This window comes from Alexandromys fortis, unplaced genomic scaffold (genome assembly GCF_014885135.2).
Source record: "Alexandromys fortis isolate MF-2015 unplaced genomic scaffold, M_Fortis_MF-2015_v1.1 scaffold_58, whole genome shotgun sequence".
Classification (NCBI taxonomy): Eukaryota; Metazoa; Chordata; class Mammalia; order Rodentia; family Cricetidae; genus Alexandromys; species Alexandromys fortis.
The window spans coordinates 2,687,083-2,826,103 of NW_026067940.1; the positions used below are offsets into that span (position 1 = coordinate 2,687,083).

At 50.7% G+C, this 139,021-nt stretch overlaps 4 protein-coding genes across 15 annotated transcripts in view; all 4 read right to left on the reverse strand.

Moving 5' to 3' along the window:
* Kif21b (kinesin family member 21B) overlaps nt 1-8,649 on the reverse strand; it is a 48,134-nt gene extending 39,485 nt beyond the window's left edge. For all 7 annotated transcript variants that reach the window (XM_050147783.1, XM_050147782.1, XM_050147779.1 and 4 more), the window contains exon 1: nt 8,310-8,649. In XM_050147783.1, the coding sequence (XP_050003740.1) occupies nt 8,310-8,350 (41 nt within the window). In that variant the 5' untranslated portion in view covers nt 8,351-8,649. The remainder of the gene's footprint in view (nt 1-8,309) is intronic.
* Nucleotides 8,650-21,500: 12,851 nt separating this feature from the next.
* Cacna1s (calcium voltage-gated channel subunit alpha1 S) lies at nt 21,501-85,865 on the reverse strand. 3 transcript variants are annotated; one of them, XM_050147707.1, is made up of 44 exons: nt 85,714-85,865; nt 84,265-84,370; nt 70,544-70,683; nt 68,841-68,983; nt 68,557-68,709; nt 65,789-65,994; nt 64,491-64,594; nt 62,768-62,913; nt 62,014-62,095; nt 60,154-60,314; nt 56,419-56,644; nt 55,460-55,667; nt 54,320-54,440; nt 52,906-53,020; nt 51,546-51,639; nt 50,819-50,888; nt 48,797-48,929; nt 47,739-47,868; nt 47,180-47,239; nt 45,453-45,559; nt 44,958-45,045; nt 44,665-44,772; nt 42,595-42,647; nt 42,230-42,376; nt 41,601-41,802; nt 41,032-41,190; nt 39,055-39,165; nt 38,454-38,537; nt 35,179-35,235; nt 34,209-34,337; nt 33,930-33,995; nt 33,319-33,410; nt 32,364-32,523; nt 31,310-31,437; nt 28,691-28,787; nt 27,999-28,101; nt 27,136-27,237; nt 26,736-26,860; nt 24,914-25,042; nt 23,984-24,234; nt 22,774-22,859; nt 22,249-22,340; nt 21,852-22,004; nt 21,501-21,724 (listed from the first exon to the last, which is right to left on the reverse strand). In XM_050147707.1, exons 1-44 carry the CDS (start codon nt 85,863-85,865, stop codon nt 21,551-21,553), a joined length of 5,553 nt encoding a protein of 1,850 aa, XP_050003664.1. In that variant the 3' UTR covers nt 21,501-21,550. The 3 variants fall into 3 exon arrangements, with proteins under 3 accessions (XP_050003664.1, XP_050003663.1, XP_050003665.1); XM_050147706.1 differs by having other exon boundaries at nt 21,852-21,995; nt 22,222-22,340; XM_050147708.1 differs by lacking the exon at nt 35,179-35,235.
* A 1,518-nt stretch (nt 85,866-87,383) lies between these two features.
* Ascl5 (achaete-scute family bHLH transcription factor 5) lies at nt 87,384-87,956 on the reverse strand. Its single transcript, XM_050147594.1, has one exon. The coding sequence runs from the start codon at nt 87,954-87,956 to the stop codon at nt 87,384-87,386; it is 573 nt and encodes a 190-aa protein (XP_050003551.1).
* Nucleotides 87,957-103,582: 15,626 nt separating this feature from the next.
* Nucleotides 103,583-121,121, reverse strand: Tmem9 (transmembrane protein 9). 4 transcript variants are annotated; one of them, XM_050147796.1, is made up of 6 exons: nt 121,085-121,121; nt 120,564-120,665; nt 119,503-119,594; nt 114,070-114,178; nt 111,307-111,438; nt 103,583-104,540 (listed from the first exon to the last, which is right to left on the reverse strand). In XM_050147796.1, the coding sequence occupies exons 2-6, from the start codon at nt 120,627-120,629 to the stop codon at nt 104,388-104,390; spliced, it is 552 nt and encodes a 183-aa protein (XP_050003753.1). In that variant the 5' UTR covers nt 120,630-120,665; nt 121,085-121,121; the 3' UTR covers nt 103,583-104,387. The 4 variants fall into 4 exon arrangements, with proteins under 4 accessions (XP_050003753.1, XP_050003751.1, XP_050003752.1 ...); XM_050147794.1 differs by having other exon boundaries at nt 120,555-120,665; nt 121,085-121,116; XM_050147795.1 differs by lacking the exon at nt 121,085-121,121 and adding an exon at nt 120,921-121,018 and having other exon boundaries at nt 120,555-120,665.
* Between the last annotated feature and the right edge of the window lie 17,900 nt (nt 121,122-139,021).

The window sequence follows — 139,021 nt, forward strand, 5'->3', positions numbered from 1 at the left end:
CCAAAGTTTAGAAGAATCACCTCACGGCCTCTAATGACGTTATACAAAGTCAGCCAATGCCCCTCCTGGAAGCTCCGCCCAGTTATTGGGCTCCTAGAGGTTGGCTGGGCTTTGAAACTAGTCCCACCTACTCAGCTAGTGGTTAGGTATCCCCAGAGTTCCTAACCTACTCTCTCCCCAAGGCTTCAGCCAAGGTTTCCAAGGGTGCAGCTTTTTACACTTAAAAAGACTTTTCACTAATGAGAAATAACAGGTGACATAAAATAAACAAGAGCTATTCCGGGTTCAGAAGTTTAAATTAAAAGAAAACAACATTTATGTTTGTGTGTGTATACATGTATGCATGTGTGCAGGTGCATGGATGGCAGGGTGCACATGTGAAGGCCAGAGGACATCCATTGGAGTCTTTATTTCTTCCACTGTGTGGATGCTGGGGATTGAACTTGTGTTATTGGACTTGGCAGCAAGCACTTTTACAGGCTGAGCTATGTCTCTGGTCCTCAGAAGCTTCTTAAAGATGATGATGATGAGGGGTGGAAGAGGCACTAGCTGCTGTTCCAGAGGAGCCAGGTTAGATTCCCAGCACCCACATGGCAGCTCACAACTGTCTGTAACTCCAGTTCCAGGGGACTTGACACCTTCATATCAATGTACATAAAATAAAATTAAATAAAGATGATGATGGATCTGATCCCTGATGGCCTTTTTTTGTGGGGACATTACCTGGAACCTATTTCACCAAGTACTAAACTTCAGTTAAGGACTCCCACCTCCCTAGCTACAAGACAACGAGATGTCATCAGTCACTCCTACAAGGTGGTCACAGTACGTCATTCAACTCATGGTGGGCTATTCCGTCCTCTCTATCCTGTCCCCGAGCTCAAGGTCATTTGGCTAATAAGAAACAAGGCTGCCTTTTCCACAGAGTTTGGGCAAATTAGCTAACATATACTCTCACTTGTGTAAGATCTGCACCTGAGGAACTTCTGAACAGAGAGACACTCTCTCCCCAGACCTACCCCCAAGGCTTTCAGAACCAGAGACCTGGACTAGAGTTACCTCTCAGATGGCCAAAATAATCAACATGCTGGAGCCTTCTGAAGGAGTTCCATGGACTAAAAGCAAATCTGTCTTGTTATAATGAGGCCTTTCTAGATTCTTGAAAAGGAGCCCTTGGGGGCTGGTGGGGGGGACTCCAGAGGGACATAAAGGAGCCTATCACCCAGTCTCTGACTGTGCTTTAGTCAAGCTTGATTGACACCAAAGGCAGTTTAGGGCCACTGGCTCCCTCCTCATGCCCAGCCTGACTCCTCACGCCTAGCTCCAACCAAGGGTGGCAGGGCAGAGTGGTGGCCCAGCTGCCAGCTAGCTCTTCATGGCGTGTGTTTGGCTCACGTATGCCAGGGAAAGGAAAGGGAAGGGACTCAGAGGGGCCTCGTGGTCTCCAGTCTGCCCTTCACACAGAGTCACTAGGCTGTGCTCTGTGACCTGCCAAGGGCCAGCTCTTCCTCAGCAGTGACTGGGCAAGATCAAAGGGGAATTTAGCTACAGCCGGAGGGATTTAGATAAGCTAGCAAAAAGAACTTCCTGCCTGTAGAGATTGTTAAATCCTGGAAAAGCAAGCCTGAGGGAATCATGTCTTGGGGGCAGCAGCCTAAGATGCCTTTCTCTGCTTCTCCCACCCCTTAGCCTCCTCTCAGGACAGTCCTGAACATCTAGGAGAACCTGGGTGCCAGGTGCACTTCTGCACACGAACACAGGCAATGTGTTGGGACAACACTGCGAAGCAGGGGACACATGAAACTCCGAAGGTGACATTTCACCAGCTCCGAGTCCCATAGTCTATAATGATGCACGTGAAACTCAACGCAGCCTGGTCCGTGCCCAATCCTGCTGCAGTCACCAGGCCACCCCTAGGCAGGGCCAGAGGGGTCAGGCTGGAGGAAAATGATCCCTTTAGAATCCCTGCTGATCCCACTAGCAGCTGCCTGCCTTCCTGCCTGCCTGCCGACAAGGAAAGCATTTACCGCTTTGTAGCTAAGGAGGCTGAGCTGGGGCCATTTGTAGAAAGCAGGCCTCCTTCGTCCTCTGTAGCCCCCCCCACTCCCAACACACACACACACACACACACACACACACACCTCTCCTAGGCAGCCTGGCAACCTGCCAGCTCCGGGGAAGACTGCTAGAAACAAAATCCTTGCTCTCTCAGGGGAGTCTGGCTTTCAGACACTCAGGGGCTTTTAGCTGACTTAGCCTAGAGAAAGCATCTTCCCACCGGGGCTAGTCTTCTCTCCATCAGGGTGGCAAGACCTAATTCAGGATGCTGACTCTTTTGTGGACGGAGGGAAAACCCAGCACGACTAGGGGCAGAGTCACCAGGACCCCATGAGAAACAGTAGATTTCACTGTTTGCCTATGGGAACCTCCCCTGGCTTTTCATAGTCAACTGGAGTCCTCCTGTGGCAATCCTGGGGGGGGGGGGACAGACTGGGCTGGCTCTGCACCCCAAACAAGATGGCTTTGTATTGTGGGGTCAAAGGGCATGGGTTTATGAGACCCTGGTAGACTTGGTGAAAAGGGTCAGTCAACACTCTCTGCCTGACTTCTGCTTCTGAGATCACAGAGAGGGGGCATGACACCCCAAAGACTCCTTAGGAGGCACTGGGATGTCTAGGGCTCCGACCCTACTCCCTCCCCTCTGAAGGGCATGTCCTCAACTTTACCCTTTCAGTCCATCCTAGAGTCCTGGCCGCTGAGTTCTGAGTCACACCCAGAGGTAAATAGGGGAGGACACCTGCTCTGAGACACCTGAGGAGCCATACTGTCCATGACCTCAGCCTCAGAGGCACACCCCAGAAGAACCAAAAGCAGGCAGGCCTAGAAGCAGCAAGCCACAAGTGAGAGGTGTCAGAAGCCAGAGAGCAGGAGGCTGGGAGAAGGCTAGCCCCTGTCTGGGGGAGGTACCCCCGCCTGGGATTGGCCAGCCAAGCTGCCAGGCTGTGATCAGCACCAGGCGCTTCTGAGACAGGTCTCCTCTGTCTTTGGAGCCTGTGGAAAGGGCAAGCCCAAGTCAGGGAAGTGCCACTCAGCTGTGTTTCTCTGTCCCACTCCCATCCTTGGGCATCTGGTCGGGGTTTTCCATGACCTCCCAAGAGACAGGAGGCATTGCAGCATCAGGCTTAGCCCAGATCCCGAGCTGTGCCGGCATCTGCATCTGGTGGGGGGCAGCTCAGTAGGGGCTGGGCCCAGGGGACACTCCCCAGCTGAGGAATGCCAAGCAACAGGCAGCTGGCTGGCTGGCTGGAGGAGAGGGCTGTGAGCCCCCCTCCCCCCAATCCCGCCTCTGGCCCTGTTGCCATTCCCTATTACAAATCTGTAGGCAGCTGGCTCTCTGATAGAATGCACCTCACTGAAATAGGTCAGCTCGGCCTAAAGAAGGGACAGGCAGCCTGCCCCACGGCCATGCTACCAAGGTAAACAGGCGAGAATGCGGGGACAGGGACCATAACATGCCCTCCTTCCCTTACCACAGACAAGCTGGAGGTGAGAGAAGAGAAGAGTCCACTGGAGACCAGGACGGTGCAGCCATTAGGCCACCACCTGCCCATGGCTGCACGGTCCCTCGGAGTGCCCCCACCCCACGCAAATCTTCTCAGCTGAAGCAGCTGATTGGCAGTTAGCTCCAGCTGTTCCAAAGTAGAGGCTTTCCTCAATGCCTAGGGACTGGATGGTTACCCTACAGAGGTTCTCAACCTATGGGTCATGACCCCAAAAAGACCATCATCAGAAAACACAGGTATTTACATTATGATTCATAGAAGCAGGAAGGCTACAGTTATGAAGTAAGAATGAAAATGATTTTATGGTTGGGGGTCACCATGACTGTATTAGGTCACAGCGTTAGGAAGGTTGAGAACCCCTGCTAGAACTTCCTTGCCTGGAGAGTGACATGGTGGCTCAGGCAAGAGACAGCCTTAGGGACCCAAGAAGAGAACAGAAGCTTCTGGAACGCAAAAGAAGACAGCAGGGATTCAGGAGCTCAGGCCATGGTGGTGACAGGCAGCTATGCCCAGCAACCACTAAGGCAAATTTGGAGCGATTCACCCTTGCCGCACATCTGCTCAGCGTGGTGTGTATTTCCCACATCCCCTTTCACCGCAACAAGGCAGGGCTGTGAAGCTTCTGAAGAAACTGAAGCCAGAGAGCACAGCACTCGGCCACTTAGCGGCGGGACGGAGAAGCAAACTGGGGCAGACTAGGGACGTCTTGTAAGCATGTACTTGCAAAGGAGAGTGGCCGGAGCTCAGATCCAGCCTTCCCCACCCCTGCTCCCCTCTGCTGCTCCCAGAGCAGGACAGCACAGGCACAATGCCCAGCACCGAGCAAAAATTTAAGCAGTTATGGTGGCTAGTCACTGCCTCATGTCCACTAGAGCGTACCTTTGCTTAAAAAAAATAGATGTAAATCAATTCATTTTGACTAAACAGATTATTATCACTTAAACTAAGAACCACCTCTTAAGGACACTTAGGGATTTTGTTTAAACATTTTACTTGTCTTCAGGGCACCAGGAGTCTTCCTGTATCTCAGTCCCTGCAAGGGCATTGTGCCTCCTCCTTCACCCTAAGCACTCTTCCGCACAAGGCGCAGACCAGAGTGAGCCAAGTGTTCCTAGTCCACAGTGGCTAAAGATGAGGTCCAGAGAAGAGCGAAGGGGCTGCGTGACCCACCCAACCACCCGGTAGACAATTACATAAGCTGGACCCTTTGCCCCCCCAGAGCTATAAGAGTAAGGATGTCAGGCTTGGGTCGCCCCGGTGGATTCCCCGGCCCCAGCCCCACCCCACCTCTGCTGTTTTCAAACGCTAAGATCCAATCAAGCAGGCAGGCTGGGTAGTGGAGGGGGCCGATTTCCGGGGCCTGCGGTCGCTACACTCCACTTCCTTGTGATGACAGAAGTACTGTTTTTGAAACAGGAGGCCACTACCAAGCTCCTCAGGTCTCCACACAGCCCATAAAGGCCCCAGTTCCCCAGATCTACAAATTAGGCAGCATGGGGCATGGCACTGAATGGCACTGCTTAGCTTTGGGACCCTGAAGGCACCCACGTGTAAGGACCCCACAACTTCTTCCATCTTTACTCTCCTGGCCGCCCGACCAAGCCTTGATTAAAAATTTAGGCAGCCGTTGACCAAGATTTCAGAGACGCCTAATACTTGGGAAGTAGCAGCAGTGAGAAGTCCCAGAGAGGGGTAGGGGTGGAGTCTACCACTGCCCGCTGGGTCCCACAGTAGCCTTAAAGGCCAGTTGTGGGGCTAGCCAAGGCACCTCCCCCTCCCCAGCACACTAAAGGAAGGAAGCTGAGCAGAGAAGGCAAAGATAAGGGGAAGGGGCTAGGCAATACCAAGGACCCTCCTTAGGGTGCGGCGCAGAGCTGGGGGCTTAAATGAGTTTACCATGTGACTTGGTTTCCATCCCCCATTTAACTATGCCAACTTGCATTTCTTGGCTGCTCCCCCTTGCTTATGTCCCCCATTTGCAGGCCTCTGTTTTTGCAGCACGGTGCTTACAGCTCCGCCTCCTCCCTCTCTGACGTCACTGCTTACCCTTCTCCTCCCCCACCCCCACCCCAGGTAAAGACCTTTAGAGTACAGGGATTAATGGCTAAAAGGATCACAGGCAGATGGAGGGAGTCCCCAGCGTTAGGTTGACTGGCCTGGATTCAGGGCACACGTGTCTGACTCCACCTAGCAGGGGAGACCACAGTGTGAGGATCTGGGGGCTGCTCACACCTGGCCCTCTTTCCCCACATCTTCAAAGTTCCCTCTCTGACTCTAGGAGTCAGGGCCTCCAAGCAGCACTTTTTACTTAGGCAGCTTCAACCCAGTTACAAGCCAAGAGCTCCAGGGTCCCCTCTTAACATCCAAGGGCCTCTCTTTCCCCAACACACTCCTGGTCAACCCTGCCTTGCTTGCTCCCAAGGCTAGATCCCACATGTGATTCTCACGGGAATTTACAAAGATGAGGAAGGACTTCCGGGAAGTCAGAAAGAGCTGGCTTTGCCAGCAGCTGCTAGGAAACTTACGGTAGATGGTAGGTCTAGGCAATCCCACATCTTTGCTCCTTCTCACAAATGTGCCCAAACTGGACTGTAGCCCCAAACCCAGTCCCTTCAGGGACACCAGTGATTTCTGAAGGTGGGACGTAAAAAGAGATCCTAAACCACGGAGAATTCCCCCTAAAGCACATCACTGGCACCTTCTGCTCCCTTTCCCAGCCCAGTCCCACCCTCAGCTCTCTGATTAGAACCTGGGTCCTGTCCAGGCATTGTCTGCCTTGAAGGGCCAGCTGCCCATGGAGGTCCAGCGTGTGCCGGGCTGGCTGAACAAGAGCCAGAGGGCAGATGATGAGTGGGCGGAGTTCTCACCTTCCTGGAGCCCTCGGAAAGGCTAACTGTGGTCAGTTGCCCCACAACTTCATCTACACAGGTGACCCCATCTGGGAAAAGCACCCCAAAGATCCGGGTGCAGAGGGCAGGCACCACCAAGGTCCCAGGAACCTCCTGATGGTGGTCGTGGGAAGGGAACACTAGCTTCTCCCTGACTCTCTACACAGGTGCCCATGCCCCTGGGCTCTTGAAGTAGGAGCTCCATATTTTACCATGCCAGGCCCAGACTGGGGAGTCTGAATCGAGGGGGTAAGGCCTTTGTTTGGCCCTCTCCTGCAAAATGGAGTCTAAAGGAAAGCCCCCATGGATAGCCCACCCCACCTCCTGCCCTGTCAGTTCTGGTTCATACTGGTTGGGGGTTAGGGTTCCGTTTTCTTTTTATGGTGGGTAGCTCGCCTCTCCCCGGCTGCTGTAAATGCCATATTTACGCGTCTCACTCCCACCCCCACCATGCGCTTCCCTCGACCTCCAAGGGTCCCCGCTGCAATGTCAGCCTCAGTAGCAGCCTGGCTCCGCCCCCACCAGCCCACCAGGCACCTGCAGGGCTCCTCTTTGTCTCAGGCTGTTCGGTGCCAGGACGAGAGTGCACAAGTGATGGTCTAAGTGCTGCAGGAGATGCTGGACCGGAAGCCCTCCACCTCCCTCCCTCAGACCCGGAGCTATCGGCTGTCCCAGTGCCTTCTCTCTGGGTTGCACAGAGTTGGTCAGGCGGCTGGAGGCACCTGCTCTAAATGAAGCAGGAAGAGGGAACCTATTCCATCGCTTTCTCTGATCTTGTCTAGGAGCAGCTTCCCAGGGTCCCTGGAATCTGGGTCATCTCTAACCCCGGGGATCTGGAGATGGGTCTCAGAGACCCACCCTAGGCTTTGACTACTCCCCCGTCCCATTCTTCAAGACTGGAACAGAGACGTGTGCTCCTCTGGACATGCCTGAGTTGGTGACCAGCTCCTACATCGGCACTCTCTCAGTATGTCCTCAAAGAGAAGACCTCAGAACCAAATCAAGGGAGCTGGCGAGCAGCATCTCCACGCAGCACAAAGAACACAGATGGTTCAACTTTGTAGCATTTCCTGCCCCTGCACCTGTGTGCAAAAGGACCCACTCAGCCACAGTCCTTCCCCCATTAGTCTGCCCGATCACTTCTAGTACCTGCAGGCATTGGAAACGGGACTCCAGATAAGCCTGGGGGCCCTCCCTCTTCTCGGTGTCACCTATGTGCCTGCTGTGGATGTAGCATTCGGGTCGTGCCACCCCTTCCACCCCTTCGGGGTAGTCCCTCAGATACACCTTTCCCTCCCTCCCCTAGCTCCATCTCCTTTTGGGGCAGGACCAGCAGGGTTCTCTCCAAAAAGCCATTGGCACCCTGTGGAAGGCCGAGGCACCATTCCAACCCTTTCATGGGTCCCACAACCGATCTTTGTCTGTAGTACTCGCTCCCAGGATGGTGAGCTGGATGAAGAGCAGAGAACTAGCTAACTAGGGTAGATGGGGGAGGGGGGAATTCCCTCCTATACCCCAGAATGAGACAGCAGCCTCATGGGGAGGCGAAGAGGAAACACACAGACGCTCCGGCCTGGGCCAGGGCTGGGTGTGAAATACCGGATTTCCTTGTTTATTCGATTTTCTGATCATTAAGGGCTCCCAAGAGGGGCCAGAAATTACCACCCAAACAAAGCCACCCTCCATCAGTCCGCAGGGCCGCCGCTCCCCTGAGGCAGCCGGGCCAGCGCGCGTCGGCCCCTCCTCCTGGACTGCGGGCTCCAGATCGAGCGGTGCCCGCGCCCCCCGCCCCGAGTCCACGCGAGACAAAGCCCGAGCCCCCCTCCTCGCACGCCCCTTCACCGCCATCGGCGCTCACCTGACGGCCACTTTGACGCAGCAGTCGCCCTGGCCAGCCATGGTCCTCTGGCACTAGGGTCTGGGCGCGGATCAGGGGTGGGGGTCCGGGGGCCACTGCTCCAGGCAGCGGCTGCGGCTGCAGGAGGCGGAGGCACGGACACTGCTAGTGAAAGCGACCTCGCAGGCTGGAGGTGACATGCTCGCAGGAGGCGGCGAGGGGCTCACCCGCGGCCGGCCCCACGGGGCTGGTCCCGCGCCTCTCCTCCAGCCATCGCGCGGCAGCGTTGAGCTGGCTGACAGCGGGCGGGTGAGACCCGCAGCTCCCTACAGCGCGGCACACGCGCGCACACACCTCCCACCCTGGCCGCCACCTCCCGCCGCAGCGCGAACAAAGGGGGCGGGGGCCGAGCCGCTCCAGGACCCACCCCCAGCCCCTCAGAGCCGCACAGGGCTCCGCCCCTCCCTGGAGCCGCCAATAGAAGATCCCAACGAGCAGCAGAGGCGGGACTTGAGCCTTTAAAGGGACCTCTTGGCTCGCGTCCACCGGGTTGCTGGGAGGGGCTGGTAGGATTGGAGGGCTTGGGGGTGAAGGCGGGAGTGGCATGATGTACTCGTCCTGGAACTTGACCATTCGGGAACCTCGGCCCTTGAATTCGTGGTACCTCAGCCTCATTGGCACCTTCCTTTCCTAAATGGGGAACGGGACTCAAAGAGGAACAGCCCAAGGTCGTACAGCGAATCTGTGGCTTGGAGTGGGTAAGAACCCTGGCCTCCGGGCAGCGTGCTGCACCTCAGAGCGTCCCACAGTGATTAGCAACTCGCAATTTGAAAAAACCAGGAAAGTATCCCTTCTGCATTTATTCCCGCAAATTCGTCAACCTTTACTTAAGGGGATTCTTGTTTATATGTCTTAGTAAATTTCCCCAACTCCACCCTGCAACATCTTAAAAGCCCATCTTTTGCTTTGATTGCTGGCCAGCTCAGACTCTCCCTGCTAGACTAGGGTCCCATTGACCTTTATGACCCACAGATGACCCATTGGGCCTGGTTCACACTCTGCTTTGTGACCGTGGGGGCAGAGGGTCAATGTGGGAGGCCAGAGCTGCCTAGGAAGTGGTAGGAACAAAAGGGCTCTTTAACTCCAGATACCTGGATGAGGCTGGATGGCAAAGAAGGTGGGAAGGGAAGGTGAAGGCCAGCAGCCACAAACACAAAGTTACATGAAAGACAGGGGGCAGCCCTGGAGACTTTAACACCAGGCCTTGAGAGAGGAGAGGAGGCTGTGACGTTCCCTTTCCAGCTCCCCTCCCCTCCCTCTGAGCCCCACTCCTCCCTGCCCCCCAACTCTCAACATTAGGGCCATTCACAGGGCCCCTCACCAGCTGCCCTCCCTTCCCTGGCTTCACCAGCTCTGGAAAAGGCCCAAGAGGAGGACCCAGCTGCAGCTGAAGATGTGGATGGAGACCTCTGGGGGAGGGGAGACAGGGGAGCCTGGCTCCAGAGCTTCTTGCATCAGCCTCAGATGATGAAATAGCCTCAGAGATTTTGGCAAGGGTGTGGGTTAGGGTCTCAAAGATCCAGTTCTTGGTGCCATCACACACACACACACACACACACACACACACACACACACACACGTCCCCCCACACCGTCTGTGACTGCTCTGCCCAGGAACCCAGATCCCTGCTTGGAATAATTTTAAAGGTAAATCTCAAAGTTCTGTCACGATATTGTTTCTACTCTCTCAGCAAACAGGAGGCGAGCCATGCCCCAGAGTGGCGGGGGTGGTCTGGATAAGGGGTCCTGGTGGGATCCTGCATATTCATATCTGCATCTGAAGCCAGTGAACCACATGTCTTAGAACAAGAAGCCAGCAGGGCATTGAGGCATTGAAACCTCCCCATCCTCCAACTGAAATGGACAGAGGGAGGTGAGGGATGCTTGTACTACACAGGCAGGTACTTCTTGTGTATGTTCTTGTTCATCCTCCAACCTCGTGAGCTAGGTTTTAGTACTCCTTTTCAGTTTTGCAAGTGGGAAAATAGAGTCTTATAAGCAGCAGAGGATTTGAACTCATGCCTGTAGTTCTAGGCTTCCCACCACCTCTAAGGGAATGCTTAAGGGGAAGGGAGCAGGACCGGCCCAGCTCTCCTTGAAGGAGCCACAGGCTACAGGCTTAGCCCTCCAGAATGATAATGTGTTTTCATCAAAAACGCTCTCCCTCCCATCCATCTCTGGGCTTCTTTGGTACTTAATTCTGGTTTCCTGTTTGCCTTAGGTCTTCCCAGACTTCCACCAGTAGGTGACCCTTCTGACTCATAGTTCCACTGCTGGGAAATGCCACCAGAGCTGTCCCACCCCCCCTGCATCCTCTGACGTCCAGGGTGTCCAGTTAGGGTGAGCAAGGAGGCACATGGGCTGCAGATTTGGGCCTCCTAGATAGTTTCAGGGTTCCAGTTACCCCCACCCACCCCAGCAGCTCCCTCCTGGGCCATCAAGGAGCAGCTGGGTGGTGGAGGTTCAGACCCTGCCTCCGAGGCTCCACTGTTCAGAAGTGAGGTCATGTGGGGATCTGAGGTGAGAAAGAGGCTTTGCCGTTTGGGGAGATTTAGATCAGGCCAGAGAAAGCCTAAAACAGTCTCTGCCCTTGTTGAGCTTTATCCGGCTTCAACACTACTGCTGCTTTGCCGCCTTCCCACCTCCTACCTCTTCCCAGCTGCTCTTTTTCCCTTCTCTCCTTTCTAAACCCTGAGGTCCCTCAGGGTCAGCTGCTTTCTGCAGTCCTCAATGCTTCACACACACACACACACACACACACACACACACACACACACACACCCATGACATCTCTCAGAATCGGTTACTATATGCAGCCCCTCAATGATACACACATACACACACACATACATGATGTTTCTCAGCATCAGCTACTGTAAGCATATGCAGCCCTCAATATTTCATACACAACACACACACACACACACACCCCTGGTACACACCCATGACATCTCTCAGGATTGGCTATCGTATGCAACCCCTCAATGATACACATACACACACACACATGATGTTTCTCAGCATCAGCTACTGTATGCATGCATATGCAGCCCTCAGTACTTCACATACACACACACACACACATACACTCATACACACGGCGGGGAGAGAGAGAGAGAACAAGCTGGCTCCAAGCCCCTAACTGGACTAGAATATAAGCCATAAGCCTCGACTCCTATTCTGAGCTGAGTCCCTTCCCCCAGGCATCTTGGGTCCTCCATCATTTCTCCTGACAGGAGCTGTGGGCGTCTGGGCAGATGGGAACCTAGGGGAGGTGTGGGAAGCCCCCTCCAAGTCAGGAAGCTCCCACGCAACTGTAGTTAAAATACTCCAGCAGTGACTTAGGGCAGCCATCTGGCCCAGCGCGCTCTTAGACACATTCCACTTTTTAACAGTGATGCTGTGGGAACAAATAGAAACTCTGAAGGGGGATACCCATAGATACCAGGAATGTTCCCAAGGTGGTCGATCTCAACTTGAGTCTTTTCTCCCCGCCCCCTTTCAGGGGTGGCCCTGGGCAATAGCTTTGTAAAATCTAAATAAGCCCTGGTGTCAATGGTGGTGGTGGATACAAAACTCAGGACCTTGAGTTCTAATCCCAGGCCTTTCCCAGCAGCTGTGTGGGGGTCCATGGTATCAGAGGCCTCAGCCTGTCCTTTAACAGTATCCTCAGCAGCTGTCCAGCTGCAGCCTCAATGTCCATCCAGAGGCAGAGCCCGTTCTTCCCACCAACAGGAAGCTCAAGACCCCAGAAAAAGTCCACTGAGATGCAGACTCAGGAGATCTGAGTGCAGACATGACCCGAGCCTCACTTCCTGTGTTTAGGAGGAGACAGGCTGAGCCACAGAGGAAACCAGAGTCTGTTATAAATAGCAAGGATGGCAGAGAGCTGTGGGTTTCAAACATCTATCAGTCTTAAAACAAACTCTATTTTTGGCTTCAAATATAATTAGGATTTAATTAATGCTCTGTGTAGCCTCAAAAATGTATCTATTTCTCTTATTTTTAAGCCATGAAGCACAGGCTAGCACTGAAACTCATGATCCTCCTGCCTCAGTTTCTAGATAACCCTAGGCATACCTCATTGTACACAGTTCTCTGTCTCTTTCTCTCCAGTTTTTGAGACAGGGTTTCTCGATGTAGCCCTGACTGTTTTAAACTCACTCTGTATTCCAGACTGGTGTTGACTCAGAGATCTGTCTGCCTCTGCCTCACAGTGCTGGGATTAAAGGCGTGCACCTGCCATACATGGTTCTTTTTTTGGTTTTGGTTTTGGTTTTGGAGACGGGGTTTCTCTGCAGCTTTGGAGCTTGTCCTGGAACTCGCTCTGCAGACCAGGCTGGCCTCGAACTCACAGAGATCTGCCTGCCTCTGTGCTGCTGGGATTAAAGGCACAAGCCACCACCACTGGCTCCTGTACATGGTTCTTAATTAAACATGGTGATTTTACCTACCCTTCTCCTTCGCTGTACCTTCTAACAGTATTCATGTGGCAATTTTCAATGTCACCAAGTCCTAAACTCAAAAAGAACTCCCAGGACACATTTACCGCTAGTTTATTTTCAAGGGAAGGAACTGAGGCCCAAAGGAGGTAAAGAGACTTGCTGAAAGTCGCATAGTACAGTAAGTTGGGGCTGAGCTGCAAGGCTGGAAGTCTGGTTGCTGTGCTGTCCCAGGGCAGGCTCCATGGCAGCAAGATACGGACCCCAAGGCTAAACATCTGAAATTAGGCTGTCGTAAGTTTATAGTCCTGACAAAACTTTGGTCTGAGCGAAATAACGAAAGACAGCCCAGAGGCTGAGTTGTGATCTTCTGAGTCACAGAGATCTGGGCTCCCATCCCAGTTCTTCCCCTTATGAGCTATGTAGCCCTGGGCCAGTGATGCAACCATACCCAGCATCAGCTCCCACATCGAGGACAATCACGTTCTCATCTCGGGACCATTATGAAGTTACAGTGGGGGACCCTGCACCAAACATCCCACCCAGTGCTTGCCTCAGAATGGGTGTCAAGCCTTCTTCACATTGTCCTCGGGTTCTCCATCTTTTCTCCAGCAGACTCCACCTCTGTCTGGACAGAGGACTGGGTTTATTAAAAAGAGTACCAGCCGGAGAGGCACTCTCAGGAGTGTGAGCAAGGCTGACAGGACACAGGTTATGAGAAGGAGGTGTCATCGTGGGGGCTGAGATGGAGTTCAGCGGTGGGAGGCTGGCCCTGCATGCCTGGAGTCCTAGGTTCATCTGAGCAGCCAGTGTGAGATCTGCTGGGTGGAGAGGGGAAGCTGCAGGAACTTACCCACAGTCTGCTGACTACATACAGCACAGTGGGAGCACAGTGGGAGCCGGGTGCTTTCCAGGAAGAAACTTTAACCTTATAGACCCTTTCGGACACAGGTAATCCTGGACCACCTCCCTGGAGGCCGGCCCTCTGAAAGGGGAGAGTTTGTACTCTCACCCTGTAATCACGCTGGATGGACTGTGTCACATACATGTTCTCCTTTACCCTCACGATCATCTAGGAGGTATGCACTTATCATGCCTGTTTTGCAAAAGAGGAAATGGGCTCAAAGGTCCCTTGGCTAGGGTAGTAGTCATTAGGGCTGTTCACATATTTCCTGTACTCTGCCTTCCAGCATAGGGCAGGACTACACGTCTTTAATCCTTGGATGGTAAGTGGCCCTGTGGCTTTAACCAATAAAAAGGGAAGCTATAGGAGCCACAGTCACTGTCACACCTGTGTTGTTCACAGACCATGCACGAGAAACAAACCTTTGTTGTGTTCAACTGCTGAACTTGTGAGTTGTGTGTGGTCCTGGCAGAGCCTAACCTGCTCTGATACAGTTAGTGAAAGCAGACCCGAGACTGGAGATCTCCCATCTGTAAAGACACCAAAGGGCCCAAGTGATTTCCAGGGTCTTTTGAGTTCTGATCTCCTCGGCTGCTTAGAGGCAGATGGAAGAAGTCTGAACATCTATCTCCATTCATCCTGACGTGACTAAGTTTTAACTTGGTTTCCTGGTCACTAGGTTGTGGTTACTGAAGAAATGTGTGGTGAAATATGAACCCTTTGGGGTCCCATAGTTCCCCAGGAGTTCAGGAACCACTCTGTGAAGTCACTGGAAAACACCAAGGGCCTTCCTCTGCCTCTGCCTGCCTTGTCACTAGGAATGGTCCCCAGGTAGGATCCCAGGACTATCTGTATTCATCTCTAGCTCAAAGATTGGCCCTGTTCAGCTCCCTTATTCCTCTGGGACTTAGTTATTCCTCAGTGAGATGGAGGCGCCACTAAGGGCCACAGTTGCTGCTCAGAGATGTAGGACAAACCTATTCTAGAGCATAAAAATCTCAGAGGCACAAGCAAGGTCATAACAGCTCCCATTTCTGAATGTTGGGCCGAGCATGTGGTAAACGTTTCCACTTCATGCAGTAATGTAATGTTCACAACCGTGGGAGGAATAATTATCCCCACAAAACAACCAGTAAGGTCATGGTGCAACTCACAGAACAGGGTTCAAATTCAAGCAAGAGGATGGTGATTTCATCTTGTGTTGAACTACCATGAAGGAAAGGGCTGGACCCGCTCTTGACTGCTAATGAGCTAAGAAAGTGAGCAATATATCCTGTGAACTCACCTGCCAAAGTGTGTACGGGCCTGAACACAACAGGTTTTGCTATGGGCCCAAATGCTCACCAGCAGGGAATGGGTGCACAAACAGGCATAGTCATGATGGAATCCTATTCGGCAATGAAAAGGGATACGCTACTGGCACATAACTGATGGAGAACAGATGAGTCTCAGTGGTACTCAGGGAGAGAAGCAGACCAAACAGCACGCATGTTCCTAATAATGATAGGAACAGCCTAGAAAACAGAGTGAACCTGACGTATCAGAAAATAGATTCTGGCAGAAGGAGGGCTATGGGGCAGTAGGGGCATGAAAAGGTCAAGAGGGGCTGCAAAGGGCCACAAAGAAAGTCTTTTGGGTAGTCGGTGTTTGCATTCAGGCATCTGTAGTGGCCTGCCCTTGGGGTCCTGACAGGATACGTTCTCAGTTGCTGCCGCTAAGAGCACCTTCCGCGCACAGTCAGCACGTTCCCTTTTAAAAGGTGAGCCTTGCCCACCTCCCATCTCTCTCTCTCTCTCTCTCTCTCTCTCTCTCTCTCTCTCTCTCTCTCTCTCTCTCTCTCCCTCTCTCTCTCTCTCTCTCTCTCTCCTTCTCTGCCTGCCTGTCTGTCTCTTTCGCTGCTCTTGTCCCCAGAGGCCTAGCTCCCCTCTCCCCTCCCCACTTTTCCTATTCCCCTCCCCCCAATAAAAGACCCCGCCACCTGAGCTTGGTCGCATGAGCATGACTTCTTTCTCTCCCCTGCCGTGTTTTTAAATAAGAGTTGGTGTGTATGTAAGGTAAAGATGATCTGACAGTTATATGCATTTCTCAGGGCAAAGCAAACCTTTGTGTGTGCTGGGTATGTGTAACTTACTTGGTTAATTTTACCTCAACAAGGCTGCTTTGTATGTGGAAGTCAAAGGTCATCATCTGGTATCTTCCTTAATTGCTCGCCCCCGTTTCCATTTGGCTAAGCTAGTTCACCCGGCAAGCCACGGGGATCCCCCCCCCACTCCCCGCCTATCCCGCCCCTTGAGCTGGGGCTCCCTACAAGGGCCACATTTTCACACTTTTCACACAGGGGACTGGGAATCTAAACTCAAGTCTTCATGCTTATACAAGCACTTTACCAACGGAGTCTCTCCTGCCCACTCTAGCTGTTTTTAAAAGATAACTTCAATTTCCTCTTTGCTCAGAGGGTGCTGAGTGGCATTATGACTTTTCTGGGGTCATCGAGGAAGACGGCTGCAGTCCTGAGCCCCTGAGGACCTCTCTGCCCTGAACCACGTGGTATAGAGGCTCAAAGAGAGTTCCTCTCCTGCCTGGTAGCAGGGCAGGGACAGGGAAGTAGGAGTGGGGGAACGAGGCATCAAACAGGAGCAGGGTAGAGAGACGAGCTTCAGGAGGTCAGCCAGGACAAGCCAGGTAAGGGAAGTGGGGAGGGGGGAACCAGATGAACCCGCTAGACCTGAAGACCAGCAGCAAGCTTCTCAGACTGATCTCCAGAGGCTCCAGGCTCTCCTGTTGACAGCACTTTTCCCTCGGATGACGCCACAAAAGCCACTCCTGTCCTTGAGTTATTGATTTTCGGTCTCGCCGACGCACCATTTGCACCATTTCCTTGGCTCTCGTAGACATGTGTCTGGGCCAGGCGCTACCCAGCAAATCACCAGCCCAGAAGTGCTTAACACTTTACATTCCAGGTTAACCTTGAAGGTGCCAGTTCTCCAGAAATGCAGCCAGCCTGAAGATGGTACAGGACAGTGGTGGGTACCAGTCCCTAGGCAGTATATGCTGGGTCTCACGGCCTGTTTTAGGAACAGTTCAAAGGCCCTTTTACTGACAGTCAGTTGGCCGAGGTGATGTCACTCTTCAAAAGTTTGCCTGTGTCCTTCCTTAGCTCGGCGATTTTTGAAACTTGCACCAGTGGACAGAAGAGATGCGTTGCCCTGAGCAGAGTGTCAGCAAGGTCAAGGGAGGGTGCAGCAGAATGTGAAAGGACCTTTTTTTTCTTTTTCTTTTTTTTCCCCTTCTCTGTAATCTCCAAAGTAAGTTGAAGGACCCAAAGGGAAGGCTCAGACTGGGTAGAGCAAAGACTTTTAAATCAAAACCAAAATTAGAGAAAGCCCAGAGGGCCAGGTGGTGCATGCTTCTCATCCCAGCCCCCAGGAGGCAAATGCAGGCAGACCTCTGAGTTCAAGGTCAGCCTGGTCTACTGAGTGAGTTCCTGGACAGCCAGGGCTACACAGAGAAACCCTGTCTCTAAAAAACAAAACAAGAAGTTCAGAGGAAGAGGCCCAGCCCCTGTGTCCCAGCTCCCCACTCCTGGGCTGATGTGGGTCCTTTTTGCTAACCTAGAGGAGAAGTGGATGCTGGGGGCAGGCCTTAACTAATGTCAGATCTCCCATGGTCAGTCCAAGTGAGTCTTCCCCCACTTAGAGGAGACTGAGAGCCAGGAACAAGCCTGTAATCCCAGCTCTCAGGAGTTTGAAACCGGGAAGTGCTGCATGACCGGACCTTGTCTCAAAAATCAAATCAAAGCAAAACAGCCAGCATGCTTTGCCCAGGACGCCCATCTTGGTGAGCTCTCGCCCAAGCCATTTTTGGTGGTCAGAGCATGTGCAAACAGCTCCAAGACAGAGGCCAGCAGCAAGGGCACAGTGTGGAGAGGCTGTCACCCAGCACTATTGAGTTGTCCGCCCCGAGACAAGAGTAAAATGTGGCTGGAATCAGAGATGCCAAGAGAGCAGGGACCAGTCTCTGAAACACCACATGGAGAATCCAGGCCTCCTTCGTGGGTCTGAAGCAGGAGTCAGCTCAATACACACCAAGCTGGTCATGGGACCTGTAAAGGAACTAGCCTGGTGCTGAAGAGGGCTGTCACTGCCCAGCTTCCCCTAAAAGCTCAGGGTTGTCCTCTTCAAGTCAATTTTGTCCCATCTTAGAGATCTGGATCACACACACAGTATCCAATAGACCCAAAACAACTACTTATTACCAAGAACCAGGGTGGGGCAAGCCAGTAAGCAGCACCCTCCATGGCCTCTGCATCAGCTCCTGCCTCCAGGTTCCTGCCCGTTGCCTGAGTTCCTGTCTTGACTGTCCTTAATGATGATTTGGAAGCATAAGCCAAATGAACCCTTTCCTCCCCAAGTTGCTCTGGCTATGGTGTTTCATCACAGCAACAGAAACCCTATCTAGGACGCGGGCCCTTACAAAGTTACAGCTGTACCTTAAGGTTGAGCAGGAATAGACTTAAGGGCAAAGTGAAATCCCCGGCCCTCACGTGACACAGCAGTCAGGGGACTATGACTCAGGTCCCAAGAATCTGGATCCCAAGGTTGCTCTAATAACCGCAGTGTGGCCATTTCTTTCCTTTACAGACACCAGGTAATGGGCTGACAGTAGCTCAGAGTTAGAACACTTTCTTAGCTCGTACAAGGCCTTGGGTTCAGCCCCTACTACAACGATAAATAAACCCTGAAGGGGCAGCCCTGTCCAGAGCTGGCCCAGGAAGCCCCAGGACTGGAGCCAGCGTTCTCCTGGCTTTGATGGGATCGGACTTGGGCCCACTTCTGGTCTTTCCAGAGAAACCCCATCTGAGCTTTGCACCTTCCAGATGGAGGAGGCTCCCCTCCTCTCCACCGTCTTTGTGTTCATCTTGAGCCCACCCCTTTCACCAGTGACACTCCCGCCCCTTCTGGCACAGTCCCATCCAGCAGCTGGGGTCCAAATCTGCATAGAATTGTCAGGAGCCGAGAGGGACCTGGCAGACACTGGTGCCTCCCAGTGACAGAAGGGGGGTCCGCCTGCCCCCATAGTACTGTTAGGTGCTCCTTCTGAGGGGACATCTGTCTCTTCTGCAATATGCCCACTGCTCAGCTCCCTTCTGCCATCATCCTCTCCTCGTGGGCTTTATTTGAGCAGTCTGGCTGCCCTGTGGGAAACCAGTCTTTAGGTAAACTGAAGCTGGGGAGAGGATGGGACTAGCTCACAATAAATCAGAGCATTGTGTGTATTGTGTAGGAAATTGCTTGAACGTTTCCAAGACATGAAGAAGTTTCTCAGAGCCCACGTGTGCATTTGTACCTGCCAGTCAGGCTGGGAGGACAGCATAGATTTGACAAATAGTATTTTCAGTTAATGAAATGGAATACGATACCAAAGTGCCTAGGTTTAGCTCCCTTTGTGGCCCTCTTATTAGGGGCACAGACTTAGGTATCTCTTGGCTTCAGAGTTGCAAAATGAAGGTAATGATATTTTTTTTAGTTGCTAAGAAGACTAAATACATTAATACATACAAGCGAGACTATTGAGGCACGACCTGTTTTATAGTTAGTATTTTGTATATCGTAAGTATTATAAAGATACCCAACTCCTTCATCTGAGTACAGCAGCTTTTGGTAGCGTTTTATAGGAGAAGAAACACTTTTATGTAGGTTGCATCTTACCTCACTAGACATGAGTCGGGTGAATGGGAGACAGTGTAAGTGCCCGTGGGTGGGTTTGGAACTTCCTTCATCCCGGAGGCACAGTGTGGAATCCAGCCTGGCCCATTTGGAGGCCAAGGATTTTTTTTTTTTTTTTTTTTTGAGACAGAATCTCACTATGTAGCCCTGACTGTTCTGAAACTCACTGGAGACTGGGCTTGAACTCACGGAGAGACACCTGCTTCTGCCTCCCGAGTGCTGGGATTAAAGGCAGAGCCACCATACCTGATAAGACAGTTTTTTTTTTTTCATCTCACCTGTCCCCAGTTTAGATGGATAGCCAAGGTGGCTGAGCTGGTGACGCTGAGCAGGTAGGGTCTACCCTTCTTGGCTCTCTGTATCACCCGCTTAACAAGCAGCTTCTGGGCCACCGGTGAATGATAAAGAGCGCTGTGAACAAGACGGCACAGTCCCAGCTTTCAGGGAGCTTAGCCTCTGGCTGGGGTAAAATGAAGTTACAGCAGGGGCGCACTTCCCTCTGGGATGGGAAGATGGTTGTCTACACTTAGGAGCCAGGCTCTAAAGAGCTTGGCATGTCCAGGGAAATGGTTGGAGGTCAGTGAGCTAGAGGGCTCAGGAAGGTTCTAGAGAGATGGGCACACTGAAGCTCAGAGGTAAGCATGGCCGCTTGTGGGCGAGCAGCAGCCTCACCCACCAGAGGGTGGTGTCTGGTAGATCCGAGCCACACTTGGAAGACGACCACAAACAGGACCTAGTGCAGAGACAGGGAGAGGTGGAATGGCTGGAGAGGAAAAGGGGTTTGCTTGGAGCAAAGACCCAGCTTTTGCTAGGTCAAGAAGAAGGGGGGTAGGTAGACAGTATGGTTAGAGGGACTGAGGGGACAGGGCCTTCTGGTGGCTTCTGTTTGTGGGTGAGGTGGACAAGGCAAACTATCGGAGCTGAGGTTCAAGGAAAGGTGTGTGTGTGTGTGTGGAGGGGGGTGGAACTGCTTCACTGACAGGGCTCCAGGAAGCTGTGGGGCCTAGCTGGGGCCCGGATGCACAGGTCACCAAGTGTCACCATCCCTCCCAGGGCAGGCCCCAGGAACTCAGAAGTCCACTGGGCTGCACAGCAGGTCAGCCTTGTTACCATAGCAACAGCCACAGGGGCGGAGCAGGCCCTTGGCCCACAGTTAATGAAGGCATGGGCAGAAGAGTGCCCTGTGGAGGGGGAAAGGCACGCAAGGCAGTCCCAGCTTTAGCTACAGGTATGCCTTGTTATCTTTGCTGCATCTCCGTTCCCTCCCCTTGTACGTGACTCTGGTGAGAGGTGAGTGACTTTTGTGGGAAAGTGCCCTGTAAATCCGTGGGAAGCCCTCGACAGGAGACGGTAGTTGGAAAGGGAGCACGCGAGGCATTTGGTTGGTAGACAGCAGCTGTTCGTTATTGCTGGGTGGTGTGGAAGAGCAGCCATGGAAACACAAACCTGTGATAACCACAGCCATAAACCACTGCCGCTGAGACTGGCCTTGGTGCTGGCAGTGGACTCTGGCCAAAGTCACAGGGTCACAGCTTCGACAAAGGTTGGCCGTGGTGTAACCAGGGTGTGGCATGGCTTCTGATGCCATCAGAGGGAAAGTGAAGATGGCCTGGGACCCTTCTGCAAGGCCCAGGATCTCTGAGAAAATAGGTAGATTATAGAACATTTCAAAATGTTCTAAAACACAAACAAACAAACAAACAACAACAACAAAAAGACAAGCAGAAGCCAGGTGCCAGTGTCAGGCCTGGAGACTTTAATGTCCAGCTGGTTGGAGTGACTTTGTGACAGACGGACCCTGGCACGGATCAGGCCTTTGTGAATGACATCAGAAACTCTGCCAAATAAATCCTGCTTCTCGCTGGTGAGGAGAAGGGCCCGACCCGCCCACCCACAGCCTCCAGCCTGCTTGAGGTGGTTCCTGACCACGGCTGCTCAGTCTGCACAGCTGGTTACTGAGGGAAGGCAGGCTGCTGGGCTGGGCTAGCTCTTCTCCATTCCAGCACCTTCTGGCCCTTGGTCATGGCGGCTCTAAGCTCATATCATTCTGTGTGGGCCTCACACCTGGGAGGAATAACTGTCTTCTGAAAGTCCCCATGTTGGATCTGGCCGCCCAGGGAGGACCTGAGGTTCAAGCCTCCCAGGGCATGGCTCTGCCCTCTGGGGATTCTCGGTTCAGTAGCTCTGTTGCTGCCACCTCTACTTCCTCTAGCTCCATCTGGCAGGCGTCCGCCAGGGCCTGGCCTGTTGCCATGACGAAGTTAGCATCTGCTGCTAAGGAGTCTAGCCGGCCTCGAACCAGAGCCTGTAGGGAGGAGAGGAGATTGGGTGGATCTTCCAGCAGACTGGCCTTCTGGGGCCCTCTCCCCATGACAGACTGTCACAGGCCACCCTTTGGTGTGGTCTGCAGCTCCGTCCCAGCTCCACCTCACCTCCTGGATCAGGAAAGCAGTAGCTGGAGCCTTGCACCTGTGAGCTGAGTTGCTGGGAACGCTCCCCTCAAAGTTCCCACTGTGGGGTGTTCCCAGAGACCTTGGCAAGGAGCCATTATTCTCTTCCTGCACAGGAGGCTCTGCCTGGGGGAGCTGTTTTAAACACACACAAAAAAATCAAAGATCCCCCCACCCCCAAACAGATACACTAGAGCCAACTGCTACACTGGAGCTCACAGCTCATCCAAGGGAGTCTCAGTCAAGACCCACAGGGGAGGATGCATCCTTCTGCGATGGATGGACTGCTTCCTACAAGGCCCCTGCCAGAGCTCCAGTCCTAGCACCAGGCCAGGCCAGGCCTAGATGGCACTTCCTCCCAGGGCTTTGCCTTTGTTACCTGGCCTGGGAAAGGAGGCACCTGGCCTCCAGGCATCTCTCTCTGGGTCATCAGTCCTTTCGGTTTGTGCACATGGGATTTGCCATGAGGTCCTGTGGGCAAGACAAAGCAAGGTCAATGGGGCCGCTGACTCCAAGTCTCAGAGTCTTTCTCAGCCAGCTTGAGAAGGTGGTTTAGAAGGTTGACTAACTCCAGGTCAGCCAGAACTGGCCTAGCTTGCCTTGCTTTGTTCTCATGGTCTGGGAGAGGCTGAGGGCTCTCCAGCAAGCTTGTCTTCAGCATGGCTACGTGCATGCATGTTAAAGCGTGTTGGAGAGCAAGGAAGTACCCTTGCTGCTACTGTACTCCAGCATTCTGGAGCCTTCCTCAGACTGGTAATGACGCTCCCCTCCCAGAGCTCAGCTAGCACCCATCTTGTCATAAAAGTTCTAAGCGGCTCTTCCAGGCTCTAAGGAAAGAGGGGGCACCCTTAACTCCCTCCCCCCCAGGAGAAGGCCCTTCTCCTGAGTCATGAAAGGGACTGACCAGAGCCCCCGCAGGGCTGACTGAAGGGTCCTTCTCTGGTAGCAGGTATGTCTGTCTCTTCCAGGAACTCCCTTTCATAGCAGACGCTGAAACGGAAGCAGAACAGTCTGGAACCCATTTTCCGACGCACCAGCTAACATCCTGGCCGACTGCAAGTGGCCTTCACGCCGGGGCTGATTCTGCCAGTGCTTGACTCTATCCGATTTTGGCTCTCGGGGAGCAAGTCAGACTCATGGCTGCCTCCACTCTTGTTCAACGCTCCCCCACCTTTCTCACATCCTGTGTTGTCTTGGCACCCTTAGGATGCTAGATCTCAACCCTGACTACACGTGCGCTCGCCTGGCAAGCCTGGAAGACCATTGTCTGTGACCCTCCATGGTTCTGGCAGTTCTGAAAGCTCCCAGATATCCCTCATGGGCAATTAAAACTGAGACTTGTTCTGGGCCAGCCCACGGTCATCATACTGGGAATACATAACCCTTTTGTATCCCCAGTACATCTAGTTGATCCTAATTGGTCCTGATCATACCACGCAACACACACCCATCAGCAGAGGTCAGGTCTGACGCTCCTGTGTTTCCAGGCTAGCTAGCACCATGGAGACCCAAAGACATGGGTACCTTTCAAGCATTCTGGCTACATATAGGCCTCTTTGGACTGGAGTGAACTGTGGGTCCTGACCAGGGAAGGGAGCTGCTCAGTTGGCATCTGCCCTTCCTGCCCAAAGAGACTGTCGCTCAGCTGACCAGTGCAGAGCAGAAGCCCTACTGGGAACCCAGTCCCTGTATTACGATGGCTAAGTGGCTTGCTCCCATCCGGTCGTATTTTATGGCACTTAAAATCACACCCTGGGATTAGTGGATGGAAACTACCCAAATCCAGCAACTGACCTTATCATCCAGAGTTTCCTACAGTGCATGTTGCTGCTGGAGGCGCTTTCTTAAGCTTTATTGTGTGACCAACACATTTCAGGGCCTCCCCACTGGGAACCACAGAAAGGCCGGCTCAGGTTTGAGGCCAACACTGTCAAGAGGCTGCCCCCTGCTGGCCAAAGCCACCCCTTCAGGTTTGCCTCTTGTGTTAGGGGTGCAGAGTGGTCCCCAAGGGCACACAGCAAACAAAGGGCATTCTACAAATGTCATGGTGCCTCCTTCCCTCTCAAGTCTAACTCAGAACTCGCACACCCACAGCAGGAAGTTACCACTGTTACCTGGAAAACACCGGGCTGTTTCTATGGTGGCTGTTGCCATAGGCAACATTGGCATTGGCATTGTTGGTATTGGCACGAGCAAGAGGATGGGTGCCTGAGTTATGAGGGAAGTCCTCCAAGAAGACGGGTGACTCCAGCTCTTCCATCTCCATCTCAGAAAATTGGAGGGGCCTTTGGTTGGCCATGACAGGGGGCAGGGAGTTGGTCCTTTCCAGGAAGTTGTCCACTTGACCAAACAAGCCTCCAGTCCTCTAGAGGCAAGGGGGAGAGTGGAAATACTGAAAGCAGTGGCTGGCTATGAGGATACGGGGAGCATGGAGGGTCGGGTGGGCTGTCACCTTGGGGTGATGGAACTAGGAGAAAGCAATGGGATTGGAAGATGACTCAATAAGGCCGGAAGAGAATGGACAGAAAGGTGACGCTGGAACATAGTCCTGCCCTCGGCAAGGTCTACAATTGATGGACAGACAGGACATACCTAAGGAACCACCAGGTAACACACACATGGAAACATGGCACACTGAACTGGGAGTGTGCAGAGCTGTGTTCCAGCTCCCCTCTAATCAAGTGATGGGGGACATCACATGTCGTCTCTTTGGGATACCGTTTTGGGAAAACCCAATAGAGTTTAATGGGGTATCCGGGAAGAGTCTTCAAGATCCAATGGGTTACAACTCTTCACAGAACTCAGAATCAGGCACTAGCCTGAGTGGAAACGGATCCTTGGGAGGTGGAATTAGATGAGGATTTGTGGAAACTGTTGAAAAGGGTGTATCATAGTTAATACTTTTGGGTCATAGATTCTGGGTCCCAAAAGGTGTGGGTGGTATCTTCAGTGTCCGTGTTCAGTGCAGCCTGGCTTCTGGCCCTTCTCTCTACTGCTGCTTTCTATGTCTGGTGCCGCAGAAGTGGGCCATGGCCTTCACTCACCCGGAATATCCCCTCCTCCATGGCAGCCTCCACCATGGCTCTCTCCAGTTCCTCCTCTGCTGTCAGATCTCCTGAGATGGCGCGGTGGATCTCGGGAGCTGCCTCTTCCTCTATGGTCCGTAATCCAGCCTAGGGATGGTGGAGTGACAGGATGACCTTGTGTCCAGGAGTGGAGATCAGAGATGCCTTCCCTGGCCCCACTTCTTTTGAATCCCTGCACCTACGCCTTTCCTGGAACCTGTTCTCCATCTTGGATCAATATCACAGGACTATGTGGCCCCAATGGTCCTGCTCTGACCTGGGGGAGACAGTCTGCATTCTGAAACATCTGTAAGGGGTTTTCTGCAATCTTGTGGGTAGAGACTTTGTACTCCTCCCACCCAAGCCTCTCTTTAACGGTATGTGTTTTTTAGCCAATGAAATTTCATATCACAACTAATATAACACATAAAAGTGAGTGCCACCTGATAATTCCGAAGAGGACACAACATCATATTTTAACATTCTTACCTAAAATATACATTTTCTTGTTTTTTTTTTGGTTTTGTTTGTTTGTTTTATTTTTTGTTTGTTTTTCAAGATAGGGTTTCTCAGTAGCTTTGGAGCCTGTTCTGGAACTCACTCTATAGACCAGGCTGGCCTCAAACTCAGAGATCTGCCTGCCTCTGCCTCTTGAGTGCTGGGGTTAAAGCTGTGTGCCACCACTGCCCAGCACAAAATGTATATTTTCTATCTAGTGTGAGGAAACATCAGCCAACCCAACCAGAGGGATAGCACAGCCACGTCCTCAAAGGGTCAAGGCCACGCTAGGTAAAGACTGCCAAGTAATTTCAAAAAGCAAGAGGCCAGGGCAAGGTGCTGTGCATGCAAGGTGCGTGACTCTGTGTTGGATACTTTCTCTGAAAAGGATGTCATTGGGTCAGCAAGTAAAACCTGAACGAGGTGAGGGGCAGATGGCAGCTGTGTATCAACACCACCTTCCTAGTTTCGGTGGTTGTGCTGTAGGAGAATTATGTAGGGCAATACCACGTTTTCTGGAAATTCACGCTAAAGCCTTCTGCGTGACGGAGTGTTAAGTGAGATGTGAGCTATTTTCAGATGGCTCACAAAGAAAGTGGCAATTGTGTAAAAGCATAAAGTTATTTCAGAACCACGAGGGTGATTCAAATATGTTATTGGACATATAGCCCAAATGTGTGTGCGTTTTGTTTTTAAAGATCTATTTGTTTTAACTTTATGTGTACGGCTGTTTTGCCTGTGTGTTGTCTGTGCACATGTGTGTGCAGTGCCCAAAGAGGACAGAAGAGGGCACCAGATCTTCTGGGACTGGAGTCACATGTGGTTGCTAATGACCATATAGGTGCAGGGAACTGAACTCGGGTCCTCTGCTGGAGCAGCAAGTGCTGCTACCTGCTGAGCCAGCTCTCCAGCCCTACATGCCTACTTTTGAATTTTTAAATCAATGAACACAGAAAAAAGGCAATCAAAATCCCTATGATATAAAACATACAGTTCTAAACGTTTCTTCTCATACTTAGTGGAGCAAACTCCAGAGTGGCGCAGGGCCTGCTGTCTTTAGAGACCACTGCTCTTACTAGAGGTCTCTCCTTTGAAGAGATCAAATTTTCTTTGGTCCAGTCACTCAGGGACCAGGAGCTCCTGGATCTTCTGAGGCCTAAGCACCCTCCTTCATGGATCAACTTGAACTATCTTCTCACTTTCTTCCTCCAGCTTCCCTTCTATCTCTGACTATTGATGAGGGACCCAGAAGGGGACTTGGTTCAACATAGCATCCTTTGGAACCCACCTAGGTTAGGCTTACCTGTATCTGAACCGTGTCCTTTTTGGGTCGATACCCATAATACTCCTCCTGGCGCTTCATGAACTTCCGGAAGTGTTCCTGGATGAGGAATGTGGCGTAGAACTTCCCCACTGTCACCTCGTCATCTGTAGACAGTCAAGGGGGGGCGGGGTGAAGGCCAGTGCGGGTCTCACACTGGACTCCGAAGGGGAGGCGGGGTGCAGCAGGCTCGGACACTCAGTCCATACTGAGGTGGTGAATGGGCACCTTTCACCCTTAGTTGGTGCCCTGACAGGTGCTCATGGCATCTGCCTGTGGTATTAACCGTGTCTAGGCGTCAGATTGCTAAGGGACTTCTTACAGAAGCTTCTCGTCCTTTCCTTGTGTGCCCTGGACTCTGGTCTCCACAGGCAGCACCCACCTCCTATGGGAGGGATGACTTGGTCCAGGAGCTTCATGCTGGTTCTCTTCCATATCTTTTTGATGATGGCTCTCAGCTCCTCATTGGCTTGTTCGAAGTTGCCTGGGGCATGGGAAAGGTGGGAGTGGCCCTAAAGTGACAGAACTTGACAAAACCTTGAGCAAGCTACCATTTGTTTAGCACACAGTGGCTCAGTGCTCTTTTATGGTAGCTGCTGTACTCTACCCTGGCAATGGGATGAGGGCAGGGGCAGCCCAACCCTTGGGTCCTGTGCTTATGCCCCGTAGGTTGTGGCTAACAATGATCAGACTGGTTAATATTGTAGGTCATCATCTCCCTTTCTCTCTGTCGAAACTTCAAATCTTTACATACCCCTGTCTGTCCCACGGTCCCCAAGTAATCCTCCTGCTGCTCCAACTTGCTCCTTCTTGAGTCCTGGCTTCCCTCTTGTCTGCCCATGGCTCAGACTTCATTGACCCAGATAGGGGAATGGCCCCAAAGACACCGGAACCCTCAGCCCCTTCCTGGGTTAGGGACTGACAGGATTAGTGGAGTCAAGGGTGGGCCCTCACAGCTGCCCAATACTGACGCTATCTATGCCCCACCTAGAACCATGGGGGGGGGGACAGCCCTGAGTGAGCACAATCATGCCTCTGACCCTGATACAGCTGAGGAATACAGGACAGAACCTAAGTAATCTTGTCCTCTCGAGCATTCGAGCATTCGCAGACTCCCTGCAAGACCTGCAGGGTGTGAGGAATTGGTGATTGCGGCCTTGCCTTTCTCTGCTTCTGCCCACATTCCTGGGATTCTGTGTCAGAATTCACCTCGAGGAGAAAGGGCATTCACGAGAAGTCCCTCACCTTCCGTCTTGATCTTGAGGGCTGTGCGTACCAGGGCGAAGAGCGTGGCGTTGAAGGTGACTGTGCCATCGCTGTTGAGGGGCATGTTCATGCCCACCAGCCTCTGTGAGGGAGAGGTCGGATTTGCAGATGCGCTGCTATCAGGCCCAGCTCATCAGGTCCTCCTCACCCAGTGTGGGGTGGGAAGGGGAGGTTGTAAGGACTGCAGTGCGGGCATCCTGAGGTCAGCAGGGACGGACCTGGAAAGTACTGTAGGGCCCCAAATGTCTGCCATGGCCCCTGTGTAAAGGTTTGCACACTAGGGTGGTGCTGCTTGGTATACACTGTGAGGGGTGGGCCGGGGGGCAGGCTTCCTTTTCTCTTTGGGTCTTGGCCATGAGATGAGTGGGTTTGCTCCACCATGGCTCCTACCATGATGCATTGCACCACCCCGTCCCACCAGAGGACTAAGTGCAATGAATTTGCCTCATCTATGGACTGGACTCCCCAAACCGGGGCTAAAATAACCTTTTTCTCTCTCTAAGTTATTTGTCTCGGATATTTGTTGCAGTGGTGGCCCATCCATGACTGACATAGCAACCCAGGAAGTCACTGCTGTACAATGTCTCCTTCTATCGGGCTCTCTCTAGCCACCCAGCCCCACCTGTTACTCTTCCTTCCCCGAGCCACGACTGCTCAGACTTGCAGGTTACCTTACATGCTACCCTGTGTGGGCAGAACTTCCCGAAGCCCAGAGGGGGCTGGATCCTCCTCAGCAGGGTCACCACATCCAGGTGCTTGATTCTGCCCCTGTGGGAAGATACATAGACTAGCATATCCAGGAATGTCACCAGAGCTTTCTGCTCTGGAGTGGAAAGAGAGGAAAGGAAGCTGGGGGGGGGGCGCAGGAAACACTTCCTAGTTTTAACCCTTCTTTATAAGCTCTACTAGCCTAGTATATTATTCTAAATATATTTTAGTAGTTCTTCATAAATTGCATACAATTTGACCATATTCACTCCTGCCCCAGTCCCGCCCCCCCCCCCCCGCTCTTCTCAGATCCTCGCCCGTAGCCTTTTAAAAGAAGAGAGGAGGTTTGGGTTCATGGGTGCCCAGCGTGGAATGGGGCTGGCTCTCCATTTGGGAGACACCTGCTTTCTTTCAGGGAGTTTCCCTCTAGCACAGGAGACCGGGATTTCTCTCCCTTCATGCTTCCTTAGTTTTGGTCAAGCTGGAAGAGGGGCTCTGGGGCTGCATTAATAAATCAATGGAGTGGCAGGACTTCAGGGAGCCCTCCAGAGCTGGGAACACAATGGCAGTGCCACCATGACCTCTGGAAGAGGCCCAAACAGAGCGACCGGGAAGGTCAGGCGAATACAGTACCAAGGCGCTGGCAATGGAAGAGCGCTACCTTGAGAGCATGCATTTGGGATGTTTTATGAACTGCCCCAGCCTCAGAGCCAGCTGCGAAAGAAATGAGACATTTCTGTCTTGTAGGGAGCACGGAGGTCCTTGTGCTCACAGAGAAGCACTAGGAAAGCCAGGGATGTTAAACACACAGGGATGTCTTTTCAAGGAAAATATGTATAACCTGTTTTCTGCCCAGAAGGCTGGGAACGGAGATGACTAACAGCCTAGGAAACCCCTGTGCTATCTGTAGGGCTGGCCATACCTGGCTCCCCCAAACTCTCTCTACCAGGACTGAAGAGGGCTAATAATCTAATGGCCTTTGCACTATCTGTCTGGCCAGGGGGCTCCCCTAAATTCCCACAAACAGGACTAGAGGTAGGCAATAACCCAACTGACTTCTGCACTATCTGTATGACTTGCCCAGATCCTTCCCTAGGCCCTTAAGAACCTGTCTTCGTGGAAGAAGTGACAAGTACTCTGAGAAGGGTTTTGATGTAATTATGCCTCCTGCTGCACACGGGATTATGTCACACTAGGAAACTTTTTTTCAAGTTGTTCTGTATTTAAATATGGCTAAAATAAACTGCCTGGTGTCAGACTCTAAAGTTAGAACCGATACCAGCTACTTAGTCGTGCTGAGCTGGATTTCCTTCTTGTTTTACCGGCATCATTACTCTGCTGGCCGTGGTGTTTGCAGAGGCCTCTACATTATCTGTATCCTAGGTGCTAAGTACATACACACAAACACACACACACATGCACACACACATACAAACATGCGTGCACACAAACACACACATATACATGCACATACATACACACATACAAACACACATACACATGCACATACATAAACACACACATACAAACACACATACACATGCACACGCACACCAATATTGGTATTTAGTACTTGGGATTGAGCTCAGGGTCTCTCACATGACAGGCAAGTATCTATCACTGAGCCACATCCCAGCTCCAAGGCCCAAGTCAATACTGTGTGGTAGTGATAGACGTAAGTAGATTAAGAAAATTAGTTGTGAGCCAGGCAGTGTGGTGCACACCTTTAACCACAGCACTCGGGAGGCAGAGGCAGGGATAGCTCTGTGAGTTCAAGGCCAGTCTGGTCTACAGTCTAAAGCTGCAAAGAAACCCTGTCTCGAAAAACCAAAAAAGAAAAGAAAAAAGAAAAAAAACAAAGGAAGAAAGAAAGAAATTTGTTGTGTGTGTGTCTATCTGAGTTGAGTTAGAGTTACAGGTAGTTTTGGTCATTTGACATGGGCACTGGGAGTCGAACTTGGGTCCTCTCGAAGAGCAGCCAGTGCTCTTAACCGCTGAGATGGCTGAGCCATCTCTCCAGCCATCTCCCCCAGTAGTTTTTAATGTTCCCGTTGAAAACACTTTAGAGTGCAGCTGCCACGGACTCTGAACACACTTGCCTTGAATTTTGGTGCCTTCACTTTTAATTTCTCTGCACCTCCGTTTGCTCATTTGTGAGACTACAATCACCAGAGGGCCGAGAAGTGTCCCCAGCTTTAAAGTGCAGGCAGATGGCCCAAGGACCAGGCTAAGGGTAATGAGGACTCTAACTCACACAGTCGGAGTGGGTCTTGGGACTCTACACAGTAATCACCTCTGATACAGCCAGAGGAGCAGAGCCCACAGTGAGCAGCCAGGCCTGAGTGCCTGGTGGGGGCCTGAGAGCTCACTCCTCACTCCTGAGTACTAAGTGTCAGACTAGAAACCAGTGAGCGTTTCCCCAGAGTCAGGGTTTTTCTCCTTTGATGGATCCTGTTCACATCGGAGACATGATGAATCACCCTGGAACCTTAGGTGGATTAAGAGAGACCAGAGAGACTCCTGAGAACCCTGGGAAGGGTGGGCAGTTTGATAAGCACCCAGCACTACCCACGAAGACTCACTTAGCCTCCGGATCATACTCGGCCCAGATGGCCTTGAACTCATCCAGGTGGTGAGGGCCCAGAATGGACCAGTCCCTTGTGAGGTAGTCAAAATTGTCCATGATGACAGCCACAAAGAGGTTGATGATCTGCAAAAAGATAAGGATTCCTACAGCCCAGGCAGGCAGTGACTGATGTCAGGGTGGGGAACTGGGGCAGAATAGGCATGGAGTTCCTCCCTCATTCCTTCCCCATTCCACATGCAATTGGGACTGAACTGTTCTTGTCCAGCATGTGCGTTGCCCAGGTACTGGTGACCATCGGCTAAAACCAAGGCAGGGTACCTTCCTGGGGGCTACTCTGATCTCCAGAGCTATTCAGCCTCTTCTGGGCCTGGCCCATGCCCCTCTCACCACACCAGCCTTTTTCCATCTACATCCGGGGTCCTTTGAATTATCAGACTTGCTCACCCACAGACTCACTCCATGAGGGCCAGGGCTAGGTCTTGTTTATGTTTCTACCCCCTCACCTGGCCCTGCACCTGGCAAACATTAGACATTCGAAGGTTTGGGGTGAATATAAAGAAGAAAAGGAGCATCAGTATAAGGGAGCCAAGAGGATGCTTTTCCTAAGTGATAGCCCTGCCGCCCCCAAGTGACACCATGCCATTTCTGACCCTAACCAGAACCTCTTGGCTCATTTCCATATTGTCGGTTGTCCCTCTAACATAGCATCTTTCTGTGCTGAGGAATAGTTAGGGTTAAATATCTCTACTGGAAGCCTCTTCCTACTGAGAACTGGCCTCAGCTCAGTCCTCTGGATTGAAACTGTATATATAACGTGTATACTATATATAGTAAGCACGCTGAACACAGAGTGAAAATGCCTTACAGTCCACTTGGAGCAGGAAAAAAGATCTCACAAGACACCCCCTCCCCCCAAAGGATCAGAATAAGGGGCAGTCTAACCAGAGTTTCCAGTGTTCCTAAGAGATCCCGTCTAGGAGGTGATAGGGTCCACCCCGCCTCACCCCTCCATCCCTGCCCTGGCCAGAGCCTGCAGACTTCAGTCTCACCAGGAAGGCACAGAGCATGTAGAAGCTGATGAAGTAGTAGTAGGCAAAGTTGGTGCCACACGTATACTCCTCCCCCGGGGCATAGTCTGACTCTGGGTCACACAGCTTCCCGTAGCTGCAGGCCAGCAGGATCTCTTGCCAGGCTTCCCCTGTGGCACACCTGAACAGAGGAGGGGCACTGTTGACCTATGCATGTCTGCTTGGTCCTTGGGAACGTCAGCCCAGTGTGATGAACAGAACTGGGCTGCTCCCACAGGTAGGATTCCTATAAGTTTGGGTGTCACAGTGTCCCCTCTTCTCTGCAGTCCCTCTATTCCACCTTTATGCAGGGCTAAAGTAGAGTTGAGCTACAGAAGAGACCTTTTTTAGGAGTAGGGGTGGCTTTTATGCATGACTACAAACAACCATAGCAAAAGTGAGTGTCATAGACCAATGTCAAGGGTCACTAAGGCCTCGTCACTTTTTGAGAGGGACATTTGACCTCTGAACTCTGCTTCAGCAGGGTGAAATAGGTAACATTCTACTTGGTTGGAATTCAGTGTCAAACATCAATGCAAGATTTTCACAAAGGTGACAATAGGGCACCAAGCCAGGCAGAGGACCCTCTACTGCAGGGCCAGCGCTGCCCGGAGCGCAGGGGACCCTCTACTGCAGGGCCAGCGCTGCCCGGAGCGCAGGGGGACAGCGACTAGAGCACAGCAGGGGACCCTCTACTGCAGGGCCAGCGCTGCCCGGAGCGCAGGGGACCCTCTACTGCAGGGCCAGCGCTGCCCGGAGCGCAGGGGACCCTCTACTGCACTGCCAGCGCTGCCTGGAGCGAAGAGGGGAACCCAGCAAAGCCAGGCAGGGGACCATCTAGTGCAGGGCCAGGGCTGCCCGGAGCGCAGGGGACCCTCTACTGCAGGGCCAGAGCTGCCCGGAGTGCAGGGGACCCAGCAAAGCCAAGCACTCGTGCCTGAAGAGCAGCAACACAGCTTGAGGAAAAGTCTGGAAGTTGTTGTTCCGATTTATTTGCGTCCCGTCCACCATGGCTATCTTCCCGAACATCTGCAAAGCACAGAGAACCAGGATACAACTCCCACCACTTCTCTGCTTCACCTGCTTCCTACCTTCCCCCTAATTTCTCCCCAATGCCTTTCACTTCGGGCCACGTCAGATCCGAAGCCAAACACATTGGATTCTTTCCTGGACCACATAACATTCTTGCTATCAAACCAAACCAAAGAGGGAGATAAGACAATTTCTCTTCAGCAAGCACTAAGTTAGTCAAACTATGGGGAGGGGTTCTGGGGCAAAGCCTCCAGCTAAGGCTTTAGAGACCAGATCTGGTCCCTGAAGTGCACCTCGTGCTAGGGTCTCTCCTGGGCTACACCCTGGCTCATAACCCCGGAGCATCTGGGGCTCAGTTCTACCTCCTCTCTCAGCTTAGAGTTGACCCCTTGGCTGCTGTGGAAGGCAAGGCAAGGTAGTATTCAGCTGCATGTTTGGTGATGTTTCTGGGTCCACAGGGACACCTGCTAGCTTGGCTAACACTCACCCTTCGCCGTGGGCCCGCCTGCCTCTCACCTGCATCCCGATGACGGCGTAGATGAAGAAGAGCATGACGATGAGCAAAGCCACGTACGGCAGGGCCTGTGCGGAGGAGGACGGAGCATCCGCTAAGTGTTTCACCCGTCTGCTCTGTCGTCCACAGAACCACAGCCCTGGACCCTGCGGCCCGTCCTCCCTTGGCTCACCAGGGATCTGCCTGGCTCTGAAAGCCCGGGACCCCACCTTGGGCTAGTGGCATCCCTGGGTCAGTCTCCCGGGTCCCTGGGTTTGGCCTGTTGGGCTGGGCACTCGCACCTGGAAGGACTTGATGAATGTCCACAGCAGGGTGCGCACACCCTCTGCCCGGCTCAGCAGCTTGATCAGTCGCATGACCCGGAACAGGCGGAAGAAGGCGCTGGAGATGCGGGCGCTCTCATCTGGGTCCTGTGGGGCAGCAGCCCCAAAGGTCAGTCTGGGGGTGGCACTCAGGGGTAAGGGGGCAGGGCAGGCAGGAGATGCAGTGCACGCGTGCGCGTTGTGTTGTGCATATGTGTGTGTGTGTTGTGGTGTGTGTGTGTGAGAGAGAGTTATTCGTAGTGGGAGGCTTCCAGCCCCACTTCACAGTCCCTATTGCCTCCTAGCCTTGGACCATTCTGAGATGCAGGGCTCTGGTGTCCTGTGTCTCAAGAGGGTTGGATGTAGGGTCCAAGTTATGCAGTAAGCCCGTGCTTAGGAGCAGAGCAGGGGTTCTTTCTGGGGTGAGGCTGCAGCGAGGCCCACGGCTGGCTCCCTGCTCATCTCTCCTCTATAAACCAGCGCTAAGCTAAGTATCTGGTGGCCCGTAAAGTCTTCCAGAAGCGTCCAATAGCTTTACCAAGCTGTTTGCCATATGCTCAGGGTGCTCACTCCCATTTGCCTAGCCCTACTCTTGAATATTGTAAGTTGGGCAAGCTCCTGCCCTTGTGCCAACCTTAATCCTACTCCCTGTGTGCCAGTTTGGACCCTGTTCCCTGTGCCCGCTAAACTGTCATGGAGGTCCTGTGCCCTCATCTATAGAGAGGATATGGGAAAATCCTCCCATCCATTGCTCAGGGCTCTAAGATAGCCACTACATCCATGCATATTCTACCACCGAGCCCCCACCTCTACCCAAACTCCAACCCTCACTGGGCCTGATCTAGGGAAAGGAACCCTGATTTCTGAGGGCACCCCATGCGATCCATGCAGCCAGCTCAGCATGCAAGCTGCAGGGCAGGGCAAACAGGCTCATGCGGCCTGAAATTACAACGTTCCCGCAGCCTCCACCCAGGCAATACAGTCCCCCGCTGGAGGCCAGGAAAGTCTGTGGAGAAAAGAGACGAGGGGAGGGGAGGAAAGGGGAGAGAAACACATGGGAGGGAGGTGAAGAGAGTTGTCAGAAAGGACAGACACCAGGAGAGTTAAAGAGAGAAAAAGACATGCAAGGGACGAGACCTCATGTGGCTGCAGTCGGGGCAGAGAGTGGGTGGGAGCGAGGACCAAGCTCTATGGGAACCATGAGGCAAGAGGAATAAGAGGGGAGGGGAAAGTGGACAGACAGGTCCCATCTTATCTTTGAGGTACATCGATGGAGGGCAAGGGCTTGGGTTCTTCCTGGGTCTGGGTTATGTGGTACAGGGAACATCTTTACTAAGGACACACTGAGAAATACCTGTTCATCATTGTAAGTAGATCCCCCTATCCGCTGTGACCAGGGTGGATGCCCTCACAGGGGTCCAGCTTCCAGGGGCAAAGTGGGAGGAGTTGGAGGAGACTGGAGACTCTTCCTCCCACCAGGGGTCCCTCGATTTAGGGCTGGGACCAGGATCAAGGCTCATATCTCAGTGGCCTGACTCCTCAATGGTTGGGTATATGGGAGTGGCTATCTTTTCCCTGGCTACATTTGAGGAGGGGCCGTCTTGGGAGCCCTGGGTTAATCAAAGAGGCTGTCTCTGAGCTTCCATGCGCCTGCAGGCAGACTGGCCCTAGAACTCAGGCTCCCTGTACCACCGGCCTCAATCCTGGCTGAATGGCAGATTCATCTAGAGAATTATACCGGACATATGCCCCTGCTGGAGCCCAGCAGGCCAGCAAAACCCGTGACTATGGAACGGGCCTGGTTTCAGAGGTTTCAGGGCACACCAGAGAATCTCATGGGACTCTGTTCTTTACTTGGATAGTCTGCCCAGTAGCCATTCACCATGAGTGGCCATTTAAATCACAATGAAAATCAAATAAAGCTAGGAACTAGCTGCTCAATGCCGTCAGCTACATTTTAAACAACCAGGAGGTGCATGTGAGCAGGGCAGGGTGGGGCTGGTATTGCGGTTCTAACTCACAGGCACGGCCTTTCCCAAGGTTGTATGTAAGGAATGTAAATCAGTCTTAACACGACCCAAACACATATTCCTGGCAAGGGAAATTTTCCACTTCTGAAAACCAACGAAGGGCCATGACCCCCTCCACAGAACCGTCTCTGGCACATGGGCCTCAGACTTTGAGAAGTAACTACTTGAATTGGGGCTCTTTATTCTGGCTGTTTTGAGTTCCCTCTTCAGGCTGCCCGTGACAAGGGTGGCTCTCAGACCCCAGGACATGTTTCCCCCGCAAACAGCATGCATGAAAACACACAGCACATATACACTACACGTTCTCTCTCCGTCTCTCTCCCTACCCCCACCCCCGCTTTTGCCCAGAGCCCACCCCTATCAGGCCTGAGCAGATGGAGCTGTCTGTCACCATTTGTGATGAGGTGAACAGGGTTCCCAGGATCCTCCCTTAGTGTAACAGACAGTTGGTGTGGTAGCCAATTTCCCAGAAGGTACCACGTCCCGTCCCCCAAAGCCCCTTCCTCACAGACTCAGGCTTTTCTCAGCTGAGCTCCCTTCCAGGCATCTCCAGGGTTGATATCTGCCTTTCCCATCGACTTGATGCTTTGGACCAGCAGGCAGGACGTTCAGGGGAGGCCCCGCCTATGATGAATCTCCTGCCTCAAAAAAGCTACCCCTTGGGTACAATCTCCCTGTTCCCCAGCTAGAGTAGCCCAGGCAGATGAATAGCCTTCTCGTCTTCCTCTGCCCTTGCCTTGTTCCAGGGTGTGGCTCAATGTAAACCCAAGAGGACGCTGTCTTTTGCTTTCTGTCCCTGATCTTTGGATCTCCTCTTCTGGACTCCTGTCTCTCTTTGCTCAGCATCCAAAATACACCCCAAGTTGAACCACCTCTTACCATTCTTAAAGCCAAAACCCTACTCTGTCCTCTGCCATGTGGACTGCTGCAAGCCTCTCTTGGTTGCTGTCCTTGGGTCAGCCCTGGTCCCTTTTTGCACAGGCTCAATACGGCAGCCACCGTGGTCTGAGCATATTTCACCTCCCAAAGTTCTCTTCACTATCTCAGAATAGAATCCAAGGTGTAACGACGGCCTTGGAGATCCGACCCCAGCTTTTGACCTCTGTTTGTCCCCATTCCAGCTTCAAGGGCCTTCTGCTATTCTCTGCATTCAGCAGACAGGCTCCTCCTACAGCCCCTTGACATAGTCTCCTTTTGCTCTACAAAAGCACCCCCCAGGCTGGAGAGATGGCTCAGTGGTTAAGAGCATTGCCTGCTCTTCCAAAGGTCCTGAGTTCAATTCCCAGCAACCGCATGGTGGCTCACAACCATCTGTAATGAGGTCTGGCGCCCTCCTCTGGCGTGCGGGCATACACACAGATAGGCTATTGCATACATAACAAATAAATAAATAAATATTAAAAAAAAAGCGCCCCCCATAGCTGCTTGGCTTACTCCCTTGTTCTATTCAGATCTCGGTTCCAATATGCTCACGATACCACCCTCTCGTTTCCTTCCATGCGCCATCCTTACCTACTTTTATTTATTGTCATGCATCCTATCATGTGATAGATTTGATTATTGTCTCCTGCCCCCTACAATTTTGTTCCCGGCTGTGTGTGCCTCCAGCACCCAGAGCCATGCAAGGCACATATATTCAGTGAGTGTTTAATATCTGGCATAAAAGACCAAATCCTTAGAGAAGAGCCGCCTTTTCAGTCCTTTAGATTAACACCTCAAAAACAGAGATGATTCGTTCAAAACCTTCAGTGACTTCTTATAAAGTGAGTGGTCTCATGAAGTTCCCAGGCTCCCCAGCCTTGTCCAGCCCCCTTAGCTCCTCTACATGTCCTCACGGATCTATGAGACATCCCAGCATGTCTGACCTCTTCACGTCCTCTCCCACATTTCTCCAGAACTTTCCCTGCCTGGGGCTTGCTACCCTCTTCAACTCCACTACTACCCCCTACACTTTCCCCAGCCCAGCCACAGATGACCCCTGCTTGCCGCTATAGTTCTTGATGTCTGCTGTGTGGGCCTACTCGAATCCTTGTGGTACCCCAGGCATCATTCTGCTCTAGAGGCAGAAGGCTTGTCCTTCTGCCGTTCTAACCCCCTGGGGTGCCATGTTGCGCTTGGCATGGGTACTCCGTAAATGTCTGCAGACTGAACAGGAGCCCCACCCCAGTGAGGGCTCTGCCCACCCCATACTCACATCGATCTCACTCAGGATGACGTCGATGATGCTGCCAATGACGATCAGGAAGTCAAACACATTCCAAGGATCTCCAAAATAGCCCTGGGAAGGAAGGTCATGGACGAGTAAGGACTGGGCTCTGACTGTTTCCAGGGACGGGAGAGAAGTGTGGCGGTAGCAGTGAGGGGGCACCCACCAAGGTGCTGGGCAGGCCAGGGTTCTAGCATCCCAGCTCTCCTCTCTTTCTGACTTCTAATTTTTAATTCTCTTCCCCTAGAGCATCAGTGGCAGGGGGGTTGTTGGGAGCTTAGTCTAGATGGGAATTTCCTTCACCTCCAGAGGCCCCCTTAAAACTCCTGCCAGAGCTTGACGGCACAGAACCGGATAGGACTTGGATGAGACTGTGGGAATGGAGTCAAGAGCCAAAGAAACAAAGCAAGATCCTAGTCCAAAGCCCATGATTCAGAGGCAGAAAGGGAGGCAGGGGATGTGGGCAGATCCACAGATGCAGTGCCCAGCGTCTGAGAGCAAGAGTCTAGGCGGAAGGGCTGTCAGTAGAAGGCGGTCGAGGTCTCTCCTCCCAGGCCACATCTCTGTCCTCACGGCCACAGTCACTCACCCTGGGCTTGAACGCTATGAGCTTGAGGACCATCTCCAGGGTGAAGATGATGGTGAAGGCTACGTTGAGAATGTCCGAGATGTGGTTCATCTGTTCCGACTGGTTGTAATGCTGGAGAAGCAACATGGGAGAGCTGGGCCGGGGGGTGGCCAGACTTACCAGCTGCAGCTTACGATCCCAGATGCCTCCCCTCCGCGGGCGGCTCCTACTGTCTGTCCTTAGGCCCACTTCTCAGCAAACCGGGAGGTTAGCAATCCCCTGATTCTACCAGATTATAAGTGCATCTTTCAGGCCTATTTCACCCCATAACAGGCAATGGCAGAGGACAGAGGAGGTTCAACAAGCCCAGGTCCCACAAAGTATGCCTGCGGGCCTCAAAGCCAGATGTCATTTACACATCGGTCCTGGGTGACCAGAATTGGCAGTCTTCTAGGCAGCGCTTTGCATAGTCCTTATGGTAGAGGACTAAAGAGAAGACCCCGTGGGTTCTGAGGTTGACATCACCACTGTCTAAGGGGACACAAAGTTAGCTAAGTTTCCTGAATCTTATATGTCTGCTGCCCCAGTGATGGGGATGGGAGACCCTTCAGTCAACAGTCTTGGCTTCTGTGGACCATCTCTATGGACCATGTGAGACTCTTCCTTTTTTTTTTTTTTTTTTTTGAGACAAGATTTCTCTACAGCTTTGGAGCCTGTCCTGGAACTCGCTCTATTTTTAAAAGTTGATGAATTTCTAACTTCTTCTACAGAACCTTCCCAGGTGGGCGAGAATTGTTTGTTGTTTGCTCCACCCCTCAGTGGTGCTGCCTACGGTTGCTGCCTGACTCAGTCCTAAAGAAACTATTGCTTATATTCTTCTACATGACCAGAGCCTGTAGCTCAGTGAGTCTCCTCCCAGGACTCCAGGAGCCTACAGTGTGTGGTCCTATCATTGTGAAACATCCCCCACAGGCTTGTGTATTTGAACATTTGGTCCCCATACTGTGGTGCTTTGGGAGGAAGCAGGTCACTGGGGTGGGCCTGGAGTTTATAGCTAAGCCTTGCTTCCCACTCTGTCTCTGTTTCCTGTTCTGTTGAGAGAGAAGCAGCCGCCACATGTTCCCACCATCATGTAACCACCTGCCACTGTGCCTTTCCTCAGCATTACAGTCTGTATTGTGCCCCCTCCGATCACAAGCCCAAATAACCCTCTCTTCCCTTAAGTGCTTATGTGAGATGTTTGGTCTCTCTTAGGAGAAAAGCAACTAACGTATATTTAGTATGCCTTGGGCTCCTAGGAGCAGGAAGCCTAGCTGTGAAGGTGTATTATATAGGGCTCAAAGGACCAGATTATTATTATTATTTTATTATTATTATTATTATTATTATTATTATTTTGGCTTTTCAAGACAGGGTTTCTCTGTGGCTTTGGAGCCTGTCCTGGACTAGCTCTTATACACCAGGCTGGCCTTGAACTCACAGAGATCTGCTTGCCTCTGCCTCCCAAGTGCTGGGATTAAAGGCGTGCGCCACCACCGCCCAGCTAGGGACCAGATATTTAATTTAATAGCAATGCTACTGACGATGATATGATCAATGAGAGGTGGCGTCTCTCCCCAGAGGGTTGCCTGCTTTGTGAGTCCTAAATCTATTTTTTTGGGGGGGTCAGAGCCAAGTTTCCAAACAACCTGGCCATCCAGATTTGCAACGGTGAAGGGAAAACAGAGAACATGTGTGTTCTGCTCCCTGCGTGCCCTCCTTGCCTGCAGCATCTGTCTCCTGTTTGCAGAATTGCTGTCCCATCTAGTTGGAGGCTTGAATTAGCTCCTTAACAAATAAACCATAAGGGACAAGGCTGGGATCAGTTCGGTCCTGTATCCTGCAGCTGGCATACAGCAGGTGTCTGGAGATACCTACTGGGATGATATGGAAATGTCTCTGTGTCCCTGGCCTGCCCAGGCCCGAGGTCTTAGTCTGGTCAGTCTCTCAGCTCCTTACCTGCATGCCTAGGCAGATAGTGTTGAGCATGATGAGGGCAAACATCAGGTATTCAAAGTAGGAGGAGGTGACGACGTACCACACCTGATACTGGTATGGGTTTTTGGGGATGTAACACCTCAGTGGGCGGGCCTTCAGGGCATACTGTACACATTGGCGCTAGGATGGAACAAGACAGGACAGGTCAGCACCAAGAGGTTCCTCCCTCCATCCCTGTACCTATGACCATGGAGTTGTAGGAAGCTTGGTGTGTGGTGCAGAAATAGCTGTGGCCAGGCGCTACGGGCTGAGGAACTCTGAATGACATACAAATTGAATTTCACTGGACATCTTGGGTTCCCCTTGAGTGATCCAGGCCCATTCTGATCATAGCTGCAACTGAGGGCAGAGGTTCTGAAAGGCTTCCTCTGGGGACAACAGGTGAGTTCCATAAAGCCCTCCCTCCACCAGTGTGAACTGCATCGTGTTGGAGGCAAGTGGGGTGCACAGGCTAGCACTGGGTCTCAGTGGGGGCTCTCCCCACAGCCCTGTGGGACTCTGCTTCCCATCTCCAGCGGGTGGCTTGGTACCTGGTTCTTGTCCAGCTCACAGTTCTTATACTCGGTCTCCCCCTGCTCCTGGAAGGTGACGATGACAAAGCCCACAAAGATGTTCATCATGAAGAAGGCAATGAGGATGATGTAGATGATGAAGAAGATCGCCATCTCCACTCGGTTGTTGTAGATGGGGCCCGTGTCCTCCTCATTGGAGTCTATGGCCTTGTACAGTAGCCTTGGGGTGGGCAGAGAGGAGAGGACAATGGCACAATGAGGACTGGGATGAGGAGACTGAGATCCAGGCCAGGAAGGTGGGTGTTATCTCATGGGCCACAGGCGCAAAAGAGACTTTCTCAATGGCCAAGGCAGAACTGGTTTAGGGAAGGCTAGAACCCATCCTGCCACGGTCCTGCGACTCCATGGGGCATCTTAACTATCCTCAGCCAACCATTCAGACTTCCCTGTGTGGAGAGAGGCATGCATTTGTCGGGGGATCGGGCATATTGTGTCGGAGTCCTCTGGCCAGGCACACTAAGGAGTGACATGAGTCAGTGGGTTTGCCGAGCACAGCCACAGGCTGCTATGATCTGATGGGGGCTGCTGATTTCTTGGCCCCACCCTAACTGCACCCATCAAGGACCCAGACCCCAGGCCTTACTCACTGAGGCCAGCCCTCGAAGGTGGAGACTGTGAAGAGAGACATCATGGCTGAGAGCACATTGTCGAAGTGGAAGTCATTGTGTATCCACTGGCGGGGACGCAGCTCTATCTGTGTGGGGTCTCCATCCTTGTAGATGTAGTAATAGCCCCTGGCACAGGGAGGCCAGTCATTCCACAGTGTGGCTAGGATACCTAAGCCCCACCCACCTCCCCTGGGGTAAGTGTGTCAGAAACGCCAGAGAAGTAGGACAGAAAGGAAAGACACGGCTGCGCATTCCCTCCCCACAGCTACCCAGTTCCCATCCTGAAGGACACCACGTTCCTCATCTGAGCATCTCACACCCTCAGCTGGCAAAGCCTGGTATACCTGCACTCCTCTTCGGTCATCTTGGATAAGTCATTGCAGCTGTAGAACTTCCCCTGCGTCCAGGAGGGACAAGGAGGGATGGAGACATGGTCAGGAATATAGGGTAGAGAGTGGGCTCTGGGGGTGCTTGGTTGGAGGGAGAAGGGAAGAAGGAGGCATTTCCTCTCTTACTCTGAGGGCAAGGCCATCATCATCAATTTTCACACTCCCCAACTGCCTCCCACCTAGCCTGGCTGCCACCTTAGGTGGGCATTTGTGGAATGGCCAAGGGTGGACTTGAGGATGTAAGCACACCCAGCCCAGCTCCTTTGACAGTGATAGCCACTGAGGCTCCCAACTATCACCCTCTGAAGAAATCTTTCTCACAGTTCACACTCTACAAGGGAAGAGCTGGCTCCACCCTTGCCTTTCTCCTGCCTGTGGGCAGTCCAAGGCTGCTATGAGCCAACAGATGGATCCTTACAGTAGGGCTCTGACAGATTTAAATGTGTCCTCAGCATTAGATGGGGTCCCATCTCCCCAAAACCAACTGCAGCGAGAGTACATTTTCCGTTAGTCTTTATCACATACTGAACACCTGAAAAAGGTTTGGTTTGAACAGGGTTGGATGCAAGTCATCCTGAGACTAAGTTAGGTTTGGAATCCGTGAATTCTAATCTAGCTCCTCGGAAGGCCTTGAGAGAGGCAGGCCTCCGTCAAGGGGCCCAACTGCTCTGCCACCCTTCAGGACTCTGTCATTTCTTCAGGTCACTCCTTTAAGGTTGCTAGAGCAGAGGGTGGAGGTGGAGTAAGAGACCTCACTGGTACTGAGCAGGGTTCTGGGTACTAGAAACCGGAACTCACGTAATTTTACCCAGAAAGCAACGCCAAGCTCTTGGGCATCCTGTGCAGTATATGTGACCAATGTTCCGAGAGTAAAATGTGATGTAAATGGCCGGTTGTACCAGAAAGGCTTCTAGCTGCTGGATGCACAGACCCCGAGGGCTTTGGCTGAGACTGGAGGGCAGATGTGGCATGTCGAAGGGTCGTTGCTCTTGCATGAAGAGCACGTAAGAGTCAAACAAAAGGTGGACCCTCATTGGTTGCTTCATGGCTTGTGATGGTGGGCTCCTGCCTGCCAGGCCTGGACTAGATGCCTGGGTAAGAGCTAAGCAATACACAAGACCCTTTCCTGGGGGATTCTAACAGAGGAGGAGACTTGGGGAAAGAAGGTGTCTCTCTGCCATGTCCAGCTGGCTGATAGGATGTCCTGGTATTATAAGCATTCTGGCTCCTTCAGAGCAGTGGTCAACAGGACCCCTCCTCTCGGGGTACCTTGAGAGGCCAGATACTGACCACTTTCCTCCAAGCCTGTACCATGGCCTCAAGAAGGATCATGGATTTGCCTTTGAGCCAAGGCCCTGGCCCATCTACAGAGGAAGAAATTCTTCCATATTGGTTGAACAAACCATAGTGAAGCAACCCTATGACACGCCTAAGGCTGCCTGAGGTCATGGAATCACGAATAGAGTTGTGCTAGGAAGTAGCACAAATTGCACACTCTACTATCAACTTCAGTGCCCTCCAGGAGACATAAGAGCCAGACGCATCTAGAAATCGAAAATCCGTGGAAGGACATCCCTTGAGAGAAACTGAAGAGCTGTGTTCTCCCAGGGAAGAGTCAGTGAACTGTGGATGAGAGTTGAAGATGGCCTCTGTAGAGGCTCCTGGGTGGTGTGGATGATGCCAGACATCACAGCCAGGACCACGGATTGCACAGCCTGTTTGCAGCAAGGAAGGCGGCTGAGCTGGGGTGCTGTAGGCAGCCCCGACAGTAGGTGGAGGCTGGAAAGCTGGTGAGAGGAACGGTAACTACAGGGCCGGTGGGTAACAGCAGATACAACGGCAAGGGTGTTCAGAGAATCGTCGCCTGACAAACAGGCTCAGGATGTTTTCCTAATTTTGATACCATAGAGTTAGGGTCATTTGCTTTCACAATTTGGGGGTTCCTTTGTTTGAGAAGAAGTGGCTGACTTTCATCACATCCTTCAAGTTGGCCAGGGAAGGGCCGCTAGCCAGTCAGGGCCTCACCTTGAAAAGCTGGACTCCGATGCAGGCAAATATGAACTGAAGGAGGGTGGTGACCAGCACAATGTTCCCGATGGTGCGGATGGCGACAAACACGCACTGTACCACGTGCTAGAAAGGCAGGGGCGGTAGATGGGCACCGGAGCTGTCCCACTGCACCCCACCATCCTGGCAGGGAACCCTAGGAATGCAAGACTCTGCCTCATAGCACAACTAGGCCGGTGGGGAAAGCTGGCTGGCCTGCCCCCATGGATGGCCAAGATGCAGACCCCTCCCCGATCTGGGGCCACTCTCACCTTCAACCCTTTGGCTCTGTTGATGGCTCGGAGTGGTCGCAGCACCCTCAGAACTCTCAATATCTTCACCACAGAGATGGCGCTGGACCTGCAGGAAGCAGGTTGCTGTGTGGCCTAGAGGTGTGTGTGGCAGCCAGAGGCTTTGTCACCTCCTCCCTGGAGCTTTCCACATGAGGCCTCCCTGATCCCAGGGTAAAGCTATTCCCTGAGCGTGGGGGATGGTCTCATTGACTCACTTCTCTGTGAACATAGATTTTTGTCTCTTCTATTAGGCTAGAAATGACCCAAGGCTGGGCCTGTGTTTCCCATTCTGGGGGCCTGGCTGCCTTCTCTTTGCTCACCCCACCTCACCCTTGGTCTCAAAGACAAAGTTCTGAACATTTAGCATTGCCACGTTAGCCCAGCTGGGGACGACCCAAGGATGTTCCTAACTAAAGCTCCAGGCACAGGGCACACAGCAACCACGTGCTGGGACTGGGCCCTGCCACCGCTTACTCGAGCCCCATGGAAATGAGGGACACGGCCACCACCAGCAGGTCCAGGATGTTGAAGTAGTTGCGGCAGAAGGAACCTTTGTGCAGGAAGGCGCCATAGGTGGTCATCTAGCGAGAGAGAGAGACGACATCTGGAGGAGCAGACTTGCCCCTCCCAGAGAAGGACTTCCTATCATCATCTGTTCTGAAGAGTGCCCACTGTCTCAGGGGTGTCACGCCACTCAACTCCCTGCTGAAGCCCGAGTTATCTGCTCCCTGTTATCTGCTTCAGATAAACCCTGGGCACTTCCAGAGCCGGTCCCTGTCCTCAGATGTGTTCATGCCTTGGCTTCTCCTTCACAGGAGTGGGAAGCCTGGCTGTCCCTCCTCCAGGGACTCCCTGGTTGGCACAGGTCTAATTGTAACACCTCACCCTGAAGTCCTCCTTGAGTCTTGGGCAGCCGCCTTCTCCCTCTGCTCCACAGTCAGTGGTGGAAGTGCTGGAAAAGGGACCACTTCTCCCTCTGCTCTGCTCTGGTCCTTACATCCAGTCACCCTCTCCTCTTATACCGGAAGATAAAGGCCTGTGGTTCTGGGTTCCAGCCAGAGATGGAGCCTCCTCCTGATCATCAGAGCCCACTATTGTGATAATCTAAACCCCGTGTGCCCACCTCGGGAACAGGCACACAGGGCTGTGCCGTAGAAACTCAAACCAGGGCAATGGTCCTTTCTTTAGATGAGAGAACTGCCTTCTGTCTTGGTTGTTAACTCAGGATCCTTTTTTCGATATGTAACCCTAGGTGACCTTAAGCTTCGGCTCTTCCTGCCTTCCCCTCTTGATTGAGCAGATTGCAGGCACACACCACCAGCCCCGCTGTTCTGCAGTGCTGGGAATGTGAGCCAGCTCTTTATGAATATTAGACAAGTTTGCTCGATGGAGCCACATCTCTAGCCCATGTGAGGGTAAACTTTGAACAAATTTTCTTTTTTCGAGACAGGGTTTCTCTGTGGCTTTGGAGCCTGTCCTGGAACTAGCTCTGTAGACCAGGCTGGTCTCGAACTCACAGAGATCCGCCTGCCTCTGCCTCCCAAGTGCTGGGATTAAAGGTGTGCGCCACCATCGTCCGGCTTTGAACAAATTTTCAAAAGCTTGGAATTCCTGATTTGTAAAAACCTTTGCCCTTATGCAGCAGAGCATAGTGCGGCATTGGGAGCCCCCTCCCAAAGTTAGAAGGCATTTCCAGACCAGTAGCTTGCTTCTCTAAACAGCTAGGCTCCATAGCATGTGACCAAGATACAGTAAAGCCAGTCTGCAGTCTACAAGTCTCTCGCTAGGACACTCCCAACGGTCACTTCTTTGAGAACTCTAGGAGGACAAGAACTTGCCTGGTGGTTGGAGGGAGGGTCTGTGAGCAGATTGCACCTTCCAGGTGGCTTTTAGGTTAATTGTGTCTTCCATGCTGAAGACCTGTGCTTTTCTGACTGGTGGTGGCCACAGCTGGGTATATTTCTCATCTCCGACCTTCCACTCAGTCACCTGCCCCCTTGCCTCGCTCCCCTTTGCTTAGGAGCTGGAGCCCTGTGTGGCCCTCCTGGACCTGACTAGTCTTTCCTATCACCACTCATCTCAATCTTACTTCTCTCCCCTCCTTAGCAGTGTCCCCAAGCGAGCCATTGTGTGTAAGCTGGAGTCACACACCTCAGAGACACTTCGTCCCCAGAGATGTCTGTCCTGCCGTCTTCACTCACCTTCAGGACAATCTCCACGGTGAATACAGCAGTGAACACATAATCAAAATACTCAAGGATCTGGGGGTGGGGCAAAGGGAGGCAGCCAGTGAGAGAACTGGCAAAACAATGGTCCCACCTCAGCCATCCTCACCAGCATTCCTGTCACTGTCACTGTCACCACCACCACCATCTCCATTGCAGCTAACATTACTACATCATCACATCAATATCATCACCACTACCAACACCAACTCCCACCACCATCATCGCTATGATCACCACTATTATTACCATTACTATCACTGCCACCGCCAGCATCACTACAATCACCACCATTATCATCGACACTATCGATCCCACCACCGTAATTACCATCTTGACTGCCATCATAACCGCCAGCACCAGCAGTATTCAGGGCAGGCAGGCAGAGCCTAACTTGCTTCTGCTACGGCAGCACTGTTCAGAATAGCAGTGGCCAGCCCCAGCCCTCCAGAAACTTTAAGAGACTCTGATGCCTCTGGCCACATAGGGGGTTTAACTGAACTTGGACCCCAGAGTGGGCTGGGGGTGCCGTCACCTGGTTCCTCATGGAGTCAGCTCGGATGGGGTCCTCAGCGGCCAGCGCAGCACTGCTGAGCAGGATGAAAAGCAGGATAAAGTTGGTGAACCAGGTGGCGTTGACAATGCGGTGACAAAGGACACGGATCCTGGTGGGGTGGGAGGATGCGAGCTGTGAGATGCTGGAAGTCCAGGCCTCGCTAGCTTCTGTCCCACACAGGGCTGCTGACTCCACTTGCTGTCCCCGCCCAGCCAGGGAGCAAGTATAACCTTGCACCCACACGAGCCCCTGGCTGAACACGCAGGGCTTGGCTCCCACTTTGCTCCTTCAGTCTTAGTCACGTCTCCCAACTGAGCTCCTACGTCATTTGACCCCTCTACCAGTGCCCACCACCATGAGGTCCCCAGCCAAGAATGGGGCAGGCTGATCTCCTTCCCTGGATCAGAAGAAACTCCATGAAGTCTGCTTATTCCAAAACTGAAGGTTATAATACTAATAAATACTCCCACTCTCTCCGTACCTTGTCTCCTTGCCCTGTCTAAAATTGCCCTTAGAAAAGAACTAGCAATGACAGTCCCTCTTAGGTGTAAATAACTGGTGAAAAACTTAAAAGCAGGGGCTGGAGAGATGGCTCAGAGGTTAAGAGCACTGGCTGCCCTTCCAGAGGTCCTGAGTGCAATTCCCAGCACCCACATGGTGGTTCACCACCATTCACAATGATATATGGTGCCCTCTTCTGGCCTGTAGGTGTACATGCATGCATACAGAACACTGTATACATAATAAATAAAAATTAAAAAAAAAAACTTAAAAGCACTACTTCTCCCAGAAATACTAACGTTTTGTTCATTTGAAAGGTATTTTATTTTTGTGATGTGCTGGGCATTGAAACCAGCGCCTCATGCATGTTAGGCAAACTCTGTTATGAAGCTACACCTTAGCTCATTGCTAAAGGAGTGAGTTGTGCATAAGGTACCCGAAGGTGGGGAGAACCCAGAGTAGATCTCTCTGGGGAGGGGAGCCACTGTCTCAGAGCCTCCTCAGCTCCCCCACTTGGCTGTCACAGTGCTACCTACTTATTGGTGGGGCTGAAGATGAAGAAGGAGCTGGCCTCTGGAATAGGCACTGCTTTCTCTTTCAGCTGCAGCTCTGCCAGAGGGCGTGGCCGGGGGCTTACTGGGATCTCAGGCTCATCTTCCTCATCGTCGCCTGTGGGGAGAGGGAATGAGATAAGGGTATTTCCAAACCTTGCCAGGTCCTTGGCTTCTGTGCTCAGAGTCCTCCCAGGAGCCTCTGAAGCTGCTAAGCATAGGTCGGTTTGGGGTATTGGCAAGGTATGCCTAGGCCTTCCCCTTTTGGTATATAGAGTACAATATAGCTCAGAAGTCCCCCAAACCTTCTGCAAGTAGGGCCACAAACAAGACTGAAGAATCTGGCTGTGCATGGTAGTGCATGACTTTAATCCTGGGTTAGGATTCTAAAAACAGTGAAGAATTTCTAGCGTGGGCAGAATAGACCAGGATCTCTTGAGCTTTGGCCAGGTCGTGGTTAGCGAGGCAAAGCAGAAGGCAGAGAAGAGGAAAAGGTACTCTGAGCACATTCTGAGCATAGGCCTAAAGGCCTAAAGCTGTGCTCTGCCTGGGTCCCTCCACCCACAGCGCCTCCTCCCCACCTTAGCAACCTGGCCAAGACCCTAGGTGTGCCAACAGCACCTGATTCCGCTCTCTCCGTGGCAGAGACATGTGGGTTCCTCAACCCACCCAAATCACATCCCCACTCCTCTCCATCCTAAGAGCCCCCACCCCTTCCCCAGCATGGTGCTCACATCTGCTTGGCCTGCCGTGGTTGCTACTGCAGAGAGGGTTCATCCTTAGTGTTTGCATCTTTGCAGCTCTCTTCAACTCTTTATTCCTCAGTCTGTGTCTGTTTTTTTTTTAATTTTATTGCGCGTATTCCCCCCCACACTGGGAATTGAACCCAAGGTCTCACCACTCTACCATTGACCTATATCCCCCTGCCTCGGCCTCTAGAGGAGCTGGAACCATAGGGCTGTGCATTAGGGCCCAGACTGCACAGAACTTTTGTCAAAAGCCATTTCAACTTATTTTTGGAAAGAGGTTAGACAGAAATGTATTCAGGGTCTTGGTTAGACCTCTCTCCAACCCACGTATTCTCTGTCCCTTCCCGTTCACCTAACATAAGATTTCCCACAGTGGTCACCCAGCCACGCGTGACCAACAGAGGCTAACCATTAGGTGACACAGCTCCACGGGGCGCGGTCTCAATATTTACTCCCGCTAGACATTTGAAGAAATTTGGCCAGCTTTGCTTCCCAAACTTTGCTTTGGAAAATAATTTCCTGTGATCATTTGTTTGATTTGTGGAAGGCCAACTGGGTGCCAAATGCCGCCATTCCCAGCGCAGAAAGGCCAGTTGGAGCTGAGAGACACTCAAGCTAACCAGCTGGTTCCACGGTAAGAAGGACCCCGGCGTGAGCTCACAGAGCCTGACAGCACGTGTGCCCCAGGTTTCCCTGAGAGGCTGTGTGGTGCTAATCCAGCGTGGCTCTGCCTCTCTCATGCATCACGCCCTTGGTCCAGACGAGCAGGGTTCACACAGCAGCCGGTGGCTCTGGGCACTCAGGGGCTGCTCTGCTTTATCCTTTCCATTCTGCTCTCGTGGATTTTCAGATGGTGCAGTCTGGCAGTCATGGTTTTACTCGAGATCCAGGGTAGGGAGTGATCTACACCATCAACATACGAATGAAATGCCCCTTCTTTGGATAGAACCCGGTGGGCAGGGAGGACTTGCATGTCTGCCAGTCCTGTGCTCTTTGCAAACAGAACTGAGCAGATAGCTGGAACTCAATAAAAGCATGGGTGGAATATTATTTTTGCTGTGTGTACTGCGGGGAGAGGCAGGCTTGCAGGTTGCTTCTTGGCAAGACTAGGTGGAGAAGGGATATCTCCAGGGTTCTGGCCTCCACATGGAGTGGTCCAAGCAGGAGATGCACAGGACACATCCAAATAGAGAATTCAGCATTGGCATGTTGCCCCTTCAACAGCATCCCACTTCAGCCCAGGCTCTGGGATCCTTACCTGGGAAATCAGCCGAAGGGTAGGGGTCTTTCACCTCATTGACGTTAGATTCGAACTCGTCAATTTTCAGCTGCAGAATGCAAGAGTGAAGGTGGTGAGATGTTTGAACTTACTGGGTTTGCGCTAGAGGGCGTTGTTCAGATTCCTGAGTATTTCCTATAACCTGAGAAGTGGATGGGAGCTGGGTCATTATGGCTCACAGATAAGAAGCCAGGTCCAACAAGGTATACGACTTAACCAAGCCCGTGTTGGGCACACCAAGGCTCTAGCCGGTCTGAAACCGCCTTCACTGTGTTTTCTTGGCTCTACAGGAGAACAGCTTTCCAGGCCAAACTGTCCAACCTCTCTGCGCCTGGGACCCTGGCTCACGACTCTCTTTTCCCACTCTCCACGACGGTGAGCAGGGCCAGGCTGGAACATTCAAGGTCGGGCTAGCAGGAGTGGAAAGCCAGGCTTTTACAACTATGGGTAGGCAGGCGAGCTGCCTTCTCGTTCTGCACAGAACTCCAGGGAAGTCTGTCTCCCAGGCTGAAGGGCCTGTGCCCGTCCACACAGGAGTCCCCGGAAGAGATGTAGATGTTGGCTCTCCACCCAGAGCAAGGGGATGCTACCCCCCACTACCCTGTGTCTCCTTCCTATCCCCAAAGTGGCCCAAGTAACCTGGGGAGCCAGGGGACTCTCAGAGGCTCTCCAGCCAGCCTATACAATTCTCTGTATCAGCGCTCACCTTGGCCGTAGTGGGGATGCCTTCACCCTTGAATTTCTGCTCCAGCTTCTTAGCCATTGTGGCCTTCTCTTCTTCAGACTTGTCTGGGAGCCCCCTGAAGTGAAAAAGCAAGGACATCCAAGGCGGAAGCTGTAAGGATGGTTTTGGGGCTGACAACCCCCTTAGGAAGATTTCACACCAGCGGCTCAGGGGAATCTATGAGGGAAGGAGCAGCAATGACCACCAAATGGGAAGGGCAGTAGGCCTGGGCAAGCCTTCTCTCTGCGGTAGAAGGCGTGAACTTCTACTCAAGCGAGACTCTCAGTGTTCGTCCTAGAGAATGAGTGGGGAGTGGCTTTGTACCTGTCTTATGTAGGATTCAGAATGGAATTATGGCCTGTCTAGCTAAGTTCCAAGCCTAAAAAGGCCTGGGGTCTTCGTTGGTCTCTCTTCCCCAGCATTTCCATCTAGTCTCTAAGAAACGAGCATCCCATTCCTGCAGGCACGTGCGTTAAAGGAAGCAGGCTCCAGGATGAAGTTCAGTTACCCAAACTGTGATCCTTCAAAACCCAGTTGCATTAGTATTGTCTGGGAACTGGCTGGAAATTCAACCCTTCATCCATCCCACCTGGTTCCGACCAATTGACGTGGGCTCTAAATTGCATGAAACCTCCAGATGGTTCATTTGCAGTTTGAATTTGAGAAACATTATCGAAAAACAAACAAACAAAAAAAAACCAAAACAAAACAAAAAAAAAAAAACTATGCCATGGGGGCTGGAGAGATGGCTCAGTGGTTAAGAGGTCCACAGGTCCTGCGTTCAATTCCCAGCAACCACATGGTGGCTCACAACCATCTGTAATGAGATCTGGTGTCCTCTTCTGATGTGCAGGCATACATGGAGGCAGAATGTTGTATACATAATAAATGAATAAATATTTAAGAAAAAAACTTATTCTATAGTAGCCAGAAGCACTAGGCACAGAGAGACATGACCAATCACAGAGGGACAGATCAGCAGAGAACTGGGAAGCCAACCCCTACTTCACAAAAGCCCAAGACTCCAAATATAAATGACCCCCTCCCAGGGGTCCAGTCACTGAACAGCAGGACTGTGAGGGGGAAAAGTCTCAGAACCACTAGGCTTGATCATTGCATTCCTTGAGGCCTGTCTAGAAGGCCAATTTGCCTCTAGTTTTGCCCAAAAAAAAATTCTTGGCGTAAATTCTGAAGGCCTGAATGTCCTGCTTGGAGAAGCCTGCCCCCAAGAGGAGGTGCCATGTGGCCCCTGCTCATCCAGCTCATGGGTGGGGGACCCGGCCTAGAGCCTAAAGGCCCAAGCCAGTCCGTCCAGCTCCCTCCTAGAGGGTGCGGCACTCACTTAGACATCTTCCTGCGCTTCCTCTCCTCGGCTTTGGCCTTCTGGGCGGAAGTCAGGCTTTCTGCCTCTGCCAGGTTGTCCACAGCGATAGCCAGGAAGACATTGAGCAGGATGTCTGAAGGCCAGCTAAGGAGCCTTGAGTTGTGATGGAGGCAGTTTCTGGCACAAGAGTTTTGTTTCCCCGTGTGTTTAAAGGCCTTACTTAATCCATGAGGTGGCAGTTTCTCGCCAGAGCTGCACCCGTGGGAGGGTTCAGGCCCAGGAGCATAGTCAAGTCCTCAGGGAAGCTTGACTGCTGATGGGGCCTGAATCCATCAGAGCTTTGGAGTTTTATTCTATGTCTGCCAGAACAGATCCCAGCTGCCGGACAGGGATCCCGGGGAGTGAGGCAAAGCAAGGGGCATTGACTTCATCCCTGCCCACTCACCATGGTGTCAGATTCCACAGCACAGCAGTAGGACCCTTCGGGTGCCATTAGCATCTCTCTGCTTAGCTCACCTTTTGACCTATCCTAGCTTAATGGTCCTGGTCCCAGAGCTCAGACTGGTCCCAGGCCATAGCTTTGTGTTGGCTTCCGCTGTCAACCTGACACACCAGACAAGAGGGAAATTCAGTTTAGGAACTTTCTCCATTTAAACTGCTAACTGTAGAAGGGCCCGCCCCACCTGAACAGGTGGTCTAGATTATAACAAGAAGGTAGCTGAACAAGCCAGAGGGAGAGAGCCAGTGAGGAGCATCCCTCCCAGAGATTCTCACCCTCTGGGTTGTGACCCCTTTGGGAGACTGAACGACCTTTACACAGGGGTCGCCTAAGACCATCAGAAAACACAGATGTTTACCTTACAACTCATACCAGTAGCAAGGTTACAGTTATGAAGTAACGATGAAAATAATTTTATGGTTGTGGTGACCACAGTTTGAAGAACTGTGTTTTAAAGGGTTGCGGCATTAGGAAGGTTGAGAGCCGCTGCCCCATGGTCCCTGCTTCAGTTCCTGATTCCAGGTTCTTCCTTGAGTTCCTGCCCTGACTTCCCTTCATGACAGACCATAATATGAAAGTATAAACCAAATAAAAAGTTTCTTCTTCAGGTTGGAGGATACCTTGGCTCCTCCCTGTCTGCCTCCGAGCTGCTGGACCGGGCTGCCCCACTATCTCCACTGCGTCTCTGCTAAGCCCTGGGCTTCTTCCCACTTGTTCAGGCTCTCACCTGCCTCACTGCTAATCGTCCCTGCTGCTCTCCGGCATTCCTGGTGGAAAGGATTATATTGTTGCTGCGTTTACCTTTACTATGTCCCATTCCCCACTCCACGAACCTGGGAACCAGAGGGACCTCATTCCTGACACATGGGGACCCCAGTCCTCCCTGCTAAGCCAACTCCCCCATGACTTTGCACCATGGCTCCGAGGGGATACAGTTGCCACAGACGAAAAGGATGATGAAATAAATGCAGACGAGCACGCCGGGGTAGGATGGGCCTCCGTAGGCCATGATCCCATTGTACATCACAGAGTTCCAGTCTTCGCCTGTCAGGACCTACGCGGAGGGAGGTGAGAGGACAAGTCACCCCAAAAGGCCTTTGTCACCTGTCAGCTCTCCCGGTCCCCACCCTCCAGGTGACCACTCCCTACTGCCCACATTGTTCCTCCTTCAGCTCTCTACAATGCTATCAGGGTGTGAGTGGGCTTGGAGGAGAAGCGAGTGGGCTCAGGGAAGAGCGAGTGGGCTCGGGAGAGGAGCCCAAGACTGAAGGACTGGCTGCCCGGGGTAGTTGGAAAAAGTCTTATCAAGCCTCTCAAGGGCCAAGTTTGATCATAGGGCCTCTACTCTGTTCTTAATCCCCAGGCTGAAGTGGACTGCACTCAGCCAGGCCTTTATTACCCCGGCCTCCAAAAATAGCACCAAGGTCAAGTCCCTTGAAAGCACCATCCCTGTCAGCCGGTGAGGTAGTGATTGGAAGAAAGGCAGGATGAAGCCGTGAAGCCATCTACGGGACTGACCGATGGTAGCCTACCTCTCCTGCCGGTATGGCGTGGTGACTAGTGAGATACTGGTGACATGAAAAGGAACATGTCTATGCTCAACACTAAGAAAGCTCCTCTGGGAGGCTGTGGCTCTGACGGTCACTCACTGAACCCCAGCCATGATCCCTTGAGTGGCTTCTTGGAAACAGGCAGCCTCTGTGCCTCTCGTGTGAGAGAGGGGTCTCAGATGCCTGGGCTTTCTCGGCTTGCTGAGGACGCCTTCAGCTCGTCTGACTTTGCCCTAGAGATGTGAGCAGTGCACCTTCGACATCCGGTCTACCCCCAAGTATTCATTTGCCTCAGCTGCTATTGTACTCTGCCGGGCACCAGGGACCAAGAGAAACAGACAAACCAGGCGTCCTTAGCCAGAGCTCCAGAAAAAGAGACAAACAGAACAGGATCGCAATGGCCCAAGATCCAGGTGATAGGAAATGAGAAGGGTATTGAACTCGACCAGGTGATGTTTTCCCAGATACTGAAGCAGGATTCAGGCACCTCCCAGAGCGAGGTCTTCGCAGACAGAGCACCTACCTGGAAGACACTGATGAGGGCCTGGGGGAAGTTGTCGAAGTTGCTGCGTCGTACTTCTGTGTCTTCGAAGTCATATCGGCCCCCGAAGAGCTGCATGCCCAGCAGGGCAAAGATGATGATGAAGAGGAAGAGCAGCAGCAGCAGAGAGGCGATGGAACGGATGGAGTTGAGCAGCGATGCCACCAGGTTGCTCAGGGATGTCCAGTACCTGAGGAAGAGGGACAGCATGGTGGGGGCGGGACGGGGACTTCTCCCTGGTTCTCCCATGCTTGGGAGGGCTGTGGCAATGGCACAAGACTGGGAACATAACAGCAAAGGGCTTCCTGTGGCTGAATCCCTGGCCTCGCGGTGCATGCTCCTTGCACACTCCTCGGCAGGGCTAAGAAAGAACTTCCGTCCTCACTATTTACACCGGAAGAGTAAAGACCTGTGCTCATGTTGGCATTGGGTAAATGCTTAAGAACACCCTAGACCCCCTTGTCTGTGATTTCAGCTGTCTGGAGCCTGTGGAGGACAACACTAAATCATGTAAATGCAGTGCCCTGATTACATTTTCAGAGAAAGATCATAGTCACATTAATTGTTACAAGATATTATAATTGTAATTTTGTGCTGTTGTTAATTGTTCAGGGAAAGGCATGGTGTATTTAAGGCACAGCACTCTCTACGGTTTCAAGCACCTATGGGGGGGGCTGACAAATCCCCACAGAGGGAAGAAGCACAAATGAGAAGCCCTTTCCCCTCTCTGCATGCCCCCCCATGTCCCTTCTTTCTTTTCCCTACCCCTCCCACGTTTCTCTGTCTCTTCCTCCCATCTTCCAGGGCTTCCCCTTCTCTCCTTTCTTCCTCTTTCCAACTCTTCCCTTTCCCTATCCTGACATAGGCAATAGTGAGACAATTCCTGACTTTGTCAGCCCCTGCATCCTCCACCTCTCAGGGTCCTGGCTGCCTGCACTCACTTGGTGATCTTGAAGAGCCTCAGGAGCCGGATGCAGCGGAGCACGGAGATGCCCAGCGGTGTCATGGCTCCCGACTCCACCAACAGGATCTCGAGGATGCCGCTGCACACCACGAAGCAGTCGAAGCGGTTGAAGATGGACATGAAGTACTGGCGCAGGCCCAGCCCGTACATCTTCAGCAGCATCTCGATGGTGAAGAGAGCCAGCAGCACGCGGTTGGCGACATCTGCGGAGGGCAGCAGGGCCCGAACGTTGCTTCCTTCCCTCCTCCTCCTCCGCCCCAGGTGAGCCTCTACCAGCACACATGCCCTATCTTTCCACGGCTCTTGAGCCTTATTAATTTTCAGGTCCTAGGATGGGGCCAGCAAGAGGGCTGGTATAGGGCTTGCCCACTAAGCTCGATGACCTGAGTTTGATCCCCAGAAGCTATATGGAGGAAGGAGAGGACAGAATTGTTTTCTGCCCCCCTCCACAAAACCAACCAACAAATCAATCAATTCATTAATCAATTAGAAATGTAAAATAATAGTAACAACAACCCCCCCCCCAGGAAAACCTGGTGGATTTTGCCCATCAAAAGAACCTAAATCTGTATTTCCAGGAGGCTAATCCCTACCCTAGTTAGCAGGGGAAAAGCTGTATAAATCCATGAAGGTCTCTTCCTCCTTAAACACAGTCTGTATTCCTGGTAGAGAGAGGGTGGGCCTCATGAAAGGCAATCTGCTCTCCGGTGCTTGGCCCGGCCCCAACTGGGACGCCCACTATCAGTATCTGTTTGTCTTTCTTAGCTACTTCCCTTCTTCCTTTCAAATGGTCTCTTCGTGTTCAGTCATCCAGCTCCAGGGTCAATTCCATGTTGCCAAACCCAGCAGACACAGACATTCGCATACTTGCTCCCCCACAATCCTGTTCACCATCTGCTCGCTCTTTCAGATACTCTCTCCTCCAGCACCCTGGCTTCCATGACACCACATTCTATGGGGTTTCCTCGAACCTACTCCCCTGTCTTCTCCAGTCCTCTCTGCCACATATTCTTCACCAAGTCGCTGGCTGTTGGTCTTGAGCCCTGTACTATCCCCTGACCATCTGGTGATGACCTATGACGGCAGTGCCAGCGCTGCTCTACCAATGAGCCCCACCTTCCATTCTCCCAAGACCCAGCCTCTCGATCGTGACCCAGCCCCCGTTTTCCCATCAGCGTCTTTGACACTACCATTAGGTTGTCTCAAAGGCACCTCAAACTCAGTATGCCCAGCACCATAAGGGTGGATGTTGTCCATCATCCCACACTTGCCAAAACTACCTGGCTACTGACTATCTTTGCCGTCTTGGAAAGTAGGACCACTACCATCTATTTGTCTGCTTGGCCTAGGAATCACAAATTCACCTCTTCTGGGTAGGGTTCCATCTTCACGTGGGTTTACCAATGCTGCCTGACAATGTGTAGCACAGTTAAGCGGCTCTCGAGAAGACCGCAATGAATGAACAAATGGGTGCATACACGCATCTGAATGGCAGGTTTGCTTTCTACTCTTTGAAACCGTAGCCTCCACTTCATTCATTTGAACTTCGTCTCTTCTGTCGTGTTTCGTTAGGCCACGTTCCTGCTCAGCTCACTTGCACGCATCAGGCTGGTGACTCTTCCCCAGAGCAACTCTGTTCTTTATTTGAGTTGTGATTTTTCTCCCATGGGAGCTCATCACTGGAGATGTTCTTTCCCCCAGGGATTCGTACGCCTTGACTTGAGGACATTCCAAAAAGGACACTTGTGCCTACTTCTGAAGGGCTCCCCCAGGGCTTCTGTTTGAATTTGATTGGTTTGTACGGGTCTGTCTTGGTTTACTATCCCTGCTCTGTGAAAGGTGCTGCAAGCTGGACCTCGAACCCCGACGAGTTGTAGGACAAGACAGATGTTAATTGTGTCCAGTCCATCCATGGAAGGCAACGAAAGATGGTAAGAGAAAGATTACCAGGAGATGCTGAGGCTGCACGAATCTAAAGGACACAGGTTGGACATAGGCTGCAGTTGACTTTTCCCTTGTGACATTCTTCTTCCCTCCCGGGACCCCCAGCAGAGGGAACCTCCGGACTCCTCGCCTATCTCAATGGGCAAAAAGGCTTTAGATCCCCTTACACAGAAGCAGCCTCTCCGGGCCCTGGCTCTAAGCAAGTGTGCTGGCTTTTGCTCCCCACCTTACCCAGGCCCAGGGTCCTGTCTATGATCCCTGCATAGACATGAAGAGTCAGCTACCACCCCTGAGGGGTTAGGTCTAAGATATCTCCATGAGGAAGTTCATGAGCTCCCTGCCTCCCCACCCAGAGACCTCTTTGTTATTTATTACAGTTTGAATGTGCAATGTTCCTCCACAGATTCAAATGTTTGAACTATTGGTCTTATCTGGGGGCACTGTTTTATGTCAAATCTTTAAGAGGTGGAGCGTCGCTGGAGGAACTCGGTCATTGGGAGCAACCATGAAGTTTACGGCTCTACTTCCTATGTCTCTTGCTTTCTGACTGTAGGTACGCATGATGCTACCATCCACCCCAGGCTTCTACTTCCATGCTCTCCTGGTCATAATGAACTGGATCCCTTCTTAGGGGGCAAGCCAGAAGGAACTCTTCCTTGCTTGCGTTGCTTTTTAGGCAGTTGTCATAGCAATGAGAAAAAGGTTGTCACCCCTTGAGGCATTATTATAACCCATGCCACATTGGTGTTTGTATCGGGAAGAGTACCTAGCTGTGGGACTGGTTCCTCTTTTTCTTAACTGGTTCTTGGTCACTGCCCAGAGCTCTGCACACAGTGGGGCATCCACCGAAAGGATGAGGCTGACCATCCATCTTCTGCCAAGGCTGGTCATTCAGAGACTCAAACCTGATCATAATATGTTTAGGCTTATAACTTTTCATTGACTTCCCTGTACTCAAGGGCTAAACTCCTAATGCAGCATGACAGTGTACGAGGACCCCTGTGAACACCTGTTGTCCTGTTGTCCGTCACATATGAAGTTCTGTGGCTCCCTTAATTCACCAGACTATTCCACATGTTTGCACTTGTGGCATCTTCTGCGGGAATCCCTGCAGAGCTTGGACCAGTTGGGCTTTATCTCTGTATTCTTTCGATGTGTGCAGCAACAGCATCTTCTCTGGCATCCTTTCTCTTATCATCTCATCTTTGCTCCTTCACTGTCTTCCCTGGATTGACTGGAAACAATTACCATCTGACTTGTCCTATGACTAAGCATGCTCCTTGAAGTCATGAGCAATGAATTAACTGTTTACCGTTTATACACACACACACACACACACACACACACACACACACGTAACTCACTCACTGCATAGTTGGTTACTATATTTAACAGTATTTGAACTTGGATGCTTAGAACTCTCAATTATTGACAGTCTTACACGAAGTGGTATATAACTGAACAATTATAATTTGCCTAGATATCTGAGAAAGCATCTGAAAGTTGTCCCTAAGTGTCATTGGCACTGTCCCAGATCAGAATGATGTGGCAGGTGGGATGGTGGGGATGCCACCTTGCCTTTTGGTGTCTCTGCCCTCCCACCGTGAGAGGGAGTTGGGCCAGTGGTCCCACACGAGTAGTACCGTAATTTCTAGAAGGTGTTGTCAATCCCATTTACTTCAGCACACCCTACAGCACCCTTGACGGCTTTAAGCTTCTCAGTCTCAGGATTGAGTGCTCAATCCTGGCTCCATTCCAGCTGACTCACCTTGCAAATGGGTCAGCCAGAGGGGCTGGTTGTGGTGCTCCGAGGCAATAGATAGGGTGTTGAGGGCAACAATCAGGATCACCAGCCAATAGAAGACCTTGGATTTCACCAGGTCGTGACACTTCCAGCGGAAGACGCGGTTCCACTGCCTCCAGTGTCGACTGCAGGAGACAGGAGGATTGGGATCCATTACTTTCAGCCACACATATTCTCCTCTCATGCAAGAGAAATGAAGGGTATGGGCCGTAGTGCTAGGTCAATTTAGACTGGGCTTCTAATTAACAAAGTTTTGCCTTTCAAGTGGGAATGATAAAGCAAGGATCTCCCAGGCAATTAAATGAGACAATGCCAGCAAAATGCTTAGTTAGCACAGCACCTGATACAGATAGGAGCAAGGAGCACCGTGCATTTTAATTTCCACCAAAGGAGACTGCGCTGCCAATTCTACCCATTTTTTAGAGGAAGTTTTACTAACTCAGGGGGGATTTCCAGATGGTTGCGTGGGAAAGGTGTGACCTCACATCATTTGCTAAAGCTTGGGTTTATCCACCGTTGGCTCAGCAATTCTACTTCTAGAATTCTGCCCAGAACAGCCCATACTTTACCAGGAGAATTTTGTTAAATATAAAATGGTGCATCTATACCATGGAACATTTAATAGGCAAGGTCGTGCTGACAAAGATGTGTGTGAGCTTGTGAGTGTGTGAGTGCAAACATGTGAGTGTGAGCGTGTGGGTGTGAGCATGTGAGTGAGTTTGTGTGTTTGGGGGGTGGGTATGGTGCTGGACAAACAGCTCAGCAGTTAAGAGATCTGGCTGTTCTTCTAGAGAATCCAGTTTAATTGCTACTACATACATGGTGTCTTACAACCACCTGTAACTCCAGTTCCAGGGGATCTGATCTCCTCTTCTGGCCTTTGTGGACATGAGGTATGCACAAGGTGCACAGACATGCATGCAGTCGAAACCCCCATATACATAAAACAAATGAATAAAAAATAAATTTAAAAGTGTGTGTCTTTATATATGTACATGTGCACACAAGTGCGAAAACTGACCTCAGCGGAAAAGTTTAAAGAAAAAATGCATAAGAAAATAGTGTGCATTCATTTTCTTAATGAATGAGTAAATGACTAATTTACTAATCAAACTACTCAATGAAGTAAATATTCTTCAAAATCCCCTATATACTGGTTACTGTTTTAGTCTTTATGACGATAGCAATTAACACGAATAACCCTATTATATAAAAAGAAAAACAAGAGCAAAATATCCTGGTGTGTGTGTGTGTGTGTGTGTGTGTGTGTGTGCGCGCGCGTGTGTGTGTGAAAGATGAAAGCACAGAAAGATCTTAGTAGAATACGCATCTGTTACCATGGTTACTTCTTGGAAGGGCAGCAGGGACTTTCATTTTTTTTTTTCCTTTGGGCTTTTTTCTATTGCTGGGTCTTCCAAAAGTCATAACTATGTATGAATTTGAAAAAGGACATAGCCTTTTTCTCAAAACAAAGATAAGAGCTCAGAGTATCCTTTCCCTGCTGACTCTTAGATAGGCCCACTTCCTTCCTAAATGCCATCCGCACACCTTCCCTCCTTCCTCTTACAAGTTCCCAGCACCCAGCGGCATCCCCTCAGAGGGGTTAGCTGAAGGTCCTGACTGTCTTCTGTTTTACCTTGAGTGGTGTAGAAATAGGTCACCCTCTCAGGATCCTCCCTGATTGCTCATTCCTTGGGTGTCTAGCTACGGCTGAGTCCTCAGAGCAAGAACTGGCCCTGTTTTCTTAGCTAGGCCATTCTAAGGGCTCAGGCGCCAACAGGAGAGGTTGCCGGATTCTGGCCCTGTCTCAGGTCAGGTACTCACATGAACTGGATGATTTTGTTCAAGCCCTCGATTTCATACAAGCTCTCTGTGTCTGAGCCCCCTTCATCCAAAGAGAGCTTGCCTGGGGACAGAACAGATATAGTTAGCAGCCTTCAGGGTCTCTTGGGAACAGACACACTTGGTTAGGCATAGAACATTTATGACAGTGGGTTCTTGGTGGGTCTGGCTCCTGCTGGGATTTCCTATGAACTGAAGAATCCCATCTGCAGGGCACGTGGCCACTGTGGGCAGGCCCCAGGATGATCTGAGGAGAGCCCAGGATGCACTGGGGTTCTATCATCTTGAGGCTTGACACAAGGCAGTGGTGATCCTCTGAAAGCAGGCATTATACATTCCCAGTGGGTCTCTGACTGTGCTGGCTAATTTTATGTCAACTTGACACAGGGTAGAGCCATCTGAGAGGAGGGAACCGCAGTCGGTATACTGCCTCCGTAAGACTGGGCGGTGGGCAAGCCTGCAGAGCATTTTCTTAATTAGTGGTTGATGTGGGTGGGCCCAGTCCATTGTAGGTGAGCTCATCCCTGGGCTGGTGGTGACCCCTCCATGGCCTCTGCATCATGGAACTGTGAGTGACATAAACCCTTTCCTCCCCAGGTTGCTTTTGGTCATCTGTTTCATCACAGCAATAGTAACCCGAAGACACTGGGTTTGGGGGGGATACTCTCCAGAGAGTGACTGCGGGGCGCTGATCATCACAGGCAGGGGGATGCTGGCCATGGCTCTGGGCCCCAACCTTCTCTCAGGTCCTCCACGTCCATGACCTCGCCCTGTGTGATCCAGCTCATGTAGCCACGAAGGTCTTCCTCCAGCTGCTGCTTCTCCCGGAGTTTTTGGAAGGTTCCCCTGGACTTGGCCTTCTCTCGCTCCTTGGTGAATTCCCTAACACAAAACCAGGGAGGTAGGGGAGAAGGGGAGAGAGGAAAAGGACGGTGAGAGGTAAAGGCGGCAGGGCCCCCTGAGCTTCCGTAACACAGGACACATCTGAGCTGGACGCGTCTTCTTCTGGTCTGGGGTACTGCCTCTGGGCCAGGGACCCTCAAAGTGCCCCTCCTTCGCCCAGCCCCGCCTCCAGGCACACTTCTAAGCATAGGCCTCTGACTCCTTCCCGGATGATCTCATTTTCTCCTTCCGTTTATTCTTAGATGTCAAAGGTTGACAGAACATTCCATTATTCCAACAGAACCATCCAGGAAGCCTCAAATTTGCCATACTCCTTGGTCTTTTAAGCTATCCTAAAACGATTTCTGATTACAGACTTAAGACCTGAGAAAATCATCCTGGACACAAGGGGAAACAGGCTGTCACCATGAAGAACCTGAGGGGACGCAAGGCATCTTATGACCAGTAGAGGGCAGCACTAGGACACTGAGCGGAACTCGGCGTGCTTTAGGAGTGACGCCCGCTCAGTTAGCTGGGATCTAAACCCAGGCGGCTGAAGAGGGTCTGTCTACCTGTAGGACAGTGCTGGGTGCTCTTGACCATTGTATACATTGTAACCCACCCAATGAAGCCCACCTACAGATCTCTCCTCAGAATAAAGTCACAAAGTGCACAAAATAAGAACACAGGATTACAGAGGAACTGATCAGAGTGAAATACAACCACAGAAACCTAACAAATGCCAATGGCGGAAGGCAGGCGCTACATTGCTACAGGGATCCTGTTGCAGGTCTGACTACCGCCGTTTGACAAGCGCTAATGAGTGTAGACAGGGGCGCAACAACGGACACGTGACACGATTTCCATTAGAGACCCCACAGGCGCTGCTAATGCCCCTGTGGTTAGTTGCCTGCATTCATTATTAAAGGAAGCACACATTTCAGTTAATGCAATAGAAAGTCAAGATGGGTTTTCTCTAACCAACCTCACAGACTCCTGAGTTCTGTTTATAGGCTGTTGGGGGCGGTAGGGCTTCTGGAGTGAGGTGATGTCAACTCATAAGGGAGCTGAGACTGCAGCTAAGCCCAGCACTGTGTCTGGGGTGGACTCCATTAATGGTGGGGTTCGTGTGTGCTGGACTCTGTCCTAAGCACTTTAAACACATTTCATGGCAACCCTAGGTCCGAACATGATTACTTGACAGATATGAACACTGAGATTCTGAGGGGGTAGGGGATTAGGCAGGGTCCCAGAGCCTTTAGGTAGTAAGTAGTACAGGGATGAGAGCGGCAAGCTCCCGCTAGTGGGTGCTTGACTAGAAACGGTGTGTTGACGCACACCCACAGCTGGAGTCTGAGGCTCACAGGCTTACACAGGAGTGTGGGTGCTGGAGGGAAGAGGAACAAAAACTGGGGGAAGGTGCTAGCTTGAAGAATGCATCATCTGCCTTCCTAGCTAAGAAGGAAGAAGCACACCTGGCCCAGTGGGGCTCAGAGATGAGCTGAGGGTCATTGAGTGTCTGGGTCGCTCCTTCCTGCTCCACCTCTCCCCCCTACCAACCGCCATTACTTTCTTACCCGCTTAGGACACCCAGTACCAGGTTGAGGATGAAGAAGGAACCCAACAGAATGAGGGTGACAAAATAGATCCAGGGCCACTCATTCCCGATGGCATCGTTGACCTGATCCAGACAAAATGTGAGATCAGCACTCTGACTTGAAGGCTAATTCCCGTCTCCCATTCTGTCCACCCAGACTCCGTAAGGCAAGTAGCCCAAGATCCGGGCCAAACGGTCTTCCCAAGCGACCCTTGCTGACTGTGTACCTGGCAAGAGAGCCTCTAACCTGCCCCTCGGACCCTAAATACAGCCCATTTCTGTACAGCCAAAGCTTTTCAAAGTGACAGTCCTCTGAGGCCTTAAGCCAAGTGTCCTGACATCTCTGAACAGTTTCTCGTCTGTCTCGTGAGGACATGGTACGTGCTCTCCTCCTGGACGTGTAGCAGAGGAGAAATAGCATGCGTGACATTCCTTTGACAAGTTTAATCATCCGCTTCCCTAATGTGAGCCTGTGAGAAATGTTCATACTAATCCTTTATATTTGCAAAGCATTTGACAGTTTTACAATTCTAACCCCACAGGCAACGCCACATTGTGCTTGAGAGTTCTGGAATAGAGCCAGAGGGGTAAGGGTTTGAGTCTTGGCTCATTTGCTCATAGATTCATGGGTACAGTTACACAACCTCTCCGAGCCTCAGTTCCCTTGCCTGTAAAATGGGAGTGATGCTGTCTGCCCAACACATTAAATAAGAAATGCACAGGGCTAAAAATGACCTAACAAAGAGTCTTCTCTAATAGGAAAGCTTCTGCAATGGTGGTTACATGCCGGGTAATGTTAACAATTCTGTTGGTTTTCTCTCCGGCTCTAACATGTGAGTGGTATATTATCTTTATAGAGAAGACTGATACATAGTTATATTTATGTAGGAAAGTCATCTCACCCAATGACAAAGAGAAAGACCTGAAGGGCCCCTCCTCCCTCAAGTGTCCAAGACACAGGGCACCAGGAAGGAGTCACTGACATTCTAGAGAAAATTCAGGCATTGAAACTAGAACTCATGGAGCTCCTAGTATCCATCCCTCACCCCCCTTGCTGGTTCTTGCAGACCTTAAACCATGAGGTCTGCCTCAGGAAATACTAGACAATCTTTAATCATTAGAAAGAGATCATACACCTGCATGGATGCCCAGGGAGAGCAAGATAGGACCAATGGCACTGAGCCGTGACTGGCCTTTGGGGTGGTCTTATAAGCCTTACCTTCCTGCTCCCCTAAAAAGCCTTTAGAAGGCAGGGTTGGTTTGGAAGCTCAGACCCACCCAGTATAGGACATCGGTCCACCCCTCCATGGAGATGCATTGGTACACGGTAAGCATAGAGAAGCCAAAGTTGTCGAAGTGGGTGATGCCATGGTTGGGTCCCGGCCAGCCTCCTCGGCATTCACTGCCATTGATGGTGCAGGGGCGCCCAGAGCCAGTTCTAGCACAGGGTGATGGCTTCTCATTCTCTACTGTGGCCACAATGTCTGGAGGCAGAAGGCAGTAGCGTTAGGCAAGTGGACAATGAAGGAGGCAAGCTGCTCAAGGGTCATTTGAAAGAACAGAGTGCCAGGCGGTGGTGGTGCACACCTTTAATCCCAGCACTTGGGAGGCAGAGGCAGGTGGATCTCAGTGAGCTTGAGGCCAGCCTGGCCTACAAAGTGAGTTACAGGATAGCCAGGGCTGTCTTGAAAAAAAGAAAGGAAGGAAGGAAGGAAGGAAGGAAGGAAGGAAGGAAGGAAGGAAGGAAGGAAGGAAGGAAGGGGAGGGCACTGTCCAGCTGGGGTGGGCTGGGGACAGGGGCTTCCATGCTCTGACCTGAGATTCAGTCTGGGGAGTCAAAGTGGAGCTGTTCCGACCTAGGCTGAGCTGTGCCTGTCACAGCGCACACAGGGCCGGGTCCATCTAGGGAGGATGCTATCAGACCAGATCACCCTCCATGTCCTCTAAGGAGTCATTTCCTCTAAAACTTGGTGCACACACACACACTCTCTCTCCCACTCTGTGTGTCCGTCTGTCTGTCCGTCCGTTCGTCTGGGCATGCATGTGAAGACCAAAGGTCCACATCAGGTTTCTTCTCAGCTGATAACCACTTTATTTCTCGGGACAGGGTCTCTGGCTGAAACACTGCTGTGTCTACGGTGGCTGGCCAACAAACCTCCAGGCCCTGTCTGTCTCTACCCTAAGTGCTACAGCACCTGGCTTTTTACATGTGTTCTAGGGACCCAAACTCAAGTTCTCAAGCTTGCATAGTAAGCATTTTACCCACTGGACTATTTCCTCGGCCACTGAAATCTAGAACACTTTTATCTCAGGAGGTTTTGCAGCATCCTGCTGTGTTCTGAGATGGAGCTATCCTTGGAACACAGTGCCCTTGCCTGACCACGCTTACAGTGTCAGCTCAGAGCTCTGAAGGCAGGCAGGCAGGACAGTGATGGTTAGCTTGGGGTCCCTGGCCCTCTGAAGCTGGCGGCTCTGATCTGAGAGGAGCATTTGAATGTTGCTGCTCAGCATTCATCCATCAAAGGCTTGGCACCTCTACGTTTTCCCCAGAGCTCATGGGAGACAGTCCCTGCTATCTGCCTAACGGTGCTGACAACAGGATGTGGAAGGCCCTGCTGATGGAAGATGCCAACACTGGCTGCAGGGTGTGGACCCTTCCGACGGTGGGAGAAGGGCTGTGGGAGAGGACCGGAAGCTGCCTGCTGAAGCCTTGCCAGAGCTCACTCTTAGAAGCTAGGGTTGACCCTGCATGGCTGGACCCTGACTGCCCACGGAACTGAGGAAGCAAATAGCTTCTCCCCAAGAAACACTGAGTACGGGGGCTGCTCTGGTGAGCCGAATGTCCGAGATCTGGCAGAGGGCCATCCTCCTTCTGTGTCTTCCTCTCTACCCTAAGACCCTGCTAGAAGCCATTTCCAGAAGAGTCCGAGCTCAGGACGAGGCTGAGTTCCTGGAGCTTGCTCAGGGCGAGAGCCAGAGAGCCTTCTGAGGCACCTGCCACCTCACAACCGTCTGCATAGTGATGTCAAGATGTCGCTTGACCTCCCATTCTCTCAGTGGAGAGTGGAGTTGTCCAGCAGTCATGTGACCGTGTTGGGATAGCACCACATGCAGAGTGGATGTGAGCTCCAGCCCAACTGCATAAGCCAGGCACTGAGGAGCCTTAAAACAGATGCAAACCCATCCCTCTTCTCACTGAATGACTTTGTTTGGGAGAATACAATCATGCTTACAAAACTATGTTCCTGTGCTCCTGCCGTCAGCTTGTTGCTGCTCTTAGAAAGGAATCGATGTCCCGATATTTGTTCCAATTTCCACATGATTATCAGTGGGCCAGACTTATATAAATCACACTTTTGGTGTCTTAATTACCTTGTGAGGATGCAAAGGGATCCTAAAGCCAAAAAGTGAGATCTGCTGTTTTCGGGAGGGAAGACTTCCTAGACTCTGGGACCTGGAGTCGGCATGGGTTTCTGACAACCCACAAAAATGTCCCCTTTGAGACAGAGAGCCCTGATTGCTCTTTGGGCTGACGAGGGAGGGGGACTTGATTGGGGGAGGGGGAGGGAAAGGGGAGGCGGAGGTGGGGAAGAGACAGAAATATTTAATAAATAAATAAATAAATTTAAAAAAAATGTCCCCTTTGAGTTTCATCAGTCCATACCCTGAAGGCCTAATCTGAGAGACAGTTCAGACCAAAACACACCATGGCCACAAGGAAAGTATGCAGATAAATCCAGGTTCCACCCAGACCTATGCTTCAATCCCCAACTGGCTCAGGAAGCCTGGGAGATACTGAATTGGATAGGGTGGAGCAGAGCAAACTATAGCCAAGGCCGGCCTCTGCTCTCTGACCCCCGTGGAGCTGTCCTTATCCCACTCTCATGAATCCAGGCAGGAGATGCCTCTTCCTACGGTGGACAGTGGGGAGGGGAGCTGACCTGGGTCCAGAGCTTCTTTCCTACCTGTGATGGCTCCACACAGCTGTGGGGGTTCAACTGGAGCTGAACTGGGGCCTCCACCCCACACAGTCCTCCATGGCTCACCTGTCCCGATGAAGTAGCAAGTCTTGTGCATTTTGCCTTTGAAGAGTTCCAGCCCAATGATGGCGTAGATGATGACCATGAAGAGGACCAGCAGAGCAATGTGGAACAGAGGGAGCATGGCCTTGAAGATGGAATTGAGGACTACCTGAAGGCCTGCCACAGACAGCAAGGAGGGGGGAAAAGAGTCACCCCCCACAGTCTTATGCCCTCCCCTTTATAAACAGTGGGATACCCAGGTCAGAAGGGGCAAAGGAGGGTTTGGCAGAAGAGATACTGTCACCCACTGGGCACCCCTGACACCAGCCGAAGGGGTCTGAGCACACGGAAAGCTCGCAGGGCCTTCACATCCAAACCGGCTCCTTTGCTGCTCAGGGGGGCCGTGTTGGTTTGAATAATGTTAACTTGTTCCAGAATCACAGTGAAGACACTGGAGGGGGAAAGATGGAGAGAAGGTGGTCAGTAATCAGAGGAGCCCGAGTCCCAGTGCTCTGGGACCCTGATTCCTATGTGAAGGACCTGGGGTGGGGTGGGGGAATTGGGCAAATGTAGATCCAGCGCTGAAGAGTTTTATTTCCAAGGAATCCGAGGCCAAGTTCACCTTTGAGCTATCGGTGATGAACAGAACTGGATACAGAAAGGGAAGTGTCAGGCTGAGATGCAAGATTGCCATGGGAACAGTCCTTGGTCCTGAGGCTGAGAGCATCACAGTGAGCTGCAGACTGGCCCCTCACTCACTGGTAACCCTGGGCGGGGAGTGGAGTTCTCTCCTGATCTCCCTGGCACTGGCCTTCAAGTCAATGCTGGGTGTAAGCCTTCTGCTCCCCTCCTCCCTCTTCAGAGCTTCGAAGTCCATTCAACCCTCCTCTTAGGAACATTATCCGACAATGACCCCAGAGTTCATCGTGAAACAATGGCGCTCTGTGGAACAATGGCACTGTGCTCTGATTCTCTATTCCTCCGACATGGCTTCCAACCAGAGCACCTCACAAGGGCCCAGGCTGAGTCTGAGGATGCTGCAGTTTTCCTTGTGGTAAAATGAGCACCGATAGACCAGCAGACCACCAACACAATAGGGCTGGGCTTCAGGATAGCACAGTGCTGACTGCCCAGCACTTGGAGCCAAGGATGCTCTGCTTTGCATCCTGCTCACGGTGTGACCTTAGACAAGTCGCTCAGTTCTCTATATCTCAGTCTCTTCCTCCATGAGATGGAGGGAACGGAAAAGGTGTTGAAGAACGTTGTATGTTAAAGCGCATGGTAAGTCCTCAGTAATCGCAACTGTCCTAATTAGGCAACGGTTGATAGAAGTGATGTCACAGGCAAACACACGCTCATTTGCTGAAATTCCAACACCCGGGAACTCAGAACGGAACTCTGGAATAGGGCTCTTAAAATGAGGTCATCACCGTGGACCACAATCCAAATTGATGGCTATACTGATAAGGGGAAAATCTAATGTACAAAAGACATCCCGGGTGCGTGCTCATAGACAGACCACATAAAGACACAGTGAGGGAGAGAGTGGCCACTTACAGCCAAGGAAGAGACTTTGCCCACGCTGGACTTTGGACTTCTGTCTCCAGAACCAACTCTAACCAATCTCCATTGCATAAACCCCCAGCTGCAGAATCGGTTGGCTACCCCAGTATACTAATGTAGGCTACTAGATGTGCATGTTTGTGTATTTGAATAACACCATAGTCTGTGGAAACAGTGTACACATGGCAAAGGTGGCTACTGCAGCCATTTACATGGCCTCTTGCGTGTGCTGGGGGAAGATGAGGGAACGTACAGCTGGTGAAGTGGTTTGTGACCTGCAGGTAGGCGTTGGGGTCACTGGTTCATTTCCCACCAACATTCGCTACACCCCTGGGGTGGTCAGCACAATGCTGAGGTTCCATCTTGCCTTCAGGCTGCTGGGAGTGTCTACGGGCCGAGTCTTCAGGGAAGATCGGACTCCAGGCCCCAGTCCCCAGCCAGCTCTTACCCCAGAAAGACGATGATGAAGTCCAGCACGTTCCAGCCACTACGCAGGTAAGCATCCTGATGGAATAGGAAGCCGTAGGCTATAATCTTCATGGCAGCCTCAACGGAGAAGACGATGAGGAAGAAGTATTCTAGTTTCTCCTGGAGGGGAGGAGGTGGTGGCAGACACGGTCACGCCTTTGTGCTGTGCACTCCCAGTGCCCCCTCGCTCAAGCCCCCTCTGTCCTCCAGTCACCAGCTTCTGCCTGCCCTAGATGCTCCCTCTCATCCCAACATCCCCTTACTCCCTCAACTCTCCAGCACAGATCTTCCTGGGCCTCTAAGTGTAATGTAAGCCACTTCTAACCCTTCAGCTCTTCTTCCAAGCTTCACATTGTCTCCTTCCCCTGGCTAAGGTACTGCATATACATCTGTATTACGTTCTTTAGCTCTTTCCTCACCAGAATATAAACTCCACCACGTGGGAGATTCTCTGCCCATTTCCCACCTTTCTTCCGGGACCCAGAGCTGGACAAATAAATCAATAATCCAATGCTAGCTACTTTTTTGTCAACTTGACAAAAACTAGAATCGTTTGGGAAAAAGGACTCTCAGTTGGAAAAAGGTTCTCATAAGATTGGCCTGTAGGCAAGTCTGTCAGACATTTTCTTGATTGATGATTGGTGTGGGAGGCCCTGGCCCACTGTGGGTGATGCCAGCTGTGAGCAGGTGGGCCTGAGTTGTATAAGACAGTAAGCTGAGCGAGTCAAGAGGAGCAAGCCAGTAAGCAGTGTTCCTCCATGACTTCTGCTTCAGTTTCCACCCTAAGTGCCTTCATTTGACTTCCCGCAGTGGTAGAGCATGTAAGATGAAGGAAATGCTTTCTTCTCCAGGTGACTTTTGGTGTTTCATCACAGCACTCGAGACCCTAACTAGGACAGACCCCCTGGTGACTTTTCTTCTTCCATCACTCGGTGACTAAAGGTAGGGTGGCCTCAGCACCCCAAGCGAGCGACCCTCTCTCCTGCAGATCAGGGCCCTTTGCTGGTGTTCACTCTCCTGCATTTTCCTTTGCACATCACTACAGCTGTCTGCAGGCAGCTGCACCAGGCAGGGTGGTGAGGGAAAGGAGAGCCCTGTGTAGGAGGATGCTCTGTGGGTAAGGGGCTGAGGTTTCAGCTCAGCCTCACCCTGAAGATGGCCTTGCTGACTTCTCTATACCCTGTCCAATAGCCTGATCCTCTGGGTCATCCTGAGCCCATCCAGGTCACCCTTTCTCTACTCAGGGCCCAGGCAAGAGCTATTTCTAACAGAGAACTGTCCTCTCCTGGCTGGACTCCAGCCTGAGACTGCCTTTCCTGCAGCTATCTGAGCCCTGGCTTGGTGGCTTCCAATAGCTCTGGTCCTCCAGGCTCTCCAAATAAGAGAGCTGCCAGGGGCAATCTGGATACCATCCCTGCTGAGAGGCATGGGGCGAAGCCACTGTGGAGAGTCTCCTGGGCTCAACAGGGTGGTCTTCCTTCTGTGTGGTAAGTGTCCAGGAGTCAAGTCTGTCTCTTGGGGAAAGGTATACATAAGGAGAGGGAGGTTAAATCAGCATGTAGATTTCCACATTGATTCAACCTCCATGGGACAGACAGGAGAACTTCTGTTGAGGGAAAGGAAAACAGGACCCAAAATAGTTCCCATGCTCACAGGCCGGGCAGCCGGCTGCATATACCAGAGAGCTGCCTGCACCTGCTGTCTGTCTATCTGTCTCTTGGCCACAAAGCAAGCTTGTAGGGGCTGTGGGCCTCAGGTGGGGGGGGGGGGTCACTTGAGGTTCATAGCCCATGAGCTCCAAGATCCAACTCTCCCCGTTTACCACTCAGTAGCCTAATGCTGGAGTGGACACAGCATGCCCCTTGCTGCTTAGACATGGACCAGGGTTCTGTCCATTTTTGCACCATAGGGACAGTATTATCAGTGCTTCACTGTGTTGGCCCCATGCCTCTCCAGCCCATGTGCTGTCCACAGTGGAACAGGGCTATACACTCCCCAGGTATTCATTAAGTTTTAGACTAAACCCCTAGTCACAGCCAGCCTGGCTGGTGTCCTGTAATCAAAGCCATAGCCTTCCTAAAGAATTGCCATCTGTGTCTGTGGGGAGTCTGCTGCCAAGGGTGGGAGGTGGGAGACACAGGGTGCACATTCTCGCTGGCTGTTTCTTTGCTCAGGTCTGTCTAGGAGTCTCGGCTTCCTTGTTAAGAGCTAACTCAGTGGTTAAGAGCACTGGCTGCTCTTCCAGAGGACCCCAGTTCAACCCCAGCACCCACATTTTGACTCATAATCGTCTGTAGTCCCAGAGGATCTAACGCCTTCTTTTGGCCTCCATGGCCACTGTGCACACACAATGCACATAAATACGTGCAGGCTGCATACATGTAAAATAAAACAAACTGACCCCCCACTCTCCAAAGAGCTGTCCTGAGAATTAAATGGCATACTGTAAGAGGTGGTGACCCACTGTTTAGTGGGTCACAGGTCTTCTATACACCTGGCCCTTTGCGGAGGGTTCTGCTACTTGCATCATGGCATCTGTGGTGCTCTCTTGGTCTTTACGGAGATGCTGACTGAGGACACATCAGTGAGTGGTTCACCAAGGTATGTCTCTATCCAACGAGGAACTCAACATGTTTGAGCCTGGAACCTGCTCTTTCTCACAAGGTCCAGCACTGACCAATAGTGACCATTGACTCAGGACAGGGGTCTCTCTGGGCTTGGATCTGTCTCTAATGCCTGACATCCATCTCATTTCCTTTGGCACTGCCCCTGCCCCTGGCCTGCCTCACACTCTCTAATCTGCCATCCCTCACTGCCTTTGATGCTCCCTTTCCTCCTAGTTCCTCTCTGCTCTGGGTACTCCATCCCTCCTGGTCTCCTAGGGCCATGTGGTTTGTCAAGTAAACCCATAGAGAAGAGGGTCCCCTGTGAAATGACCCCTGCTGACCTTGACTGCTGGCCTCACCATTGTCCCACCAATGGGATGACTTTCAGATTCTCCAGGGGATCTAGCCACTGAGCCTTTGCTCATCTAGGCTCGTAGGACACCCCTGACTGTCCCCAGGAGAATCTGCCTGGGGTGTCTTCTGTATTGCCCGGGGCTCTGTTCTCTCCTGGAGCCCATGTCATCTTCCCGTGTAAACTGACTGAGCCAGTGGCTTTGGCCCCATGGGAACAGGATTTGGGGAAAATGCTAGGGTCCCTCTTAAGAGGGCATCTCAGGGTGAGGTACTAGGAGCAGGGAACAGCAGGTTTTGAAGACTACATACTCCTGGGGCCAACTTTCTTCTTATATCTTGTAGAAAGAGTTGCTTTTGCCTGGAATACCCTTCCCTGGGGCTCACTCTCTTCCTTCTCTCTGGCTTCAGCCTGATTGGTCCCTTCTGTGTTACCCTCCCTACTTCCCAGCTCTTTACTGAAGACACATCGCTTTGTTTGCTTGTTTGTTTTAGCAGACTTCAAGACTTAACCGGCCAGCTGCCTGTTTATCCACGTAACTGTCTCCTGACGTGAATATAGGGCTGTTTTCTCTATTTCCTGCTATGTCACCTGTATCTGCAAAGGTGCCTACCGTGTGCGTGTGCATTTGCAGACAGTGCCAGGCCCTTCTGCCTAAGACACAAACCATGGGCTTGGGTGGGCCTGCAGATGGCTGCTACCACCAAGACAAGATGAGATCAACGGCTCATCAAGGAAGCTCTGTGAAAACCCCACGGCAATGCTCAGCTTAGCTTAGCTTAGCTTTAGCGATTCTCAGTTTCTGAGCACAACCAGATGACAAACATGGGCTTGTCAGTCACATAGCAAGTCCCATGTGGCACAAGCGAAGTGACCCCACACAATAGAGCAGATGGGACCCCTGACACCAGACGAGGGGAGATAGTCTTTGACCCTGGAGTAGACTCTGCCTGCCTGCTCTCCTGGACTCGTGGGAAGACTAGGAAGCTGCCTGGGAGGTTAAAGCTCTGATGACCCCATCTACAAAGACCTTCATCACCAGGTACCCAGCACAAGGGGTCCTCCCACAAACAGGCCTCTAAGTGAGCTTTCAGGGCTGCACAGCTTTAAGAGCTTTAAGTATGAGCACAGGCCTTGCGTCTGTACGTTGTTACACTGGAACACAGCATCCCCAAAGTCCTGGGCTGAAGAGACCAGGGTTCATGAAGCACATCACTGGCTCTGCCTCTCTCCTCCTCATCTCCCAGGGACACCCACCCAGGCATGCCTAGGACTTTGAGAGAATATGTTGACAGCTGGCCAGATTCCTCTGCAAAGGGACTTTTGCAGTACAGCCTCCCTGTCTGGGCCACAGGGCCAGCTGTCCCCATCCCTCCTTCCTCTGTTGTGCCTCAAGCATTGGGACCTGGTCTGCATTCCTGCCGCGGGCCTCCCATGTTCCCCATGGAGGGCTCTAGGGTCTGCAGAATTCTCTGAAAGAACTTACTGGGAGAAGCTGAGATGTAGAGGAGGTGGAGGAAGGTTCCTCCCTTAGGGCCCAGGCCTGCGGTCTGCACGAACACGAAGCATACAGGAGCCAGAGGTGCTAGACTCATGGGGTTCACTTGCTGGGAGGAGTCAAGAGAATTGATGGTGGCTGCTAGAACTTGGGCTGAGGGTGCAGCGGGAGTCAGCTGGGTGTCTCCACATATCCCTTGCCACCTGAGTCCTCCCCACAGGTGCTTGGTGGCAGGCCTGACAAGCACAACACCTCTCCAGTTGCAATGGCTGCCCGTCTCCTGGCTTCACCATCTTTCTTGTTTCTGGGAGCAGACAGTAGGAATGGCCTACTTATTATTGGATAAGCCTGTGGCCTAGTCCCCTGCTTTTGGTTCTTAAGGCTGGAGATTTACCTGAGGTGAGAAGTCCATAGGGTGGGGTTCACAGTGTCCCCCAAGATAAGACAGTGCCTGAAGGTCCTAGGACTCCTGAAAGTGGGGTCCATTCAGCTTTACTCAGGTTCCCATCCCAACAATAGTACAGACCGCCTGCGGCCCCTATGACCTATGACTGGAAAAGCACAACTCAGGACAGATAGGAGATAAGATAACCATGATCACCAAGAACAATAGCAGTCAGAGCTTCCTGTACACCAGGTTCAGGGGAAGCAGAGAGAGGACTCAGAACTCAAGGGGAGGTTCTCAAATAAGAGACAAACAAAACGATGTGGACTGGGCCTGAGTTTTGATGCAGGCACCACGTTTCCTCTTTCCTCTATGAGAGAAGCAAGAGTAGAAGGAGAAGAGAGCTTCTGGGGGAGCGCCGGCCTCTTGCCCCACCCCCAGTCTGCCCACATTCCTCTGGTGAGCCAGCCTGCTGGGCTGCTGCTCAGCCCCTGTCCGCTCTCTGGGCCTGGAATCTCCCTGACACTTCATTCTGGAGGGTCTGGAGAATGCCCAGTTGAGGAGTGAGCAAAGCTGCTATATTTAGTGTGCTGAACCCCTGATCAAATGAACGTGGTCTGGTGGATGGCTCACGTCACCCTACGTCTCTGGGTGGTTGGGGAAGGCGTCTTCGCCTCGCTGCTCCTCTATACTAGCTTCTTCAGGCCAAGGGTGCAGACACGTTGGGAGACAGGCTGAATGGCAGGAGAGGAGGTGGGGAAAGCGGAAGGCCTCATCTAGGAGGACTGGGGACGGATCTGTCTTGGGGGATAATGAGAATAACAACTAAGCCTTATTAAGCATCCACTTACCTGCCAGGACCTGTTCTAGCCACACACATGAATGGAACCCCTGCCCACTAAGCACTCCCGCGCCCACTTTACGGATAAGTAAATCAAGGCACAGAGGGGAGTGAACAACTTTCTAGAAGCACACAGCCCAGCAGCAGAACTGAAGTACGTGTGTAGAACGTCTAAGTCAAAACTCCACAGTCTCAACCAGCAGTCCACACTGGAGAGGGAGAAGCATCCACAGGCATTTGCTGGACCCTGATCACAACCCCACCCTGCCCCTGCAGTCCTGGACACAGTATGACTTTGGCTGTGGGCCATCGGTACTGGAAGAGCAGGAAACAAAAGAAATGAACTTTTGTTGCGTCATAGCTACGCACCGGGTTGTACGTGAGGTCGCTTCACAGAGGGCTAGCAGTTCTAAAAGGGGAAGTGCTGGCCCCTGCTCACAGGTAGGACAACGGAGACTGAGTTCAGGGAGGAATGCTCCTGGCCTTACCCTTACTGTCCCCTGAAAGGCTGCAGGGTGTGGCACATACCAAGGACTCTGCAGGCTTCTGTTGTGCAGTCCCGTTTGATTCAGGGGTCAGGGGACTGATTCTGTAAGAAACAGAATGTCTGGAAAAGGAGCTGAACTCAGGGCAAGCTCTAGGGTGGGGCAAAAGCCAGGAATCTGTTTTATTTTCCCAGATCCTTATTGGGAGCACTCTTGTACATCAACATTAGGAGCTTCACATTAGGAGGGTCCCTCTGTTCCTCAGAGTGGGTGACCCAGTCGGGCAGCCCATAGATCTCTGATCTGCTATGCTCTGAAAGCAAGGCCAGAGTGGGGCCCTCCCGAAGGCCCAGCTTCCCCAGATGGTGAGGCAGAGTGGGCCACTGTCCGCAGGCGTCAGCAGGACGTTCTGGACCCTATAAAAAGACAAATGCCCTGGCTGCCAGAGGCTTAGCCTCCAGCCTTGTGGAGGACACTGGGAGGCAACCTGAACCCCAGGAATGTGGCAGAGGCCTGGAGTGTCCTATGATGGCTTAGGGCTGGCTGCTCTGGAGCCAAGGAGGGGCTGGATGGGCGGCAGTCTGGGGAGCAGCTCACAGCGGCCCACGCAGCAGGCCATGCCTCCTATGGCTGTTAGGAAAAGTCATTTAGAGCTTGGGAGCAGGCTGCCAGAACTCTTGCAATGTCAGGATGTAATTTTATTATGATTTTGTTGATATTTGTTTGCTGGAGGAGGGCGAGTGTGCCATTGTTTGGGTGTGGAGGTCAGAGAACAACCAGTAGGAACTGGTTCTCTCCTTTCACCATGTGGGTCCTGGCAACTCTTACTCGGGTCATCAGGCTTGGCAGCAGACATCCTTACCCACTGAGCCACCTTGCCAACCTCACAACAGAATATTTTAAAAGTTATTTAACTGTCTAAGGCAGGGTCTGTCAACCTGAGTCCTAACCGACACTGGGGCTGGGCAATTCCAATTGTCCTGCACCAGTACCTGCATCCCTGTTCCCACTCCGTGAGTCTAGATATTGCAAATGTCCCTTGATGGGTAGACGTCCTCCTCGTGTCCCTCCTTTGGAGACCACTGCCTTGAGGGGCGCTCCCGGGCTTCATTCTCACTATTGGGTCCCGCAGAGATGGGCTCTTCCCAGAGGAGACACAGCCTCTGGGCTAAGTTTTCTTCCTGGTAGGCAGCGCACACCCCACTGGTCCTGCTGTAGCCTTTTTCCACGGTCACTAAACTCTTCCTCCAGTGCTCTGTGAACCTGCCTCACTCCCTGCTTGCTGTCTTGTGGGCTGCGTTAACTGCTGTCATGTGTTCCTCCTGTATGGAAATCAGTATGACTCACTTTGTGAAAGTCACGTTTCTGAGGGCAAAAGAGGAGATTATAGCCAAAGAAATCTGTTTCTAATCCTCAATTAGGGACGCTGATCAGCCCTGAGATTCTCATGGGTCCCCTAAGGTCAGCCAAGACTAGAGTGGTTGCCCTCCCAAAAGTCCCTTTGAGTTCAACTGAAGTCAGTCCAGGAGCTGACCCCTTTCAAAGCTTGGGTTTTTGGCAGGACAAGAGAGTCTGGGGCTGGCCTGGGAGGCAGGCCCTGGGCTCCAATCTTGCTCCCCAGCTGCAGGTGGATGTGTTTGCCCATCTTCTTACTTCTCTGACAGTGGGATCGCTTTGGGGTCTCTCTCTCTCAGCCTCCATTGTCCTGGGAGACAGCAGAGCAGGGAGAGCATCAGCCATGGTCTGCCACCTCCACCTGTGCGAAGCCACAGCCAGGCTTCTCTCCTGGGCAAGTCAGTCCCGAGGGTAGAGTGGACGCTCCGAGCATCTTTTCTAGCCTGAGCAGCAGCTCCGAGAGTCAGGAGAAGTAGGATTACAGTAAGCAGCTCTGATTGTTTCCTCCCCTGTCTCTCTCCCCCACGCTGAATGGTTTGCAAAGGGCACAGACCTGTCCATGAGCCAGTTGGGCCAGGCAGTGGTTTAGCCTCTTTGTGTCTGAATCGTATTGGGCAGAGTGTGAGCCCTCGGCAAACACGCAGTGTTGCTTTTGCCCATGGTGATGATAGGGAACTAGGAAGGTTGGTCAGACACACTGGGGGCTCAAAGAGAGATGAGAGGCCAAAGAGAGCAAGGACAGAGGGCAGCTTGGGTAAAGAGGGATTTTTCCTCCATTACTGGGGCTCGAACTTAGGAATGACCCATGCTGATCAAACATTATCCCTGGACTACTGTTCTCCAACAGAAGGAAGGATTTTCTTTTATCTGACATAATCAGCTAGCACAGCTATTGAGGACTATATCCTTGGATTCTAGAACAACCTTGGGATCTAGTGGCCGGGGGCTGCCTGGCTGGGTCACCCACTCTGAAGAACAGGGGGACACTCAACATGAAGCTCCTAAGGTCAAAGTACAAGGCGCAATAGCCTAGCAGACCCTCACTCACACAGAAACCTCTCAGAAGTATACCAGGTTGTCTCACCACAAACAAGGATGCTGAGGGAACATGGAGACTACTCAGGTCCAAGAGCACATCTCCATGAAGGGGCTAGGACTCAAGAGCACCAATTTTGGTCCAGATTCATTGCCTTAACCACCGTGTTACAGCACTGCTCCAGTGTGGCTGATTTTAGAGCCCACACCCCCATCCACCGCTGGGTGATAAGGCGGTACTAAGAGTCTGGTCCTCATCTTGCTACCCTTTGCATTGCGACTACTGTGTATTGTCATAACTCCTTGCCCTATCTGGGCCTCAGTTTCTTCTTCTGTTCGGAGAGGACCCATGGCTTCCCTGCTGACGTAGAACAGGCAGAACCAGAAGGGTACCCCAGACCCAAATACGGATCTGATGCTTCCATGGAATGCTAGAGGGATTTGGAGGGGGCAGCCCATGCCCTCAGACAAGTGCCAGGGCACCCAGTCATTATCATGGGTCCAGTTCTCATACGTGGCTTGTACAAAGCATGGGCAGGAAGCCACCTTTGCCTGCCGCACATCCTAGCTGGTCTAGCACACGCCACAGCAAGAGAGCTCTGTCACCAAATACTCAAGCCTGCAGAACCAGCTGTCCAGGGTGTGCACATGGCTGAGTCTGAACTTATCTTACTCCCCAAGCTGTCTTGCTGAGTGACACTGAAATCTCAGTGACATTCTTGTTTTCTCTAAGCTCTGTCTCTAAACCCTCTTTCAGTTAGTCACCAAGTCCCAGCCAGCCCACTTTGTTAACCTTTCTCAAGGTCACTCTATTATTCGTCTCCAGTGGGACAACTCTGTGTACCTTGGCTAGCTCCCACTTCACCCCAGTCCATGTTTCATGTGGTGGCCTGAAAAGCTTTGTAAAATGCTACTTGATGGACTGGAGAGATGGCTCAGTGGTTAAGAGCACTGGCTGCTCTTCCAGAGGACCTGGGTTCAATTCCCAGCACTCACAAGACAACTTACAACTGTCTGGAACTGTATGTGTTCCAGGGGATCCCACACATAAATGCAGACAAAATACTAATGTGCATGAAATAAAGATAAATGAATTTTAAAAAATGCTACCCTTTGCTCATGTAGCTCCAACTCAAACCCCTTTTCTGCTGGGCCCTTCCCATAGCACTATGAAGACATAACCTCAACCCACCCTTCACCAAGCACTGGCTGCATCACTCAGGGATGGGAAGGACTCCATTCATATGAAAATGGAAGGTATCTTGTTCAAAAAGTAGAAATCTCTGCTCATAAAGGTGCTAAAACAAACAAACAAACAAAATTGCTTTTTCCACATCATCTTTCTCAAACTGCCATAGCATTAACTGCCAATTGTCTATTGTATGGGTAAGGATAGACCTTTGCAAACGCCTGCTAATCTCTCTTCCACATCCTCTCCTCCCAACATTTACCATCCTGTGGTCAAGCCAAATATGAAGAAGGGGAGCCAGGCACTTCCCCATCACACAAACCTGCTACTGCGAACCATTGTGAACTGACAAAACATGAGGGCCTTTAGACCTCCACTCCAGGAGACACGGTGTCCCTAAATGGGGTGGGCTTTAGACTTCAGCCCTGCAGAGCAGCTCATAGCATGGGCTACGGCACGGCCAGCCCAAGGTAGGGACATCCACAATCATGCCCACCTCTGAGACATATAAGGATTTGTGTTCTAATCAGGCCTTCCCCACTCCCAGGGGGCCCAGGACCCCAGGGAGGGAAGAATCTAAGCCTGTGTTTTGAGTCAGAAGGTAGCAGAATTTGAGAGAGTGTGGGAGTTGAATCTCCAGCTCCCAGAGTATGGGTCACTCTCCCAGAGGACTCTACTTTCAAAACGTAAATTCAAAGGTGAAGTTAAAACTTCAGTGCCATGGCCAAAAGCATTCATTCCAAGCGGGGATGGATCTCTGAACAGACACATAGCCACAAAGCTGGTCCCGCCCACATCCTCCAGGCATCGGGTTAAATATTCTATCTTTTGGGGAGCCTCTTTGACTCCAAGACTAGTTTAGATTCTCTTTTTCAGACCTCCCATGACCCTAATTTCATATTAAAGCACATATTTAACTGGTTACATTGTAATTATTTGTTTAATTGACTAAATTAATTGAGCTCTGTGGAGATGGGAACTGTCCTCTTGGTTCACAATGACATCTCTGGAGTTTTCCAGGCCTATCATAGGTACTAAATATAAATTCATGAAATGAACAAGAAAGCTAATTCAGATTTCATCCTAGACTCTCCCTTTTTAAAAGCTAAGTATTGTTGTAGACAACTGGAATCTTATCAATTTTCTGTAGGCTTCCAAGTAGTCAAAATAATAAGGGAGAGAGATAAATGCCTAATCTGCTCTGTCCCCTCTCCTTGTCCTCTTCTGGGTGTTGGGGACAAGTGGTGGTAAGGGGGCCTCAGGCAAAAGCTGCCTTTGACTCTGGGTGTGGCCTAATCTCTTTGGACTTCATAATAGAGGGTTCAGAGTAGAGTTATTCCCAGGTGGTCAGTGTCCCAGGGTGTGTTGACTTGCCAGGTGGTGCTGGCCAGCTTGCTCCCGTCCAGCACACTTACTATGGTGTATCTCTGAGCTCTAGACTTGCCTGAAGAGCTGCAGTTCCAGCACACAGACCAAACGGAAACAGGACAGGACTAGGGCTATCTGGGAAGATGGAAGATCGCCCAATCCCTAAGATGTGGCTTAATGTCTTAAAAGAAGGCAGTCATTTGTAAAAAAAAAAAAAAAAAAAAAAAAAAAGTTAGCTTCTTGTGTGAGTGTGTCCATGTGGGTATGTACATGTGTGTGTATGCTCATGTGTGTGCAGGTGCATATGTACATGTGTGTACATGCATTTAGTGACCAGAGGACAACCTAGGGTATCATTCCCCAGGAGCTGGCCACCTTGTTGTTTTGTGACAGAGCCTCTTACTAGGAACTAGAGCTCACTAATTCAGCTAGGATAGCTGACCAATGAGCCACGGGGATCCTGGCATCTCCACCTTCCCAGGATCACAAGCACACAGCACCAAAAGCATTCATCATTGTAGAGTGCACCTGGAACCAAATCACGAAGTCACAAGGTGTGGGGTGGACCAAGAACTCTCCCTAAATCCATGGACGTGGATAATTGAGCTTCTCTTGTAGAAGGCCCTGGCTGCACACCTGGTAGCAGAGGCCACACTGGCCCTGCCCTCATTTGCAACCACTCTTGCTTCGTTCTAGGAACTCAGTTATTTCCATTCCCAGCAAGCATACATTTAGCACCCAACTTCTCCCCAGTTCAGAATAGATTACCATGGAAACCAGCCTGAGGAGAGGCAGAGATACACCCTTTTCTTTCTGGCTCTGGATGCATGCATATGGGCCTCCTGTCTCCAAGCCCCGTGGTTCCAGGACAGGGGGAAGCCCTGGAGAATGGAACTCCATTGTCCTGTCCTGTTGGTTAGTTTTTGTGGTACCAGAGTGGAACCCTAGGTCTTCTGGATGCTAAGCAAGTATTCCATCATTGAGTATCATCCCCAGGTTGTTCTTTGTTTCTCTAGAAGTGGACTTCTCTAGAAGTCTTCTTTCTGTTTACGACCTTGGGGAGACAGTCAATAGAAGGAGCTGGAGAGATGGCTCCGTGATTTAAAGTAAGTACTGCTCTTGCAGGGGACCTGAGTTCAGTTCCCAGCACCCAGCTCATAACTAACTCTGGTTCCAGGGGATCCAATTTCATCTTCTGGCCTCTGAGGACATTGTAAATGCCCACATATCACACATGCATACACATAATTTGAAAATAATTTTTTTAAATTTGAAAATAAAAATATTTTAAAAAATAAAGATAAGAACAAGTTCCAAAGTCAGAAAGACTACGGTATGAGGCCCTCAAAGTCAGAAAGACCACGGTATGAGGCCCTATTAGAAGCTTATATGGGGGGCTGGAGAGATGGCTCAGAGGTTAAGAGCACTAGCTGCTCTTCCAGAGGTCCTGAGTTCAATTCCCAGCAACCACATGGTGGCTCACAACCATCTATAATGAGATCTGGTGCCCTCTTCTGGTGTATATATGTTAACAGAACATTGTATGCATAATAAATAAATCTTTTTTTTTTAAAAGGAAGCTTATATGGGGGCAATCCTACATGATGTACCTAAATTCCAATTTTTTGGGTTATCAGGAATAGGTTTTGTTGTATTTATTCAGTAATTAATTTTCAGAGAATCTAATATTATACCATGGAGATTGCTGTGGAGATTCAATAATTCAACAATGAAAACTACTCAGTGCAGAACTTGCTGTGTTGCTGGTGACAGGGTAGGAGAGAGTGATACCTCAGGTCCGCAGAGCCCTTTCTGCAGATTTCTGTATCACATACCCCCCAGTAGGTGAGCTCAGGGGGAGCAGCACTCAGGATTCTATCCACGGGAGGAGGGAAGTGTTCAGCATCCCTGGCTCACACTGCTGTGGCCCAGCTTCTACATCTGTCAACGGGGACTACTTTGGGAAGTTCTTGGGAAAGCTCCGTGAGTTTGGCCCGTTGGGTGCTTGGCACAGTGATCACTGACTGATGGATATCGTGGAACTGAGCTGAATAGTTTCAGTCTGGTAAAGCTGCAGGGCCACTGAACAGCTTGGCAGTGTGAGGACTTTGGTCTGTGTTGTCAGGGAGCCAAGGCACCAGCATCCTCCTCCAGAGCAAAGCCTAAGGTGACTCCCAGCCCCTAGAGTGACTCCCCGCCCCTAGGGTGACTCCCAGCCCCTAGGGTGCCTCTCAACCCCTAAGGTGACTCCTAGGCCCTAGGGTGACTCCCAGCCCCTAGGGTGACTCCCAGGCTCTAGGGTGACTCTCAGCCCCTAGGGTGACTCCCAGGCCCTAGGGTGACTCCCAGCCCCTAGGGTGACTCCCAGGCCCTAGGGTGACTCCCAGGCTCTAGGGTGACTCTCAGCCCCTAGGGTGACTCCCAGGCCCTAGGGTGACTCCCAGCCCCTAGGGTGACTCCCAGCCCCTAGGGTGACTCCCAGCCCCTAGGGTGACTCCCAGCCTGGGGCTGAGGAATGCAAGAGGAAGGAAGGGAAAGCTTCCTTACCAAGCCAAGGTTCAGAGTGTTGTTGTCATCTTCAGGCATGGGTAGGTACACTGCCAGGGCCACACAGTTGGCAAAGATGGTGAGCAAGATGATGGTCTCGAAGGGTCTGGCGCCAGGGTTAAGGAGAGCTCCCCGAGTCGTCAGTGGGATACGTAAGGTTGAGGAGAAGAGCCTGCTGAAGGCCAGTCTACAAATGTATTACTGTAATGCTAAGAGATAGCCAGGGCATGCAATGATTCATGGGGGCTTATCTCCCAAAATGGCCAGGGAGACTTGGGGTTGATGTATGTTCAATAGAACTGGAAAAGATGGAACATGGGGAGGAAAGCCAGGTTTTCAGAGCACTGTACGCACACTCGTGTGCATGGGCTTGCACTCCCACATCCCCTTCCCAGATACATCCCTGCCCCCAGCAGCCGTTTTCAAAGGAATGCTCCGGAATCCAGTCTTTCTAGCTGTGAGGGAGGGAAATCGAGACAGCATCCTTGGTGTATCGTTTGGGGCGGAGAACAGAGGCGTGAGCCGTGGATCGCTTTGGGTGAAAATCCCATTCGCTTCCCAGCAATTTCAGTGTAGAGACAGGGGATGGGGATGGCACAGAATGGATCTATGGGTGGAGGTGACATTGTCAGACACAGTGCGGTTATGGGAGTGAGGTCTGACCCCAGTCCCACCATCTATCTGTGTCTCTGTGTCTCCCTCACCCTCCCAGTTCTTCCTCATTCTCCATTTCCCCCAGGAACAGCTGATGGCATCCCACTCTTGCAGAGTATGTCAAAAATATTTCAGATATTCCTGACTCTCAGAACCCGCTCAGCCCAGGCCTCCTCTCGGCAGCCCCTCCTTTCCCCAAATAACCCGGATATTCTCATCATTCTTCTTCCAGAACTTGTGCAAACCCAGGGAGACATCCAGGCCCTGTCTCAGGGCGCTGCTTCTGGGCGAAAACACCCAAGTGTGCTTGCCAGAACCCAGGAACCACTAAGTAGGCCTTCCTTCAACTGTTTGACCAGCTCCATTTGTGACTGAGACCTGAGTCAGTGGAAATCGTCCCTGGACTGTCACTCTCTCCAACCCCCCCCCCCATGGAGGATGTCCTCAGGAGCTTCTACCTCTTTCGTCTTCTTATTCAAAACCTTGAGTGCTACCCCCTTGATGATAGAGACTTGGACACACTTAGAAATAGCTCCCATGAGCACAGGCCCCTCCCACGATGATCAGTTGCTCTCTCGGGCTGTCACCTATGACCCAAGAAGCTCCTCTTTCCATTGTGGTGGAGACCTTCCTTCCTGCCTTATTCCTTGTGCCAGTCTGAGGTAGCGGGTTAACCCCCTTTCAAAAGCCCAGCCACCCGGGCGCTAAGCATCTGAAGTCTGTGACAACCCCATACCCTTCCCCTGCCTCCCACTCCCTCCCCACCCCCACTTCCGTGGGTCCTAAAAAGGATACTTCCACTCCACGATGCTGATGCAGGCCTTCCTTAGGGGGTTCTGGAGAGTCAAGCAGAACAAGGCCCTGGGAGGCCTCGGCAGGATCTCAGGAAGAGGTTTCTTGGGCTGTTTCTTCTTCATGCCCTCATCTTGTTGTGAGGAAGGCTCCATGGCTTCCCCGGCACTCCTCCTTTCCCTTGCTCCCCCAGTCCACGGCCCTCTCCTGCCTGTGTCCCCAATGCCCCCACCTTGGGGACTGGGCCTGACTGAGCCTGTCCTGCTGAGGCAATCAGGGCGGGAGTGGGGGTGGGAGGATTACTCTCTCTGCTCCCAGCGAGTAAAATTAGCCCGTGCTGCCCAGCCCAAACTCCTGAGGCCAGGCCAGGCAGCTGTCATTCCTTCTAGTCCAGCCAGTGACATCTCAAACTTCCCCCAAGGAGGGCAAGGACTGGGTTTAAAGAGGTGACTTACACTCAGGCCCGAGATGGGGCAGGGGCAGTGGGAGATATGAAATCTTTGGAGCTGGGCAAAAGGGTTCAGGAAGAGGAGCCGGTGGGTGGAGTCACAAATCAGACAGGTCCCTCATGCAGAGATTAAATTCCTCCCCACCCCAGCTCCACGGGTCGATCCGGAGAAGGTGCTGGGTGGTGGCCTAGCTCAGCATATCTCCATCCGTTACAGTTTCAGTATCCGTCAGGATGAGTCCAGGACCACCAGGCCTTCTGTCAGAAATGGAGCCCACTGAAGCGAAAGCCTCCCAGGCAACGCTGAACGTGCATGGCTCTCACGTGGCCCCCGCCCCGCATGTCCCTCATTATACGAGGTCTATGTGCTTTCTCTCTGGAGCCCTGACCCCCCTAGCACGAAGTCTCAGCATTCATAAGCTGTCTGGAAATATTAGTTGACCGCATGAGCTAGCAACTACCCCACACACCTTTGCAGCAAGTATTCTGGGCGGGGGAATCAAATGGAGAAGAGCAACAAGGTGGAGGGTGGGCAGAGACAATAATTCAGGAATCACAAAACTCAACAGTCCCTTTATTTTAGTCCTTGATGTAAACACAGTGTCAACGGACCCTAGAAGCTTACAAGTCTTGGGGGCTGGGGAGGGATGAAAGTCCTTAACCTGGGAATAGACCAGAAGACTATGCGGAAAGGTGGGGGAGGGGAGGGGATCCCTTGTCAAGAAAGTCAACTAGCACCAGCGACAGAAGTGCGCGACACACACACACACACACACACACACACACACACACCCTTCTCTCAAGTCTGTCAGTTCCAGGGTGCTGAATTCAAACAGCTGCCCGGCCTCCCTCCCTCTGGAATTCCTTCTGTCTAGGGACCATCAAGCTCCCCGCTAGTATCTGAAGCCATCTTGTGGAAGACTCAGGCGTGACACATACTAGTCAAAGGCTGGCTTTCAGGCGACTTGCTGCTGTAGGGGGACAACAGAGTCATGCTGAGGCCAAGCAGCAATCAGGTCCGGGAGCTGTCCTGGACTCCGCTCCTCACCGCACTCACCACCTCTTGGGATCCGCATCTCGAGGTTTCTACTCGGGGCCGGCACATCTGACCCAAGTGGGTGGAGATGGGAGCACAGACCTTGAACATCACTATCCTGCCCGGCACAGATGACCCAGAAACCCCCATACTGATTCCTAGAGGGACAAGTCGAGGCCTCTGGCCTGATCAAAGGCTGGGTTCCTCCGACTCCAAGAAAGGCGACGGGGAGAAGGGGGAGGACCCACTGGACTCCGTCACCCGGAAGGGGGGCTGCGGCGAGTTGCCCTGGCCGGTGCGGACGGGTGGCGGAGAGGTGGCGGCGGGTGGATCGCCGCCGTCGGGGGCGGCTCTCAGCAGCTCCTGCAAGTATTTGATATAGCGGATGGCGGCGCGCAGGGTCTCCACCTTGCTGAGCCGCTTCTCCGCAAGGGCGCCGGGGAGGTGGCCGCGGAGGCGCGCGTAGCCCTCATTCACGCACTTTACGCGCTGCCGCTCACGTTCATTGCGCTTCTGGATGAAGGCGGGCTCGAACGGGTAGTCGTAAACCCCAAAGGCGCCGGGGAAGGGCACGTAGGGGAACACCCCAGCGTAGGCGTCGTAGTAAGGCGGCTCGGCGTGGCCCGGGTACAGTAAGAAGGGCACGTTGCCCAGGGGCTCGGTGGCTGCCAGCGGCGTCTGTCCTGCAGGAGCCACGACACCCAACTGCATGCCGCTGGGAGCCCCGCAGTCCACAAGGGCCCGGCAGAAGTTACTGTTCATTGCGTCCAGTGGAGCTGGACCCAGAGTGAAGCCCTCACCGAATGACTTCTGTTTGGGCTCTGTGTGGTCCAAGTCACATCGCTAGCAGCTCTGGGGTGTCGGCGAGTTGCTAAGGCTTCATTTTGCTCTTTTGGGTTGGCATGGACTTCTTAAAGTGAGTCATAGCCCTGGACAAGCGCGGCGCCTTGAGGAGGCTCAGCAGGTACCTGCTGCCATCTTGCTTGCCGTGCCATATATTGAGTAATCTGAGGACTCCTGTCCGCTTCCCTGGCCCTCGTGATCTGCAAATCTTGCCTCTTCCTGCAGCCCAGCACCTGCCCCTGGCGCTAGCTGCGAGGCTCTATGACCAGGTCCCCCAGTGCCCAGTTCTAGTTCTTCACTGGTTCTTGTTGCAGGATCACCACACTGCAAGGAAGGGGTGAGGGCAGCGAGTGCATCAGCTCTGAAGAAGAGGTCCCAGAATTTCACTAAAAGCAAAGAAGAGTGAACATATCAATAAGGAAAGGCCCTTGTGGCACTCCTGACTCCAAAAATGATCAGGAGGAAAGAGAGTGCGGCTTTGGGGAGGTGATCAGAGATCAAATCTTGCGTTCACCCCTGAATGGTCAGGTGGCATCCCAGCCCGATTTCCGTATTTGGAGAGACAGAAAACACCCTTGACAGTTCCTAAGAGAAGAGAACCAAAAGAGAAAACACATATCCCGGAGCATCCCGTGCCTGGCCTGGCTGATATGGGTGGCCATGTCCTTTGAGAATGCAGACCATCTCATTACCGATACTTTCCAGGGCCTTACATCTAAAAGTGGCGGAAGAAAAGCCTACTGGGGGGCTAGAGAGATGGCTCTGTGTTCAAGAGCAGGCCTTGCTCCTGCAGAGGACAGGGTTTCCAGCAGCCATAGCAGGGCCTCACAACTGTCTGTAGTTCCAGCCACAGAGGATCCACTACCCTTTGCCTCCATGGGCACCTGTGCTCACGTGCGCACACCCACACATGGAGGCAGGATAAAAAAAATCATAAAATACCTTAAAGAAGCCTATTGATCTAGTAGAAGGAGTGGCAACAGCTACCTCAAGTTATCAGAGAAGTCTCTCTGGTGAATGAAAGACAAAGGCTGCTTACAAAGGCTCAAGTGTTGTTAGCACTTTCAAAGTTGCAACTGCCACCTGCTCCTTCCCTGTCCCAAGTCACATTAGGTCGAGGCTATACCGTCTCCCACCCTCTTGGTTTTCCCCTCTGTGGCACTGAACAGGGTGTCTTCTTTTTCTTGTAGCCAAGCCCTGTCCTTGGCATGTAATAGATGTTCTATAAATCCTGGCTGAATAACCAAGAAAGAGGATTAGGCCAAAAACTGGGTTTGCCAGGGCGGGGTGTAATTACAGGTAGCCCTTCCCAGGTTTGAGAAAGCTGTTATTTTGGAAATAATTGGTCTGTGATGGGTTTAAGAGCCACCAGGTTCCATCAGCTGTGCTTATCAAATTCAAGTTATATGTTCTTCCTTTTTTTTTTTTTTCCCCTAGGCAGCCTCTCTGATCCTGTTCCCTGCTCTCATTTGTGTCCACAGTGTCCTAAAGTCCTTTTACCACTTGTCGCTCTGTGGTTCATTCTCCCTTTGAGGAAGATGTTTAGTGTTTACTGAATGGCTGAGTGAGCAGGCTGCATTGAGGGTGATGGGGATCCTGAGGCCTTGGCAGTGGTCACACCTTCTCCGTGTGACAGAAAAGAGCCAGTCCCCTCCCTGGTAAGAACTGGTGGCAATCTCAGGTTACTGAGTGTCTTCTGTGCCCTCCCACTTTTACCCTTTTTGCAGGCCTCGAGTCTATCCGCAGTTTGCGTTTTCCTCCATGCTGGCTGAGAACGATGAACCAGCCAGGACCCAAAGCCTCACAGAGACTCACGCTTGCTCTGGAGTGGAAACTGATGTAGAAGACATCGGAACCAATACTTCTATCTCCCCACTGTTGTGAACAGCATCCCCAGAGTTCCCCCACTGGTCGTAGAGGAACACTCTAGAAAACATTTCTTCTCTGTTTTAGAATTGCAAGTATTGTTCTGTTTCTTTGAAAATTTGGGATCTAGACTTGATTGTTTATATTTGATCTGCTAGAGGGAGGAAGTTTAATTATGTTAATGACAGTTTTAAGAACACAACTTCTCATGTTGATGTAACATTCAGACCTTATTTGTAAAATAAACAGTCCGTGCATCAACATTTTTTTTTTCCATAAAGCTTCTCACATGAGAAACCTCATGTGGGCCCATGCAGTTCAGGGTCACTTCTGTCTCTACTGTTGGGAAAAGATAGAGAAGCTGCCAGGGAGCACGGTGAGGAGGCAGCTGTAGTGGACAGCGTCTTCCCATAGCAATTCTTACCCCACATTAGAAACTGAGACCCAGCATCGCCTGTGACCGTTAGATGGCCTGATAGCCAATGAAGCTTCCTAAGAGCCTTCTGCAAGTAAGGCCCACTCCAGTCAGCAGACTTGCTGTACAATAATGCTGGCTGCAGCTATTACCGCTTACGATGTGGAAGGCGCTGTCCTAAGTGCTCCTCTGAAATGTTTTTGAGTGCTCACACCATTCTTGGGAGGTGGCTAATATTACTTATTTTTGGAGGTGAGAAAATTGAGGTGCATGAAGGTTAAGTCACTTCAAGGCACTGCGGTTAGGAATCATGAACTAATAAATGCTTCCGCCATACTCAGCTTCCTGTTCTTACGTGGTAGTTCTCTTGGTGACTCGGCGTCCCGCAGGGGATCAAAAAGGTTCACACTGACATAACAAAGGATCTTATTAAGTTAGATTTCCTGTCGGAGGGATGCCCCACTGTAGATTAAAGTTATAGACCTAGTATTTAGCTTCTGCTAAGAGGGGTCACTTTGGTCACTCTTGGGAAGATGTTTTGCTAGTGGTGGGGCGTGGAGTTCTTGGAGCTGAACATCATGAATTCACCCCTGAGAACATGATGAGAAACCCCTTTGCCCGAGTTTGGGGGGGGGCGGGAAGGAAATCAACAACCCACACAAACAAGCCTCTAAGATCTATGAGGATCAGACCCGGTAGAAGTGACTGTCAACAGCGCCACAGCGTGGTGATGAGAAGAAATGCAAGTGGCGGATGAGCAAAATTCAGGTCCTGCCCTTGTGAAGAAGTTCTAACTTCCTCTCACAGCTCCTAGACTGAGGGTTCTAGCACCAGCAAGGGAGAGCTGCGTGGATTTCTGTTTACTATATTTTCCTTGAGTTTGTTTGGCAAAAACATCACAAAACTTTCATTGCCTATATAGGTGCTTTGTTATCTGATTTGAATAAAAATAAATTGAGCATGGTGTTAGTATTAGGCACCATACTAGATAAAGGGGTCCGGAGTAGCCTTCTCTGCACGTATTGTCCCTACTTGTCTTGCTTTTCTCGCTGACTTCACTGGGGTTGGAGTTTGGGTCTGAGGTCAGATTATAGCCGAGCAACCCTCTTCACAGACAAGCCACGGCTCTGGAAGAGGGTTAGTGGGTGCAAGCTCTTCAAAACTCCACTGCTTTTCCTGTGGCTCTGAGAGATCCCTGGCCAGTGTTCAGTGTACGGTGCTTCCTGGCCGTAATGAGAACACTTCCCAAGCCTCCTCTCCACTCAACTGTCCTAAACCAGAAGGACTCAATGGGCGAAGTCACTGGCTTTCAGCATCGTCTCCCCCATCCCCGGGCAAGGTAGTCACAAAGGCTTTTCCCAAAGCACTCCACAGTCGCAGATTCCGCATTCCCCTCCTTGGTGACCCATGGGGCTCTAGGTAGCCCTGCAGTAAAGAAACCTGCTTTGTTGAATTTGGAAATTCAAAATGAACTACATAACATTTTATGAAATTCTTAAGTCTGGGGAAGTCTGCCTTAAATATCCAGAACACATACTTTAACACAGAAAAGGGAAGAAGGAGGAGGAGGAGGGAGAACAGGAGGAAGAAAAAAATATCATAGCTCCCTTGAGTGGTATGTCTAATACGCCTATACATATTTTAGAAGGATAACCTGGCCACCCTCACAAGTACATATTAAATGCATCCAAATATGCATCAACACGAGCAGCCATTATGGAATGTTTTGTGCTACATGGGATATGGTAACCACTCTAAGGGACCAAGCCCAGGAGACCAGCAGTTACATCCCAAGCCAACTGTGAACTCACTTGTACCTCATCTGGGCTGGAAAGTGATGCTGGGTCCTCTGGGTTGACATGACTCAGCAGCCCGAATCAGCCCCACTTGGTCTGCCCAGAATGAAGAGAGTACCCTACAAAGCCGCCATGTTTCTTCCATGCTGTCCCTCCTGCTTCAGGGTTGGGGATCCCTGACGGCTCCCCAGTCCCATCACTCTGGTGCTTGCTGCTTTGCCTAGCAGTCTGCTTCCTTAGCTCTCGTAATCCTCGCACCTGAAAGGACCTAGGGCATCACTTGCTCACCGAAGAGGAACTGACTGAGAATGAGAGAGCTGCTCGTGGTCCTGAAGCTTGGTTGCAATTTACTGGGGTCTAGTGTTGATGTATGAGGGTCTTCTTGACTGGACAGGGGCCCCTAAGCTTCATTAAGAGTAGTTTTATTAAGGAAACTATTAGCAGCTGGAGTTGGGTGAGGGACCTAGTCGCTCCTAAACCTACAGCGTTTGTACTGCTGAGAAGTCACAGGAAGATGATCGGAGAGCATTTCTCATTCTACAGAAAGGGCATTGGGCTTCTGCCTTCTCAGCCCCAGGACTGGGGAGGAGAGTCATGGGAAAAGGCAGCCTGAGGCAGGGAACCCTAGTGTTGAGTATCCAGCTGGAAGCTCTTGTCTCTGGTTAAGCAGTCTTAGTCCTGATTTCTACAAATCTCGATGTTCTCATCTGCGAAATGAGACCAATACCATTCACCTCTGTGGTTACTGTAGATGAGGGTAATATACATGGACCATGTGGCAGCTGCTAAGAACTGAGCTCTGATCAATAAGGCAGGTGACCCAGTGTAGAGCTCCCGAGATCTCTAGAACCCCTTGTGTGGCGATGAAAAAAGCCCCAGGTGGTAGCCCCACTACCTACATTGCAGCTGGCAGGCACCCTGATGCCGTATCTAACAGCTCTCAGAATCACATCTGTCCGAATAACCCATAAAAGGAAATCCTGCATGTTAAGTCCCAGTTGCCCCCTCAAATGTCTGAATGAGAAGGGTCACGGAAGTCACCTGATTTCAACCAGACAACAAATGTCCTCTGAACTCCTTTCTGGAGCCCTTTGTGGGCTGGGTGCAGTGGAGAATGACCTAGATCAGCATCAGGGTAGGGCAAGACCCCATGGGAGTGTACCAGGCACTGTTCTTAGCAGAACAGAGAGCGACTCCAAGTCTTTCTTGTCAGGACTGATAACACCCCTAGTCGCAGATGAGGACACTGGAGCACGGAGTAGTTAAGTCCCTTGCACGAGGTCACATGGTTGGTATAGGCAGGGTTGGGGTTCTTATTGGGGCAGGTGGGTCCCTGAGTACACCCCGCTCACTACAGGACAGAGACAAACCAATCCCACCCAAGAGAGGTCCCACACGGTGGAAAGGGGAACGTCCTGTGTGTACATCCCAGCCCTGCTCCTAGCTTCTGGGACATGAGGACAGTATTGTGTGTCTGATGTACCCAGGAACTGATGACCCAGCGAGTAAGCTGGCTAAGCCATTTTATGAACTGAAGTTCTGGCCTGATATCAAAGAGAGACCATTGTTAACTTTTGCGATTGCCATCCACCACAGCAGCCCTCAACCGGGCATCATCCTCTTGTTAGTCTGGAACCAGATTTCAAATGTCCTTTCAAGCCTGCAAGGAGCTTTAGAAACATCTGCTCTAAAATGGATCATCAGGGGACCTGATAGACTGACCCAAGAAGCAATGATCTGCTGGCTCAGGAGCCAGCAACAACTTAGAATTTGGAGCATGCCCAGTTCGGACAATCATAGCTAAGCCTGGGAGCCCAGGATGTTTCATGCCAGTCCCTACACAATACATACTCACATGTGTGTAAACACCACTCATTCTCACTACAGGACAGGTACTGTCTCATCAGGTAGGAAAGCAGATTTAGAGTTGGGAAGTGGCTCTCCTAAGGTCACTCTAGTGATTAAATCTTGGCTGGGGGTCAAGGGAACATGGCGTGGGGGTCAAGGGACAAGCCAGCCATTAGCTTGTCCAGGAATGGATCTTGACAGTCCAAGAGAGCGAGCGAGTCTGAGATCTGGAAAACTGAACGAGCATTCCATACACATCACTCACCCTGCCCACCCTGCCTACTGCTTCACCCAAAAATGGAGGAAGAGGCTATGACTTAGGAGCCAGGACATCTGGACTCTTGTTACAAAGTTAACTCTTATTCTAAGATAAAACTGTCCCCTTCTTTCCTCTCAGAAATAGAAATTCCCTCTGAGGACTCCAGCAAGTCCAATGGGGTGGGTATCAGAGTACTGGGTGGGGTGGTGCTGGTATAGTGTGACCAGGAGTCAGAGACCTGACTTCCAGGGACACCTTCTGCTGCCCCAGCGCTATGGCCCTGCCCCCGGTGTTCATGAAGGCTTTGGGCTCCACACCAATCTCAAAAGAAGGCCTCACGGAGGGAAGTCCTTTCTGTGGGCAGTAAAGTACGGTCAGGGCAAAGCAGGCCGTCCTGCTGAGGAAATGCCCTGTGGCTCCAGAAGTTCTAGGAACGGCCCCTGGAGTGGAACAGCCAGCCTGGTATGCAAGCTGGAGCCATGGGCTGAGGCCTGGGGCAATGAGAGCAGACATTCCCTGGGGGAGCTGTCCACCACCAGCATGGTTGTCTGCTTCCGTGAGAGTCCTGCTGGGCTCACATAGAAAGCAGAAGTGGGGGGGGGGGTTCACCTCATTGCCAGCCCAGGGGACAGAGAAAAAAGGAATCCCCATGTCCATTTCCACAAAGGCTCACCCTGCAGGATTTCACCAGAGAAAACACATAGGGACCACAGAGAAAATGTTTGCGGGGTCTCAGGAAAGTTAACAGACTCAGAACATACAGGTAGAAGTCACTCCATGCCCCAGAGCTGAATGAGTTGTAGGCCTGAAAGGAGGGACCACACAAACATGATTGAGCACTTGGGACACTCCCTGCTGTTCAACCTTGTGTCAGGATGGAACTATGATGTCTCCAGGCCCTCCATGGGAGGAAGATGGGTTGGTGGAACCAGGACCTAAAATCACGGTAGACTGCCTCTTGTTTCTCAGCTGCCATCACTCTGTCCCCTTCACGGTGACGGAGGTCCTCACCCAAGCTGCCGCTGAATTCACTCATCTGCCTCCTTTACCTCCTCATCTCTTCTTACCTTCCTTGGGACCGAGAATTCTGGAACTGGCTGGATGTGCCTTAGAACCCCAATGTTGGCATTGCCCAGCTTTAGGAGCGGGAGCCGGTCTCTTCTGTGCCTCTTCTGGATAGGACTAGCCCCAGAACTTGCTACGGGGGGAGTTTAGGAGGACCAGGCCTCTGAGAGCAGCCTGGCTGAGTGCTCAGTAAACAGCAGCTGCTCTTGATGGGGGCAGTAACTGGTCTCCAGGCTCTGGATGCCCGTATTCATCTGTCTGAAACACTGCTTTGGTCACGGTGCCCCCAGAGGGAGACAATTGATACTTCCTGGGATCCTGAGTCCCTTGCTTGGCATAGGATTCCCAGTGGGTGCTATCACCCCCTTCCCTCATGTTGCCCTCACCACAGCCCCCATCAGCGCTTAGCTATACCGCATGCTGCTCTGTTCTTTTCATTCTGTTGGCCTTGGATCCTCTCTTCCAAGCCTGTGTTCATAGGATGTTCCCTTCTGGGGACACCAGCCACTCCCCTCTTTGCCCGCCCCTCCTCCTCCTGCTGGGACCTGTTCGAGCATCTCTTTGTCCATGGAACCTTCTCTTCCCTCTCCTGTTTCTATTCTTTTCCTGTCCCCAAAGTCTTTGTCTGTTGGTTTCTCCTTAATTCCAGTCTGTTTGGGACACTGGTGGGGACATCTTGCATGCCCATTGACTTTGCTGCACACTTTTGCATTTTGCTCTCTCTCTAGAGAAGGTTCAATGCTGCCCCAAGCACTACTCCATCCTGTACTACCCACCCCTGCTCCTGACAGGTTGGAGACACCCAGAAAGTAGCCAGAGATGAAGGGGAATGTGTTCTTCCTGCGTACATGCTGAATGTGAATATAGCAAGCAGGCACTCTTGAGAGCCGCATCTTTGCCTGGTGCCTGCGGTGGAGCAGAGATGCAGCGGTTCAGGGCCCTGAACAGATAACACTCACCATGCAATATCTGTCTTTGGACAAAGGCACCCTGTATGTTAAACAACACCACACTGGCTCCTATCACCGAGAAGGGTGGCTGGACATCTACTTTGTGCTAGCAATTTATTTAATCCCTTCCCAGTTCCCTTTCGAGTGGCCTTTTACCCCCACTCTACCGCTCTAGTAAGCCTCAGTGTTAGAAGCTGCAAAATATTCCCCTCACATTCCCCCTGCAGCTAAATGCTAAACACCCATTTCCTTTTCACAGCCACGCTGGGCGACAGCAACGACTGACCCTGTTGACAGGTGCTAGGAGAGATGCTGAGAAGCAAAGGACCCCAGGCTGCACAGCTGCTGAGTGGTGAAGTTGGGATTGTAGTTTTCGCAAGTCTGTTCAAAAAGCCCCGCCCCCACCTGCTGCCCCGCACCTTCTGGGGCCAGTTTTCAAGTTCAAACCCAAGCCAAGTTTCTCTCCTCTCTTTCATCCTTCAAATTTTAGTTCTGTCCAAGAAAGCCTCTCCCAGGCGATCTCTACACAGAAGACCCATGACGATCTCCAGGGAATGCCAGGCAGGCATTAAACCAAATCCAGCAGGCTCTCTGGGGGGTAGGTCCATGGACAGACACCGGCTGGTGGCACTGTCCTTGGCAGCACAGCTCACCCCACCTTCCCTCCTGCCCCAAGAGGTGGGTGCTGCAACTCCACCAGCAGGTGTCCTGGCTCTAAGGCTCTATTTCTTCTCCTTTGGGTAGGCGAGCATTAAGGGAGCGACTAAGCTCTAAGTAAACACCAGCCTCCCTCCTCCAACTCTATTTCAGGACGAAACACACCCCGTTATCAGCTACTTGCCTGGGGTTTGATCCTCGCACACTGCTGTCCCTGGCCAGGGGTTCCCGGGACTCCAGGTGGCTGAAGGAACTCCAAGCTGCCTGTGTGCCTCTCTGCATCTCCCTTGGCCTCTGGCCCAGCTGCACTGCCACCGCGCTAGGAACAAGGTACACTTCACCTGATGAAGCTTCAGTGTGTGCGACACACCCATAAAGGGAGGGGGAGAAGAGGGGGCTCCTAAGTAGGGGGATGGGCCACTCCTGGCCTGCTGTGATTGGCTGTCCTGAGCCTGGGGGAGAGACTGGGCCAGAGACTAGGAAGAGCTCTGTGTAGTCCTCCCAGCAACTGCCTGTCTGAGGGACAAGGGGACACCACAAGTGTGGCTCAGAGGTCAGGTTTAGGAAGAACACTGCAAGCATGCAGAGGGAACACACACAGGGTCTTGGGGCGGGAGGGGGGATGTACCTTTGCCTAATGGAGATGATTCTCTAGTGGTTTCCAAGGCGTCTGCTAAGATTGGGCTCTTTGATGAGTGTCAGACCCTTCTGGGCTGATTTGAGGCTTATAGACTGCCTTGGCTCTCCAGGATGGTCCCAAGGCTAGCGGGATTGGGGGTGACTTTGGCTTTGCATGGCTAGAAAGGTCTGCAGAGTGCAGAGAGGGTGGTCATCTGTAGAACAATCCAAAGCCGGTGCAGCAGAGCCCATGAAGTTTACCTGGACTCTGTCCTCGGGACTCCTTCAGGGAAGTGTCCCAAAGAAAAGAAGTTTGTCTGTGGACACACATGTGGCCCAGATCTGGCTCAGGAAGGCAGCAGAGCCAGAGAGGAGGTTTAGGCTAGAATCTGGGGGACCCCTGTTTCTGCAGTAGCCACCTCACCCTCGCGCCATGCTTTTTTCTCTAAGATGGGAGCCTAGGCAGGGGCTGCAGAGCCAGCAAGGACCCTTCCCAGCAGGAAGTTCATGGGAACCCTTCTTCCCACTGCACAGACATATGTTGAGAACAGATGACAAGCACACCCACTACGTCCTGGGGCTGTTGCATGTGTATGTTCATGTACACATGTGTGTAGGTGTATACAATACTCGTTTTCCTCCTATAGTACCCAGTGAAATGACACTACCAGTTTTTAGTTGAAGAGGGGAAGGCTGCTTGACCTGCCTGATGGAGGAAGGACATTGGTTAATTATAATAAAGAAACTGCCTTGGCCCATTTTATTGGTTAGAACATAGGTGGGTGGAGTAAACAGAAGAGAATGCTGGGAGAAAGAAGCTTAGTCAAGGAGTCGCCATGGTTCTCCCACGCCGGACAGACGCAGGTTAAGATCTTCTCTGGTAAGCCACCTCGTGGGCTACACAGAATATTAGAAATGGGTTAGAACAATATGTAAAAGCTGGCCAATAAGAGGCTACAGATAACGGGCCAGGCAGTGTTTAAAAAATACAGTTTCCGTGTAATTATTTCGGGGCATATCCTAGACATGCGGGCGGCCGGGTGCCGGGGACGCAGCCCTGCCGCTCCTAATTCTACACCTGCCCAAGACTGCTAGGAAGAGTCCAGCTGGGCTTTGGAGCCTGGCTCTGCATCCTTGCCTGCAGCCATCATTCCACAGTGCCCAGTGATGCTGGGGAAGGTCTAGGGTCTAGTGTAAGTCCACCCAGGCCTAGTCTGAGCATCCCTTGGACCACACTAGAAGTCCAACATTGGGAAACCCATCTGCTGGTCCTTTTCATCCCACATTTCCTGAATTAGGAGACAGAAACCTAAAGAACGCCCATCACTGACGAGCGCCAGCTCTAAAGGGACCAGATGTCAACAGTTTCAAACTTGAGTTGTTAACAAAGGCTGCTTCCACCCTGTCTGATGTTCATTCCCAGCATCCTTTGTGTCACGAGCCTAATACCAACTATGACATACGCTCACTCCCATGCTCCTACCAACCTGCTCTCAATAGCAATATCTATAGAGCTATCAAGTGTGCACACTAATTATGTCTTTGGAATACTCAATAAAATGTGTAAACAGTTGAGGAAGATGCATGGCTTGTCTCAAATCACCTCCCTCCTGTAAACTGACCTTTCGGGGAAACCACAGGCGAATTTAGTAGGCTCTGGAGTCATCTAGAAAAATGGGGGTCAGTGAGGAGGTTAGGTTGTCCTTGCCTGAGGCCACACAGTGAGTAACAGCAGCAGAGCAGGACCAGAGTCAACCTGTGCCCCCGCAGGCAGTTAGCTATCAGAGGATCTTAGCACCCTTGGGCCTGCCTGACCCCAGATTTTATGTCTGTGAGAGGGTATGAGCCCTGGGGAACGGTGAATCGAGCCTCATCGGGGGTGGTCTAAGCTAGCTGAAGGTTAGTAGAGATGGCCTGATGACCAGGAGCTTCTGAGAACACTGTCAGGAGGTCATGTTGAGCAGGCATTGCAGTGATGTGAGCCATAGCCATCCACACTCACTGGGTGCCTATCCAGAAGGCTTGGTCTCAGGGTCTTTGCACCAACAACCGAGTTCTTACTACCAGAGTGAGTGTAGTTGAGATTCTCACCTCAGTGAAGAAAGTAAGGCAGGAAGAGTTTTGTGATTTTTTTTTTTTTCGTTTTTAAAGATTTGCTCCAGGACAGAAAGTCCTAAAATGGTATGTTCTATAAAATAACAATAAAATATATTAAATTTCTACTATTCATTATCCATAATATCAACTATTTGTGGGTATCCATGGGACCCAACGTGATGCTTTTTATAATAATTTCATGCATATACACATAGATTAGTATGTGTAGAGTTTTTAAAGTTTCATTTATGTATGTATATATGTATATATGTATATTTGGCAGAGGGGGCACTAGATAGGCCCTACAGAGACACTTACCTGTGGGTGTATGTACATGTGTAGGCATATGTGTGCCATGGAACACGTATGGAGGACAAAGGGCAACTTGTGGAAGTAAGTTCTCTCCCTTCACTATGTGGGACTTGGGGGTTGAACTCGGGTCATCAGGCTTGGCAACAAGGAAGGAGCCACCTCACTGGTCCAACACGTAGACTTTTAAACTCAGTTCCACGCTGCTTGTTTAGTGAACAGCCATTGGCCTGTGTTTATGCTCTAATCTCATCCAGTGCTTTACAAAGGAAGGGATGATCTCCTAGGGAGACTTCTGCCCGGCTCATCTGACAGCGCCAACCTTTGATAGGCCCTGATCATAGGTTGGCCCCTGTGGCACTAGCCACAGACATGGGGACTGGCTTCAAGGGATGGAGGACTGCCCATGGGTTCCACTGGGGCTCACTGCCCACTCTGCCTACTGACTCCCAGAGCTTTGGCAGCAAGCTCCGGTTTGGGGGGGTTCTTCTATCCCATCGGTCACCCCTTCCAGCTCAGCTCCCCCAGCCCTGTAAAATAGGACTAGTGAGTTGGGAGCTGATGGGAAGCTCGTGTCAGCTCTTGTCCAGGCCTCCTAGTAGAATAAGAGGGCAGCTCAGGATGGGTGCCCTGCTGGGACCCAAGTTCTGACACCCATAGGAAAATGTCTTTCTGTAGGGCCTACCTTAGTGCCCCCTCTGCCAAGGACTCGCACGGGACCCAACCCAGTAGCTCATGTCAACTGTTCTGGATCAGAGGCCAGAGGGACAGGCAGACAGTGGCCTCTATAAGGAACTCAGGTACCTAACCTGTCACCCTGGGAGTTTTGAAGCAGGAAAGTAATGTGATTGGATTACGAACAAACTCTCTGGTGATTTCTAACAGGGATGATCAGGGAATGAGATGAGCTTGACCCAGGGCAGGGATAGGGGTGGGGCAGACGCTAGAAGCATTTGGAGGTTTGGGTTGTTTGGATACCAGGGCTTCATTAAGAACTGTCAACCCCTAGGTTTCTGGCTTGGTGGATAGTGGCACCACCGGTTAAGATAAAGAAAGGGAAGAAGTCTATTTGGGACAAAGGTAAGTTTGGTCACAAGCATGCTGGTTTTGAACAGGCACTGCGGGGCCTGGAGGGCTGTTCTATCTGATAGCCAGAAAGACAAGCCAGGAGCCTGGGGCCAGGCAGATGTCAGGGTCAGATTCTGTGACAAACACAGGTGACTCTAAGTAAAGAAACTTCTGAGCAGAGGACTTCTGACCTAAACTGTAGATGGAGCCAAGATGGCTGAGGACAGAGGTCTGGGATATAGCAATACTGAGGAAGACATGAAGGAACAGAGAGAGGAGGCATAAGGGCACCGTCACTGAAGCCAGGCAGAGAACTCTGTGAAGGAGAGAGATCAGGGTGTCAGAGGGAGTAGATGGGAACAGGCAGGCTTTGAGCAGGACATCTGCAGCTGGCGACTGCACAGCCACCTGAGTCCACTGGGAACTGTTTCAGGGGGAGGCTGAGGTCAGCCTCCAGCAGGCACAGAGTGGGCGGCCGGAGAGGGACGATAGCAGGCAGTTACAGGGCGGGGACTCCACTATGGCCATAGCTGGGCCTGGATCCTATGAAAGGGGCGGGAGAGAGGGTAGGATAAAGAGACAGTGAGGGTCCAGGAACCACTATGGGAAGGGTGGGCTGGCTTTGAGCTGACCATGGCTAAGTGGCCTTAAGCCAGGATGAATGGCTCTGCAGGAGATGCGATGAACCTGAAATCGTCCCGTTCAGTCTCCTACAACAAAGCACTAAGTAACTCAGGAAGGGATCAGAGCAGTTAGGCTGGACTAGGTTGGTTTTGCTGGCAGGAGTGTGAGTGAGGGATGATGCCAGGAAACAGGAGAGCAAGCAACGTCAATGTGCTGGTCATGGGAGGAAGGCAGTGCTAGGCCACAGGAAGCCACTAGCCTCTCTCCGCCTCCCTTCCCTTTGTCAGCGGATAGCCGGTTAAGGCTCCAGTCTCCAAGGTGGAACCGGTCCAGCTGGTCTTCCAGGTGGGACCAAGGCACTGCACAGCGGCATGCTGGTGGGTTTGATGAGACCATTTCTGAATAGGACATTAAAGCTGCGCTCACTTCCCATCATACGAGATACAGTGGAGAATGCTATTTCAGGTCCTTTCCCATCTTGGTTACACAATCTCTCCTCTGGAGGCAGGGGGTTGCCGCCAATGAGAGGCACTCTGGAATCCATGTCTGCAAATCAGCTTTGTGTTTAAATGTGAAATTCTGATACAGTTAGATGTTTGGTTACATTGAAACCTTATTCAGTGGACACGTTTCTAATCTTATAAATTTTCCTATATTGGACTTAAGCTGAGGCTGATTTCTGGCTAGCATCAGGAGTTTGCTTCACACCAAACCCCTAAAACCACCGGAGTCTGGGCAGATGTCTGCAAGCTTTACCGAGGACTCACAGACAGCGCTCACGGCCTCTCCCCGGCAGAGGGGCTGCAAAGGGGAGGTCTAGCAATTCCAGACTCCAGATGAGTTACTGGCAAATAAATGCAGCCATCGGCTTCTTTTATGAAATAAGCATATCACGTTCTGAAGATTCCTAATCAGCGATGAGCCCTAGGAGGGGCTAATGAGCAGAGGGATGTAATCCGCATTGGGCCTGAGCCAGTCCTGTGTTCACGATCATGTCCCTCCTGTCAGCCCCGTGTAGGACTCCATGCCAGTTAAGGGTGCCTGCTCGGGATCCCATAATCAGCTCACTGATTCCATATCCACTCTCTGTACCTTCTAGATGCCCCATCCGCATGCCCCATCCCTTCCCAGCCCTGAGGACTCAGCACGAAACTTCAGTGGTCTTTGCAAACTGAAGCTCTCAACTTACGCTGAGCTCGTCTTCAGCCCTCTGTCAGAACCAAAGGATTCATAGACATCTCCATGTGTAGGGACAACCCTGAAGGTCAGCAGCTCCAATCCAAAAGACTGCTCCTTACAGGTTCTGCTTTGGGCTTGTGTCTTTGACTCCTCCCACCATGCCCATTCGGGGCTGGGCTGACCCAGCAATGGGCTCTACTGAGTGACCACTCTGGAAGCCGCTGACTCTTTCAGCAAGGGCACACTTTTCTTAAATTTTTTTGTTGGTTTTTTTTTTTTTTTTTTTTTTTTTTTTTTTTTTTTTTGAGACAGAGTTTCTCTGTGTAGCTTTGGAGCCTGTCCTGGAACTAGCTCTTACAGACCAGGCTGGCCGCGAACTCAGAGATCCGCCTGCCTCTGCCTCCTGAGTGCTGGGATTAAAGGCGTGCACCACCAATGCCCAGCAGGCACATTTTTCTTGACCACCCTCTTAGTCCTTCCCCTATCTGGGTTTCGCTTGAGGACATTTTGCAAGGAACACCATTCAGTGTACCGGTAGGGTAAGAGTGTCGTCAGGCAGGTACTGTGATGTTTCAAAGGTGGAACAAACACAACTTCCAGGGGCCATGTCTCCTTGTGGGGCTCCTTGTGGTGTGCACACGTACAGCTAGAACCCTAGAAGGTGACAGAGTCTACCCTGCCTCTGCCTGAACCCGCCTACACAATGCTCTGTCCCCTATATGGGACAGCACACCTAGCCGGATCACTTGCAACATACATTCTACGACTCCTCATCTCCTTTGAAATCTAGAGTATTTGAGAAATAAAACAATTTAATGGCTTCCTTGATTTACAGACAACAGAAAGACAAACATTTCTCTCCATGCATGGTACAATGAAATCCAGAGACAAGAGGCCATCCCAGGACAGGAGCCATGGTATTCCAGTCCCCTTCTGCTCAGCTCCCTGTCATGTGGTTCAACTTGATGGCTCAGCAGCCGCAGTCACTGGGAAGAGATGGGAGGCTGCATGGCCTCCTGAGACGTGAGGAAGGTGACAGTTGCTGAGTATGCTGCCATGCCTGGGCACTGCCATGCATTGGTGGACCAGGAGCCAAGGAGAGGGAAGGAGGCTTCCAGGTGGGTTCTCAGTGGCACCAGAACAGTTCCTGAGGCTGGGTCCAGGCCAAGTAGGAGCTAAAGTACTGGCACCAGAGGAAGTGGGAATGAGGACCACAGCACCCTGGGTATCCAGAGTTCTTAATGACACAGTTCTATCTCCCAAAGGGCAGAAAGATTCCCCGAGATGAGGAGCTGGGAGGATCGGAGAAGATAGGACAAGGAGGGATGAATTCTCCCCAGTCTCGTGGCGATGTCATACGTCTCTGTTCCGTCTGCCTTGCCTTCCCACCCCTCCACCCCAGAGACCAGAGACCCAGCCACACTCCCTAGTCATAACAGTCGAGTGTACTGCTGGAGAGGGAGAAGGACAGGTGCCAGGGGCTTTTGAAGGGAAGACCCAGGGAGAGTGGAATGAAGGAAGGGAACTGGTCACTTGCTCTGTCCAGCCCCAGAAGCTGGCAGCCATGACCTGGCTCCCTGATACAAACATGCCGGTCATCTAACTGAGCATCTTGTGCCGGTCGAAGACTGTCTTCCTCTGCTCCTGCACCTGCAGCTTCCATCGCTGCTGAGCGCCTTCCACTCGCTCCAGGACAGTGTTTGCTCGGGGTCCTGCAATGGATGCAGCTGCTGCTGCCATGGAGCGTGCATCCTGCAGCGGGAAGAGAAAGGAAGAGTGATCTGGCATGAGGAGGGATGGGTCCGAGCCCTGGATCTTTAAAGGCTGGGATAGAACCAAGTGCCCCATGAGCACCTCTAAAGTCTGAATTCCACAAGTGCTGTGGGCTTCACGAGGGCCATCCCTTGTCATTTGTAGACCTTAACAGTGCGTGTGTGACCAGAAAAGCTTTAGTGTCTTCAAGAATCAGAAGGAACATTTTCTGGGGCTCTAGCTGTCCCAGTAGGGCTGGCTCAAGTCTAGGTCCCATCTTAACCCAGTAGGCTCACTCCAAAGTCTCAGAAGTACTTGGTATTGGTTACAAGACCTCACTTATACAGGCCAAGGCTTCAGTGCTATGTGCCCAAATGCACGGGGCTGGTAGACTAGGCTATGTAACTCCCCTACCTGTCCTACTGTCTAGGGAACACGGGAAGGCCAGGGACCAGGGCCTGGCTATCCTAAGACGGCTCCCTCTTTTCCAGGAAGGGGGGGGCTCGTTAAGGAGACAGCACAGATCGCAGCTGCAGGATCTCTTGGAGAGAATAGTTGGATGGATGGATGGATGGATGGATGGATGGACGGACACAAAAACACACACATACACACATGCACATACACACACACATACACCTAGCTCCTCCTGGGAAAGAGAAGATGGGCCAACATTCAAAGCCTGGTAGGGGTGGGAATTTGGGGCTGAAGACCAGTGTTCCAATGCTAGGGCTGTTGTGATCATGGCCTGCTTGGCAGCCCCGCTCCTCCTTAGCCTGTCTCCCTGTTCCCCTTCCCCTTTGCTCCCAGACCCACTTCACTGCTGTCGTCAACCTTCCCATAATTACTACTCCTCTGCCTCTGAAGCTCCAGAGCCCATGCATTTCCTGCAGGACCCGAAGCTGATCTTTGGGGGAGAATTAGAGCCGAGGGCCAGGCCCACAGCCCGTGGGGATTTCCTCTTTAGCTCTCCCCGCCTCTCATCTCCTGCCACATATCTCTTAAAGGATTAGTGCACCCCTCTAAGCCCAGAGCCGCCCAGTAAATGCAACTTTGCTTCTAATGCCCCAAGCTGGCATAGCTTCTGTCGCCATACGGCTGCCAGGCTGGAGAGCAGGGCGGAGCAGGAAGGCAGTGCAGAGGGAGAGGTGGCTGGCAAGGGGGCTGGAACCGTCTTATCCTTGAAGCACGCTGCTGGGCGATTTGTCTTGAGCTCACTTGTTTCTAAGTGACTTAGAGATAGTCCCCTGGGAGCCCCTGACCAAGACCCTGTGCGGGGTATCATTGGCAGGCCAGGTAAGGCCCAGACCTGTAATCCCAGTTACCTAGGAAGCAGAAGCAGGAGGCTAGCAAGTTTACGGCCAGTAGGGACAACTTAGTGAGATGCTGTCTCAGGATAACCCGTGTTTAAAGAACTAGGGATGGGTCTGGGTAGTAAATAAAGCACTTGCTGAGCATCTGTGAGGTTGCAGGTACAATTTCTAGCAACACACCAAACCAAAAAGCAAATCCAAACAAAACCCCTAGTCATGTTTCACAGACCCCTAATGTGCTTGAGTACCATACGTGACTAGTGGAGGTGCATGTCACAGGAGACCCATATGTCCAGTGAACTGGCAGGCACAGAAGGGGGCTCAAGGGGCCTTCTCTCTGGGAGTTCAGCACAGGGGTGTTGACTTAAACAAACTTGGCTTGGACCCCTACCAGACACATAACCTTAGGTGAGTCACCTCTCAGAGCCAATCTATATACAAGATGGCTGTCGCAGTCACACAATGAATGCAGAAACTTGGTCAGCATCTGGAGAGAGTAAACATTCCAGGTCAGTGCGAGAGTCTCAAACGCTGGTTCAGGGATCCACCAGCATTCGAGGGGACCTGACAGCAAAGGGGGCAGGGAAAGGGGTTAAAGCAGGCAGACGACTGTCAGCCGGGCTGCTTCTGAAGAGTCACCATGGCTAACTTCAGACTCTGCTCCTCTCCAGGTTGCCTGCACTGCCTGAGTGGCCGTAGGAACACAGCTTGGCTCGGAATAGTCTTAGCACGGATGTGGGGTTGGGGTGGGCACTGAGGGACGAGCAGTCTAGGAAACAGCTGGCCTACCAGGACCCCAAGCCAGCACTAGGGGCCTGAGGGGCTGTTTCCCTCCCAGTCCTACTCTTGTTCATTCTAGGACCAGCATTGCTCTGGAGGCCTCTGGCAATTGAGTCCCGGGATGTGAAGCTGGGAGGGCAGGACTATGGGCATCTGGGGCAGAGCGGAGTGGGTGGGAGGCAGTAGCGCCGCTCTTGGTTTGTCTGAGGAAATGGGAGCCAGGGGAGAGCCAGAGCAGGGTATGGAGGGAGCGTGTTACACGCCTCACCGTGGCTTTACCACAGCTCCACTTGTGAGTGTGCATACGAAGTCTTAGCCAACAATTCCCAAGTGGCAGAAAACTGCTATTGAGAGGCTCCATGTCCCCATGGCGAATAATCTGATCAAAAGATATTAGAGCATCCACATCTGTTCCCAAGAAGACCCACGGAGGGCCTCACCCCTGCCTGTTCAGCAGTAGAGTTGGCAGGTGGGTGGGAGTAGGTGGGTGGGGGGCAAGGCAAGGAAGACATCCCCTCTAATCTTTCTCCCTGCAGGGCTGGGTCTGAGGACTGCAGGGAGGCAGGGGACAGTTACAGGCAGGTGGATGGAGCCCCTTCCACAGTGGTACATGGATAGGAATGATTCCCTAAAGGTCCCCAGGTAACCAGACCAACAAGACCCTGACAAGCATAGGCCACCATATACCAGGATCTTTCCCAGGCACTTCACAGGGCTCACTCCTAGGCTCACCTGCCGGCAAACAGTTAATGCCACCTCCATCTTACACACAAAGCAACTGAGACTCTGAAGAACCTTGCCACCCGAGGTCGCATGATTGCATGGGACCCTGTTTCAACTTGCACACATATCTGTATTATCCCCGTATTTACTGTCTTAGGACTCAGTAGCGTCTGTCCTAGGCTGGCTTTCCCCAAGCAGAAATCATATGGACAACCAAAGGACCAGGCACAACTCAGCCCGAGTCAGCTCAGAGACTCATGGCTGCAAGTGACGGGGTGAGAGTGTTCCAGGGCCTGATCCCAGCACTGACACCGAGGTAAGAGCTACTGTGTCTACCTAGGTTTAGGAAACTACTCCCTGAGATCTGTAGCAAGGACAGGGAGTGGCAGAGCCGGGACCCCACTAGGACTACCCAACCACAAGACGTTCTAGAAGAGTCCACTGAATGGCACACCTTCCTAGTCTGTTATCAGAGGGAGGAACCATCTGAGCAGCCTGCACCAGTGTCTTCTAGACCCCGGGAGGGCCCAGGGTTCTCAGCTCCCACTGCACAACCATCCACGAACAGGAAGACGGGCCATTCTTCGGAAGCCCTGGCTTCCCTTTGTCTAGACCTCCACACCCTTAGTTCCCACCATCCTTGTTTTTCTGGCTTCCACGTACACCCCCTCCCACAGATCTTAGAACTGACTCAATCCACGGCCCCCACTGGGGTGAGAACTTTGAAGACCCTGTCAGAGCTCAGGGGAGAATGGGGAGACAGCTAGCGCCTCAGAGAAACCCTTCCTTCTCTCTCTTCAAAGGGGCCTTCTGTACATCTAAAACAGCTCTGTTGCCGTTTCTGTCCCCACAAACATACTGGCTTCCTCCTTTCAAAGGGCGTCTGAGCCCAGGGATTAGGCCTAATGCCGCTGGAATCCAGGGAGGCAGCACCCAGCAGCCAGGCCCACTGAGGCTCCGCCAGCGCTTTCAAAGGGAGCACAGCAGGCTTTTATCTCCTGCGGACCGAGGTGCCCCGTGGGGGGGACGCCTCCCTTTCTTTGCCAGGCTTCCAGCTCCTACCTACAATCAGTGGGGGTGATGGAGCCAAGGAGCCCCCAATCTTGACAAACACTCTGGCTATCAAATCTCACCTCTGCCTGGGCCCCAGGCTCCTGGGAGAGGGGAAGGGAAGTCCCCGAGGCCAGGACACTGTTCTCTCCAAAGCCACTGGCTGTATAAGCTCGTGTGACCTTTCAAGGAACCCCCAGGGCTCACTTCAATTTTCTCTTTTTTCTACTTTTTCTTTCTCTGGATCAGGAAAGGCCTTCTCCTTAAGGAAACACTGTCTGGGCCAGGAATCAGCCCAGAGTCATGGCTGTAGTCGCTCAGAAGGACCTGGCTCTGTAGTCCCTCAGAAGGTGACCATGGGGACCTTCCTCATGTGCACTGACTGCGGAGACAATAGACTGTCCCTCACCATCCCCGCCCAGGCACCCATGGCCATTTCCAGCTCAGGGCCCACCACCCTCCCTGACAAGGCGTAGTACTCCCCCTCTCCCATCAGTCTTCTGAGTTGTAGGAAAAGCCCCACTCTGCTGGAAGCCTTCCCTCCTAACAGGGACCTCTTTTTACTAAAGATGGCCTCTTTTGCTAAACCTTAAAGAGGATTTTTCCCAAAGTACCTAGTTTCACCAAAGACTGCCATCCCACAAGATCATCTTAACTGCCTGCCTTTGTGGCCCTGGCCCAGCCAACTGGTTTTGGCTATCTTGGGGCTGAAGCCGGTGGACAGGCTAAAAGTCTTAGTACATGTCAGCACAGTACCACCTGCAGGATTTCAGAACACAGCAGGAGAGGATGGGAGCTGCTGAGCCATAGGCACCTGGGCCTGGACACTATGCGGATGACAGGAAGGCAGGGGATGACATGTAATAAGAACACTGTATTTCCTGGCCCACTTTGAGGGTGCTCATCCTGAAACTGATCCTGCACACCCATCCCACCCCAACCCCCATGAGTTGGACCAACGAGAGCAAGTTGACTTCAGGTCAGAGTGGCCAAGAAATGAAATACAATGTTCTATGACCCTTAGAAGCCTTGGGTGGGAGACGAGGGGTGTCCTCCTGCCTGTGCTCTACAGGTGGGAAATGAGTTCGTAAACTCTGCCTTCAGTCTGCAGCGACAGTTCTCTGCAGCCCCTTATGGCTAGGTAGCAATCCTCCTTAGAGATTTCTTCCCACCAGGTACTGTGATTCAGGTCCTGTTCCTGGGACCTGACCACATCCTCAGGGCTCTCCACAGACAGGCTCCAAGGGAGGAGCACCTAGGTCTCTTGGACGAGGGGAAGCCTAGGCTCAGACGCAGAGACGGCAAACTACCCTTCCCTGGCTCCATATCTAGGATGGCAGGAGACACAGCAAGGCCATGCCCAAGAGCCACACATTCCTAGGGAATCATGGCGCAAGCTGTGTAATCATCGGCTGCATCTCTCAATTATTCCCCGGCCAGGACTGCAATTACCACATTACCCCTAATCGCCCCATGTTTATTAGTGATGCTCTCTCCTATCAGAGCTGCTATTACTCTACATTAATAACTGGGTAGGCAAGCAAGCTTTCCTCCCAAGCACAGACCACCCAACTGTCAGGGCCACCACCTCCCAAGCCCCACCACCTCCCTAGCCCCACCTCCAGGGAGGTGAGACTTCTCACCTCTGCTCCACCTTTGGTCAAATCCATGCCAGTAGGAGGCTGGTGGGAGTGGCAAGCTCCCAGTGCCTACTTACTGTCCTCATCCTCATCCTCGTGGTCTGGTCTGGTCCAAACCCTACCACCTGGGAAGCTGCACACAGACCCATAGTCTCAGGGTCCGCACTCTGGATTTGAACTTGCCTTTTCTTGTCTCCAATCCAGAACTTTAAAATCTCTAAAACTGCAGTTGCCTAGTGCAGCTTGGCCTAGGCCTGGTCACCTCTCCTGATCCACAACGCATTAAAGGGAGTGCTTCTCTCTCTCACTCAACTGTGTAAGGGCCGGCATGGTCCTGTTAAATCGCCCACTCTGATCTGCAGGCTCTGCCATTCCCTGGGCGAGCTCTTCTCTGCAAGCATCTGAAGGCAGCAGGCACATTCTGCCTTTTCTTTCTTCTTCAAGCTAGCCAGTCACCTTCCAGTTTCTGTGAGGAACTCTCCCAGGTGTCAGCTGACATGGCTGAGGCACGTTCCCACTGTGTGCTCATTGGGACGCGTCTAGGTTCCTGTACCAAATCCCCACTCTCAGACAGGGTGTAGTATCTTCCAGCAAGGAGGCCTCAGGGGCAGAGCGCAAGGAAACTTTCCCTCGGGTATATAGGCAACCTGGTGCAGTGGTCCCCGTTTCCTTACCATGGAAAGGCAAAACCCTTTACTACCCTCTATTCTGGCATTTACGGCCTTCGTTAATCTGGCTGGACTTCCTGGCCAGTTCTGCTTGCCATCACTCCAGAAATCCAAATTCTGCATTTGTACCCGGAGGTGCTGGAGTATCACCCACATGGCCCCTCTAGCTTCTGAGATGCTGCCTCTGCCTTCAGCCCTCAGGGCCAAGCTTTGAAGTGAGCAAGCACTTGACAGATGTTTGTAGAATCCCTGAACAAAAGAATAAACCTACCGCCTCCAAGTCCCCATATACTTGTCACCGATTGGAGTAGGCAGCATAGCACATGTACCTACATGCCACAGGCCCCGGGTGGACCACCCTCTTCGCCCCAGCCTAGTGACACCATGCACTGACCAGGTGCCGGGGAAGTTGAGGGCACCACCTATGTCCCTACGGGAAGGGCAAAGGGCGATTTGCTGTTGTATCTGGGTGAAGCATGGGAAAATAGACGGGGAAAAGCAACCGAAGATGACAGGGGCGGGGAGGAGGGGTACCCCTACTTTAAGGCTTAGCCTAGCAACCTACATGGTGGGAGCCCAGGGCCATGGTTACCTCATTTTCCTCTTCATTGTGCAGCTGCTCAGTGTAAGCATCTGGCTTTCGAATCAAGGGGTCCACCAGCATCAGGAAGGCCATGTAGAGTAAGAGCGCCCCCACCACAGACAGGTAGATGACAATGATGACCTAAAAGAGAGACCAGCCTTACTCTGTGATCCAGCATCCGATCAGGACCCCGTATCTAGTCTTTTATCCACGTTGGCTGTGGGTGGCACTGGTACTACGAAGTGATATGGGGTTGGAAGGAAGGAGAAACGGCCCACGCCACAGGCTCCATGCTAGCCCAAGACTGTTCTATGACAAGGAACATTCCAGCAGGTACCACGATGACAGGACTGCTGCTGGACACCAAGAAGCTCCAAGTGAGAAGCAAGGGTCAGTTGGCTCTACGAGAGTCTATATAAAGGGGTAGACTCACGAGAAGCTAGAGCAAGGATCTCAGGCTGGGCAAGACAGGAATGGGGCAGCCTGTGTCCTGAGAGGGTGCTGGTCCATGCATAGAGCATCATGATGCAGGGATGGGAGGACAGCAAGAGGCTGCATCCTGAGGGCCAAGGGTGGGAAAGGCATCTTAAGGTGACGACTTCACCCACCTCCCACATATGGAGCCTCCTAAGCTAGAGTAACTCTGTCTTATGGAAAGGACAGATCCAGGCCAGCAAGATGGCTTAGCAGATAAAGGTGCCTGCCACCAAGCTGGGTGACTGAGTTTGATCTCTGGGACCTACGTGGTGAAAAGAACTGACTCTCATAAGTTGTTCTATGACCTCCAAATATGTTCTGTGATGTGTGTACCCAAAAACTTAATTTTGTTTGTTTTTGTTTTCTGAGAGAGTGTTTGTGTCTGTGTAGCTCTGGCTGTCCTGGAACTTACCCTGTAGACTAGGCTGGCCTAAAACTCACAGAGATCTACCTTCCTCTGCCTCCAGAGTGTTGGCATTGAAGGTGTGCGTCACTACCATCAGTCTTAAAGACTTAAAAATTGAATTAAAAAAATTAAAGGACAGATTCAATCGGACTAAGAATTCAGTGTGAAGTATGGGTATTTGATGCATTTTAGTGGGGCCCCTACATGACATCCAGCACTCATGCTCTCTAGTGAGTCACTAATCCCTCAGTTATCAGGACCACAGAAGCACCTTCACTCGGCCTGAATTGGCCCTGCGTGGCTGTGATCACCATATGGGAACAAGGCCAAAGAACTCACCCAGGACCACAAGTCAATGGTAGAGATGAAACTCGGACCTGGCTTTGCTGACTCCACCTCAAATGCCTTTTCTCCCTGCTAAAATGCCTAGTCATTGCTGGTTTCTGATCCCAGTGATGTCTCTCACTGAAAAAAAGGGGTTTGAAAACCAAGCAATCCACTATGGGGGCTGGGAAGATGGCTCAGTCAGTCAAGTGCTTGCTGCGTATGCTTGAGGATACGAGTTTAATTCCCAGAACTGGCATTTAAACAAACAAAACACCAGGTGTGATGGTGTGTGGTGCTGGGGAAGAGAGACAGGGCTTGCTGGCCAGTTCATCAGCTGAACCGGTAAGATCTGGGTTCTGTCTCAAAAGACAAGGCAGAAAGTCATTGAGGAAGACACCCAAAGTTTACCCCTGACCTCCACACGCATATGGATACACATAGAAAATAGCAAATCTTAGACTCTTTAGCTTCATTCTCAGCTTCATCAAAAGTCAAGGTCAACTGGATTCACTTTCTCCTGAACTGGGGCAGCAGTTGCTGTGTTCAGGCCTTTAACTGTTGCCTACACGCAAGATGGGGCAAGGAGAAGGCAGACGACGTATATGCTTGGGGCTCCTAGGTAGAGAGAAACGAGAGGGGTTGGGAGTTTGTGCTCATATGGTTCCACGCAGAAAGGAGGTGACACTGGGCTCTGAACTGGGCATCTAGATGGTCTCTAGAGGGTGGCACCTATAAAGGAAGTTCAGAACCAGGGAGCTGGCTCAGGTGAGGCTGTCCTAGACAGGAGGGTGAACCTGCACAGGCTAACAGGGCCAGGGGAAGGCAGACAGCCATTTGCTATGTAAATGGGGGTGGAGGGTTAGTATCGGGAGTTCCAGTCTAGAAAAGACAGGTAGGAGGGCAGTGTGAAGACTACCTTCCTTTTAAACGCTCACAAAAGCAAGAGCCCAAGGGAGGATTTGGTTTCTTTGAACTAATGAGTTATTTCTGATGCTATTTCTTGACTTGTCAGAGGACAAGCCTAAGAGGGCTGGCTTTGTGATCTCTAGACAAGGTCTGATGAGTCCTGCCTAGCGGCAGAAGGATGGACAAGGGCTTTGTACACCCTTCTTCAGTCCCTGACCGTGTCTATCACTTCTGTCTTCAATTTACCCAGATGTTTAACAAGGACGAGGTTCAGTAAAAATCAGAAGACTAGAGTGTGACGCCCAGTGCATCACCTGGTCACGGGGGCTATCTCTAGGAGGATGACGTCATCTTCAATCACCTGCAAGCTCCCTAGGAGTCCACTTCAACTCCCAGCACGGTGCATCAAACCCAGATAGCCAGGCACCCAGAGATGGACCAGCGTCCTCTCTCTAGAGGAAATATGGAGTCTCAAGCAGCTATGAGTTCTCATTTCTCACCACACAGGAGCCATTGCAGAGACGTCGGGAAGCCCATTCTCTCAGGCCCACCCAAAGGTGTAGGACTCGGACCCCACATCTGCATATTGGCTTTGGAATGTTAACAAAAGACATGGGACAGGGCACATGTATGCAGTCCCCAAACCCCGGCAGTACCTTGATGGTGGTGGTGCTCCGTTCCTCATACCTGCACTCGCAGAGCAGGCAGTAGGCTTCCACATCATGGCCAGGCACTGGCATGGGCTCCACCACATGCAGGCAGTTGCTGAAACACAAACAGACAGGGCTGCTGAAGGGTCTCACGCCTTGGGGTCCAGCAAGCAGGTGACAGGGTGCTGAAGAGGTAGAAAAGCCTGTAGGTAGGTTCTCCCAAGAAGGGTAGAACCTCTTTCCCAGCCAACTGCCTCCTTCCTGGCCACTGTCCAGCAAACCTCTGTGCTAGCACCATATACCTTGGTGTTCCTAAAGCCCCACACTCAGCTGCCTTCTCCTCTTGTGCTGGCTTCCCTGGAGGCTGCATCTGTTCCAGCAGGTTGCACTCAACTCATGGGTCTCCAATCTGAATCTCTGACCAGGGCTTCTATGCTATCATAACTGTACTCCTTAGGTCCACTGATAGCTGTGATCACCACCTGACTGCCCTAGAGGAACCATAAATGCACATCTGTGCACTCTGCCCCTGGTCCTCAGTCTTGCACACTGGCTATGGGACACACACTTCCGAGACAGGGATAGCAGACAAGAAACTTGCAGCACCTCTTCTGCCAGCCAAGTCAAACCTGGGAGTCCTTTGCGACAATACTTATTTTTCACCTTCAAAGCCACCACATACCCTTGATTTTCTTCCTAAAATGTCTAAAATCCATCTTCTCTGTTCCCTCCCACTGGCACACCTCAGCTGAAGCGCTCATGATCTTCCCCTGGCAAAGTCCAGCTCTTTGGCCCTGCCTAGAACTACCTTCCCATGGTGGCCAAGTAGTGTGAGAGGTCCTTCTGTCTATGTGTTGCTCTTATTGGTTAATGAATAAAGAACTGCTTTGAGCCTATGGCAGGGAAAAACAGAACTAGGCAGGGAAAACTAAACTGAATGCTGGGAGAAAGGAGGCAGAGTCAGAGAGAAGTGATGGAGCTGCAGAAGACAGGCACTGGGAACTTTAGCCAGTAAGCCACTGTCACGTGGCCATACACAGAATAATAGAAATGTGTTAAATTAATATGTAAGAGATTAGTCAATAAGAAGCTAGAGTTAATGGGTCAGGCAGTGATTTAATTAATACAGTTTCTGTGTGATTATCTCGGGTCTAAGCTAGCTGGGTGGCTGGGAACCAACAAGTAAGCTTCCTTCTCCAACAGCCAAGTGACAGTACTAAGTGACCATACCAAAATGGGTCTCCCGTCACATCATCCTCAGCTTAAAACCAACCAGTGCCTCCCTAGCTCATCCAAGGCCTAGGCAAACAAACTGTTCTATCAGGGATTTACAACCTCTCTCAGGCCCTACCCACAGCCCAATCTGCCACTCTCCCCACCCCACCTTAGAGCCAGGCTGACCTGTGACTGTTCTCAGAAGAGTCACACGAAGCATGGACTGTGAGGTCCATGCATATCCTTCTCCACACAGGGCTCAATAAGTGAGTGCCAAACCCATCACATGCTGAGGGTGAGCCCCTAGCACCCACTGTCACCAGCAGTGCTCCTGAGCAATGTAGGCAGGTTTTGCATTGAAATGAGGGAAACAATCCCAGGACAGCAAAGGTGGCAGCTCCACCATGCTTGTGAGGCTTTGGCCACCATCTGTGGTTGACTCAGTCTCAGCCGGCCTTGAGCCAGTCTGTGCAGTTGGGTCTCATTCCTAGACTTCCTGGGATCCACAGATTTCTAACCAAAAGACCCCAAAGGAAAACTACTATCACTGGGAAGAAAATAAGCTCCTCTGAGGTTCAAAGAGGTGAACCAGGTATCGTAGTATAGTTTGGCAGTTAATCCGCCTGCCACTGTGTGTCCCCTGTCCTTTCGTGTGAGACATTGGGGTTAAAACATGGAGACCCAAGTCACTTTAGAAAGATTCCTCTAGCACTAAGTTCTGCAGAAGTCATGCATGGCTTCCTGAATACAATCAGGCCTGATAGTCCAAGTTGTCAGTCAGGCCGGGTTTCTGGGAGGCACCAAGGGTATGCAAGACCGTTCACTGACACAAGAATGGAAAGTCTTTCAGAGTCTCTGCTTCTCCTCCAGTCCAGTATGCGGCCCCCATCAGTTCTCTAGACCTCCGAGGATCCTGGTTCCACCTCTGGGAAACAGCTCTAACACTCTGTCCCCTACAGCAGGAATAGGTGCCTCTTCGCTGTACTTCAGGGTACTACTTCTAGGCCCTGCATGTTGCTTTCTCTGGGCATCACCCGCAGACAGACAAGACCATTGGTCACTATGAGCCAGACTTGGTGGTGCACACCTGTAATCCCAGTGCTCAGAAATGAAGGCCAGGGCATCTTGAGTTTAAGGCTGTCCTGAGCTATGTGAGACTGTCTATAAAAACTAAAGCAAACAAACAAACACTAAACATTAATCTCTCATCATTCCTGCCCAGAGTGAATGTTGCCTTCCCTTCTCCAGCAAATTAAGCTTTTTGGGCCTTCCTTCCTGAGTTACACGGGACTCTGGGTCAGAAGGGCTACTACTCTATGGCTACCATGGGCTCTGTGAAAGCTCCTAGGAGTCCAAGGTCTTTTGCTCTTCAATTTGTGATCTTGGTACCCAGGAAAATAGGCTTCAGGAGGGTACGGGGAACAGTATAAGAAGGTGAAATATTTCTGTCCTTTCTGGTTCCCTAGAGAGTCACTGAAATCCTACATACTTTTTGTTTCCCTAAGAAAGACTTTCATTTACCTTCTGGTAAATGGGGCTGGGTAGGGAACACTGGGGGAAGAAAGGGAAAGAGGAAGACAAGCTGGGTGTAATTCTCCACTCTTCTACTTAGACTGTAATATCTTAACCTCTCTGGCCTCAGTTTCTTCATCGATCAGAGAAGCTAAGCTTGATTGGTGTCTTTCCAGCTGTGCCCTATTGGGTAGCACTAGAAATCCCACGTAGGAGGCAGGTGGAAGATAAGGAAGGGTTTGCAGAGCCTCTCTGTCAGTGCGGTTCTGATTTCACACCTCACAAAGCTTGTGTTTCCTGAACAGATCGTGTGTGTAGAAGGATCCTACTTTAACAAGCCAACCTTGGGACTTGTCGCTGCAACATTTAACAAAGCCAAGAGGGCCTTTTTACATGCCTCTGATTATAGACTTTCAACACTACATGGCATAATGCCAGCAACACAGGAATACACAGTTGTGACACTGGGTGCTGGCCTCAATCTAAACACCAGCAGGTAACCCATGAGACATAGGACCTGAAGACTCAAAGAGATCTCTAGTTCTAGCCCTACCACTAAGATGCCAGGAACAATGTCAATCCCCACTCCACCAAGGGACGCTGAGTTAATATGTGATTGCTCTCAGGCCCTAAAACCCTGGGGTCTCAGAGCCAAGCTTCAGCTTCTACCTAACATCCTAATATCTGTATGGAACTGCTCTTACCTAAGATCCCTTCACGGGAGACTGCTCAGCAGACAGCTCCGGAGTCTGCCCCTAAAGGGGAGGATAAACTATAGCTGGAAAGGTTTAGGCTGGACCCCATTCTCTGGGCAAGCAAGCTTGGGTTTCCAGGACACCTTAAAACCCCAAGACAGTGTTGTTAAAATTTGCAGTAGCAGAATTTGCATGCATGAGGGAAGTGGGGTCAGTGTAGTGTCTTTGCTGATGACAGGAAACCGTTGGGGCCCCTCCCAGACCGCCATTATTTTAGTAGTACCAGGTCAACAAAGCACAAAAAATTAGACTAGTGCTTCAAAAGGGGGCCACATTTTCCAGGGCTACAGCATACTTTTGACTAACTCTAGGAAGGGATGATATTATTATTATTATTATCATTATTTTATTATTATTAACATCAGCTAACATTTATATAGCACTTAGTATGTTCAGGTATCACTCTTAAGGGCTATATAAATTCACATAAACACACACTCTTCACACTCAAAGTATTACCACACTTTACTCAAGGAAATCAATATTTGGCTGGAGAGAGGGTTCAGTGGTTAAGAGCACTGCCTGCTCTTTTCTTCTAGAGAACCTGGGTTTGATTCCAGCACCACTAATCAAAACTTCCTATAAGGCTCCTTCCAAGGGATTGGATGCCCTCTTTTGGCCTTCACAGGAACTGCATGCACACAGTGACCAGACATACAAGTAGGCAAACACATCCACTCATATATAAACACATAATTAAATGAGAATTTAAAAAGTACATCAAAGCACAGTGGGGATTAAGCAACCTGAAACATGGTTAACAAGTGGCAAAGCTAGGCTGGGTCCAGAAAGGCAGAAGCACAGTCCGTCCATCCACATAGATGATGTCTCAGAGAATCCAGCTGCTTCTGTCTGGAAACTCTCAGGTGTGCTCTGGACAATGGCATCATGGGCACCTCAAGGACTCCAAGCAAAGTTACTCTTCTGACGGACACTACCATATTTGCTGAATCAAAATCCTGGCAGGATAGTGCCAGGACTGCGTATTTTTCTCAGGGCTCACCTAGCAATCCTTGATGTCCACGTAACGGCAGCCCCGACCCATTCAATGCCTACGCCTGGACCTTATCCCATGTGTGTCTGACGTCTTCAAGGATGACGCTTCCCACCCTAAAACTACCAGTACTGGGAATGCTTCCTTCACTCACACTGAGGTCTATTTCCCTGAAGCTTCCACCCACTGGCCTTCCCTCTACACTATGAGACCACCCCATCCTTCCGGTTCTAATCCTTCCCTCTACACTATGTATGCGACCATCCTAAGCCTTTCTGGTTCCAATCCTTACTTCTGCACTATGCGACCACCCCAAGCCTTCCCAGTTCCAACCCCAAACACCCCTTTCTTCCCGGCATGGCAGCTGTTTCCCTCTCTTGAACATCACTGAATGCCTAGGTCTCTCCCTTTTCAGGGAGATAACAGCTCCTCAAGCTATTCCTTCTAGAACACTGTATCTATACCTCCTTTCACTGGTTTTCTCTACCTGAATAAAGTTTTGGTTATTTGTGCTTTTTTTTTTTTAAGTAAAGGGCTAAGAAATGAATTCAAGACCACAGACACAAGGAACATAATGTAAGATCTTTGTTTGGACCTAAGTCTATGCCATGGCAAAATGAGAACAATAATCTACCCCACTCACCTTACAAGGTTGCTATCCAACTAGCACAGAATACGGGTAACAGCTTTGCGAAAGCCCCGAATGGTACATACTGCATGCCTCTGCCTCTCCCTCTACTGCCCTTCGTCATGCCCCAATTTAAAGGCTTAAAGCAAAACAACGAAATTCAATTCCCTTAACTGGAATTCAAGATACCCGGTTTTTGTTATCAAATAGTTAAGGACAAAATATGACTTGGTAGGCTCTCCACAGAAACGGGCAATTTATCTCTAGACTAGGAAGCCTAGAAAGCCCTGGCAATTCCAACCAGGCGATGGAGCCAGTCATTTGCAATGTCTTACCAGTCCTTCTGAGACACATTCTGGTTGTAAATGTGCCCACTGATGTTTCTATACGGTGGACAGATACATTTGCACCGGATATCTTCAGAGCTCTGGAATTTAAAAAAAGAAAGTAAAATAGCAGGAACGATGCCTGCCTGGGTTCAGATTCTAGCCATGCGAGCACATTTTCGTGTTGTGTCCTGTTCTGTGAGGTATGTATGCTTTTGAATTTTCCCATCCCCAGCTCACTGAGGACTGGATCTACAGGAAGGCTGTCCCATCACAGGGTCCTCAGGATAGGAACCTCTCTGGTAGCAAAAGAAACAGAAGCTGCCTGAGGCTGCCATTCAGAGAGTGGTGTGCTTGTGTGCAGGGCACACAGCAAGCCAAGGGCAGACTTCAACCCTGGGACCCACACTTGTGGATTTTCTGTCCGGTGGGGTGGGTGGCCAGATTTTCTCCCACTTCTGTCTTAACTCCCTGGGTTAGACTGGGGAACGGGTGAATAAAAAAGACGGGGTGTTACCGTGAGAAGGCCCCCTCCAGGAATTCCTTAAAGGAAAGAAGCAAGGCCTGCTGCCACTCACGCTCACTTCAGGGTCTTAGTGAGCCTCAGAATCTAAGCCACAGGGCCGCCATAGAGCATCTAACCCCTGCTGCTGGTCCCCTACCCCTAAGGAACGGGAGCAGTCTCAAGAGACCAGCACGAAGCTGGGTCAGGCTTAAAGCAAAAGCCTTTACACTCAGAGCATTTTACAACATTACGTGATTTGATTATCCCCAAACTGAGCGGCAGATTCGGCCACAGCTGTTTTTACTTAGAGCAAAGGAAGACATGGAGAACTTGGGAAACTTCTCTAAACAAACTTTCTTGCCGGTGGGGCATTCCGCGGAGGGCCAGTTTTGGTCTGAAACCTATGCAGTATGCCCCGAACCCTGTGCTCCCTACACCCTTAGGAAGGCCTGCAGCTCGCCCCAGGTAGGAGCTTTCAAGTACGGTCCTCGGGTGGGTGTGGGGCAAGGGTGGCGCTGCGGCCCGGGGCTAAAGCAACGAGATGCTGCTGGCTCACCTCCCTCACCTTGTTGGCTTGAGCTGGGGGTACCAACAAGCACCCCACCGCAGCCACCAGACACAGCAGCTTCATGCTTATCAGGCTTGTTGAGCCAGCAAGACTAGATGCCTGGGGGATTAAAAAGAAACATGGAGTCGGAAGAAGGGAAGGTGGTCACAAGACAGCCAGTACCCTCGGCCCCATTACAGTTCTGCTGGAATAGGAAAGGAGGCCGAATTCCAGGATTCCTGGGCCAGCTCTAAAGTCCAGCTCTCAGAAGCTTCCCGTGCGCTAGCAGAAGGAGTCTTCTGGGGTTACAGCTGCGCGGAGCCCCCATATCCAGTCACCAGGCCCCGCTCCGACCCTCGCCTCTCCTCCTCCCACCTCTCTGCCTCCACTGCCCCCGTAGCGACGATAGGGCCCAACGAGAAGCCCCGATTCAGACCGCCAAGGGCACCGCACACCCTGCCTAAGGATTTGGGGCGGCTGGGAACCCCCAGTGTCCCTGCGAACCCCCGCACCCCTCCCCCAATGCCCGGTCCACCAACCTGCACGCTCCGCCGCAGCCGCCACAGACCAGCAGGCCCCACCCCTCCAGTTTCTATTGGCTGTCAGAGCTGCCGCTCAGCGCAACCTCACTAGTCGCCAAGACAACAAGGCCCACCTTCGCCTGGTCCGGGAGGCTCCCACTCTAGGGAGAGGACGGCATTTCTCTACCAAGACCTAACAAGAAAAGGGACTGTCTACCTTTCCTACAGAGAACTGAGGATCTCTCCCGGCGGGTCCTGCCAACTCCTCTCAAAGCCTTTGTTCTTCCTAGTGCTATACTCTCTTCCTGTTTTAGCGAAAGCAACTTAGAAATGACAATAACGATTTAAAAACAAGATCAAGTACGATTGTGCTAATTCACAGTCTGAAAATATTTAAAGAGCGATATATATATATATATATATATATATATATATATATATATATATATATATATTTAAACAGGGAATTCAAGGGACAGTCCCTATTCCTGCACGCAAAGACAACCGGAGGAGAATAAAACAGGATTAGTAATAGGTATGGGGCTGGAGGGGGCTGCGCCTCATCATTCTACACTGCTTCTAAAGGCTTGGCAAACTGAGACAAAGTGCACGAGACCGGGGCTGGGAGGAGGGGTAGGTTACAGGCTGCAGAAGGACGGATATGAGCTTCTTACAAACTGTGAAGGGAAGTGGAATCGTCTGAGCCCAGGGCCACTACGGAGAGGACATCTGAGCTTTGGTCTGAGACGTTCATGGAACTCAGTACTTGTGTTACACCTACTCTTTCTGGTTACCAGTTTCTTTAGCTAAGAATCCCTTCAGCTTTGATGGACTGGGGTTCCCAGGGGGAGGAATAGTCATATGGACAAAGTGTAATTTAGTGTTAAAAACCACAGAAGAGTTTCCCTGGAGTGTTATTGGAGCACTATTGTGTCAGGTACTAGACACTGTGGCTGTTTAGGGGAGAGAGAAGGCACACCTTGACGCTGCTCTTGTAGAACTTGATATGTCTTACAAAGAAAACGGTCAACCAGCCGTTACAATTTAGGATAGTAAGAGCTTTGTTGAGAAAAGAATACAAAAGCTACTGGAAACTTAGACCAAGAGCCAGGGGAGCCCAGGCTGTTGGTGAAGCTTTGAAGGTGGCAAGGGGCTCTCTGAGCTGGCAGGGTGTGATAAGAATACCAGCACCGCTATCAAAGGTCCGTGGTGCTACTGCCAGGACCTGTGGCCGTGTTATCTTATCTAGCAAAAGGACTCTGCAGATGTGATACAAATTGAGGCCATTAGGATCCAGAGAGTATATTGAGAGAATATATTGGACTGTTCAGGCCAGTCCAATCTAATCAGGCCTTAAGAGAGGAGGTTTTTTTTTTTTTTTCTGACTGTGGTCAAGAAAAATGTGGCCATGTGTCTGATGGTCTGTTGCTGCCTTTGAAGGCAGAGAAAAGAGTTTCGAGAAAAGGGATGCGGGTGCCTTAGAAAAAGCAAAGAAATGGTCTTCTGTAGATGTCTAGAGGCTCCATAGATATATACACCTTGATTTTAGCTCACTGTCATACATGCCGGACTTAAGACCTACAGAGATGAACAACAGTTATGTTGGCATTTTGTTACCACAGCAACAGTAAAGGCAGAGGAGGGAAGGTGTAGGGTGGTGCACACAGGTGGAAATGCTTGCAGTAAGAAAGTAAGTGGCTCAGCACAGGTCTTCTCGCACCTGCTTATCCTAGCCACCTTGCATAAGTTTGCCAGTATGAGCTAGATTTGGAATCCATGCTAGAATAGCGGGTCTGTGTTTTTCCCACCCCTGCCCCTACTGTTGTGCTCCTAGGTAGGGACCTGATGGCTGTCATCGCCTCTGAACTGTGGGTCTCTCACCAGCATCAGCTATACGCCCTTACTTTCCCTCCTATACCCAGCCAAGCTTATCTGTCCAGTGCCCCATGGTCTCAGGCTCCAAGGAGATGATGACCTCCCGAAGATGACGTTGACAACCACACCTGAGCCACACCACAGGATCATCCAACAAAAATAGAGGATAAAGCCCAACAGACAGATGTCAGCTATGTGTGTGATGTCCAAAAGGTTAATAACTGGGGACACAGTAGTCTCTGATCCACCTGCTATATGAAGATGCTATTCTGCCCACTGATGGCAGGTCGGGTGCATGGGGGCCATGATCCTCGATATGGATGGTGCCCCAAGCTCAGATATCCTAAGTAGATGGATTGTCTCTAACCAAAGCAGGATTTATCAAGCATCTGAGAAACTGGAATGCTGAGATGTAAGGGCAGAGATGTTGTTAAGGAGTTTGTGACCCTTGGGAAAAGACCATAGACTCAATCCAATTATAGTTAAAAGATTTATTGATTAACTGCTAGCAAGACAAACAATCTCTGAGCCAAATTTGAGGTTGCCATGCAGGAGGGATATGGGGAAGGACTTTTAAAGGGAAAAAACACAAGAAGACCCTCCGTATCTACGTAAGCAAGTAAAAACTGTCCTGTTCTGCCAAGGTAAGTGGTTAGGGCAACTCGAAACAACCTTTGGGTATCTGAGTAGCAAGTTACAGAAACAAAAACAGGAGTTAGTCATATCATAACCAGCAAGCAGATAGTCATGCCGAGGCTATACAGTTTCGGGTGGGGGCCGCTGAGTCAGGGTTACTGAGAACTTATCTTCCAGGGACATATGGATGGCGGGCACTAAGATGGATGCCTAGCATAAATGAAAGTTCTTTAGCCATAGCAGTGTCCTGCTTGTTGTGTGATATTTTGATCACATTCTGACAATAAAGTTTGCTTTGAATCAGAGGGTGGAGTTTCTAGCTCACCAAAATTAACCATAGAGGTTTTGGAGGACTGAGGACAGATAGAGAGACAGGAAGTAGTAGGGTGGGGCTTAGGCTCTCAGTCCTTTTGAATGGAAGAACAGAAATAGGAGGTCTCTGGTTGCTTTTCTGCCACTTCTCTGATCATTCAGGTTCTTATCCCAATATCTGACTCTCGATTTTTTATTTATAAAGAATAATTAGGTAAATGCAGCATCTGTCCCCCAACATGGGCCATTGTTATAGGTGTCCTTATCGTTAGGTAATATTATACCCTCTGGGGTCTTTGATGGAGTTTAACACTAAGTAAGTAGACTTAAAGTTTTCCTTAGTTATGATAAAAGATAAACTAAGTATAAAATTTTGGACTCATAAAGATATAATAGATAATAGAGTATTTTCTCTAATTTTGCCAAATACAAATGGACTGGATAGTGTAACTGTAATTTGTACTTGATAACTGTTTTTGTTATACTAGTTTTACTATGTTAAAGTTAAAATCTTACTTTTTTGTTTTGTTTTTCAAGACAGAGTCTCTCCGTGTTGCTTCAGAGCCTGTCCTGGAACCTGCTCTTATAGACCAGGTTGGGCTTGAACTCACAGAGATCCCCCTGCCTCTGCCTCTGCCTCCTGAGAGCTGGAATTAAAGACGTGTGCCAAAACCACCCAGCCACTAAAGTGATTTTTACAAAAGAAATAATCATCTTAATTATAAAAATCTTGAGATAAATTCTGCTCAAAGTTAAATAAACGCGACGGACCTTCCAGTCTATTGTGTATGCATACAGAGAGTCGTACATAACACACACAGGTGCATGTCAGCCGTGTACTCTCCTAGCAATCATGCACCAGGCCTCATGATGCTCATGGCCTTAGGTCAATGTTTCCTTGTCCACTGCATTTTCTTGGCTCAGCTCCCACCTCTGCACATGTGCACATGGGTGTAGAGTATAGAAGAAGTGTGAGACAACTGCTTACTTTGGGGCTCCAATTTTTTTACCCAAGCCAAATATTTTGATTTTTGGTTTGCGTATTAGCTCATGGCTGTAGACGAGAGTGCTGCTATACTAAGTCCATGGAATGAGATTCACAAAGTCTGTTTCTACTCTAAGGGACTCCTGCTGGAGCACTACCCACAGGGCCTCAGTTTCCCTCTGTGAGACTGTTTGGAACAGTAGTTTTTAAACATTGTAGTCTCACATCCTCTTACACTCTTTAAAATTATTTAGGACTCCAGAGACTGTGAAGGTTCTAGCTGTATTTTCACTCTCAAAACTAAAAGAGACAAATCACAAATATTTCTTTCAAATTGCACACTCACAATAATCTGAGGAACAAGAGTAGCGTTGGTTTACAGTTTTGTTATTGTTGTTGCCCCATAACATCTGGTTGCATGGAGAGCTGGCTTCCCACATTTGCTTCTGCGTTTAGGCCCTTGTGATGCATCCAACCTAAGAAAAACTCCATTGTGTGCTTGGAGGGAATGAGACAGAAAAGGACTAATCCCTTCTTAGTGCTTCTAGGGAAGTAACGTTTTCAGGCTGTGATTTCCCTGAGAGTCTCTAGAGACTCACAAAAGTCCCCAGGCTGCAGACTGAGAAGCTTACATGTCCTATGAAAGATGATGATCTATGGCTTTTCTGAGACTACTACATGGTAGCAGTTTTCAAAGTGCCTTAGAAAACACGCTCCAAGGAATATTGTCAAGGAGTGTTATTGTAGGTTGGATGCAGCCCATGTGGGGATGCATAAATTAGTGTGGGAAACCCTTAAAGTAAATTCAACACACATATTTTGCTTTAAAACTTTTTAGATACTTCAGTGTGGTGAACACATAAATTTCTTAAGGTATATTATACGTCACCATAGTGTTTTCCTGTAGTTTTTTTCATTAACTGTACGTGTATATGTATGCGTGCATATATATATATATTTTTTTTTTTTTTAAGACAGGGTCTCATTATATAGCCTTGGCTGTCCTGGAACTTGCTACGCAGATCAGGCTGACCTTAAACTCACAGAGATCTGCCTACCTCAGAGGTCGAGTGCTGGGATTAAAGGCCTGTGCTGCTATGCTAGGATTCTATTTTTTTTTATTTTAATTTTAACTTAGCCTTGGTGTGTTTACACGTGAACTCTAACTGGGTCCTTGCTGTTGGAAGATCACAGGTGCACGGTGTCAACAGGGATCAACTAGCACATGATTTAATAGGGGGATTGGCTGTTCAGACAGCTGTAGGCCACCGGCACGTCTTATAAAAATACAATTTGTATGGGCAAGTGACTAATATCTCTATATTAGCTATGCCTTGTTTTGAATGAAATTCTTTAATTTTTTCTACCTTAGCTGATAACAAGAACCAAAGAACCCAATCAAACAAAGAATCCCAGCAGCGGTCCACCTCAGGACCACCCACTCTCAGAGACCAGACAGGGAAGTTTTCAGACATACTCCTTCCAGACTGAAGGAAATATAAGATAGTGTTTGTAGAGACACCCCTTACACATACACATGGAAAGTCGGAAGCATGGGCAAGCAGGGAGGGGGCGGGGCACAAGTGTGCTGTGGCCAACACCTTTAGTCCATATTCAAACATGTCTTCTACAGAGTTTTAACTGATGGTTTAGAAGCAAGCAGACAGGAATTCTAGGACTCCTTAGGAGGCAGCCACTGTGATGTGTTTGCACAGTACATGCAGGGTCTCACGGCCATCAAAATAAGCCAGTAGATCACGCGGAGGTGTCCTATAGGGAGGTGGCCACCAGTAGGTGGTGGTACAAGGCAGGTGTCTGGATGGGCTCCTGAGGAACTGTGGTTTGAAGGAAATTAGAAACTGAGGGGTTCACTGAGCCCTGCTTCTGGTGTGTGAACAGCCACCTTCTAAAACGGATGTGGAAACGATATGAAAGTTTACATATTTACCACACACCTTAATGCGTATCGCAGCTCCAACTCGTTACTGCTCAGTCATTGAAGACGTCATGGAAAACTAAGTCACGGGTCATGTTTTTTTTTTTTTTTTTTAAACTTTACTCATTTATTTTTGTCTGCAGTGTTCTGCCTGCATGCACACCTGTAGGCCAGAAGAGGGCGCTGAGATCCCATTATACATGTTATAGATGGTTGTGAGCCACCATGTGGGTGCTGGGAATTGAAGGCCAAATCTCTGGAAAAGCAGCCAATGTTCTTAACTTCTGAGCCATCTCTCCATCCCTTCATGTTTTGTTTTTTCTTTATCTTTTCTTCATGGAGGCATAACAAACATACAATAAGATGCATGTGCTGGCCTGGCTTCCTTTCCAGTGGCAAAGCCTCTGAAAGAGGAAACCGCCAACTTAAAGGAAGAAATGCTGACTTTGGTGCACAATTGCAAAGGTTTAAGTGCTTGAGTTCTTGATTCCGTCATTTTGGGAACTGTGGTGACACTGAATGTCGGGTCAGGGTATGTATGACAGGCTAAAACTGTTCTCCTTATGGCCAGGAAGGGAGGAGGGAAGGTGAGAGGGAGGGAAGGAAGAAGGGAGGAGCACATGAGCTATTTTTTCTAACAAAACCCTGCTTGAGACTCATTCATTAACATATGAATTGAATTAATTAATTCATGTTGTCCAAATCCTCATGAGCCAAACCCATCGTCAAAGGCCCCATTTCTGGACATTTTATTTCTTTTTATTTCATGTGTATGTGTGTTTTACCTGCATGTATGCCTGTTCACTATGTGTATTTTATGTGTATATGTGTTTTGCCTGCATGTATGCCTGTACTCTATGTGTCTACAGTGCCCTTGGAGGCCAGTAGAAGGCACTGGAGTCTCTGCAACTGGGTTTACAGATGGCTGTGAACCACTCTGCAGGTGCCTGGAATCAAACCAAGTCCTCTGGGAGAGCAGCAAGCCTCTTGACTGCTGAGCCATCTCCCCAGCCGCATGAGCCTTCTCCACTGTCCACACCCTTGCTTGGTTCTGCCTTCGGAACTTCCACTGGAACCACCAATTAAGTTATATTCAACAACATTCTAGGCCTTCTCTAGCCTGCATTTCTGAACAAATCCAAGTAAGTTCAAATGGCGTCTGAAAGATATTCTCAAGCAAAGCTACAGGAATGGCCATGGTGCCAGCTTTCTGTGCTACTCAGACCGTACATCGCTGTCAAGAACATGTGGCATAAACATGTAAAGCGGGAAAGGTCAGTTTTAGCTCATGATTTCAGAGGTTCTGATGCCACGGTCCTGAGTCTCACTGTTGGACCCTAGTGTCCAATCACCAAGGAGGAGGAGTCGCCCCAAGAGACCATCTCTCATCACAGCTGATGTAAAAGCATGAGGATTTTATTAATTCTGTCATGACAGGGTCTTCCAGCAGTCGGGAGGCTAGAAGACCCTGAATGTCTGGTACAGGCTATTTTTTTTTCTTTTTTTAAAAATTATTTATTTATTTATTAAAGATTTCTGTCTCTTCCCCACTGCCGCCTCCCCTTTCCCTCCCCCTCCCCCAATCAAGTCCCCCTCCCTCGTCAGCCCAAAGAGCAATCAGGGTTCCCTGCCCTGTGGGAAGTCCAAGGACCACCCACCTCCATCCATGTCTAGTAAGGTGAGCATCCACGAAACTGCCTAGGCTCCCACGAAACCAATAGGTACAGTAGGATCAAAAACCCATTGCCCTTGTTCTTGAGGTCTCAGTAGTCCTCATTGTCCACTATGTTCAGCGAGACCAGTTTTAACCCAGGCTTTTTCAGACCCAGGTACAGGCTATTTTTAAAGGGAAAAACCACAGAAGGAAGGGGTGTCTGGGGATTGTTCTTTAACTATTATGATTGGCTTATTCAAAAATGGCTATTACCAATAATTGGCTGGAGAGTGGTTGCCAGATCAGATGAGATAAAGGGAAAACATCTGAGGGTCACTTTGCCCCTTCCCAGGGACTAAGTCAGAACATCAGTAACCGAGTCAACACCTAAGGGTTATCTTGCCCCTATTCAGGGAGATGGAAAGTTCCCAACATCTCAGGACGTGCATGCAAAGCTGTTATGACCTTGGTTCCCAGGGGAGGTGGGGAAGTACTGAGAGTTGTCAGAAATGGCTTCAGAATTGTCTTAAAATTCTACACCACCCAGTGTGGCCCATGGTGGAGTAAAATGTCGCAGCCGAGCGGGTGTGTAGAGGAGAAGACTGTTGACGTGGAGAGTGAACCGGAAGCAGGGCTGGGGGGCTGGGCACCGGCTCTCACCTTCCTTCCCTGCTCTGCTCCTACTGACCTCGGCCAGGCCCCATCTCCTGAGTTTTAAACCACCTCCCTAAACAGTGCCACCAGCTGGGAACTGGAACACTTACCACATAGGCCTGTTGGGGACATTCCTGATCTAAACCATAATAAGGATGGATAAGAAGAATACAGGGGAAAGGAAAACTGGACACTGCCCCCTCAAAATCCTGCGTGGCTGAAGCGAAGGCTCAGTGTGTTTCCCACTTATACAAGCAACGAGAGCGGAGTAATTGAGGCTGCGCTAGTGCGTAGCACAGCACAATGCGACTGAGCAAATGAAAAAGCACATTTGGCCTGGGGTTACTTAGCAAAGCTTAGAGCCTAGAAACTCTATTTTATATTTAAAAAATTTCTATCTAGATCAGTGGTTCTCAAGCCTCTTAATGCTGCAACCCTTTTAATACAGTGCCTCCTGTTGTGGCGACCCCCAACCACAACATTATTTTCATTGCTACTTCCTAACTGTAATTTTGCTGCTGTTATAAGCCGTAATGTAAACACCTGTGTTTTTCAATGGTCTTGGGTGACCCCTGTGAAGGGGTTGTTTGACCCCCTCTGCAAGGGGAGCTCAACCCGCATGTTGAGAACTGGATCTGGATTAAGTAATTCACCCACATAGCTGGGTGCTGTTCCACTCAGGGACACATGCTGTGAAGAACACATACAAGAATGCCCTGATATGACAGCGCAGTGAGGGCCTTGACCCCTTATGAGAATCTGGGATGACAACCATCTTGACCCATCGGAAGGGATGTCCTATGGAAGAGGGATAGAATTTGTCGTACAGGGTGCCTGAAGGAGACATGGAATTCTTCGGTTTAGTGCCGGGAAGATGTTTACCAGCTTGTCTAATGTAGGGATTAGTGGTTGTGACTCCCGCAGTTGGGGGTTCCAGTTCTTTGCAATAGTAACTGAGTAGTTAAACTCAGAAGTCTGAAATTCATATCATCTAAGAAATGGCCAAGGAACTAGGCCCGAAGAGCGCAGGCAAGAACACTCACTCACAACATTCCACAGGGGCACATCTGCAGTGACCGAAGTCTTGAAGCGAGGCAGTCCCAAGCGCTGGGCGTGGTCTCAGGTCAGGGCACCTTGGTAGGTCCAAGGTCATCTCCGGAGTTGCCAACAGCAACTGTTATTAGTAGCAGAAGAAACAAGTGTCCCCCTGCCCCCCAAGTCTCCACCCTTTTCTCTCCCACTTGAAAGACGGTTGTTGTATTTGTGTTTGTTTTTAATAGATGAGTCTCACTATATTGCCCAAAATCCTGGGTTCAAGCAATCTTACTATCTCAAAATTTCAACTAGCTGATGTCATAGGCTCCACTACTATTACCGGCTTAAGTTACTATGTTGGTTAGAAATAGTGTCGATCTCGTCTAGCTTATCTTTCAAAGTGATAAACACGCCCATCTGGATGCTCAGCAGCACACGTGACAGGTCATAACTGCGTGATGAAACACCTACTAGTCTGGGAACAGCACTTCCCTAGGAGACAGACAAGCTGAAGGACTTACACATTCAACAAACATATCGGGTGCCTACTATGTGTCAAACTCTGCTAGACACCCAGATTCACAAGCCACTGCAAAAATGGAAAGGTTAAATATCTGCCCCTGTAGACGCTAAGGGCAGAGGGTGCGGCTCTCCAGGGGGGAATTCCGTTTAGGCCAAGTCCCATCCTAGCTCCGCCTACGGGTGACCTGACATTCCGTCTGTCCAATCCCGTATTTCGAGATCCTCCACCTCAGATCTAGGCTTTTGCAGCCCGGTGGGACAAGTGGCGCCCCCAGAATAAGGACATTTCTGTCCCAGGCCAGCAACTGTCACCTGAGAAAGATTAAGATTCTCCCACCAGGCGACAAGGCTTGTTGTGCCCGAGACAGATACAGCTCAGATTCCCAGGCTGAGGTAATTAACCCGGAGAAAAATGTGACACTTCTCCCGGGCGTCTGCCCTGCAGCCTCCTGCCTGCTGGCCCTGGCCTTTCCCAGAGCCTGGGAGGGTTTCTGAGAAGGGATGGTGGCAGAGCCTTGTGTTTTCCTGCTGTGGAGTTGCGAGGGGCCCCAGGTCAGAACCTCAGCACACAGCGTCCCTGCCCAGAAGGTGGCTGTGGAAAGCCGGCTGGACACTTACTGCTGAGTGCTCTGGCGGTGGAGCCCTGCGCTCAGAGGTCACCGCTCTGCGTCCTGGGGGCGGAGTAGGAGGCTGGGTCCTGCTGATCCCAGGAGACATAGCAGCACGGACACACTAAGCCGCTGTTTTTACACATAATCACTTCACACGCAGAGATTACCTACCTCAGATTGCATTCATAGCTGGCTAGCTCTCTTGGCTTTGAAGGCTTTCAGCTCGCGTTCTGGGGAGCATGGAGAGAACAGAGGCTGACCCTGACTTACTGATCGTGATCTCTCCAAGATGCCACTCGCCCTCCAAGGTGTCTCTATGGGGCTGTCTTCTTGTCTGTTCAAATGCGTTAAGCGGACCCATAGGAATCACCTTACCCTGTGGGATAAAGCAGGGAGATGGTCTTTAGAAAATTATGGGGTTCTCTGGACTGAGGGTCTCACACCCTTCTCTGGATGCTACCCTAAGAAATTGTGGTTTGGTTTGAAAGTCGGTTGTAATTGGCCAGAAGGAAACTGGACTAATTGCTCAGGCAGGTGGAGTGAGTGGTCAGGTAGACTCTCTGCTCACACACACGGACTGAGGCCTGGAGAGTAACTTTCATAAGGATCCCGATGACCAGAGCCATTGTTGACTCTGCTGACCTCAGCAGGAGTCTGGGAACTTTCTTGAACAGGTCACTCACTTAACAGGGAAAATGAGGACCAGATATGGGAGGTGATTTGCCCAAGTCCAGGTAGCTAGGTAGCTGGTGGCCAGAGGCAGCCCTGACTTTTTTAATTTTAATTTTTATGTTTTTATTGAGGCTGTTACAAATCGTCTTCCTGAAGAGTGGTGACCTCTGAGCGCAGGGCTCCACCGCCAGCGCACTCAGCAGTAAGTGTCCAGCTGGCTTTCCACAGCCACCTTCTGGGCAGGGACGCTGTGTGCTGAGGTCCTGACCTGGGGCCCCTTGCAACCCCACAGCAGGAAAACACAAGGCTCTGCCACCATCCCTTCTCAGAAACCCTCTCAGGCTCTGGCTTGGACATTCACCCTGCTGACTAAAGGGCCACCCTCACTGAAACCAATTTTAGGATTTTGGACATTTCCCCACAGATTGTTCTCTACTTCCAAAACATGTTGAACTCCTCTAGTAAAGCCATTCCCTAGACCATGTTTCTCAAGCTGGGACAGGCAGGAGCCTCGGGAGTTAGAGAAGTCACTAGGTGGTTGGGAATTTGGGGAGGTGAGATCTTCATGGGCACTGTGTACCTGATCGGTTTACAGCTTGCTGCTAATAGAGGCCATTAATCATAGCCAACTGCAGCTGGTTCAGCCTGGGATAAGGAGCTGGCTTGCCGTCCTTGGGAGGGACGGGCAGGAGGGGATATGTAAGGAAGGGGTTCCTACGGTTTCCCTGACGTGTGAACATCAGTCCCGGAAGACACATGACTTGATGAAGCAAGTGTCTCATCCAGTTCACCCAAGCCCTCCTCTAAATGTCCCAGCGTGAGCGAGAGACCAAACACAGTGTCTGGTAGACATTAGCTGCTTTATTTTCTGTGTTTTTAAAAGAAACTATTTATTTAGTTATTTAATGGATACCTCTAAGAAGAGACTGGGCTGCAATACAGCTCCCTTTACAAGGCTTAGTCTATATGAGTGAGGTCCTGGGTTTGTGCCCATCACTGCAAAGAAACAAATAGAGCCTGGGGGCTGCAGCGATGGCACAGCAGTTAAAAATGCGCACTGAGGACTCCAGTGTCCATACCAGGTTGCTCTCACAACCATCTGTAATCCAGTTCCAAGAGATCCAGCACTTCTGGTCTCCATAGATACCTGCAATCATGTGCACATATGCCTTCCTATACATAGTTAAAAAACAAGAATAGAATTGTTTCTTTTTAAAAAAAAATAAATAGAGCCTGGAATTTAGACAGCTCTACCCTAAATATCATGGGGCTGCGGGGAGAGTTTGCTAGTCTCAGTGGCTAGGTACATGGAAGAAGCCTAATGATTAGTCTCCCTAGTCAGTGCAAGTTGTCACTGGGCACTCAAGTTTTTCCTGGTAAGGGGACAATAGTGGGATAAACAGCCAGGTCACTGGGCTCAAGATGTCAGTTTCATGTCCAAGAGCATGCTTCTCTCTCTCTCTCTCTTTTTAAAGTTCTTGTCTTTTATTAATTTACTTTTTAAAATTGTATTTATTGTGTTATATATTTTTCTCCACTCCCTTCCCTTCCTCTCCCTTCCCTTTCTACCCTCTCCCATGATTCCCACACTCCCAATTTACTCAGGAGATCTTGTCTTTTTCTACTTCCCATGTATGTCTCTCTTAGGGTCCTCTTTGTTGTCTATGTTCTCTGGGATTGTGAATTGTAGGCTGTTTTTTCTTTATGTCTAAAAATCACTTACGAGTGAGTACATATATTTGTTTTTCTGGGTCTGGGTTACCTCATTCAATATGATGTTTTCTAGCTCCATCCATTTGCCTGCAAATTTCAAGATGTCATTATTTTTTCTGCTGTGTAGTACTCCATTGGGTAAATGTACTACATTTTCCTTATCCACTTTTCAGTCGAGGGGGCATTTATGTTGTTTCCAGGTTCTGGCTATGACAAATAATGCTGCTATGAACATAGATGAGCACATGTCCTTATAGTATGATTGAGCATCCTTTGAATATATACCCAAAAGTTGTATTGCTTGATCTTGAGGTAGGTTGTTTCCTAATTTTCTGAGAAATCGCCATACTGATTTCCAAAGTGACTGTACCAGTTTGTACTCCCACCAGCAATGGAGGAGTGTTCCCTTTACCCCACATCCTCTCCAGCATAAGTTGTCATCAGTGTTTTTGATCTTGGCCATTCTTACAGATGGAATCTCAGAGTTATTTTGATTTGCATTTCTCTGATGGCTAAGGATGTTGAGTATTTCCTTAAGTATCTTTTGGTCATTTTAGATTTCTCTGTTGAGAGTTCTCTGTATCCCATTTTTAAAAATTGGATTATTTGTTCTTTTGATGACTAATTTCTTGAGTTCTTTGTATATTTTGGAGATCAGCCCTCTGTCCGATGTGAGGTTGGTGAAGATCTTTTCCCATTCTGTAGGCTGCTGTTTTGTCTTATTGACCATGTCCTTTGTTTATAGAAGCTTTTCAGTTTCAAGAGGTCTCTCAGTGTCTGTGCTACTGGGGTTATATTTAGGAAGGGGTCTCCTGTGCCAATGTGTTCAAATGTATTTCCCACTTTCTCTTCTATAAGGTTCAGCATGGTTGGCTTTATGTTGCAATCTTTGATCCATTTGGACTTGAGTTTTTTTGCATGGTGATAGATATGGATCTATTTTCATTCTTCTACATGTTGATATCCAGTTATGCTAGCTAGCACCATTTGTTAAATATGCTTTCTTTTTTTATTTTATATTTTTTGCTTCTTTGTCAAAAATCAGGTGTTTGTAGGTGTATGGATTAATATCCGGGTCTTCAATTCAGTTCCATTGATCCTCCTGTCTGTTCTTATGACAGTACCAGGCTGTTTTCAGCACTACAGTTCTGTAGTAGAGATTGAAGTCAAGGATTGTGATGCCTCCAGAAGTTCCTTTTTTGTACAGAACTATTTTGGCTATCCTGGTTTTTTTTTTTTTTTTTTTTTTTTTTTTTGCTTTTCCATATGAAGTTGAATTTTTTTTTGAGATCTGTGAAGAATTTTACTTGGATTTTTATGGACATTGCATTGAACTGGTAGATTGCTTTTGGTAAGATTGCAATTTTTACTATGTTAATTCTACCTACCCAAGAGCATAGGAGATCTTCCCATTTTCTGGTGTCCTCTTCAATTTCTTTCTTCAAAGATTTAAAGTCCTGGTCATACAGATCTTCCCCTTGTTTGGTTAAAGTTACTCCAAGGTATTTTTTGCTATTGTGGCTATATGAAGGGTGATGCTTCTCTGATTCCTTTTTCAGCCCGTTTATCATCTGTGTACAGGAGGGCTACTGATTTTTTTCAAGTTAACCTTGTGTCCTGCTACATTCCTGAAGGTGTTTATGAGTTGTAGAAGTTCCTTGGTAGAATTTCTGGGGTTGCTTATGTAAATGATCATATCATTGGCAAATAGTGAGAGTTTGACTTCTTCTTTTCCAATTTGCATACCCTTCATCCCCTTTTGTTGTCTTATTGCTCTAGCTAGGACCTCAAGTACTATATTGAATAGATATGGAGAGACTGGACAACTTTGTCTTGTTGCTGATTTCAGTGGAATTGCTTTGAGTTTCTCTCCATTTAATTTGATGTTGACTGTTGGTTTGCTGTATATTGCCTTTATTATGTTTATATATGTTCTTTGTATCACTGCTGTCTCTAAGATGTTTATCATGAAGGGATGTTGTATTTTGTTGAAGACAGCATCTAATGAGATAATCATGTGGTTCCCCCCCCCCCAGTTTGTTTATATGTTGGATTACATTGACAGATTTTTGTATGTTGAACCATCCTTGCATCTCTGAGATGAAGCCTACCTGGTCATGGTGTATGATTTTTCTGATGTGTTCTTGGATTCGGTTTGCCAGTATTTTATTTAGTATTTTTGCATCAGTGTTCATGAGTGAGATTGGTCTGTAATTCTCTTTCTTAGTAATGTCTTTGTGTGGATTGGTTATCAGGACAATCATAGCCTTGTAAAAAGAGTTTGACAATGTTTCTTCTGTTTCTATTGTGTGGAACAATGTGAGGAGTATTGGTATTAATTCTTCTTTGAAAATCTTGTAGAATTCTGTGCTGAAACCATATGATACTGGGTTTTTGTTTTTGTTTTTTTTTTCTTCTTTGGTTAGGAGACTATTGATGACTGTTTCTATTTCTTTAGCAGTTATAGGTCTATTTAATTTTCTTATCTGGTCTTGATTTAATTTTGGTAAGTGATATTTATCCAGAAAATTGTCCATTTCCTTTACATTTTCTAGTTTTGTGGAGTACAGGGTTTTGAAGTATGACTTGATGATTCTCTGGATTTCCTCTGTGTTTGTTGTTATGTTCCCCCTTTCATTTCTGATTTTGTTAATTTGGATATTCTCTCTCTACCTTTTGGTTGTTTGTATAAAGGTTTGTCTATTTTGTTGATTTTCCTCAAAGAACCACCTCTTTGTTTCATTGATTCTTTGTTCTTTTGTTGTTGTTGTTTCTATTATGTTGATTTCACCTTTCAATTTGATTATTTTCTGCTGTCTAGTCCTCCTGGGTGAGTTTGCTCCTGTTTGTTCTAGAGTTTTCAGGTGTTCTGTTAACTCATTAGTGTGGGATTTTTCCAGCTTCTTTATGTAGGCATTTAGTGCTATGAACTTTCCTCTTAACACTGTTTTCATTGTGCCCCATAAATTTGGGTATGTTGTGTGGTCATTTTCATTGAATTTTAGGAAGTCTTTAATTTCTTCCTTTATTTCTTCCTTAAGCATGCTTCTGGTTCTGCGACCTCTGTTGGTGTCTATACTTCTCTAAGTCTTACACATTCATAACACCTGCCACTGGAGATCCCAGATCCCTCTTGGAGCTGTTAGGGTCCAGACCAGAACTCGGTGGACTAGATTTCTAATACCCCAAAGGCTCTTAGGTAGTTGTGATGGCTAACATTGATCTTGACAGCATCTGGAGTCATAGGAAACAGACCTTCAACATGTCTGAGAGGGAGACTCTAAACTGATTGAGGTGGGGAAACCCATAGTAACCATGATAGCACTATTCTGTAGCCCTGGGTCCAGGAGAAGGCAAGCTGACCACTAGCCTTCAGCTTTTCTGTTTCCGAGCTGCAGACACAACGCAAACTTCTTGTGCCATTTCTGAAGCTGTGACTTGCTGCTATGATGGATGCACACCTTCAAACTGTGAGCCAAAGTAAGCCCTTCCCCCTTTGGTTGCTTCTAAACGAGTCAAATGCTCTGCTCCAGCAACAAGAAAAGTAGCTACTAACAGGAGTGAGGTTGTTGCTGGGATAAATCTGACCAAGCTTGAACTGGTTAATGGGAAGAATGTGAAAAAGTTTGGAACTTGGAGCTAGAAAAGCCCTAGAATGCCATAAGCTGAACTTAACAGGCCTTTCTGACAGTAGTTTAGAAAACCACAGTGTTGGAAGAAATGCAGACAGTGGAGCCTGTGCACATGGGGTTTCAGAAGGGAATAGGACGGTTGAGAACTGAGCCACAGGCCATTTGTGTGGTAAAGAATCTGGGTACGTTCTGCCTGTGTCCTGAGAATTTGACTGAGGCAGAGCTTTAAAGTTATCAGCTAGTGCGTTAGGCAGAGGAACTCTCAAGAGATGGTAGTACCCGGGCCAGGCCCCGGTTATCGCTCACTGTGCTTACACAGGTCTGCAGTGAGAAGCAGTAGGAACAGCAGGCAGATATGAAGCATATGCCCTTTGGAGGGGAGAGGGTGGAATCCGACATTGCAGAGATGGCTGACACTGAGGTAGAAGCTATACTTGTTAAGGAGACTAGCACCATTCATGAGATCCTTTCTGAGCTGCTTTGAGACAACAGGAAAGCTCTCCAAAAGGCAGAACCCTGTGTGTTGAAGACTCATTCTGAAAGCCAAAGTTATTTGAAAGGAGAGAGCCTAAACTGAAAACTACTGAAGGCATTACTGACCCCAAAACAGCCACGCCGGGGAGTCTTTCCCACAGTCAGTCTGAAAGGAACACAGAAGCCAATGCTACTAAGATCCAAGGGGTCAGGCTGAGTCTTGAACTGGCAGCAAAACTAGGCACGTCCATGTGTATGAGGTTTATAGTCATGATGAATAGAAGAGCAAGGGGGTCATGGAGGTTTTTGCCAAGGTTCCATGCAAGAAGGCCCCAAGGAGACATTGTATGGGGCTAGAAAGATGGAGCTTAAGTTAGAATGGAGATGCCAGGATGTTGGAGATGATAGAACCCTGGGATGCTGCCAAAGAAAGCTGTAGGCATGAAGGGCAGCTGGCCTAAGAAATAGGATATGTGTGTGTAGGCAGAGAGTTGGAAGGGTAGGGATATCCGAGGTCTCACTTTGTAGCCCTGGCTGTCCTGGTATTTACTATGTAGACTAGGCTGGTCTTGAACTTACAGAGAGTTCCATCTGCCTCTGCCTCCTGAGTGCTGGAATTCAAGGTGTGTCCACTATGCCTGGCCTTTTGTAATCTAGATGATTATTCTATCAGGAGCCCTGGATAATAGGCAGAATTTCATGTTTACCTTGCTGAGTTTTTGTTTTTTTCTTTGTTCTGATATTTCTTGTTATTCTGCATTCCTTCCTTTAGGAATGAGAATTTTACTGTGTGTCATTATATATTTGAAGTGTGTAACTTGTTTTTTGATGTTATAGAGGATCACAGTTAAGAGATTGCCTAGGGGAGGTTGGGGGGAACTTGGGAAACGGGATGATTGGGATAAAGGAAGGTTGGATAGGGGAGCAGGGAAGCACATATCTTAATTAAGGGAGACATCTTAGGGTTGGCAAGAGACTTGGTGCTAGAGGGGCTCCCAGGTGCCCAGGGCGATGTCCCCAGTTAGCTCCTGGGGCAGCTGAGGACAGAGAACCTGAAATGACCCTATCCTATAGCCATACTGATGAATATCTTGCATATCACCATAGAACCTTCATCTGGAGATGGATGGAGATAGAGACAGAGACCCACACTGGAGCACTGGACTGAGCTCCCAATGTCCCAAGGAGGAGCAGAAGGAGGGAAAATATGAGCAAAGAAGTCAGGACCACGAGGGGTGCACCCA

Coding starts and splice junctions, on each gene's coding strand:
- Cacna1s (XM_050147706.1), bottom strand. CDS start 85,865: ATGGAGCCTTCCTCACAACAAGATGAGGGCATGAAGAAGAAACAGCCC. Junction 45,046..45,452: donor CTCATTTCCATGGGGCTCGA/GTAAGCGGTGGC, acceptor TGCTTCCTGCAG/GTCCAGCGCCATCTCTGTGG. Junction 42,648..44,664: donor TCGGAGTCCAGCTTTTCAAG/GTGAGGCCCTGA, acceptor TCCTGGACGCAG/GGGAAGTTCTACAGCTGCAA.
- Ascl5 (XM_050147594.1), bottom strand. CDS start 87,956: ATGAACAGTAACTTCTGCCGGGCCCTTGTGGACTGCGGGGCTCCCAGC.
- Tmem9 (XM_050147794.1), bottom strand. CDS start 120,629: ATGAAGCTGCTGTGTCTGGTGGCTGCGGTGGGGTGCTTGTTGGTACCC. Junction 119,595..120,554: donor AAGCCAACAAGGTGAGGGAG/GTGAGCCAGCAG, acceptor TTTAAATTCCAG/AGCTCTGAAGATATCCGGTG. Junction 104,541..111,306: donor ACAATGAAGAGGAAAATGAG/GTAACCATGGCC, acceptor TTCCCGCTGCAG/GATGCACGCTCCATGGCAGC.